General features: G+C 42.6%; 7 protein-coding genes across 12 annotated transcripts in view; 4 read left to right on the plus strand and 3 right to left on the minus strand.

Annotated features, from left to right (window-relative positions):
- The window catches only part of slc25a47a (solute carrier family 25 member 47a), a 16,582-nt gene extending 6,279 nt beyond the window's left edge, over positions 1–10,303 (plus strand). Inside the window, exon 7 of the mRNA XM_031866196.1 lies at positions 88–10,303. Within this exon, the coding sequence (XP_031722056.1) occupies positions 88–144 (57 nt within the window). The 3' untranslated portion in view covers positions 145–10,303. The remainder of the gene's footprint in view (positions 1–87) is intronic.
- Positions 10,304–22,330: 12,027 nt separating this feature from the next.
- Positions 22,331–33,397, plus strand: LOC116393677 (thyroxine 5-deiodinase-like). Its single transcript, XM_031866209.1, has one exon. The coding sequence runs from the start codon at positions 31,995–31,997 to the stop codon at positions 32,799–32,801; it is 807 nt and encodes a 268-aa protein (XP_031722069.1). The 5' UTR covers positions 22,331–31,994; the 3' UTR covers positions 32,802–33,397.
- A 15,425-nt stretch (positions 33,398–48,822) lies between these two features.
- Positions 48,823–68,263, minus strand: ppp2r5cb (protein phosphatase 2, regulatory subunit B', gamma b). 4 transcript variants are annotated; one of them, XM_031866291.1, is made up of 16 exons: positions 68,112–68,263; positions 67,529–67,588; positions 65,020–65,185; positions 55,828–56,027; positions 53,576–53,686; positions 53,379–53,471; positions 53,114–53,244; positions 52,952–53,011; positions 52,712–52,820; positions 52,564–52,617; positions 52,211–52,381; positions 51,968–52,095; positions 51,360–51,461; positions 51,159–51,231; positions 50,696–50,812; positions 50,427–50,561 (listed from the first exon to the last, which is right to left on the minus strand). In XM_031866291.1, exons 1-16 carry the CDS (start codon positions 68,136–68,138, stop codon positions 50,427–50,429), a joined length of 1,737 nt encoding a protein of 578 aa, XP_031722151.1. In that variant the 5' UTR covers positions 68,139–68,263. The 4 variants fall into 4 exon arrangements, with proteins under 4 accessions (XP_031722150.1, XP_031722151.1, XP_031722152.1 ...); XM_031866292.1 differs by having other exon boundaries at positions 65,020–65,182; positions 68,112–68,138; XM_031866290.1 differs by lacking the exons at positions 67,529–67,588; positions 68,112–68,263 and having other exon boundaries at positions 48,823–50,561; positions 65,020–65,417.
- A 1,279-nt stretch (positions 68,264–69,542) lies between these two features.
- hsp90aa1.2 (heat shock protein 90, alpha (cytosolic), class A member 1, tandem duplicate 2) lies at positions 69,543–80,361 on the minus strand. Of its 3 annotated transcripts, XM_031866287.1 has the most exons (12): positions 80,246–80,361; positions 79,229–79,375; positions 78,996–79,116; positions 72,834–73,079; positions 72,581–72,714; positions 72,181–72,504; positions 71,929–72,094; positions 71,592–71,782; positions 71,002–71,149; positions 70,612–70,880; positions 70,172–70,505; positions 69,543–70,004 (listed from the first exon to the last, which is right to left on the minus strand). In XM_031866287.1, exons 2-12 carry the CDS (start codon positions 79,373–79,375, stop codon positions 69,892–69,894), a joined length of 2,193 nt encoding a protein of 730 aa, XP_031722147.1. In that variant the 5' UTR covers positions 80,246–80,361; the 3' UTR covers positions 69,543–69,891. The 3 variants fall into 3 exon arrangements, with proteins under 3 accessions (XP_031722147.1, XP_031722146.1, XP_031722148.1); XM_031866286.1 differs by lacking the exons at positions 78,996–79,116; positions 79,229–79,375; positions 80,246–80,361 and adding exons at positions 73,522–73,671; positions 75,402–75,569 and having other exon boundaries at positions 72,834–73,200; XM_031866288.1 differs by lacking the exons at positions 69,543–70,004; positions 70,172–70,505; positions 70,612–70,880; ... (4 more) ...; positions 72,581–72,714; positions 72,834–73,079 and adding exons at positions 75,882–76,297; positions 76,391–76,724; positions 76,824–77,092; ... (3 more) ...; positions 78,125–78,430; positions 78,525–78,658 and having other exon boundaries at positions 78,750–79,116.
- A 1,974-nt stretch (positions 80,362–82,335) lies between these two features.
- wdr20b (WD repeat domain 20b) lies at positions 82,336–88,903 on the plus strand. Its single transcript, XM_031866289.1, has 4 exons — positions 82,336–82,603; positions 85,016–85,198; positions 85,339–86,820; positions 87,084–88,903. Exons 1-4 carry the CDS (start codon positions 82,355–82,357, stop codon positions 87,138–87,140), a joined length of 1,971 nt encoding a protein of 656 aa, XP_031722149.1. The 5' UTR covers positions 82,336–82,354; the 3' UTR covers positions 87,141–88,903.
- A 4,635-nt stretch (positions 88,904–93,538) lies between these two features.
- On the minus strand, positions 93,539–96,978 carry mgat2 (alpha-1,6-mannosyl-glycoprotein 2-beta-N-acetylglucosaminyltransferase). The gene is made up of 2 exons (XM_031866142.1): positions 96,764–96,978; positions 93,539–95,366 (listed from the first exon to the last, which is right to left on the minus strand). Exon 2 carries the CDS (start codon positions 95,105–95,107, stop codon positions 93,695–93,697), a length of 1,413 nt encoding a protein of 470 aa, XP_031722002.1. The 5' UTR covers positions 95,108–95,366; positions 96,764–96,978; the 3' UTR covers positions 93,539–93,694.
- Positions 96,979–97,889: 911 nt separating this feature from the next.
- Positions 97,890–98,986, plus strand: rps29 (ribosomal protein S29). The gene is made up of 3 exons (XM_031866197.1): positions 97,890–97,969; positions 98,478–98,577; positions 98,885–98,986. The coding sequence occupies exons 1-3, from the start codon at positions 97,908–97,910 to the stop codon at positions 98,891–98,893; spliced, it is 171 nt and encodes a 56-aa protein (XP_031722057.1). The 5' UTR covers positions 97,890–97,907; the 3' UTR covers positions 98,894–98,986.
- Positions 98,987–144,179: the final 45,193 nt, after the last annotated feature.

The following is a 144,179-nucleotide window of genomic DNA, read 5'->3' on the forward strand; positions in this document are numbered from 1 at the left end:
AGTTCACAGCCTTTGATCTGCAAGGGTAAAGGGTTTGGCTGTACATAATACGGTGCTGTTGCTGAATCTGAACTCTTTTTATTTCAGTCCGCCAGGCTTCAGGAACCAGGCGTTTTCACGATTGGATGCTTGCTGAAATTCTAGGAATTGCAGACTGCGCTGTGTAACAACAAAAGCCCTGAATGTTGCCTTTGTAAGCTGCTTTTAATTAAACACTGCATGTCTCTCCCCCCCCTTATGCAACACCAGCCTGCAATTATGCATGCATCTAAAGATCTCATTGAATAAATTTACAGGCCGGTTGGTCGAGTAATGACTGGAATTAAGTGACACCTTTTCACAGATTTTTTTCAGACAACTTTCAACATGTTTGCCATGCTTCGATCTTACTGTATTTGCTCACAAAACATGCTCCAAGAGATGAAGTAAAACCTACACAAGAGACGTGTCCCGTTAGTAATATTTGTCAGTGATGACTTTCATGTCTTTTAACTGTATCACAGTATACATTTCAATGGCCTATGTTGTATATTCTTGCATCACATAGAAGCCCTCATCAATAGGCCCTAATTATCAATCTAATTCATTCCAAATCTTACGAATTCCAACTGTCTTTCCAAAGAAGTGCACAAACGCATGATAAATCAACCAGGAGGGCGACTCATTAAATGGCGTTCACATAATGTTGGAAAGCTTAATTTTGTTAGAATCGGTCCTCGGCAACTACCACTTGGGGCCCCCATTCACCAATTGCTGTTTGGGCTATTTTGGGAGCTCTGCGCTCCCCTGTTAGTGACGTGTGCTGCTGGGTAAATTTGCAGCTCCGGGGGCCTGGGCCTGCAACCTCAGATGGCATCAATTGGCAGAACACGGCAGGGTGGGAGGGATGAGATGGAAGGGTAACAGCGAGGATGCTAGAAGGAGAAGAACAGAAACGAAGGAACTTGACAGAAAAAACTAAAAAGGCCCAATTATTGCAAGATGACACAAGGACATGAGTGGGGTTTGAATGAAAGTACACAATGTTCTAAATGATAAAAAAAAAATATATAGAAACTAACCAAATAACCAACTAATCCAATAGAAATAGGTATTTTTTAATTAATCTAAATAGGAAAATCAGTTTGCATCAGATAAGAGTGACGAAGGCAGCATAAATGAGGATAAATTAACTGATTCTTACTGATGACTAACAAGTGTAGGGAAGTGTGAGGTGATGACAGAGGTGGATGAGAGTGGGGGCGCTGTTGTACTTCATACTAACCAACTGTGGCAAATGGAAAGAGGTAAGGACATACTGAATAAATCTGTTTGATGCTCAGTGCAAATCTGCCTGATATGCAGATTGGTTATACATTTGTTTTGTTCCTTCCATGAAGGACTGCTTTAATGACGAGCAAAATAGATTTTAAATGGAAAATCACCAGTTCTTCAAAGTAATTCCTCTTTAAAAATAACAAATCACAGCTGTTGGAATGTATTTATTTGGGCAGAGACATACTAACTAATACAATCATTGATTGCTTATTAAATATTAACTGTTAAAATCAATAGCAACTCATTCAAGTATCCATAATAGGAACCAGTTCAGATCTCACCTTCACGCAATGAAGCCACATGAGGCCATTTGCAATTATGCCAGATAGAAAATTGAATTAAAAATGTATAAAACTGATGTTTTGATGTGATAGCAAACTATCAACACACTATACAACATAGAGGGCTACGTTGTGGTTTTGTGGTAAGTGGTTTGTTTTCCAGAATAAGATCTACTAAAAATGATTTAGCCAAATTCTTCAACTCATTGGTCTGCATGTTTTGGACATTAGCTGAGAGAGATTTAATTCAAACCGGGTCTTTCAGGTTGTCTGAGGTGCTGGAAAACCATAATAAGCAACTCAGAGGATCCATAACTTCACCATAAATTCCTGAGACCTCCACTAATTACAGAGGTGGGGCAGTAAACTCCCATAATAGGGATTCGCGTATTCCCTCCAGCACAAATATCCCAGATTACCCCCACTCAAAGTTCTCAGCACTGAAAAAAAGTTTGCGTAAATCAATACAACACCTACTTTCTCTTTCCTGTAACATCTAATCACCGCTCTGGTTATGTCTTTATTTGAGACACTGGCACTGAGCCAGGTCTCTGTGGAGACGTCCTGTGCAGTCGCACTTCATAACATAATGTAAGAATTCAAATATGGGATTTGGTTTCTTGTGTTTATCCTTAGAACTGTGAACTTGACATTCCGTGGAGAATATTTTTCACACCCCTGCACAAAACTTCACAGCTCTTCATTTTAAAAACAGATATATTTTACTTTTCTTTATACATTTATTGTCAACTTTATTTGTTTCTTGACTGTTGCAGTATTTGCTTTTCTTGTTGTCTTACTATGTTTACTGTTTAAAACACTAGAGCAAACACTAGAAGCTGAAGCTCATATCACTCGAGTCAGAATCTATTATTTACATTAGACATTTTAGAAGAGTTTTAGGTATGAGAGCCCAAACCTGTCTCATTTAGAGAGAAATATACTGCTCTCTGATTTGTGCATAACATAATGGTGATGTTGATGAACATTTCTGCAAATTCAGAAAATGGTCATACCGAATCTGCATTCATAGCAACATAGCAATTGAAGCATGATTAACTTTGTTTTATGTTTAGGCACTCTGAGTACATGGTTGAGGATGTTGACCAGTGAAAAAGTCAAACACAAGACAGGACATGCTTACCTGAAACCACAGTCTCCCCCTAACCAGTACGCAGTATTCAAAGAAGTGAGACCACTTCTCTCACAAGCTCTTTTTGAAATTCCTAAAACAATTACTTTTGTCACCATCTCATGAACAAGTGCAACGCCATGAATGCTTTCTAGAATAGACTGCCCGCAAGTATGTGCCCAATAGATTTGTTATGTATTGCTATGCATGATTTTATCAGGAACAGCTTTAAACATTTTTTGCTTTCAGATGTGGTCAGTCAACATGTTGTATCAAAGCATACTCCGACCACATCAACAGATTGCATGCAACATATCACTCGATTTTCTGGAGAAAAAGAAAAATTGGTTTGTGGCAAATCAAATTAGTTGTATAAATGACCCAAACAATAGGACAGCTGTACAATGCAGAAAACTGTAGGAATGCCAATGTGATTGGAACTAATTCACCCCAACTGTCTCTTGGGAGCAGCCTTAATGTTGCATGTTCATTTGGCTCCGGCTTTGTAAGGGTCAAGTCAATCTCTGCCATACAGTTGTCCAGAAAAAGGCACAACCAAGATATGTTAGTTTGATATTGATTTATGTCTCTGTAACAAGGGACAGGTGAGGGTCCAGCAATCACGCAGCACTTAAGAATGCAAGACGGTGGTGACGTGTAGTCCTCTTTTCGTTTTTGCTGACTGTTTCAGCCTAATGTCATTTGTTCTGGTATACAAGATAACAGATGGCACACAGGCTGGAGGCAGGCAGGGAAGCGGGCCATTGGCTCGTCGGAATAAGAATTCTCCCAAACGGAGCCCAGAATGATCAGGCTTTAGTTAACAGGGGGAAATGAAATAGGCTTACAATTGATAAGGATTGCACGCAAAAATGTGCAAAATGGAATCTGTATTAGGAGCCGAGGGACATGTTAGAAACTGGAACAAAAAAAAAAGATGTGGATCAATGATCAAAGAGCTTTCTGCCTGTCTGTTTAAACCCAAACTATGATCTTTTTCTAAATATCACCTAGTAGTTTTGTTGCCTAAACCTAAGGAGATTTCTGAAGACGGGTCAGTGAGTTAATCGGGTCAGTGCCTTGGATCATCACTACCCGGATGGAGAACAAATCACCTTCAACAACTCCAGATGTTGCAGTAGCTTGTGAACCAGGAAGCCAAGCCACCCATAACTGCATGCACAGAGCAAGGGAATCCACACTACGCCTGACCTCAAACACTGATCAGTAATACTGATTGCCACAGCAACCAGTCTTTGTTTAAAGGAGCAATAACAGGCCAAAGGAGGTGCTTGAGAAAGTGAACTGAATTGAACCGTGCAAGGGTCTGCAGAGTGCACGAAGAAACAGGGAGAAGATTAGTGAGAAGGAAGGCCGTTGTTTTGCGAGACAAGATAATGAGCATGCATGGAAGAAACAGAGGAGGCACGAACAGAAGAAACACAGCAGCAAGCGAAGGACAACGAGAGAGGGGAAGTAAAGAGGAAGAGAAGCAGAAGCAAAGACAGAAAGAGGAGATAGAATAAGAGAGGGGTGAGTGGACGGAGCCGTCACGCAGCGCTGGGAGCGAGTCTTGATGAGGGCATCTCTCATCGCCAAGTCACTCTGACAGCCTGGTGCGATGGTGGATGGCGCACACAAACAGGCAGGAGATTCTTGACTCGACGACACTTATGCAGAGGAGAGCCAGAAAAACAAACCCAAAATATTAAAACCATGTGTTGAGCCAGATAAGCTGTAGATAAATTCCACATTTCCCTCGTTAGTTAGGACAGTCTCTGCAGCGTAATGTTGTAAATATGCTCAGACTTTATAAGATGACGGAATTATTACATCTTCTCCGTAGTGAAAACTCAGCAACATCAGACTGTATATTTGTAAACCGACCTTGATAAAGTTGCAGAATAACAAAAAACATTGGAGCACATTGGATTTTACCGCGAGTGTTCAGCTCAGAGAGGAAACAACTGGGATATGGGTATGACAGGGGAACTACAATATCAGAGGCAACACAGTCAGAGTTAACATGTTACTCATTAAAAGTGTTGGAAGAAGACACCAAATCAGTGTACTTTCTCACTCCCAACTCATCAAACCAATGCTTATTCAGTGGGCCTAAGCTTCGAACCCGCGTGACTAGCGGGTGACAAGCGAGTCACCTGATTGGTCAAATATACCAAATAACCCGGTCAAAAAACCAAGTCAAATAGTCCTGACCTGGGGAACCCAGGACCATGAAGATCCCAGTTTTTCGTTGACGTGACTTACGACACTAACGGCTCACATGGCTAACATGTCAATGTTTACTTTTAGTTTCACACAGGACACGAAAGTCCTGTGTTTGTTTGACCCATCCCCACCGCTTTATACTACGTCAGATGGTCTGAGGGTCTAATATTCACACGGATGGGTTTATATTGGAGTTAGTTAGGTGCGTTAATATCACGAGAGAGAGCTGTTTGTTTCCAGATTCCTAAAAATCATAAGTACACATTGCACAGTGTTAAACTCACAGTGAAAAAAAGATGTGTGTGGGGAAAGGGTGGATGGTTCCAACAGAGCTCAGCAGGACAATGGGCTTGTGACCAAACCCACTTCAAAGTTATCTGCGGCAGATCAGAAAACAGTCATGTGAATCATTAAAATGAGCGTTTGTAAATGTTTTGTAAGGCGCCGACGATCAACGTTCTTTCTAATTGGACATTAGATCAGAACATCGCAGAACTTGTCGGTCTCTTCAGCCTCTATCCTCTGCAACAAATGTATTATTCATGTTGCAATCTTGTTGGAGTATTACATTACTCTACATATAGCAACATTTGCTTCATATATTGATATACAAAATGATTCTGACCTCCACTAGTGATTATGTAACCTCACGCATACGTGCACCTGCAAGATCATTAAAAGGAAAATTAACATGTGAGCAAATCAAGACTTGTGTTTTTCTGGGTTGAACCGTCACGTCTGTACTGGTTCCTGTACGGTAACGTCTGACTCAAGAGGCGAAGCCGTTCAAAGTGCACAGAAAATGTACACAGCGCACTTTGTTGGAGTTGTGAGAGTTAAGAAAAGCGTCCTTCGCAATAATTCTAAAATTGAAAGTTAAGTATGGACTAATCTACAAATTAACAAACAATCCCTTATAAGGACGGAGGCTAATCCCTCTTTGGGCTTGGATAAATGTTCAAGCTGATAAAATCGTAACAAGCATGCTGTTAATAAGGATCGGGTTGAACAAACAGATTGTGGGTTGGTTGTAAGGACAAGTATATATTGTCGTTACATATATGGACTGCTCTGACCAGTCTTTGTTCACAGTAAATCCTTACAGTTTAGGGCTTCAACTAACAGTTTGTCATCGTTGAATCTGTTGTATATTTTCTCCATAAATCGGAGAAAAAAAAGAGGACAAATGTCCACTGTGACATCTTCAAAGGACTTGTTTTATCTTAAAACTATTCGGTTGTCTCTCAAAGAACACTGAGAAGAACTGAAAGTACCATTTCATTTTGATTGACTAATCTATTGATGGACTGCTCATCTCAGTTCAAATACAGTTCAATTGTAGTACAAACATAGGCCTTACCACAGGATATATCATGAATGATGGTTCCGCTCCAGTAATTAGTCAGTCAGTGTGCCTACAAGCACAATGGCGCTGTCCAGGAAATATCCTGTCGTCAGCCAACTGTAATGTAGAGAAAAATATGTCAGAACACATTGTTCAGACTTATAATAAGGGGGGATGAGGTCTGGTGGGAGCCCTGGAGGTGTGATCGGGGTGGTTTGCTGCACTCTCATGAACTCCGTAGTTCTAGCAGAGCTCAGGAGAACATTGGGCTTCTTGACAAAGAAGCCTTGTATCCTTTTGGAAGACCGCATGAGGCCACAACCTTTTGTTTCCCTCGGCTCAGCTTCAATGCATTGTTGGCACGGGCAGCATTAGTTTAGTTTCTTGTGTGGTCATTATGTGGCTGTACATTCCCATGCCTTCTTTGTTGCTGAGCCACCTTATAATGGTGAATAGTCTTCTTGTTAGACTGAGCTGTGTTGTAATTTACCTCTATCCTGGAGTAAAAGGCTTTCGTAGTAGCTGGTTTTCACTCAAGACCGTACAAGTACTGATTTCCATTACTGAGAATATCAAGACACAAATATTGATATGAACTGTTTTATTGTGCAATATGATCATGTCTATCTGCTTGTCACCTTTTCACGTCGTCGTTTCTCATGTTTGGTGAGCTGAGATCACTTTAAGCCCTCAAACCATTTCTCACAAATCATTTCATAAATGATTGAGAAAAAGCAGCCAGTGCTTTTTTATTCTACTCAAAATACCCAATGTTCTCAAGTCATGGCTTATGAAGCACTGAATTGGACATATGAAGGATGTAAATTGGTACGGTTAATGGGTGACATTCCTCTGGTGATGGCTTTTATTATCAGATAATGGCGCCCTGATTATAAATCAGACCTCTGATCTTGTGGTCCAGTTGACCGACTCACAGAGTAAAGCAGAGGGAAGAAGAAGAGAGGCAGAGGAAGTAGAGCTGAACACGATGAGGATGTAGAGTGATATCAATGCTGTTTATCTCATTCGGACAATTGGATTCATTTTTATGACTTTTAAAAGTGTTAAATAGCGAGCTGGTTTGGTAGATAATACCATTTGCCAGTGATTTTCCTCTATATAGCCTGTACATTTGCACTTTGCATAACATATATATCAATATATTTTCAATGGGTGATTTCATTTTAAACTAATAAAAAATGTGTGCTTCCATCAAAAGGGTGGTGAAGATAATTCTCATGAAAAGATTCAAGAGAAGTGAAAAGATTTTTCTTTTCAGCATCTATAAATATGCAAATCATTTTCATTTCAAAAGACACTGGACGTCTTCTGCTTTACTCAAACGTTTCAAAGTTCAACATCACACTTGACGCAAATCCTGCTTGCACGTGCGAGACTTGAAATGAGCTTTAAGTGGAACACAGAGAAGCCTTCCTCCATCAGCAGATTAATTAGTAAACAGCCTTCTGGGGTCAAACCCTGCACATACATCAATCTGCTTAACACATGCAAGTGAAGGAACAACAAGCAAAAACCCGTGTTATATTACATCAATTTTCAAGTTGGTTGAATCTTGAACTCTGTACCGGGGGCAGTTGTGCTCATCATAACACCAGTTAAGGACATGTTAAACATGTGACAACAGTCATCCTGCATACACACGTAAAGAGGAGCTCAGTTTAAAGCTCACGATAACAATTTTTACCTCAATGAAATACAATTCCAACACCAAACAACTAAATGAGCACACAGCACAAACGGTGCATGCACACATAGCGGTGCAGGCGATTCTGCCATTTCATGATACCTGCACACATGACATGTTGTTACGGAGGCTGATACTCCACAGATTACAACGGTATAACTCATCACTCTACCACCTGCGGTCAAAGAAGAGAAAAAAATTAATTTCACTGTATACAACCATAACCATGAATTATATTTTATTTTTGCTGTTTTGTGTTCTAAAGTTGTGTGTGAGGGGATATTAACTCTGCTAATAGCAGCTGCTTTAGCTTACATTAAACCTCTGACACAAATATTTTGAAGGACTTTGGTTCCATGAAGCCTTCGTCAGTGGATCAGCAACATACAACATTAGAATTGGATGCTAACCCACCACTCCAACACACAGCCTGTACACACAGCCTGTACCCTACATTTTTCTGAAGAGTTTTTTTTTTTAACTACAGCTGTGATAGAAAGCATCTAGATTCAACAGTCCCATCCATCTCCCTGGAGAATGTAAAGATAAGTGACATTGTTGACAGTACTACACTGTGGTTCAGACTATACGGAAAATACCTTAAAGTTTCATTACCAGATGATAACGAGCTTGTTGCAATTGAGGTCATGCATCATAATGATGCAATGTAGGACTTGATGTGAGTAATAACAGGTACAAGATACTGCAGTGCGTCATTGTCTTTCTCAACCCACAACATCAGTCTTTTTCTTTTTTTTCTTATCTCTGTTATTTGAATGAAATCTCCCAGAACATAAAAGCATCATTTTCACAGTTACATAAAGCCTGGCAGAAAACTGACAATGCAGATGGAGCATAAATTGTTGGACACCTCCTTCAGTTGAGTGTCAGAAAGGAAAAAGGCAAAATAAATTGCATTTATTTGCATTGACTTAATGTATTTTGCCTTAACTGCATGTATGCTGAAATACTTTGACCTTGTTTTCCACATCCGGACACTATCCAGTCCTGTTACAGAAACAGATGGAGAAAGACTGTTTTTCTTCTGACTGTCAGAAACTGGCATCAGAACATCAGCGCTGACACACAGACTGAACTCTTTGTCCCTTCATCCCTGTTAAGTAATTTAACATACAATGAAATGATTTCAACACCGGGTCAGCTCTTTCTGTGATCATCGGGGGTGAGCTATGTACATTTATTTAGACTGTGTACACAAACATACCAGGTGCATTCCCTGTGTGCGCCTGTCTCATTACCTCTAATGTGTAGGGCTAAATTGACATGCACATCTTAGTAGTATTTGGCCTAACTTCCGTTTAACAGAACAGAACAAACTGTTGGAGATAAGTAACCTCAAGCTGATGTTCTCTGTTCTCACCCACATTCCTTTTCCTTTTTCTGACCGCACAAGGGGATCGGATTTAAAACAGACAACTCGTGTTAGGCATGGGTCACAAAATTGCAATTACTCTCCAAAACATCAACAAACTTACCAAAATAATAAAGACTTCACAAAATGCATTAGAAAATAGAATACAAAAGACAAGATAAAATGCATACCAGCATACACCACAAACCAGGAAGTGGTAGGACCCCAGACAACAAGAGCTGGCCATGACTATGACTTTGTTTATGTCCTGTTATGTGGGTGGAGAGTTACACCAATCATTGGTTACACCTGCCCCACTCACCAGTCCCTGGTGGCTACACATGCATAATTTCAAAGCACAAGGATGAGTGGCCATAGACTGTTTATAAGAAGTTGACGTAGTCGATGTGACGTCACCGATTGGTTTGTGAACTACGGTTTTGAAGCCTTGAGTATGGCGATTTGGCCAACGCTATCTTGTTTTTCTTTTTGCAATGAATGAACACAAGTGACCATATTTGGACTGTGGAGGAGTGATTTGATTTTAAAGTGACCTTTACATTAGAATCACAAAGACAAGTTTAGATTTCAATCGATAATGAACACCAAGAATAATGCACTCCATGTTCTTTCTGTTTCTACTTGACAAATGTAAAGTCACAGATGCCTGGGACCAGGCTAGCCTGTAATGAGGCCAATGGAGTTAACATACCGGAACGTAAAGAGGTCACACAAGCCTACATTTGACTTATACAAAGGCTCGACACAGCAGGCTCGCATCATATTAATGCTGGTGTTATTTGCATGTCAAATGCTCCAAAACCTTCTCTGCTCCACTTAACAATTCTTACGTCTGTGAAAGGACGTAAGAATGAATGTTAGGTTTAGGCAAAAAAAAACACTTAGGAAAAACATCAAGGTTGGGCTTAATATAGGTGTGTAAAGGTGGGTAACAAAACAAACGTTAAGTTTAGGCTTCTAAATCACTTAGGTTGAAGAAAAACGCCACGAATGCAACATTTTTGTGTATTTGTGACCCAACAAAACTTTGGGATATCAACAGCGGTCTTGAACACTGATCTTGTGGTTACAAGACCTGTGTTTGTGTGATCCATCCAACTCCCCTCCTGTTTGATAACACGTAACTAGCTCTGTCTGTGCATGGTCACATGGATGCCTTTAATCTGTGTGTCCACCCCATAAATCGAACCTAGTTACTAATTACGTAATGCGTTGTTAACAGGTCGCAACCGTTTCTAGCTTTCAGTTTTACCCGTTATAGGGGCGTGAGAACAAATGGAGGGGCCCTATTATTCCTAATTGTCACCATCATTCTGCTTTGGCACAGGAAAATACAAATAGCAACGTTGATTGACTTTGATTAAATTAATTTGTTTTGGGAGGTTAGTCCCTCTTGCATTAGACTCGCTCAATGAACCTTCATCTCGCTGACCTGATTCAACCTCTGCTGCATTGCTCAATTTGCCAGTTTGTCTCACTGCTGTATTTGAAGATACAGGGCCTTATTCTGCAAATAGCACTCTGCCAGCAACAGGCCTTCTAATTTGTTTTCTTTAGGAGACCACCAACCCAAGCCTCATTAGGGAAGAAACATTCAGAACCCATGCAGAGCATTGGAGTGTAGAAAAAAACTTAAATTAGGATACACAAAAAATTTGAGGATTATTAATTATTTAAATTTGACTAAGTAAGCATTTCCATATCAATAGAACTGTATTTCATTTTGTTTTGAACTTGGATTTACTGAACAGTGTTTAGTTTGTATTTGTGCAACAGAGCTCTGCTAAATTCTAAATATGGATTTACTCATTTTAAACCTATAGTTTTTTTTAACTGATTAAAACTAATCTCGGATTAAATTAATCCTTGCTGGTGCAACACGGCCTGAGAGGATTGAGGTGTCAGCAGTCACTGACAAAACATTTTGAATTCCCATAACCAAGAGAGGTCCTTGAGCATAAAGTCATAAATGAGCAGAATTCAAGATTAGCTTTGGACAGACAGATCTAATAAACTGAGAAATCTTTGTGTTTATGTTTGAAATTATAAAAACAAATGATAAGTTACAGGATCAGAATTAAGAGAATGATTCACTGCAGCAGGCGCCAACAAAAAAACAATTCTATGAATTGTCCTCTGGTTCTGGTTAAGGTCAATAAAGAGCACAGGAAACACAACAGACTTGTGGAATGAACAACCAAAGTGACAGAAGTCTGGTGACTAAATGTCTCAAAGCGTGCAGGAAATGAACAGCAGCGTTCACTTACGTTTAAAAATAGTATTCACTCAAAACATTCAAGGTTTAAACTACAAAATGACCCGACGACGCGGCTGCTCCACGGAGGAAATACCATCTGACTCGTGCATGCAGTGTCTGATGTTCAAGGAAGTGCAAGGTGGCGTCAACCAGCGTCCAGCCAGCACCCTCGACATGCGCAAGGGTGCGAGGGCCCGATCGATGCTGCTTGGAGATTTAATTTGGTATTGTGTCCATCTGAAGAATGTTCATCCGCATGATAGGACATCTTTCATATCATAAAACAGTCATTGATACAAAGTTTAAACCAGGATATGGGATGACATTAAGAGAGTTTGCAAAATGAAACCTCTCATTTTTGTTTTTCTGGTTCTGAACTCAATATTTGACATCAAAGAAAATGTCAGAAGAGAAAAGGGCTAGAGCTCATATAAGCATCAGAGGGAGGAAGCCGGCTGAAAGGCTTTTGAAGTGCTCATGACAACAGCAGGACACTTTGCAATATCTGAGAAGTGCCCTGAAATATTTGTGGAAAGCATTCGTACAACAACAAAAGTGTAAACTACCTGTTGAACTCTAACATATCTGCTTTCCTGGAAAAACTCTCTGCTTTGGAATTGTGGACTTTCTGATTTAAGCCACATGGATTTATAAAGATAAGAATGAACTAACGAGATTTTACCAGATTTCGATTTGTCACATCTGACCTTCAGGCTTTGAGTTTATCTGATAAAAAATGGTAATCTAAAAGAAATATGCAAAGGATTTACAGTATAATGTCAGATTACACCTGACATTATACTGTAAATCCTTTGTAAATTGATATTGGATGGATATATCAAACTCAAAGACTGCAGATCAGATGTGACGAAATCAAAATCGGGTCAAATCTTGTTAGTTTACTCTTCCAATTGAATGCAGCTGCAAACAGTTCAAATCGAACAATATTTCTTTCCCCCCACAACATGCTTTGAAAACCAGCCCGGTCTCACAGATATAAAAGAAACGGTTGCGACCTGTTAACAACGCATTACGTAATTAGTAACTAGGTTCGATTTATGGGGTGGACACACAGATTAAAGGCATCCATGTGACCATGCACAGACAGAGCTAGTTACGTGTTATCAAACAGGAGGGGAGTTGGATGGATCACACAAACACAGGTCTTGTAACCACAAGATCAGTGTTCAAGACCGCTGTTGATATCCCAAAGTTTTGTTGGGTCACAAATACACAAAAATGTTGCATTCGTGGCGTTTTTCTTCAACCTAAGTGATTTAGAAGCCTAAACTTAACGTTTGTTTTGTTACCCACCTTTACACACCTATATTAAGTGTTTTTTTTTTTGCCTAAACCTAACATTCATTTGAAAGTTGCGCTGAGTGACAGAAAAAAAGAGAGGAAAATGTGTGACCATGCACACGAATCAATAGATCAAATTCCGTGACTATTTCAGGAACTGCTGTGTTAACAAAAGTATGGAGGCATGTATTGCGATGGATGTGTTTCCTAACCTATCTATCTGAGCTTTTTAGTTTGCACATATCGTCTCAGCAGGTGTGACAAAAGCATCAAAATGTAACGAGGCAAAGTTCAGAAACTGAAGACAGGCACTTTTAAGGGGTGGTGATAGATCTATTTGTTATGAAGTGTATATTGAAATCTGTGTGTTTGGTTTAGCCTGCTAGGTTTACAAAAGAATAACGCTGTGTCAGTTTAAATTCTTTGAATATTACAATAATCTCAGACAAGACCAAAGGCCACCACTATGAACTGGTGGCGGCAGCTCATTGCTTTTTCTTTATCTTTTCTCGGTCATCTGTAAATTATTTGATATTTATTTGACGTACACAGTTTCATTCTTGTGTCACTCATGTGTAAATATGATATTGTATCAACAAAGTACTGTATTAGTCACGTTTTTTGTTATAAATTGTGAGATTTTATGGAAACGCATACGTGCAAGAATGTTTTTCCTAGCTACGTATAAATTCTTTACTGGCATTCGTAAGGCATGGCAGATTCTCGTGAAAGTTCATCTGGCAGAAAATGAGGCATTTATACAGATTCAAAAAACAACGCTTTTCTGGTGACAAAGGTAAAAAGGTCCAACCAACCAACTCCTGAACAGTTAATTTAACATGTATGGATGATTAGCTTTGAATATCACATAAAGTACTTGATGACATGTACAATACTTTCTGCTAATAATCCCACCATACAACGCATCACATTTTGCAGAAGCAGAAATTATAGTCATGCGTCATTGCATCTGTTAGAGATGACACAACATAGTGATGATTCATATCGTGTCTGAAATCTCAATTTACTGTTCAATACAGAGTTAACCACTGAGTGTATATTTACAGGGAGGAAGTAATAAATGATGGAATGATATTGCCGGATTAACCTGCTGAGGCCTCGGGGCAAGAATGAGCTCATTGGGCCCCATTAACCCCCCCTTCCTTCCTTCCACTCTCAGTGTAAATTAAAATATTACCTTACCTCATTTTTGCTGAGTGGTAATTTCATTCAACATATTAATGGCAGTAAGTTCTAGGGCCCAAGTTAGTAATCCAGTTCGATGAGGCAGTGATTTTGGAGAAAGCCAAGGTGTGACAACTTTGTGTGAAGCGCATATAGACATAATCAGTTACACTCTTCTTCAACTCCAGCAGAGCAGTAGTTCCTCATTACGATGTCTGAAACATCAATGAAATCTGGTTGGCAATTAAATCAAAACATGCCCTTTCAGTTTCATTGGAGTGTTACAATATGTAACTTCCACAGACAGTATATAAGAAGTGGACGCAGTCGTTGTGACGTCATCAATTGGTTGTTTTGAAGCCTCGAGTTTGGAAGTTTTTGACCATCGCCATCTTGTTTTTTTTTGCAACCATAAGTGAGAGAGAGTGGAGCTAAGTACAACTGAACGCTGAATATGACATTTTTAAGCGATTAAAACCATTCCAATTAACTTTCATGAACTTAACACACACTCTGAAAGGGTTAAAGTTGTAAGACACAAACAACTCCCAGACCTGACAACGGCACGGTAGTGACCGGTCAATCACAAGGTAGCCCCGCTCTAAAGCATTCCTAAACTGACTTGGTCATCGTGACTTCACCAATTGTTTTTTTGGACTGCAGTTTTCAAGCCTCGAGTTCAGCAATTTGGCCAATGCCATTTAGGATTTTGGTCCCTGCCATCTTGTTTTTTTGCAACTAGTGAATGTGACCATGTTTTCAATGTTTACTGAGGTGTTAAATTAAGTGAGAAGTAGGGTCATTTTCTCATAGACTTCTATACAATCAGACTTCTCTTTGCAACCAGAGGAGCCGCCCCCTGCTGGCCAGTAGAAAGAATGCGAGTTTAAAGCACATTGTCTTAAATTTTCACTTTTTTTGAGGTAGCCGCCTGGTAACTAAAAATTTTTTTGAAATATATTATGCTCACGCATCATTTTTACGGACGTATTTGCCCTAAAACTGCGTTACATCAGAGGTCGTCAGTGTTTTCCCATTGCAGTTTTTTGTGTGCTTTCCAGGGTCAGTTCAGGTGAATTGTTTGCCTGCTGTGATGTCACTGCTTGAAATCCACATCAATAAAGGAGATCATCATCAACAAAGGAGTAAACACGGAGGTCACGTCCTCACTGTTGGCTCAGAGAGTCCATTTTTGGGTCCAAAAACAGTGGCCAGTGAGTAGGGAAAGACCAGCAGAGAGGGAGCATGGGAGACAACAGATGATGGGATACCACTACAAGAGCAAACATGTTGTTGAGAGCATTGTCCTCAATTCATATAACAGACCATCACATATATTAATGACTCATGGGAATTGCTCTGTCAGTTTCTGGGAAATGTAAAACATTCCAGGAAAAATCCCAGAAAACAGGAAATAGGAAAAGTAAGCAAGAGAGGACGTGACTGCCGGACTGAACAAAAGGAGCAGGAGGAGGAGGGTTGAGAGGAGCACAGAGGACGGGAAAGAAGCATGTTCTCTCGGTAAATGACCATGGGGTCTTCGTAGAATTGCGGTTGTTGCAGCTGAGTAATTTTCCGCTGCAATTTCAGACCACCTGGCATAACAGTGCCCCTCCTCCTCCAAGGGCCATTGCATAACATCATAGAATGGCACATGCACCTAAACTGCGTTGTTAATTAGTTCGTTATCGTAACTGAACAACAATTAATTGAGAGTTCAGTTCACCGCAGTTGAACTCAATCAATAAACAACTATCTGTTTTTTTTTTCTCTTTTGGATTCTGCCTCATTCCAGCCAGTGTGAAGATTCATAGCACAGTGAGCACAGTTAGTGGGTTTGGAGGGGGAGGCCCGAGCTCAGGGGATCCATAAAGTTCAAACGAGGTGACAGATTTACTCCCAGCAAAAGTGAGCTGAGGTGACGATACTGAAAACAAGGACAGTCTGCTCTAATAAACATCACAACAGAGCGAGGGCAGCGGGTGCTGTAATGTGCGTCTACTGCTCGCCATGACTCATCCGCAGCCTTATTCTCATAACACCTTTTTGTGCACTGCTGGAAAAGTTTGATATCTGTTGAAAATAATCTATGCTGGCAGTATTTTCAGTCCAGTTCAACAGGTTATTATTGTGTAACATTCAGTTCAGTGAGCACTTTAGGATCTCTTTGCAGGCAGGGGAGCCTGAATTCCTCATCGCACAGATCCAGGAAAGACCATTAGATCGTGCATGTTACAAATTAACCTCAGTGACATGACCCACGGTGACACAGGTGTCACGCGTCCTTTAAATGTTCTGGAAAGTTCCTTATACAGCTTTATCCTTGATTTTAACTCATGAAGTCCCTAAGTGACACATACGGAACATCTTGGTGGGTCATGTGACAAGGTCATGTGATTTTAGTTGCCATCCTCTCATATTTCCTCACATGCGTGCATCTATATAGTATTTGCATATACAGCGAGTCAGCCAGACCTGCAAGACAAGTACAATACACATTTCAATCATCTCTTGACACTCACACAGCATTTTGGTAAATACACTTCTTCGCTCGCTTGCAGTCAAATGAGAAGAGCAATACACTCACATGTCTGTCCGTCCAATATGAAGCCGGGGCCAGCAGCCAGTTAGCTTAGCTTAGCATTAAAACTGGAAAAGGGGAATCAGCTAGCCTGTGACAAAATTTGTCAGACTATATATTAAACAGACACATGTGAGCGTGGTATCAACCTTTTCATCTAACTAGCAAATAAGAGTATTTCTCAAATTATCAAACCACCCCTTGAATGAATGGCTTACTTTAAAGCCCTTGCTAAACAACAGGAGCCAAACTATACATGTGTCTTGACCCCATGGGTCACAAAAAGGTGACATTTAAATTCACAGGGCTCGCTAATTTTTTTCAAGTAGCATGTGATCTTCACAAATGACCTGCCGACGTGGCAGACTTTACTGGACCTGTATATTTTTGTCTGTTTACGTCCAGACAAGGGCTTGCACAACAAGTGTAGAACTCACAGAGATAAGGGTGTCTGTCAATTATTGGATCCGACTCGTCCTTAATCTAACAGAGATTAAGGACAAGAGATTAAGAACATGTTACTTCATTGCCTTTCATCTCAACCTTGTGTTGAAATGAAAGGCAAGGGTGTAAAACACTTTGTGTACTCTATGCTGCCAACAGACAGGACATATATGACACTGAATCACCTCTCTGCTGGCAGAGGTGACGTACTTCAATGGAAACAAGGAGTGTCTTCCTCTCTGTTCCTGCTGAGCAAGTTGTTGCTAATTTGCTAATTTCAGTAGCAAGCGGCAATAGTAAATACTAGCATATGTTTATTGCCTCAGCAAATTCCGTCTCAGAGACGCAGGATTACTTAAGTGATTTATTAACATGTCAGCAGGTGGTAAAAGTCCAAATAGGCAGAAAGTGGAGCAGGCAGTTTACAGGCAACTAAGCACCACATAACATACGACGACACACTGACAAAGAACAAAGGAACCGGGCTGGTACATGTAGCAAATGACTGATAGGGGAAGTGAGAACAGGTGAGCAGGAGGTCTGGTGAGTGCAGGGCTAACGAGGGACAGGTGAAACTAATCGGGGGGGAACCACACAAACACAGGAAGTGAGGTGATCTGAAACGAGAGGTGAGTAACAACATTTTTTTTTTAAAGTAATACGAAACATGAATGATATGAAAGGCAAACATGGAGCAGGGGCAGAAATAACAAAAACATGAACAAATTAGAGACATTCGGAAGCCGTTAAAAGAAATGTAAAAAAGCTTTGAAATTTCATAACACACCAGCATGTTTCATCCTAAAAATATGTTACATCAGATTCCTCCGATTTTTTTGTCTGTTCCCATAACGTTACGCTAATGACTCAGATGTTTGCTGAGAGACTTGACAGAAGTTCTGCTCCTCACGTCAGACAGCATTTCCAATCAGCCTCTGGGATACTGAGTGCACTTCAGGCTCGGCTGACACGATATGTAGATAGTGAGGGGAGCTACTTCAGATGACTTTGAATTACTGGTTGATAAAGATTGCGTAAGACACATCAACGAACACAGAATGTCCTCGCTGAGGTTGTTGATAGGGGGGAAGTTCAGAAGAGGACAACATGGCACAGAAACAAATGCACACACACACACACACACACACACTCACACACACACTGACTGAACTCGAAAGTGAAATAATCAGGAGATTCGGTAAATCATATGGTCACTTACGCACAGGAATATCAAAACACTTGCAACAGCTGTTTGTGTTAGAAAAGTACACACAACCAGATACATTCCAGGTCATGTAGCATGTCATGCCACACACACGTTGGCAGCATTTCAAAAGGGAAATCCAGGGCACTAAAGGGCTGCCTTTACTATGCCCTTGATAAAAAAGGTTCACCTCAGATGAACCAGGTATTGCCTCATCCTCTGAAATGAATCCATCTGATATAGTCTGGCGTGCGTATGAATGTAGGAAGGAATTGTAATGTACAATGACTTGTGTCATCAGACAGTGCTAATAATTGTGTAATGTAGTGTTTTTCACAGGACTCCGTGACCCCGTGTATGAATGGCATCCCTGTCCATGACTCTTCACTTGCTCCCTGTTGCGGCTCGCATTCAAGTCACAAACACAAGCACACAAGTACAGAGTCATCCACCCGGACTCCTTTCAGGTTTATGAACATTTTTGTTGCCTAAGATCTGCAAAGGAATGACGAGGCAGGCGTATGATTGGCAAAGGTCCAAAAGGCAGGAACATACCACGCCCTGATCATAAACCCCCATCATATATTATGTTGCTTTTTGTTTGACTAGCTAGTGGAACTTGCAAGAAGTAATCCTTCTACCTCGATAGCAGGACTCAATGTTAAGCTTTTTTAGGGTTGGTGTCCTCCGCAATGGATCAATCATTTTATGCATTAATGCATTAATCCCATGAACATTTTTTCATTGTTTGTGCCTTCCAGCGTGAAATCTGAATCACACCGGTCTGATAGCACGCTTCAGGGACCAGCCAAGGGGAGATCACATTGGTTTGATTTTACGCATCAAAGGGTTAACTAGCTATCTTCCAAATGTCTTTGTTGACCAGACGGTTTCTTAAAGCCTTGAATCTGTCATGCCAGGGCACCCTGCTCTATCGTTGTCAAAAGCTGGCTGACAATCACACCGAATTGTCACTTTCTCAATATGACGCTTAGAGAGGCCATCTACGGCCACGTCTACGTTTTTCAGTCAGCTTTCTGTCCGGCAGACTATATATTGAATGGGAAGATAGCCGTACACATGAGAGAATGGAAAGTCCCAACCATTCTGAGAAGAGACTATCACTCCACCTCAAGGCCACTATGAGATTCTTTCCATCAAAATGGTGACCTGTGAGGACAAAGGAGCACATGTGTGCCCCAAAATATCCTTGTCTTAAAATATTTATCCAGTAGGTCAGTCCCCTTTAATTTAGCATATGTTACAAAGAGGAAATGTAGCCTCTTCATTCAGAGAGTGATGGTTACAAATGAGACCTTTTGATCACTGGCCTTCTGTATCTAAGGTGCTAATCCTGGCAGCATTACGTATTTATAGCGGGGAGCAGGCAGGAGGGCAGGATTGTCTATAGCTATTTCTGCTGCCTTGATCAGGATTATAGTTGCTGACTGTTTTGTATTAAACTTGACAGTGTGTTGACCTTACTTGCCCCAATTAGTTTAAGTTACCCAAAGAAGGCTTTAACACGATAAGAATACGGCGTGATGATCTCGTAGAGCAGTTGGTTCCCTACTGTGTAGTATAACTTTTACTTAACTACATGGAACAGCATCCTGCTCCGAGACTTAAAATCAGTGACAACCCCACTCCCAATATCTATTTATATTGGCCTAGTTTCACATTGTACTGTATGTATTTAGCTACACACTTGACTCAAGCAACAAAACCAATATTAGAGATAATATTCCTGGCTTTGCAGAGCTTTGTATGCTCGCCCGTATCTTTTTGTTTTCTTGTACGGATGGTCATGTCCCAGCTGCGTGGTCTTTTCTGGGTTACGGTTACATATTAACAGTTAACAGTGTGACAAGAGGGGACAAGTCTGTTGTTACTTACAACATCACATGGCTCACATGTTCCCTAGTGTAAAGATTATAATGTAATGACTGAACTACTTTCAGCCAAATTAATGACCCGAAAACATACACAAATGTAAGAGTCACTTAAAGTAATTGATGCTGAAAACCCAGAATAATTGACCATGAAGTGGTTTTTGACCTACTTTCCTCAGGCTATCCGACAGATTTTAAAGTTGAATGAAGTATTTAAACCTTGGTGCTAGCTATAGAGATTCTGTTTTTCCACGACCCCGACTCTTCACTAACCTCTCTGGATTTATCAGCCCACGCCTCTTTCATTTTCCTGGTGTCATTCAGTTAATGCCATCTTCAGTCATCCTCTCTCATCGATCTAAGCTAATTTGACACCGGTGTTATGCAATGTCATGCGCTAAGCCAGATACATTAATCTGTTCTCTGACAAGCGTAATAAATGCTCATAAATGACTACAAATCAAGGCTTGTTCTTGTGCTGCTTCATGCTGCTATGCATATGGAGTGTGTGTGTGTGTGCGTGCGTGCAGTCCTCACGTTCCCGTTCTCAACACACTCTACAAAAAGACAAAACATGTCACTGCAGCTGGCACCGTGGTTGGAACTTTTCCCTCAGATAAGATCTGAGGTTGAAAGCTACAACTCTTTGTCTGCTCCGGGGAAGGCTAATATCTATTCTGTGACTCATTTAGTCTCGTCTGCTCCCCTCCTTTAACGTCATGCCACCCATATCCCTATCCCGTCCACACGCCTGAAGTGTGTCTTGTTCGCTGCCGATGTTCCTCAGAGACACCCTGATTTCGTGTGACCCCGGTCCTCCTGCGCAATCAAACCCAGTGATGGTGAAAGGGAAACAAAGATGGAGAATAAGAAACTGAATGAAAGCTCTTTCTTTTTTTTTCTCGTCGGAATTTCACTGAAACAAACATGAATCAATCATTTATTCCCTGGAACACTTATGAGTAATCCTTCATCTCTTTCTCTTTATAACAGCTGCTCAGTAGCTTTTCAATGAGGCGTTGCCCTCAGCAGACATTCTTGAAAATGTGATAATGTGCGTCACGTTATCTGTGAAAACAATTCAGAGCACCAGCCTGCAGCAGTGAGATTGTAGTGGGTAGCCAACATGGGTTGATGAAAATACAGCAAATACGGATTTGGGTGAACCTCCAACATATTGTCAAACACGGAAAAAAGTAGAACACGTTGAGCATATCACTCATAGATTTTTTTTTTCAATGGATATATACCTGCATACGAGTGCCTTAAAGATACCCTGTGGAGTTTTTAACCATCAAATGACGTGGACTCTAATCTAACTCACTTGCCTCTGTAATTAACCGTAATACTATACTGAGAGATTCAGGCCGCTCTGCTGTTGAACCATTGATCTTATTTGCAAAGAGAGATGACGTCACATTGATTAAATCAGTGGAGGGTAGGCAGATGGTGTGATCACAGCCGCTCGGGGGTCTAAGATGGAGACCACATAACTGTGACGTCCCTGGTTAGAATCTTGCTCTGACGCCTTTGTTGCATGTCATCCTCCCTCTCTCGTGCTTCCATTTATTTCCCGTCTGCAGGGGCTTTTAAAGAAGAATATCAATATCCTGTCGGCTTCGAAGATGGCTCGGAAAGGTTTGCAGAATGCTCATTGGACACTGTCCATAGAAACCTTCTTGAACCCCTCCTGCTACATAATCCTTTCTTTCCTGTTGGTCATCCATTCAGTATGTTCCAAACGCAAAAACAAATGACACACATGCTGCTTGTGCTGCTTATTCATGGCACTTTGAATCTAAGAGGATGCGATTGCACAGCCAAGAACACCAGCGTGTTGCAGAGAAACCTAAATATATACACATACTGTATGGTGTTAATGTTCTTTTTTTTTTTTTTTTTTTTTTTTTAATAATTTTTTATTGAAAGACAAGAGACAATATTAGACAATACATTGACATAACAACGAGAGGATGACAAGAACAGTGGGATAAAAGCTAGCAAACATCATATAGTCAGTGTGTGTATATATGTGTGTGTGTGTGTGTGTGTGTGTGTGTGTGTGTGTGTGTGTGTGTGTGTGTGAGATGGAAGGAAAAAAATAATAATAATTAATGTTCTTGAAAGCAAGTAATTAGAATACAAAAACATGGCTACACTTTTGTTCTCCCTCTCTCTCCCTCTCTCTCTCCCTCTCTCTCTCCCTCTCTTTCTATGGGGTTGAGGCTCACTGTTCTTTCATCCTCAGAAAAATGAATTTTAAAACTTTGTTACATAACAGAGAGTGGAGAGGTATATCTCCATAGTAACTGCAGTATAAACACCCTCTGGCTCGATGTGGTAACTGAAGCTGTTCAGCATTCAGCCCTCCTCTTCATATTTCATGAAGGCACTGAACATCTAAAGGGGCAGCAGCCTGTCAGAGATGCCCCATGACGATCTGAAGCACAAGATAATCACACAAAACGCATGCAAATTTTCAGATTTTCTGATGAAAACAATTGAAATCAAGAAGAGACTGTTTTATGTAATTTGGCACCTTAAGCGAGCATGCTTTGCTTCAGCACAATATGAACAAAATAGTATATTGTGTTCCTTAAAGCGCAGCTGAGCAAACTGCTGATGTAATAAAGCAAATAGTATATGCACTGGAGAGACCAACTTCAAAAAGAAAAGAAAGCGCAGGAAGTGTCTTTGAAAATAGAAAACAGAGGTGAAATCCAATTTCTTGCTGAAAAGAAAATGAATTTAACAAAAGGAGGGATGAGTAATGGAAAAGAAGGGTCACACTAGAACAAATTATTACATAAATCATAACTTTGCAACAAACATAACATCAGTCCAAACATTTTAAGTGGTAATTATCAATAATTACCAATAAATTGTTCAGGAAAAGTGTGTTCAAATGGTAATTTTTAGCATTTTTAGCAGTGGAATCAACATATTGTTTTGTTACTGACTTCTTGAGCGTTGTCTTTTTCATCGTGCACGTGCATCATTAGAACAGCATTACTGTATTTTCCATCATGTCGGTGGTATAATATTATAGAATAACAAAGATGGAACAACAGCCATAAAATATTACCAATTCTTTACTTTAAACCATGCTTGTTTTGGCCTTACAGCTGTGACATAAGTACATACTGCAAAAATAGCCCACCACACACACTGGGCCAAAACTTTAATGACATACATATTTATATTTTTGTATTATTGGAATTTGATCCTTTAGGTCTCTACTTTTATTCTAATTGATATCATTTTATTGCACTCCCACTAATATATTTTTAGCGCGGCCTCAACAGTATGCCACCCTGTATTTTACCGCACATATTGTACGAGCGTGTGACAAGTAAAATTTTGACTCGTGAATGTGCTCTATGATAATACGTCCTCAACCGTGGCGGTAAAAAGAGGCCCTTCTATTAATTTACATAATATGTCAGATATTCTAGCTGGTGAAACACAAACACTGAAGAGAACAAAGTTGTGAAACAGTTTTCTTTCAGGTTAATAATTGTAGGTGTTGCTAAGACACAGACTGGCCTCAAACACTAAACATATGTTCAGACTAAACAAGCTCTTGTTCACAATTGGTGGGGAGGACAAATCAAGAATCCCTTGTACTGTACAAGCCAAATCAATCTAGAAGACAACTAAAAAAAACACATTGAAAAGCACATCAAATTGAAATGCAGCACGTTATCCCATGTGATTAGACACGCTTTCCTCTTAAGCATTATATTAATATACGTATATATATATATGTATAGAAATTAATTTATTTCGCCGTTAATTTTGCTTTTTTAGATACTGGAGTGACTGGGCTTTTAATCAATGACGCCTGCCGATTCTTTGTGGCTTTGCCTCAGCATTTTCTCTTGTGTATGTTGTTTTTTAATTAAGAAACAGGATTAGCCTACTGACTGCTCCACCCATGCCATAAAGGATATGGCTGTGGCATTTTATATCAACAAAGATGAGCATTAAACAGTCTCTCAATCTTTCCCACATTCCCCATTGTCTCTCTGAAGAGTTAAGCTTTAAAAACACATCACAAATATATAATATAACTTTTTTTTTAATGTGACTCAAACTGAAGGAAATGTAGCATTTTTAGCTGTGTATTTGGTGCCCCACATAGTAGTTGTAGCAGAATTAGATTTTGGTTTTGCTTTGATAGGCTATATTACTACCTAGTCCTCTCTGCATTGTTAACATTTAACAGTTTTGGACAGTCCATGACCCGTCAGTCGCGTAAACCGGCAGGTCATGTGTGTAAACAACAGGAAACAGAAAAGTGGTCTCTTGGCTCAGCTCTACTCCTTAAAGAAAGCCATATCAGCTTTTAAAGTGCAAAGGTTTTTGAACTTGCTTGTTGTTAATTGACAGGTTAGGGTTTTCAGATGTTCCATTACATGTTGTTGTAAGTTGCCTGACAGATAGTAGTAGACTGCTGTAGGTTGAGCTGATGCTGGGTGGGCTCGACACAGATAAGCAAGGACTAGCACGGACTTTTTGAAGAGTCATGGCTCAAATTGGAACAAATTTCGAACAAATTTAGAGGAATATGCAGCCTTGGTCGTACATGATCATATACATTCAGTTTCTGCATAAGGTTGAAGCGAACCAATCTTTTTATCTCAGATAAAAAGATTTCATATTTCAATCTAACGACGTTTAAACACACAGGCTCACCATTCACTTGGACTGCACAGAAATATAGTTCCTTTTTCTAAATAGCATGTGTTTTGATAAGTGAGGCTCCTGAAGCTGGCAAATCCCCAAAATATGTGGATGTGTTACAACGCCATATACGAATTATGATGTCCTCAACACTGTGTCCAGCGTAGTCCCAGAAGTAGTAAAATAATTAAGACGGACCTATAAATCAGCTCCCTTGACAGGAAAAGCCCATAGATGGAAAACTTTAAAGAGAGTACATATTTTTCAGTTTGTCCAATAAACATATTTGCATTTCGCTTATTCATATGTAAAAAAATAATCACATACAATAGCCATATGTTGTTTATACATTGGGAGTAGTTGGACATATGAGGACATACGTTTTCTTGCCAGGTTACGTGAGAACATTGATAGACTACCACTCTCAAGTCTGTACAGTCCTTCTGGTTTTCTGTCTGCAGATGTAACACAAGATATACGTAACTTGTTCATTAGTGACCTTTGGAGGTTCTGGTAGGGAGATTTTGTAACCTCTGGACAGAGCCTGTTCTACAGAGACTAGCTGTTTCCCTATTTCCAGTCTTTATGCTAAGCTAAGCTAAGCTAATCTGCTGCTAGCTGTAGCTTCATATTTACCGTACAGACACCAGAGTGGTACGGATCTTCTTATCTAACTCTCGAAAAATGTATTTCGCAAAATGTCTAACAATTCCTTCAAAATGTATGTGCTTTCAGGGTGTCAATAGACGTGTTTTCTATGGAGTTGTCTTTTGTGAAACGTCAACAAATTTATTTGGATTCGGCACGTTTCCATATACTTCTTTGGAGCGAGTAAACTCAGCTACAGTGCAGTTTCGTGAGAAGTTGTTATTGGCTTGCATGTGTGTACTCCGTCAGTAAACAGAGTAGAATAAGTAGAAGTTGTGGACGGGAAACTAAACAAGTCGGCCTGGCTGTCTAACCCATCTATGAGAGAAAAATGGAGAAAGAAAAGTTTCAATTGTTCTTTCACGTCAGCTACTATTGGCCATGTTTCACGCTGTCGGGAGACGAGGACAAGCATTTGCTCTTTATGGGAACATCTAAGAATACGCCAACAGAACAAACAAGCGATAAGTCATGTAGGTTAAATGTTCGCTACGACAGAATTTATTCGTTAAAGGCGTTTCCATACTTCATTTAGCAGAGCAATTCTTTTTCGACAAATGCAACAATGACCTCAAGCTAAAAAATCGTATCTATCATACAACTTTTCTAAGGTGATGAAATGTGTGAATGGGAACACGGCTTATGTGTCTAGTATGGCATAACATGTACAGTATGTGGGCTAAATTAATAGGGCAAGGCCACTCATGCTGGAACTAATACACAGCACATATCTATCTCGATATATCACATACCTAAGGTTGTTCCTTTACGTTTGCCTTTGCTGGACAATGTACCATGGAGACAAACAACAGCACATGGAGTGTATGAATATAAATGTCCCAGGAAGACCTGTCCATCATGCCCTAATGAGAAGCAATCTCAACACACTAAAGACTGTCTTGGGAAATTGGGAAATTCCTGTCCAAATCAAAATCACATTAGTTGCCTTACAGGAAATCTCTGTGCTGTGACATTTGAGAATAGTCTCTCACTTTCACAGCATTATCATATCAGACCTCATCTGACACACTTTGTCCCCGCTTTATCTACTTAGCTTTGATGGTGTTTCTAGCTGGAAAGTCAAAAGAGGCAGCGGGACTCATTTGTGAGCAGACTGAACAAGCGCAGCGAGGGACACGGTGTAAAACGTATACCTATCTTCCCGGCGCTGTCTCTTTATCAACACAACAGATTAGTTATTTTCTCAGGGCTAAATGACCAGGCTGTGTGATGCGATAAAGAAATAAAGCCAGCCTCTCTGAAGTCGTGCAGTTTGGTGTATCAGTGCTGCTCTTGTGGACAAAGGACACTGGTGAACCAAGGTGATGTATCAGTGTGCATCGAAGGCTCCATGCAGCCACAGCGGCCTGGATGGATTAGCCTGAGAGGGACATCATGGTTGCTTAGTAACTACAAACCTGCTCAAATGCTTGCTGAACATAAGGGACAGGGCTGTATTTTGACCCTGAATAGTCAAAAGTGCTTTTTATTGCAACCTTACCTAACCTTAAACGACATACGACATTATACAGTAGGTGACATACACAAATTGAGACTATGTCAATACAAACAGCCCTAAAACTGTGTGTGTGTGTGTGTGTGTGTGTGTGTGTGTGTGTGTGTGTGTGTGCGTGCGTGTGTGTCCCCAGGCCTAAGGAACCATATGTCTATGTGTGTTTACTTGTACTTGTATATTTGTGATGACCAAGATTTTTGAAACACAACGGGAAGAAGAAAGGATACGAAAATGCAAAATACTCGGCTGCGAATATTTTGCATCAAAACGATTCATATCGGCATCAATGCGTATTTGCGACAGTTGTAACACTTTCTCAACAAAAGATTCTATAGTGTACATCTCGACTATGTCCGTTCGGCACGACGTGACTGGTTGATGCCTTTATTCACATCCAAAAGCTCCAAAAAATCAACCTTGGTCCGAAACATTTTTTGACACTTTTTCGCCGTGTAATATTTGTGTTCTGTGTGAAAACATTCATGACAGCAGTCAGTCAGCAGACACTCAAACTGCAGTCTGAAATGGGCTATATATCGCCTCCGTTGTGAGAAGGACATTTCTGGGAAGTGGCAACATTTTTGACGGTCCTTACTTCTTCAAAGCCATTTTGTAGGGTGCCGACTTGGTTTTAAGCTTTGGGTTATAATTGGGTTCGGGCTAGGGTAAAGGTTAGGGGTCAGGCCTTTAGTTGTGATGGTTAAGGTTTAGGGGCAAGGGAATGCATTATGCCCATGAGTGTCCTCACAAAGATGTGTGTGTGTGTGTGTGTGTGTGTGTGTGTTCTACCTGAGATGTGTGTATTCAATGACTCCAGTGGCCAGGGTTTTAATAGTGGCTGGATCCCCACCACTCCTGGTGCTTTGCTGCAGGCTCTGTCCGGGCTGTTTTTCCTATTCTGGGATGTCCTTGTATGACCCGCGCTCCCATGCCAAGATCCAGGCTGTGTCTAATGAAAGTAAGATTCCAGCAGTTTGTTTTCGAAAAAAAATTCTTTGAGAGAAAAAAACTAAACAGAATCAAGGCTCAGGCTGCCAGTGTTTGCCATACTTGTCAAGCTGGCGGTTGAGAATGTGAAAGATAGCAGTAGCTGTGGGATTGTGGTGGCAGACTAGGAAGTTAAAAGAGAAAGAGGTATTTACACAATGAAAATGGCTTTCATGAGGTTTTCTAGGCAAAACAGACTTTCAATACTTTGCTTATTCTAGGAAATAATGTGGTAACAGTGATCAGAAAACCCCTAATGAGACGCAAACAATAATACATGTTTATCTTTGCTTTTGGTATTGCATTTTTTATGGTTTATTTGTTCTATTTGTTATGTTGAATTTATATTGGAAAAAAACTAAAACCGATTAAACTGACTGAGTGGTTCCCCAAATGTTAAGGTGACTGGTGTGAGAGTGGAGGATGAAGCACTTAAGGGTGCCAGCATAATCTAGGATAGGTAGGCCAGTGTCTTATTCATCCTATCGCATTTAAGTGTCAAAGTGTGTGTGTGTGTGTGTGTGTGTGTGTGTGTGTGTCTGTGAGTGTGTGTGAGGAAGAGGCCCATGATTCGAGGGACCTACAGTATGTCTTGAGTGTTTGTATGTTGAGACTCTTTGCTTGAGTTAATGAGCTTCAGAAGCTTAGGCGACGTATTTCTGTGGTGACCTCTTGGTGCGCGGGTCACACGAGGATGATCTATGAGAGGTCCTAATAATTCTGGGAAAATCTGATTCGACCCAAGTAACCGACACTGGCCAGGAGTTCTCCTCAAGCCAGCAGACAAGCTCTTTTCTTCCTTCAGCCTCGGTGTAAACAACCAAAAGACGCCAGTGGTCTAATCCAGATCACAGCGGCAGTTCAACAGACTTGGTTTGGAGAAAAACAAATTGACGGGAACCCCTGATTAAAGAGCGCTAAGTGGTTTTTGTATTACAGGCAAACATCAGCCGCTCTCTGTACTTGATGGGTGGCGTTTCTTACTTTTACGGTAAACACCTTTGGCAGCATTTCAATGACCTTAAAGGCAAGTTACATCAGCAGTATAATATTACATCAGAAAAGAAACTGTTCCTTGTAATCTGTAAACTTACTTTTTCTTTCAGTACTTTTGCAATTCCATGTGTACACATTGCATCATCTCTGAGAAAACACATTGTGTCCATTCAGTCTATGATAAATAGCAAAGACTGACAGCAGTTAGATCACCACCATCATTCATTTACACACAATGTGCTTCGTATTATAATGGCGGGTCATGTTAAGACCAAGATGAAATGTTTCCATGTTAGAGGAAGAATGACAGGGGAGACAAAACAGTGTGTCATCAGCTGTGTCTTTGGTGCCTGAGGGAGCCATCTTTCACACATTAGCATCTGAGTCACATCCATTTCAATAGAAACTGTTTTTGGTTGTCCATATTTTTTCCCCGACCTTTCATCAAATGCTGTTTTAGATTGCACAATGTGAAATGCACGTGAGACCTGCGAGAAAGCTTTTTCTTCGCAAGCTCGGTCACAAAGTTCTTGTTTTCAGACGTCAGAGTTGTTTTTGTTCCACCCTGTCACAGGACAACAGTTAGACCACTTGGGCTGTGACTAATTAATGACATAATGAAGAAAATCGAATGTATTTCATTCAGGAGAGTGCCCTTTTGATTACATTACCACTTTCTTATTTTTTTTTAACGTTTAGAGGCACATCCAATGGGCTGGTTTCTAAACAGACTCACACTCTGACACAAAGGAGAAACAAGTTTGTATAATGACAAGCCAAGACATTATAAAACAAAGACCCAAAGTAAAAGCATGGTACACAAAGTTTGCTTTCGAAATCCAAAGCAGGTGGTAAAAAAACAAACGACATCACAGCTTTTAAAGTGTGAAACACATGTAGCTAACATTCTGATTACACATCTCTTTTTAAGTGGGCCAGTAAATGGTCTTTCGGGGTGGATGGCGCAACTTCACACTCGCAGATGTGTGTGTAAAAGAAGCTGAGAGGTCACGTGTGTAGCTGTTGCACATCTGGGTTGTGACGGCCATTTTCTCACTAGGTTTTCTGCTGCTGTCTCTAGAGTTCTCCGTAAAAAAAAAAAAAAAAAAAAAAAAAAAAAAAGGCTTCCGTTTGTAATTTCACTTCATCAGAACTTGAATCGTATCTTCTTGGGTTCGGCTGTTGGTTCTGCGTCTGTTCCATTGCACTCACCCGGAGATCACCGTGACATCACTAAAAAGACGTCAAGCCGGGCGAGTCGGACGATCAGACAGGTTCTAAACAAACCCTCGGGGTGAGACAAATTTATGTGGAAGAGAAAGCAACGTTTGTTGCAAAATAGTTTACAGACCGACCTCCTGGTTCAACTGTGAGCTTTCCGCTGTTGAATATGAAGTAAAGGATTCAAACAGACTTTCAGGGTGCACTGATTTTCAGTTTCTCCTCCAAATGAAGTGGTAGAAAACATGATTAAACAACCTGCTTAATTGACATACCACTTGTGTTTTCTTGCCCTGTCTGACTTTGGTGGTCGCAAGTCTTAACACTTTTAGTTCAGTGTTTTTATATCCACATTGGAATTATCATCTAAAGCCTTGTTTCAACTCTCCTGAGTGAGTGATGGCTGTTCATGATGAATCTCACCACGTACACGAAAGGATAAGGCATTAGTTAGTTATCACATGATTGACACTCTCACGTCTAACTGACATTCACATCACTTTCTTTTTAATTCACCAGATGTGTCCCCCTCAAATTCAAGAAAATCTGTATCTGTATGAAATAAAACAATACATACAAAACACTAAATAAGGATAAAAATGAGCTTTGGACAGAGACATTTAATGCATTTACCACAGAGTCGACAATGATCTTAAATTAGGAGAGATCTCAGACTCTTTAATTCAATTTAGCAATTGAAACGTACCAGAAAATGGTCTTGGTTCTTCCAAAACCTTAATTTGGGTCACTTAGATTGGACACCTGCACAATCAAATTTAATCCAATGCAGCAGTCCTTCCATGTATGTAGAAATAATGCTCATTTTTGTTGAGATTTTGTCAGAGGGGTGCTGATAAGATATTGCTGTGCAGCAAATATAACAGTCTAAGATGACAATAACAATAAGCGGCATATTCAATGCCACATGGATAGTGAAATATAAACAGGGTGGTGGGAAGGACATGAAATGCACTACAGACAATGGGTTAATTGCTTTACAAAGATGGTGATAAGAGAACTTAAATATACTGAATATCTTTTGAAACCGGTGGTAGCAGGTTTATACTGCCTTCTATTCCCCCCAAGGTGTTCAGGGGCCCTGGCAGATCGGTGAATGAGTCATCGCTACACAGCCCTCGCAGTGCGCGTGAGTCCAGCGCCGTCTAGTGGCCACAGAGGCTCCTACACTCATTACAGAGAGACCTGAGTCCACAGGCGGAATGAAGCGAAGACTAAATGTTTTGTTTTTTTCCCTGACTTTTAACGACCGACCGACGGCCAATTAAAACTAATCCAAGTGTCTCACCATGGCATCAAAAAACACCCATCCGCTGTCATGTTTTATCTGTCGCGTGTATAGTGAAGACACCGCGTCTCAGGGTGTTCAGAGCACCCCTCTCTCTCCCTCTCTCTCCCCCTCTCTCTCTCTCTCCCTGGGCTTTGAAACCCAGAGTGGACGCGAGGTAATCCCCACCATGTGAGTGGGCGGTGCGGGTACCGGAGGCGTGTTTTTCTTTTTTCTTTATTTTTACCCCCCCATTATTCAAATTCTGCTGTACCTATAAAAAGAGTGCCTGCGTGCGTCAGATAGTTTTCTCCAATGGGTAAAGGGGACTAAGTACTTGTTGTCTCTCTCGCCGGCCCAGTCGCATCCTATCGGCAAGGGGAAGGAGATGATGCACGACTCTGGCGGTGTCAAAACGGCGAGGGCGCTGAAGCATACAGCCCTGTGCCTGATGCTGCTGCCCCGGTTCCTCCTGGCCGCCGTCATGATGTGGCTCCTGGATTTCTTGTGTATTAGGAAAAAGGTGCTGCTGAAAATGGGAGAGAGGCAGGACAGCCCAGATGACCCGCCGGTGTGCGTCTCTGACTCCAATAAGATGTTCACCTTGGAGTCCCTCAGGGCCGTGTGGTACGGGCAGAAATTGGACTTTCTCAAATCGGCGCACCTCGGGCGCGCAGCGCCCAACACCGAGGTGATGCTGGTCCAGGAGCGGCGGCAGGTCCAGATCCTGGACTGCATGAAAGGGAAGAGACCGCTCATCCTTAACTTTGGCAGCTGCTCCTGACCGCCATTCATGACGCGCCTGGCGGCGTTTCAGCGCGTCGTGAGCCAGTACGCGGACATTGCGGACTTTTTAGTTGTATATATCGAGGAGGCGCATCCGTCGGACGGCTGGGTGAGCTCGGACGCGCCGTATCAGATCCCCAAGCACCGCTGCTTGGAGGACAGACTCAGAGCCGCCCGGCTGATGCTCGCCGAGGTGCCCGGCAGCAACGTGGTGGTGGATAATATGGACAACTCGTCCAACGCCGCGTACGGAGCCTACTTTGAGAGACTTTACATCGTGAGGGACGAGAGAGTGGTGTACCAGGGGGGCAGAGGTCCGGAGGGGTACCGGATTTCCGAGCTTCGAAACTGGCTGGAGCAATACAGGAGCGAGCTGGCGCATTCCCGAACAGCGGTGCTCCATGTGTAGTGAAAGATGCTGAACTGTCCGCTGCTCTGCCCGTTCCGCTTAAGTGTCCAACTCACAGTGACAAAAATATTCCGATGCTGCTATCAGATGTTCACACAAGGCACATGATGTTGTTTTTCTTGCGTAAAGATATTCAGGACTCTTTGAAAAATAGCCTAAAGTTACGTTCAAGCCTATAACTGCAGGCTGTAGGCTGGTATGTTGCGCTTGTCTTGACCTTAATTGAGTGCTCGCGATTGTTTGTTTGTTTTTGTATGCAGAAGTCTTGAATCAGGTGAAGCTGGATTCAATTAATAATCACTCTATTTTTCTACAATACTGGCGTGTGTGAATGTGTTTGTGTGTGTGGGTGTGGGTGCGCGTGTGTGTGAGTGTGCGCGCGCGTGCGTGCGTTCGGGCTAATGTCTCGCTCTGGTGTTTCTGTGAAGTTCGGATTTTAAAAGGCGAAGCCAGAAAACCGACACTGATGTTTCTGACACCGGAAGCGGGTCCACGTTAGCGGGGACGCCTTCCTCCATGATCGATTGCCAAACGATGTAATATGTTGAAACGATGTAACTGAACAAATGTTTTTAATAAACATCAGATCTCACTTGGATGATTGTTGCTGTTGACTTGTGGAGCGAACATCATTGAAGATCTTCCTTTGACCATTTCGTTGAGTTGTTTTTTTATTTCTATTTTATTGTTGCTGTTGTTTTTTTATTTTAATAAGATACACTTTCAATTGCAAAACCTCTGTTTCACTGTCAAGTGATTTGCCCCAACACCTGATGACGTCACACCTGCTCCATGGTTTACAGGCAGTATTTATCCTCACGTGATTGTTGATTGATTTTTCTTTCAGACTTGCCTCCTCTGACTCCTTCACTTACATAATCAGGCCCATTCAGGCTAAAGTGATCTCTCATAGTAATCTACAGCAGAGTAATGTGTCCCTGCGACTGATTAATCAACCCACTTTCAGACAAGAAACATGCAAAAAAAAGTAACCCATAAACGCCAGAAAAAGGCCATAGATTTCACAGTGCACAAAAAAACGTGGATCATGTCCGGAGGATCTCTCACAAAGAGCCGAACAAAGCAAACATGCTCGTTAGGAAAAAGAAATCCTTTTTGATCAAATATTTCTTTTATGTTACCTATAAGGAGCTGTGACATTATAAATGCATCAGAATGAAAGCGTGAGGTGAGTCGGCGGTGAGAGGCACCTCTCATTATCTCTGCAATCTTTGTTCCTTCCCTTTATACATATATGTGCACACACACACACACACACACACACACAAGCAGGAATTCAGATGCTGCTACATGTGATTAGGAATAGAGAGCAATGTGATGATTGCTGTGGATCCCCTGTTGACATGGACGGGGGAAGCAACCTCCAGGTGCTGAGTGGGCGGCAGCACCCCCTACGGCCAGGTGTTGTAACACAAGCAGTTTATAGTGAAAGAGTTACAACTCTCTTTTTTTCAATTTTGTGTATTTTGGATGAAGTGTATGCCCAGGAGACTCAGTGTTTGTGGCAAATACAGCTTTTATCGGCACGTCATCTGTTCCCAGAAGTGTTTTCAGAATGTTAGAGAAAAATGATTGGGGATTTTTTTAAGAGTTTACCAGTTCATCCTCCCGCACACCCTTTCAACCAAAGCACTGGTGAGTGACAGATGATATTGATCCAAAGCGAGCTACAAGACGGCTGTATGTTCCCGCTAACGGCCCCAGCCCCGACAAGCGGGAGCTGACTCCAGACCAGGCGACAACCTCCAGGTTTGAAAAGAGAAACCAAAGTGGAAGTGCCTTAAAACATGCATTCTTTCTAATGGCCATCAGGGGGCGACTCCTCTGGTCGCAAAAAAAAGAAGTGAGGTTGTATAGAAGTCTATGAGAAAATGACTCTACTTTTCACTTGATTTATTACCTCAGTAAACATTGTGAACATGAGTTTATGGTCTCAGTCTCTAGTTTCAAGTCTTCTTCAGTACAGCATGATGTTCATTTAGTAAATTCTGGTCCATTTACAGTAAAATAACCCTGCCCTCCGCTCAGCTTCTGAGCGTCTTCACACCTCTGCACAACTGATGCACACTAAACCTGAAAAGTTCCAGTCCATGAAATTAGAGAATTTATGTGAAACCTGCATCCACATACAAAGGGCACTCGTCAGGGAAGAGGAGAAGCTGCTTTTGTGTCTATTTGTGTCTCCTGCATCCTCACAGGGAACTAAGCCAGCTGAAAACTTGATCCCTTAACACTCACTCTGAGGAGATGATCCCATAATTGCTGCATGTCCACAGCAACATTCCAATGGAATCACTAAAAGATGGCTCTATTTTACTGACTAGAGATTTGGATCATGACCTGGTTTGGTGTTTTGTCTGTGTTGCTTTTCCCCGACACTGTGGAAGTTTGACTGCTTTCCGATTGTCGTTCAGTTAACAGTGTTGTTGTTGTGTGTGATTTACTTTGGCTGTGGTTAATGTCTGGCCCTGTTCCATCGAATATTCTATGAAGGATGTGCATTATGAATAGTTGTTACATGATGTAAGTATCCTTGGCATCCAGGCTGACAAAAAAAATACTCTGCTGTCAAGACAGATGTTTTCTGCAGAGAATAAAAGGTTCATCCTGCTAGCTGAATTTTGGGGTTATCAGTCAATCTCAGGTCACCACTGTCATTTTCAATAAGCTCTCTGGTGACACATCACTGATTGACTGACCCTCTTATCGTCGTGTATGCGCCTGAAGGGCTGTCATCGATTTGAAAAGGGAAGTTTAAACAGGGACATGCTTTTTTTTCCTTCCCTTTCAGCATAGACACAGCGAGGGAGTCTTCACGATGGAGGAGGGGGGGAGGGGGTCATGCCAGTTCTGCTGCTCTCAGCTCACCCCATGCAGCACGCAAGATGAATGCATAAGGACACGCACAGCCATACATCACATGGTGATATAATGAGAATCAACTGAAGCATGAGGGAACCTGAATACATATACTGTAGAACAGTAGAGATATGAGCTTCGTGGAGAGATGCTGGAAGGTGATTGAAGTTGTGGGTGTTGAGACTGTGGCCCACATGGCATCAAGAGTTCATTGCATGCACAGAATAGCGTGACTTACACAAGTCAAACTTCCTCAGTGTTGGGTAAACACTGCTGACATAGACAAACACCAAACCAGGTCATACCTGGTTTATATCAATAACACAGTTATTATCTGCCAAACTTCTAAACACAACTCGCTAAAAAAATAGCCTGAGAAAGTTCTCCGTCAGGATGCAGGTAGACACAAGCTGAGTCAGCTTTTTCCTCTTCACTGAAGAGTCCCCTTGTTTGTGGATGCAGGTTTGTCACAAATCCTCTAATTTTGTAGACTGTTTTGAACTCTTCACATTTAGTTTCTGCTTCAGGAGCGTTGATGTTCTTTACCACCGTCTCCAAAAGAGGGATATATCCTTGAAATTAACACGCACCATCTGACAGGACACACGCTTCCAAAAGATGTTTTATATCGGCGCTTAGCTGATCTGCTAATGAGGTTTGCATTGCTCTGCACAAAGTGAAGCGTGTCAACCATCAAACACACGTCTCGGTCTACCTCCTGAAGCATGAGCGAGTGTTTGCACAAGTAATGTATAAATAATGAACCAGGGGTGAATCTTTTTACAGCCATGCTTGGACTGCAGAAAGAAAAAAAAGTCACTCTTAAGAATAGAAATACTTGTTTTAAAAGTGAGTATAATGTGTCTGGGAGAGATGAGGGTGTCCCATCAGGCTGCTGACCAATGTAAAAAAAAACTTGCACAATTAGCCTTTCGATAAAGGTTAAAAAACTAATGACATACTACAGGCAGTACGTCAAAGTTTGGAGTTTTATCAGATACCGCTTCTGTTTGCATCAGACCACACGGTCCTCCAGGATATCTGAATTCCATGAGACCATGTGTTGCTGTACCAGACTGGACTCAAACGTTTGGTTGAAGTGCTCTTTCTCAAAATACACTAGATTCTTTACTAGATTTGTTTTTATTTTCCACAAGATGCAAGTTTGAAAACTAAACTCTTCTTGAAAATGAGTACTTTTACTTTGGATAATTCCATTTAATGAGGGAAAACAACTGCATTACCGACATCTTACCTTGTTTGATTGCTTTAAATTAAAATTTCAACTCATTTTGTCAGTATGAAAATATAAATCAGCTTTCACAAATGAAGCATACTTTTAATCACTTTTTTGAAAACTTCCTATTGGGTTGACAGCTGCCGCATAAAAAATATAAATGAATCAATGTAAACTGTATTGGAAGTAGCTTAAAGGTCTAAAGGTGAAACTGTGTCAAAGACACCATTTTTGTTGATGAGACACCTGTTGTATCATAAAAATGTGATTTGGTTTTTGACCAAACCATTTCTTAAAAAAATATACAAAATAAAATATGTAATCTCAGTGAGACTTTTTCCCTAGTTAAATTAATTCATTAACTTTTGAATAACTCACAAAAACTGTCTTACCTGAGATACGATGTTCTGGCCACATAGCTTTTAATCTTGTATGATCTAATAGTTTAACTGTTTCAAAGTTTAAAATCTTGTGCCCCCGCTGGTTGTATTTATATTGTTTTTAAGTACACTCCATGTCTATTTAAAGCTGCACTCATCACTATTTTATAAGAACAATCCATCAAATGACTAATGAGAAAGTGTGTCACGATTAGGAGTGCAGGCAGCAGGGGGAAGGACCCAAAGGCAGGTAAATAGATGAGGAGGCAGAAGGAGGAATTCATTGATATATTGCTAATTGACTTAGAGGCTTGAGAGTCCAAAGGCAGGCAGGTAATGACAGTCAGGTAGAAGGTAACACGTAAATCCAAAAGACTGAAGACAGGAAATCAACCAGCAACACAAAGCACGAGGCGGGAAAAACGCTGGAGCGCTTGCCATCGTTGCGTGGTACAAAGACGACCAGAGAAGAAGAAAACACACACTATTAATACTCTGGAGAGAAGGGAAGGATAACGGGAGACGTGACACCGATCAGGGTGAAGCACACCACACGCACGATTCCCCTCTGCAATACTTTATGATTCATTTATCGAGACATTTCTCATGGTACACTTATACATACACACATATGCAGTACACATAGCAATGAAATAATTCGTTTTTTCATGGGAATATGGATCTTTCAGATATATTTGAGGAGTGCCTATGGTTTGCACATTTCCCACAGTTTATCATAAGCGTGTCATGCAGCGTGATCGGATCTTGGTCTCGCCTCGTTCCCACCCCGTCAAAGTCTCGGTCTTATCTCTGCCTTGATACACTCTGGTCTTCATCGTGATTCAGTTACGTTTCATGAAATGAAAATGATCATTATGCGGTTTGAGACAACGTCCAGTTTAACGGGACATAACAAATGTATTTCTAGTCATCGAGCCAATCCCATGACTCTCCGTTGAGCTGCGAACCCTTGAAGTCACATGATGTAGAAAGCAAGGTTTGTTTCCATGGGACAGCGTGTCCATTACAATTTTAGATACAGACAGGAGCCTGTTATTTGGTGTTAGACTGAAGACAGGCCTTTGGCTGTCTATCAGTGATAGGATCACCTTATATGTAATCAACAATAAATTGCATACAGGTAAAAAAAAAAAGGTATTAAGAAAACAAATGGCATGCAGCGGCTTCACCGCACCTGTACTGAACAGGACAGCATTTTAATAGAATATAGTCTGAGCCTTGTGAATATTAGTTCCTCAGGGTGAAGTCTCATATAGTGTATAGAAATGCACAAAATATAAATAGAATGAACTAGACAATAACTCTCAGTTTCATAAACTATGCACACAGCATAAGCAATAATATTGTTATTGAAAAAGCATAGGAACCGTGAGGAGTCATCGGCAGTGGGGAGTTGACCAGAGATGACAGTTTGCTCTTATTGGAGTTTAATATAAGTTCATATAAGTTTAAACTAATGTATGAAAGAGTGTTCAGTTCTTGACTGTTGATGCATTTACAAGACGAGTTCACATTTTCCACGTCTTTCCTGAAATGCTACTCAAATGTACGACTTTAGAAGTCCTGGATCATTCCTTCTCTCAATACTGTATATGTTTACAGTAAAGCTTCCATTCATAATTTGAGCAAATTGTAAATATTTTTCCAAAAAAATCAGCAAAAGAAAACAGAAATTAATGAGCTTTTTTATACAAATATTAGTAATTGGCTGCATCGAACATTGAATAATCCTAAAGAGACCATAATGAAAACACAGCATCTATTGTTCTTTCATTCATATTAGGAATGTTACAGTTTCTTTATCGCTCCACCAGGCTGCAACCTCCAGGTCCGAAAAGTCAAGCCAATGCAGAAGTGCCTTAAAACTTGCATTCTCTCTACTGGCCAGCAGGGGGCGACTCATCTGGTTGAGAAAAGAAGTCTGGTTGATGTCCATGAGAAAATGACTCTACTTCTCACTTGATTTATTCCCTCAGTAAACATTATAAACATAAGTTTATGGTCACAATTGCTAGTTTCAGTTTTCTTCAATAGAGCATGATGTTCATTTCGTAAATTATGTTGACTTTTAGAGTAAAATAGATGATAAAGCAGGGTATGCTTTAGGGCGGGGCTACCTTGTGATTGACAGATGGCTACCACAGTATTGTCAGGTCTTGGAGTTATCCGTGTCACGTCTTTAACTCTTTCATAGTTTTCAGCTCCACCCTCTCGTGTCGCTTCTGGTTGCAAAAAAAACAAGATGGTCCACAAACTAATGGATGAAGTCACGTTGACTACATCAAGTTCTGATATACAGTCTATGGAGTGTATTCAAATTTGTGCTTCATCGAACAATGTACCACTACACCGAAACTTTATGACTTCCCTTCATAAATCTACAGAATGAACAGGCACAGCAAAAACAGTCCAGCAGTCGACATACGCAACAGTTTCAACTTCCATCATGTGACGTGTTTCCCTACCTTAATTCAATTGTTTCTGACACACCAGCTACAACGCTCCCTCAACAAAGCAGCTTTCTCACAGCCTCTCCACCTACACAACCTTAAACCTACAGGCGGCACTTCAAATTTGCTTTTCCCCTATTTTGCCACAGACTCTATGATGCAGCCTAGCATGGCAAAAAGAAGCTCAGCTTCCATTCACAGCTAACAGCTGGCCAGTGTGAAGAGCCTTGTCAACAGTAATGGGATGCAGCTGGACCTGATGAGCTACTGCTCTCTCTTGTCACACACACAGTTCCACTACTATACTTGTGAGGAGATTGTATAGACTTACATTCCCTCCCCAGAGGCTAATGCTAACCGTACACAGTAAAATCGACAGTGTCAATGAAACACTTAAAGAGTCAATTTTAACACTAATTCAGTGAACATATGGTCCCTATCTACAGTGTTAAAGTTACACTGGACATAGTGTTACATTTTTAGAGTTTTAACTCTGGTTAGAGTTAATATTTTACACTACACTACACTGAGAAGTGTTACTCAAATTTGACACGATGATGTAAATAACACTTGTAGTGTTATTTCAATTTGACACTAGGTCTTTTTGAGTGTTAATCAAAATCAACTCCTTCATCATTTCCTCTTGTATTTACTCCCTGAGTGTAATTCTTACGCAACACGTTATTTTCAATTTACTCCTTTTTAACTCTTCAACAGAACACTTTTAAGAGTTTTGCATTTTCTACTTTACCATGTCAGCTAACACTTCAAACAATAAAACTAAAAATGTTTGCAGGGGGGAAAACAACAAACACCATTATATCCAAATCGTAATAACAATTTATTAAAAATAAAAACATTTAGTTTGCATACAATTTTTCATTATCAGTTTAGAGATGCAAGTGTAACTCCCATTTGTGCTACACTGTGCAACAATTAAACATCACTTTCAGTTTCAAAGATGGAAAAAAAATATTGTTCTTAAAATACATGGTATATTTAGACTAGTACAATCTTAACAATGTCTGTAAACACTGAAATATGTGTGTTTACAGTGCATTTAAAGGATACACACATCCGAGTACAATTCAAGCCATTTTCACCCTAGAACAAACTTCGCTATCATCTGCAATCTAACTAACCTTACCCTTGTCATAATTCTACAACCCAAACAAAGCCTTAACCCTAATTTAATAAACAGATTTCTGTTCCGATAGATTTCTGTTCCCACAAGCAATGATTCAGACAGATTTTAGCCACGTTGTGGTGAAAACAGAAGAGCAATGGACATAATTTCTCATGCTGCTCAGGGGCATTAACTACGGGAAAGCAAGGAGGTGGTATTCCCGCTGCTGTGCAGATCCACACGTCAGAGGTGCAGAAACATGCGTCATGCAGGGGTTACACGGTAGGCTCTGAAGAGGGGGAGGATGGGAGAGAAGCGGGAGGTTGGCGGGGAGGGACTGTATGTCAAGCTGCACTTGACAGGCCTCTTAACCGGCACCTCGAGGTATTCATCTGAGACGATGAACACCTCACAATGTGCATTTGGTTCAGTGTTTTTCACGGGATGATCAGAAGAATACAAGTATTTTCTTAGTCAGAATAAGAAATGAGTTGGGAGCCCTGACTGAAATTTGACCGAGGCTTTGTTATGGAGAGCGGCACCCGGTGACATCTGCAACAGCCAGATCTCCAGATAAATTGATCACATAGCAACCGGGTTGCCACGGCAACCGGGATACAGATGCCACGCTGAGGTGATATGCAGAGTGACTGGCTGCCAGATAGACAGACAGAAACATAACTGCATGATTCATATAGTTTCCATCCCTTAATTATTGTCTGCATCATACCGTTTCCTGCCTTGTTCTTCTCACGCTAATTACTTACCGTTCCTCCAAAGCAGCCTCGTCTCTCCATGATTGATGCTCTTCAGCACAGAGCAGTGATGTTTGTGAAAGTTGTTTTGTAAAATTCTTTATTCTAGTATTTTCTATGAATTCTGTATCGGCATTTATCATTAATTTCAATTTGCATAGTCTGCTTGATCTTTAAATGTTTTGTTATTATCAGGACCTTTTTTTGGATAGTTGTTTTCATAACTATACAACACGCCAAGGTTTACTTTCCTTTCCCAAATAAACCAATATTCTGCACAAATGATGTAGCTTTGTGTCAGGTCTGCATACAATTCAAATACCCATATCTAGGTTAAAAGCACTATTGGTGTGTTTGTAGACATCTAAAAAATGACTTTCTATTAATGAGTGGGTTCAAGGCTTCTGGTCCAGTGATTACAGTGGCCATCAATAGCAGAATCCATTTAAAATAGTTTATTCACAACTGTTGAATGATTCCTATTGTTAACCACACAACAGGACTGTGGTGCACTGCCTTTGAAAAACAACTGGACTATTCATTGAAACCTTTCTCATCTTCCAGCTGTGCCCACTGCAGGTGCCAGGGTCAGCCCGCCTGTCCAAGCAGAGATGCTCGACATGGTGAAATGGACGTTGCATCTACATTACAAACACCATAAAGCAACTCACTGTAGAAGCTGAGATTGTTCATGTCATGTTGACACTGGACTTAATCATCTCACGTAATGGGGAATTGATTTGGTTGAGCCAGTGCGTGGAGAGATTAATGTGGAACTGACAGTGTCAGAGGGTTTCATCGGATCAATGGACGCACTGTTGTGCTGTCGCATGTGAAGAAGAAACCAAATACTAATCTCATCTATTTCTCCTAAACTGGTGGTCCTTAATGTCTAGACTCAAGCCACATCAACAAAATCCTGATTCTTCTTCAAAGGAACTTAGATACACATGCATGCAGATTGACTCCATACTAGTGGTCCATTGTATCCACTATTCACCCAGTAAAAGTGCTATTTCTATTAGATGTCCTTGTACAATAATGTAGAGACAGTAAGGGAAATCTCAGTGCATGCGATGGCGTATCGTGTGCTTAAGAGCGCCTCCTTAGAAATAACCCGACTCCTCTCCAAGATGCACGACAGGATGTGAAGTAAGGTCGGTGTCATAACAGTTGTACCTAAGTTGAACCTGCTGTTCTGTTTCTGACCCACGTGCATCTGACACAATCAATAAAAATGACATATTAAGCTCAGATGCACAGTACAGTCCAGTGCACGCTTTGGATGTCCTCGAACTAGGACAGCTCTCACGTCCTGAGTGTTCAAGGACCAACAGCCTAATCATCCAGCTCCTTTCACAAGATTCCTAAAACCTGAGGCAACATGCTTTAAAAGAGTGAGGGGTGTTTTTTTCCCTTCAAAGCGTGCAGACAGGTGAATTATTTTGTGCAAGCAGCAGCTGGGACACAATCCATATCCTGGGTGAACATCCAGCAGATAATCCTCCCTCCACCACCTGCAACAAAATCAGTAACGCACTTTTTTGTGTGTTTGTATGAGTCACCCTAGAGTATGCACTAAATCAGCTTGATCCCAGTTGGCTTCCAGAGATCAGGCTAACTAGAGCCAGCAGAAGAGGCTCCTATTTGCTTTCTGTGCTGTTGAAAGATCGTTGTGCGGCCTGTCATGGACAGAAACATTTGTAAAGTGCAGAACCTACTCAGTAAGATAATGTTTGTCTTCTCTACTACAGTTTTCATGCTTTTTTCCTATTTATGATGTGTTTATATTCACTTGAATCTGTAAAAAACAGTATTAAACGGTAAGTGTGAAACACACAGAACTGCATCCATGCACACGCTGACAAAAAACAATCACCCGTGTTGTTAAGATGAAGCCTCTCATCTGAACATCCCCTTTTTGCGAAAGGTTGCCTCCATCACTTTCTGCACATCCACCTTATCGCTCAGCCGAGTGGAAAAAGAGCAAAAGAGTCCCCTCTGCCTTCCTTGTCCCTGGATTTTGTTCCCAAATACAAGCCAGTGCTCCGCTCACAGTGGTTTCTGCCCTCCGTGTGCTGACCTTGTGTGCTGTGAACAGCGATCGCTCCAGACAGTCAGGCGAGGCCGCCTTGTCTGCACAGTTGTGTTCATCTGCCCTACACATAATCAGACAGCTACCTGTGTCCCTTGTACAGATGAAGGCTTATGTGTCTGCATGGCTTCAGACAATGAGGTTGTCCCCAGCTACCCCAGGTACTGGAAGATAATAAAGGTTGTGTGTGTGTGTGTGTGTTCCAGACAGTCGCAGTGGAAGAGCGACTCGGACTGACAGGCAGGAGGATTACTGCTGAAGAGGTTACCACAGTTTTTTCTTTCAAATGCACATATGCATGTGGTGCACGTATATAAGCACACGTTTTTGTGAAAAGCAGACTAACAATGTCAACACTCCACAGCTTTTATATTTCTGATCAGGCAGACAGAAGTGGCATTTAGGGTCAGGTGATAACTGGACTGGTCTTAAAGTCATAAAGACTTATCCACACGTAAATTAATAGGCAATGATCATTGTCGTCTCCAGCTCCAGATGAGCGTTTAAAAACAAATAGTGAAAAATGCCGAGTACATAGCCCAAGGTTATGCTTTGTCCAACCAACGCTCCAAAGATTCACGAACCATAACTGAAAGCCCTACACTAAAATCAAGAACACACCGTACATGAAAGTTCAGCGGTTATGATTCAAGAGCACTTTCATCCTACAGTGTCACCAAGATACTCTGGAGGTTAACACCGTACATCTGCATCATTATCATGTTTAAACTCTGCTCTGAATATAAAAACGCTTTGACACACTGCCCCTTAAGTAAGGTTTCTCTTTGGACTTTGCAGGATGTTGACAGCCTCCAACTTAAATCCAATGGATTCTCTGGGTCATCGTCTGTCCTCGCTTTGGAAGAAATGGAGTGGGAACGTTTGTTCATGGTCGTGACACCGGAAAACATAAATTTATTTTCAACGTGTAGCAACTGCATAAGTCAGTTTATAACATGTACCAGCTTCTCTGTGGCCTTTGTGTCGTGATAGGAAAAGGATCCTGCAGCCTTCGAGGGTGTGAGCAGCTTCAGGAACAGCTTGTACTGGTGTGAGCAGAAGGAGCAGTGTACTGCATTCACTGTCGTCCATCACAACTCATACTGCCTTCTGGGTTTTGCCCTTCTCACCTTTTATTCCTTCAAGCTTTGTGTTGTCAGCCTCAAGCCGCCCGTAGAAAGCGAAGCAGGTGTCTGAAACTAAATCCTGCCTTCTGGTTCAAGATGTAATGACAGACGACAAATATGAACATGTGGGACCCCAAAGTGGGCTTTGTAAAGTTGTATTTACTTCATCTTGACATGTCTGCAGTCATTTTGCTCTAAAACTCAAAAACTCAAAAACAAGCAGCAGTCATGTTACACAAGCAAATACACTGCGTATAATACAGTGTTCAGCAGTGTGTGTACTGGTAGTTTAGTTCATTGTTAGCCACGGACAGAAGGATTTGGTAATGTTTGTACTTAAAGAGTTTTACCTAGAAATTTGTAGGATTTTCATTTCCATTTTCTCTCTTTATTAAATGTTTTTGTAATTTGGTACAACTTCTTCTATCTTTTAATCCCTCTGAGAAAGCTACTTTCACCAGGCTTTGGGATTATAAAAAAAAAAAATTGTCCTAAAGTGTAATTCCCCCAACATTGTCCCGCCATGTAAGGAAGCACCGAGCTACCCTCGTTAAAGCCGGATGTCTCTCTGTCTCGTGTGCGTGAGGCAGGATGCTGGGCCGCTGCTGGGCCTGATCCCAAGTCCCCCGGCTTTGATGCCGAGGACTTTTGAAGCCCGAGAGTCGAGCATCAAAGCAACTGGGACTTGGCTGAAGAGCAAGGCGTGACTCGCTTTGCTCGAGAGGACTTCAGGTGCTACGGAGCTTCAGCGTGAGGAAAGAAGAAGAGGAAGGATACAAGACTACGAAGCTAAGTCAGATCTCAAACCCCTGGGGTGGTGTGATGAGTCACTTCCTAGCTACCAATCCTCACAAACACCACCACCCCCTCCACACACACACACACACACACACACACCTACACTCTCACACAGACCCAGGCACAGAATCAGGTCCATACAGATGTACCCACACTGCAATTCAGAAGTAAAGTAATGTGCAGCGTTGAAAGCTTTTCCTTAAATCTGATTGGATGTAGTCACAATGGGGGTCGACGCTCCAAACTTTTGAGCTCTGTTTCCATGGCGATAGGTTCTGACATCCCCTGTCGTGACAAGACGTTTGTTGGTTGCAAACGACCAGGGGGGGGGGGGAAATCTGATCACAAGAAGAGAGAAGCAACGCAACGTTTTCCAAGTGAAGATCGACAACACAGCGGTCCGAAAAACAATGAACCCAAGTGACCTCATCTGAGACCAGGGAGAGAGAGGGAGAGAGAGAGAAACAGAGAGAGAGAGAGAGAGAGAGAGAGAGAGAGAGAGAGAGAGACACGCACACACACACTGAAAACACTGATGTAGTTTGATTTTCAATGATGTACCATCCAGCAGAATATTTCCTCTTAGATAATTGGGGTGCAACGTGTTGATAATGAGGCAAATTGTTTTTTATATTTTGGTGGGAGACAATCTGCATCCTCATTAGGGCAGTCATTTAGAGACAAAGGCTATGATGCCACAATAGTTTGCTCGTTTAGAGTTAGTCGTAAATTTATGTTTGGCCCTGAGAAATATAGGATCTGTGGAAAGCAGCGGGGGGGGGGATCCATCAGATCAGATATGCAGCACTTTACACAACAATGTTCAGAGAAGGATGCTCACAAGTCAGGGGTCGCAACGTCTCGTCCACTGTGTCGTCGTCACCGTCAGCTATTTGTGTTTTAATGGCGAAATCCATTTGTTTTTCTGAATCCCCCACAGGTTCTGGGTTCAGTGCAGGTCCCAGCAGGGGTGCTAGACACAAGAGGGCTGGCGGGGGGCCAAACCTCGCTGTTGTCTTCAAATGAATAGAGGAACCTCAGTGACCTTAGACAAGCCCGTCTGGAGAGCATCAGGGCAAGCGCCTAGCAACATCTGAAGAGTGAGCAGTGTGCTTCAAGTTATTCTGCTTAAACATGACTGCTTATGTACCCTAACACCAACTGGCATCATTCAAACATCTGTTTTTAACATCCTTATCTTGAGAAAACAAGCTCAAGATAACGAGATAATTCATTTTGTTATCACGAGAAAACAAAAGGTTGTTTCCTCCCGTCACTTAAAATGTTTCTGTCAAATCATTCGGCAGTAATTGTATTCAAATGGGCGAGATTGAGCTGACAGAGATGACTTGGTGAAGTTAGTGGAAGGATGCATGTGTGGACATTTAAAGGACATTTACCACGTATGTATATGGAAGTAAGATTAACTGGAATATATTCAGATTAAGTAGAAACATGTTATAAATTAGAAAGGAAGTACCACCAAATTGTGTCGGAAATGTGTTCAGTCTTAGATCTTTGGTTGCTGGAAACAAATGAATAATTCCTGCCAATGACTGATGCATTTGAGTTGAAGACATAAAGAAAAAACATATCTAAATGACCTCAGACATTACTCTATATCTTTACATAGCAAATACTTTGCTGCTACATTAATGTTCAACTCCTTTAACTGGTGAGTCGGAGAAGACGATATTCAAAATGGTGTTTGAATGATGCGCGTTTATGGCTTCCATACTTCTGAATGAAACCAGAATACCAATGCCAGTCAGACTTCGTCAGTAGGCCTAAGGCATGAACTCAATGAGCTGCTACGTGTTTGTTTAAACTGCCGTCATTTGAAGGTTCCATTGTGAGGTAGAATCATAGTCTATGTTGACTGTACAGAGATGCATAAACACTGGATGTACATCTTTTGAGTAGGATTCAGTGAACGCCGCAGCGATCGGACATATTTATGAGGATAAGCGTCATCAGGCTTTGAAGGGTGTTGAATGTTTAACACATCTGGCCAGCAGGTGGCGGCAAAGGATTACATTCCCATTTAAATGAATCAAAGAGATTACAAATCAAACAACCAGAGCCAGAGGTGAGCTGGTGTTCATCAGGAGAGGAAAAAACACAATGACGACTCGCAGAACTTTGTCTTTTTTTTTTTTTCTTAGGATGAAAATATAAAACTCACATGTTCTCTTTATTTGCTGTATATAGATAGATGTACACCACTGGAGATTTGGATAAAAGCACACACAAAAAGCTCATGTATGTGGAGTCTCAACACACGTCTGAAGGTGAAAAACAAACACAAATGCGGAAAAGATGTCGGTTTACAAATAGATAAAAAACTATCCAAATCCTAAACGGTTTCTAAATAGTCACGTGTTGAAGTCTGTGCCACATACCAACTGTTGCTAATAACCTCTGTATTCTGTACACGGGGGTGTTTGGTACAAAGTATGAAACCTACCATTTAATAATAGTTAGAACATAAAATAAAAGTACATTATATGTACAATATTAGATGAAGCCGTTTAGTAGGAGACGTGTACTAAAAGGACACTTCATTCTTTTCAAAGAAACAAAGAAGACGGCTCATGTAAAATGAAGAGAGCTCCAAAGAAGCCGACATTAAAGCCATTTCAAGGAGAACAACAGTCACCAGCGGGACACAAGCCGCACCGCCGACACTCAAGAGGGGGCACAGTAGGCCGGCTGAGGGGATGGAACCACCGCCGGACACGCCGCAGTGGGGACGACATTTGGTGAATGTTGTTCTTCAGGACAAACATGAACGGAACAGGGTTGGCTGCGCTATTATTTACAATTTGCACATTCGGTTGAAACACCGGCGAGAGGTTCTGCAGGCAAAGGAAGAATACAACAGAACTCGCACGCATCCAGAAGCAGATCAAACAGATGTCCGAGCAGGGTAGTAGGTTTTTACTGAAGGGGGGGTTACAGCCAGTGTGCAGGTCTGGGCAGAGGGGGTGTCAAACAATGGTACAAATCAATGAATGGGACAGTGGGGGAGCATAATGGAAAAGTCGCGATCAGCTCTGAACGGCCCAACAACAGACAGCATCACGGATTTCAATTCTTTACTCGTTTGTTTGTTTTTTTCCCCTTCAGTTGTGTTTCTATTTTCTTTCAAGTTTTATCAGGAAGTGCTTCATCGCTGAAGTGGCTTGGGGGCGACCACTCTGCTTCTCCTCTCCGTGTAGCTTCAACAAGGCATGTGTAGGGAGTCCGAGCGGCTGTAGGTGTGCCGAGCACGGACTTGAACGCATCGGGTCTTTTTTGGAAACTAATGGTACGATTATTTGTTTTTTTTTTTAATTCATCGGGCATTTTAGTTCATGCTCCTACTCGATTCTCGGCTGATCCCCTTAGACTATAAAAGGCACTGTGAAAAGAAAGGCTTATGTTCGACCTCCTCAAACCAAACACACCTCATCTACGGAGCAGTCTAGTCTCTACCGAGTGTTTTTATAAATAAAAGGGTCTTGCTTGAGAAGAGTAGAAAAAGTGGTCGCTATCAGGACGGTTTTCTGCTCCCGTTTGACTTCTCTCGGCACACAGCGGCGTTGCGTTGAACCCCACACGAGCGACTATATGTCTCTGTGACCTCTCGTGAGCCTCACATGAATGACAGCGACTTGTACTGAATGCTAATGACCAGAAATAAACCTCACAATCCCCCCTCATGTAACCCCCCCAGGCGCTGGACAACCAATCGAATGGATCCGAACACGTAATAAACTATCTGACCATTGTTTGAGCCACCGACACGCACCGCAAGCACGTGTTCACTTATTGCAGACACAATTTAAAAAAAGAGCGTTTTTTGTTTTTTTAAATGAATGAGAAGTAAGCTTCTACACAAGTGCAAAGAACTGTTGGATGAAGAACCTTAGAGCTCTGTCGGGCCCGCACTGTTTGCCGTTAATCCAGACCCACTGTAGTCCCGCATGACCCGGTCCTGGTTAACAGAACCACCAATGAATCTTCACAGCTAATGGGGGGGAAATAGAAAGCTCCAAACCGAGCAGGTCTACAGATAAGAAGTGTATTTTACTCTGGGAAGAGCTCCTAATATACTATGTAGGAAAAAATAAAATATAAACAGCCGTCTAGTTGAACTGTTATGAGAATAATAATTAATATTAAATATATATAGAAACAACTGACATTTTCTCATCAACTGATGCGTTTTTTTTTGTTTGTTTTTTAAACGAACAAGGCTCATATTATTTGTACAAGCACCTGGACATCCGTGAAGAAGAGGCAAGAAGAGAAGACCGCTCACACACAGAACACCTGAGAGAAATGACCAGACGGGGGCAGCACAGCACCCCGAAAACACAACGAGTGGAGAGGAGAAGAAGAAACGAGGGAGGAAAGAGAGAAAAAGGACACTACAGTCTCTCGGGTGAAGTTCATGTCATGGTCATGCGGGACCGTCCAGCACCACAGACGTATCTGCCGGCCGACAACCAGGCGGATAAAAGAGGGAGTTTGGGGGGGGGGGGGCACCGCTTGTCCCGAAAAGCCTAAACGAGGCTGAGACGAGCGGCGTTAGACATTTCCTGCGTCAGGTGGAGCTGAGACTGTTCAATTCTGTGTTGTGCTGGGCCAGAGGTCTGTTGTTGTGCTGGCCTCTGGGGGGGGGGGGGGGGGGGGGGGGGGGGGGGGGGGCGCGCATGTGGTTCCTCTGTGGATGCTGCTGCTGGTTTACGGTGGATCCGGGGGTGGTCTCTTAGTGGCCGTCGTGTGTCGTCAACATTTCGTCGGCCCTCCGGTGCAACTCCAAGGCGGTGACAGTGCAGATGTCCCTGGGGAGCTCCGATTTCCTCCTCATCAGCGGGCGCTCTCGACGCTGATCTTTTAGGATCTGGACACATGGAGACAGAATAGAAATACTAAAATATAAAGATACAAAATTGGGCCACAATGATTTTACTTTGGCAATAAGCAATGTTAGACCTAAGACCAGTGTACTATTCCCTGCTACACTACCCTCCTTACCTGTGTGGCTTCCTCCTCTACTGCTTTCTTCAGCATGTTGACGTCGTCCAGCAGCGGCCCGTCTGTCTCCATGTCCATCGGACAGCCTGAGCATATCGAGTCGACGTAGATCAGAAACTGTACAGGGAGAGGAGGACCAACGCAATGAAAGGAGTTAGAACTAAACTGGTCACTTTTTTCCTTTATTCATTCTGCAGCAGCGCACCGTCGATCCTGAACGTCACAGACTGTAGTCACAAAGTCATGAAAACTGCTTCCCCATGTTGTATTCATTAAAGAAAGGTCAACTCATTTAATCGATTAACCATTTATTCAAGTTGAGGATTTTGTTGACATTTGAAAATTCATTAAAAAAAAATCTCAATAGTTTTGAATGTACACAACAAAAAAAAAAAAAAAAAAGAAGACATGTGGCACAACCCTAATTACTCGATAACAACGGTTAACTAGCTCCTTTGCACACCTGTGGGTTTGACTTGGCAAGATTCTCAATCTTCAGCCACGCTTCTTCTCTCTCTTTCCATTTGGCTTTCTCTCTGAGACACAAAAAGAAGAATGTACTGAATGATACACTGAGGTCACAAATCTGTTGTGTCTAAAGTACGTCAGGAGAGCTTGTAGCGGCACTAGAACTTCAGATGTGATGTCTCGGCTTGTGACTTACTTGCTTTTCTCTGCCCTGAACTGCTGGGTGCAGTCATCAAACAGCTTCTGGTTCATCTCCATGAAGAGTTTCAGAGCGTTGTAGATCAACCCGTGGATCGTCCTGCAGAAACACAAGGATTACCACGGGTCACTGTGTTTACGTACTGAAGGCCTTTACACACCGGGGGGGTCCTTTTTCATGAGATTAAAAAATATATATATAACTTATAGTATAGTACTTTCACATGGAACGCAAATATTACGCAGCGAAAAAAACATAGTAGGTTTTTAGGGGAGCTAGAGCGACCTATCTGAGCTTTTGCATCGCGAATAAAGGAACCAACTAATCGATTTGTGCGTACGCGATAATGTACAACAACACGGAGGATGCTTGGTCCGAACCAAGACGGAAAACATCGATTGCTCCTTTCAACCTTGACAAAGGCAGTGCATACCAGCTCCATTCCCTCCTTTCAACTGGAACTCACTCAGAGCATTTGTTTTGTATTGGTATGGTATGTATTGGTCCCGCCCCCGGTGTGCAAGGGCCTTTGGTGTTACCACAAACGATAATCGGGCAGCGAGACTGAGAGATGGACTCGATGGAGAGCCGGTTCAGGGACTCACTTGTTCCAGTGGGTCTTGGAGTTGCGGTAGAGGGATGGGAACATGATGGGCAGGATCTTGGCGGCGTTGTCACTGATCAGGCTCATGATGTACTCGTTGTTCCAGTAGTACAGAGCTCGTTCTGCCACCTGAGACCACATGAGTTCAGAACAGGGTTACTGGAGTAGACAGACAGACAGATTACCTGTGCACGACAAACTGAAGTAAAATCACTTAATGTGTGTGCTGGGGTGAATGTCAGACCTGAAAGTGCGGGCTGGACACACACTTGGCCAACTGTCTGAAGAGGGGCTCCATGACTTTGACGAACTCTGAGGGCTCGATGACGTCCAGGATCTCCTCCAGTTCATTGAGGAACATCACCTCTTTAGGACTGTGGGTCTTGGGCCAGTACTTTAACAAAGCCATGACCGTCTGAAGACAGGGACAGCAGCATTAGTAAAGAAGAAGAAGAAGAACATATGGATACTCTGAATGACAAAGAGCTCCAGGAGATAGCGTTTAAAAAACATCAACAGAAACAGATTTAGAGGAATGAAAGCACAGATAGCTATGTATATCTTTGTGTATCATTGTATTTGTAAATGACATCTTACCGGTTCTGTGAGGGTGCTATCTTTCTCTAAGAACTGGACCACACAGTAAGCCAGCTAAGGGAGAAATAAAACATCATAATTATTATTATAAAGTCTTTATAGCAGACATAAGCATGAACACATTATTTAAGACTGACAAAGTGGTTACCTGTGGGTGATAAACACTAAGAGACTTGACTTTGTGCAAAGGCAGCAGAACTTTCAGCAGGAATATCTTGTGCTCTTCTTTCAAAGGTAATGCGAACCCGTTGATTATGCTGTGAAGAGAACGGGGAGCAGACGAAGAATAAGAGCTAGGGTTCAACTCAACACTCTGATGGCGTCTACACACTGAAGAGATCAGACAAAGGCAACAGTTCTATGGATGCACCTCTCAAAGGTTTCTTACCTGCCTAATATTTCCAGTAATTCTGCTATTCCATTATGATGTTCAGTCTCATAAATGAACCTGAAAAATAGCAGCATGGTGATAAATCACATTGAACAAAACACGCTCCATTACTTACAGCACAAAGTGTCACTAATGTGCCTAACCTAAAGACTCACTCACCTATAAAATATGTTATTAATGTGTTTCCTAATGTACGCTCGCAGGCCCAGGAACTTGCCATAGATGCGATGAAGAGTGGTCTTTAAAAAATCTCTTTCTCTGGGGTCTTCACTGTCAAACAGGTCTAAGAGCTGTGCACAAAAAAAAAAGGTTACTGAGACACTAAATACCAAGAACCACATACAGATCTTTGAAAGACAGAACACTCGTGCATCATGAAAATACACACACGATGCGATCACTCTATGTACCATTATGAGCTCACCTGCATTACAAACTTCTGGTCAATATACTTTTTGGCTATGTTTGGTTGAAAGTCAGGCGACTCCAAGAACCGCAGGAAGAATTCATAGACCAGCTGTGGAAAGAAGAGACGAGGTTACGGCACGTGAAATTAACAGCTGTATGGATTTATTCATCAGGTTAGAGTGTGTGAGTGTGTGTGTGTGTGTGTGTGTGTACCTGTAGATGTGGCCACGCTGCCTCTAGCGTGGGCTCATCTTCCTCTGGGTCAAACTCGGCCCCCGTGGGGTTGGATGATGGCGGCAACGTCCTGAACATATTCACAGAAAACTATGGAGAGAGAAGAAAATAGGGAAGTCCCTCAGTCAGGACATCATGTTGCAACAGAGATCAATTACTGATTCAGTTTATTTTACAATAAACTGGACAACAGAAAGGTAAATTAACATGCGGATCGTGACGTGTCTTTCAGTGAGATATGTCGGCTAGTTTATTGCACATATCACAGTGAAAACATGCTAAAGCAAACACTGGTACAATCATGTTATGCAACGTGAATGCATCGTTATAACCTGCCTTCAAAAATGTTTTCTTTATGACAAAGAATGAATGAAAATATACATCGATGGTGGAATATTCCCCCTCGTGCTCATCTAAGATAGCAGCCTGTTTCGCTTGTGTTACTATTCCCCACACTGGGAAGCATCAATCCATTTTCCTTCCAAGTCCTCTCACTTTCAAGACAGCACACTTAAGATGGCCCCTCCAGAGTGCAGTCGAGCAGAGGTCAAAGCGCACTCACTCACCATCGTGTTTATGTTCTCAGCAGAAACCCTTTCTTATCATCCCCCCCAGAGAACGGGACTAATGGAACAACCACAGCCATGTCATCCCAAAGGCCTGGCAAAATATTGTTCTAAAGCTCGGACACAGAGGCATCAAACACGCCCTGAGAACAAGGCTTCTGGAGGAAATAACGTGCACAGCCTTAACATACGAATACGATGTCAGTCGTGTCGATCTCCATACTTTGATGATGAAAGCCGTCGGTGGACTTCAAAGAGCCCGTGCCTTTAAGAGGGCCCGTCAGGAATAAGAGGATATTTTCATGCAGATTCGGAAGCTCTGTTGCATTTTCTGCAGCACTGATCAAATGAAGCCACGACGAGGAGGACGGGTGGAAATTAGCACCTTGATTATCTGCAGCTTACCATGTGGCATTGAGGCCGAGCTTTGATTCAAATCAAAGGCTTTAGAATTTAGCTTGGGACAGCAAACCTGTCACCACACGTCTAATAAATATACAGGAGGAGCTCAGTGACAGACACACGGACTACAGCTCAACTTTAACCGGTTCACACCTGCAGAGGATGGAGCCGCACATGATTTAGGGTTAGTGACCTCGTATGGTTTAACTCTCTTATGGCCATCTTTAGACAAACACCACTAAGTCACCACATAAATAAATAGGCCACTTAATGCCTTAACCAATGATTTCAAGGATAGAAGATAAATTGGGTTTATGTGTCAAAGATCTTTCGGTTCTTACCGAGGTCAGTGATGCTCCTGAGAGTTTCGCAGAACGCTGTGGGGAGCCAAAAAATAACGACTAAAGTGGTTCTGAAACGTGCGAGTATTGCTGGCAGAGCCGTAGAAACCACAGCACATCCATTGCACAGACATAAAGTCCACATCCAAACCAGGAAGAGATCGAGGTTAACACACAGCAGATCCTTCTACCGATGATAATGGAATATGAAAGCAATAGCTTCAGTGAACAGAGTCATGTGGCTCTTTCATGGTCGCATGCATTTTAGTATACAGCCGAGGCTTATTCACAAAAATGTATCACAGACAAGGACATACAATCCTTCCTACCTCAGTGAGACATGACAACGTGACCGTCATTATTAAACATAACCACAGCCAGACAGACAATGTTATCCAGCAATTGAAAATATGAGCGGCCTTCCTCAGTGATGATGTGATTAGTGTTCTTAATGAATAACAGGAAGGAGATGAAAGGAGAAAGAAGGCAACCTGTGGCTGAAAATACTCACCACGCTGTGATTATTCACAAAAATAACTGCCACTGCCTCTCTTTATTAAAGATATTTGAAAGATATTACATGTAAATGAAATGATTACTGAAGATAATAAAAAATATATTGCAATATTGAACGCCACTTCTGCCCTGAAGACTTCCTTTAAAATCAACTCTAAAACAATAGTCTCACTAATGTGAAACTCACAAGCCTGCAACAGCAGCTTAAAAACAACATCCACCCTGCATCAGCACAGAGGAGGCCACGCTGCGAGGGAAATGAAAATACCACATTCTGTGTCGGGCGTGCAACAAAACCAACTGCTTCGCCTCACGTACAGGAACCTTTAATCTGGAGGTGAATAATGTACATACTCGGATTGCTAACCCGAGTATGTACACTGCGTATGATGGTTAAAACGCTCACCATGTGCACCACCTCCGGGTAGATGGGCTCGGTGATGACGTTCCTGTTGTGGGTGACGTACTCCACCATCTCGCTTATCGCCGCCCGCTTCACCTCCTTCCATTTCAGGTCACTCAGCGGGTCCGAGATGAAGTCAAAGAGGACGCAGCACTGCCGCAGCTTCTGGATGAACAGCTTCTCCTGGTCGGCAGGGGGAACATCTACACGACAGAAACGGAAGGAAAGGGGACATTAACAGAAGATTTCGGCTTTAACAGGAAAGAAACAGGAACGACTCATTCCAGATGTTAACGCTGTATCTGAGAAATGGTGCCTCACTCTATCGGCACAGAACGACGTATAACTATCACAAAGTTTGACACTGCACAAGTCAGACGCTGGATTAAAGTAATCCAAAACTACACGAAAGGATACAGGTACAAGGTAAATAGACATAGAAGTCTCATATTTAGGAAAACATCCATAATGCCAACTTGTATGCCTCAAAGCTTTGTTTGTTGTCAGGATTAATTGTTCTGCTTCCCCTCTCTCGCAGTCTGTGATGACTTGTACAAAAGCTTTAAAAGGAATACATCAATATTCCTTCAAGAGTTATTCAGCTTCATTCTTCTACAGGAGTTCATGTGGCGACATGTTGAGACCTCATTTAAAGACTTCATAAATCAATAATTCAGCCTTTTAAAAGACACCGTCGTTCACTCCATCAACGATGCAGAGGCTCCGAATCTGCCTCCAGGATTATTATTGAGCCACACCCGTCCGTGTATAATCGTTAACGTGCTATTCAAAAATCACGACACGTTTTTTTTATAGCTGCTGCACAATCGGTGTCAATGAGCCAATCTGCATTCTGCCAGCGTGCATCATCATCATCACCGTACAACAGCTGCCACAAAGACTCATTAATCACCCTCAACATTATCTGCAATCAAATAAACATTATAAAATAATAGAACTAATATAATAATTACACAAATGTTATGTCCAAATGGTATGTTTTGAGCTTGTGTTAAAATATAAAGACTTTGAGCACCCCCCCACCCCCACCCCTCAAATACTGTGGGCTGCACCAGAAGCTCAGGAGCTAAATGCAGAACCACCAGGGATTTCTGTTCAAGTCTGCTCCCAGAGGACTCGAGGGCTTTCCCAACTCGTATGCCCAGAATGTTTCAGACACATAAGGAACCAGGCCACGTAGTGCTAATAAACAAGTAAAAATAACTCTAAATAAATGCTAAAAAAATATATATTCTCCCTCATTGTCATCAGAACTCAGGCAACACATTTCCTTGCAGCTTTTTGAGAAGACCAGACAGAAGACGCACACTATATTCAGTCTGTGTATTATACCGAGTAAGTGGTAATAACAAAAACTCTGTCATGATGCACGTACTGCGATGGGACATGCTGCTTTCAATAAGGGAATAACTATTTTGCTTTGCAGAGAAAATGTCTCCTGTATGAGACGGCTACTCCTGGAAGTCATTGGGCCTCAGTTGGTCAGATTCCCAAAGCTACAAAAATACCCCGAAACCAAAAAAGAAGTGCAAAGGTGCCCATTCATTTTCATCCATCATGGGGATTAGTGACTTAAAGCAAAATGTCACCTTACAAAACCAACCCACAGGGCAGCATTAGTTCTTTCATCACAGTGAGTCAGTCTCGTGTACTGTACGCCACCATGGGGACCACAGACAGAGGCGGGACTTTGGACTAATCAAAGACGCTGCTGCTGTTACAATGGATTCATACGCTGCCGATTGGTTGAGCCCATCAGCAGCGACCAGGCGACGAGTCAGCCGAGCAGACATGGTAAAACACGGATAATAGCCGGGAGTCAACAGTACACCCAACACCTAAAATAAAAAGGTCAACATGCTGCGGTGTTACTGTTAGGAAACTATTATGTGTCATTAAGCAAAAAAGATTTAAACATAGTGGGAATTTGGGTCGGTATGCAAAAGGGAGAGCTTAAAAGCTAAAATAAAAGCACATGTAACGAGAAATAAAGGATAAACTAAAGGTAATTAAGCAACTGCCCTTCATCAGGTTGGTTATATCTGAACAACATATACATATGACAGGTTAGGATAGTAATATTCAACTTATACAAGAACCTACACCGACACGGATTTGCTTGAGCATGATGTAAGTCAAACTGCTGTAACCTCACATACAGAGCCACGGCGGTTATGCCAATTGAGAGTGTGCACCACCCCCAACCCAAAGTAGCACCAGACACGTGTTCACCACAAACACAGGTAACCTAGAAGAAAAGTTGCATACTAATTCTATTAACGTAAAAAGGAACTATTTATTTTGTACGGGTACATAATTCATACCTGTGTGCTACACCTGTGAAAGCCATGTTGTATTTTCTGTACACGCAGACTGTATATTCTTTCTGTTTTTCGAGTGTATATCAGCCATTATGATTCGTTTGTGCAGCGCGGTACCTTGGAACAAGTAGTCCAGCCAACTGGTTACAAGACATGTCTACGTCTATATTCAGACACACTGTAGAATAGTGACAAGTCTGTAAGTAGCTTTGCAGTAACATCATACTTCATTCCCTCCGTCCAAACTACTGGCTACAGACGGGATCTAATCGACCGCATCAAAAAGGTCAAACAGCTGGCGATTTGCTTCACTCCTGAGCTTTGGCTACCGCATTCCTGGAAAACCTCAGATCTGCTTTATGTTACAACACGGTGTTTATGTAAGGCACAGCTAAGTATATTCTTTTGTTCTGTCTTCCGTTCTAACAAGCTGCAACTTTAAGCTGTGGAGCTGGTGCCACAGAGAAATATTACTTTCTGTGCGTTTCGGTACTATTTCCCTGCTCCCTCTCTAGCAGATACAATACCTGCAAAAACTTATACTACATTTTTTTTGACACTGAACAGGAAGAGACATGACGTCCATGTCAAAATGCAAACAAATCTCTTCATATTGATCTCAATACAAGAACACAGCGTCATCTGTAGATCAACTGTTGGTGATATTAAGGTTTCATTCATCAGTACCCGAGCGGTCCACCCATGAGCACCTCATCTCATCCACCCCCGAGTGCCAAGAGGTCTAGCAGCTCCTGTTACACAACAGCACTAGGGTTTCTGAATACGCCTAAAATATTAAGAGACATGCTGTGCCACTGCAAACATCACACACAGGCCTCTCTGCATGGATGGGCCGCTAACCTTTGCTCATCTAAAGGCTCCAGCGTGCTCACAGGAAACCAGGCGTGGACACAAATTGCTCCCAAGGACATATCTCAAAATCCCACAATGTCTACTGGTGAATATTTCATAAATAACCGATTAATAAAACTGCCACAAATGTGGCAAATACTTTGTACATATTCTGTGTACAGTCCGTGGCGCACTGGCTTAAAAGAGTTGTCTGGTAACGGTTCGATCCTCAACTGGGACGTGTCACGTGTCAAAGTGTCCCTGAGCAAGACACTGAACCCCCGGCTCCCCGGGCGCCTGTCATTGGCAGCCCACTGCTCCCTATATACAGGGATGGGTCAAATGCAGAGGTCAAATTTCGTGTATATGACAATAAAAAGGGTTTCTTTCTTTCTTTCAATGCAAAGGCATGTGGCTAGTATGGGGCTGCATTCACCTCGACTACCGTTAGTAGCACATGTGTGCATTAATAGGCTGCATGTTAAATGTACACCGACGCATCGGTTTGTGGATTAAGAAAAGAACATATGAACAAACATGTGCCTTGAGTTTGTGACACAAACTCTTATTCAGAGGTACTGTTAGCATTGATCTAGTCAGGTTCTGTTTTCCCTGCACAACACTGGTTGTGTGTTTAGACAGTAACTCAGAGCATTTCAACGTACACGTCTCAGCCGACACCAGATACCCGTACACAATACAGATGCACACACCGACAACACGCTTTTGACCTCACTTCCTATGACGTCAGCAGTCTCGATGGGGGATGGGTGACTCAAAAGTAGCACTCCTCACTCTCTCTCGCCTTGCCTCCGCAAAACCCTTGGCGAAACCCTTCCTCGTTGACATACAAACACAACCCCCCTCCCCCGCTTCCAAAAACACACATGCAGGGGATAAAAGCTCTCACTCTGTTGCAGCAACTTTAAGAAAAGTCATCCGACACAAACACTTTTTGTTCTACAAAATCCAACTGCAGTTGCTAAATGGCAAAGACATTTTTTGACCATCTCCTCTTGAAACACAAACACACAACAGCAAGGAGGAGGAAAATCTTCCTATTCTCACCTCTAAAATGCATGAGGGCCACAGGCTGGAAAGGCCCATTGGTGCTGGGTGCATCCAGAACCATCCCACTGGCAGTTCTAGTGCATGCCAACATCAGTGAGTCGAGGCAGGAGACGGGGGAGAAGAGGGCAGCCCGAGCTAAGGCGAGGAGCCAGCCTCCATTTTAGCACGAACACTCGGAGCAGAAAATGAAGCTCCCCTGCTGCTGGAGGGAACCAGCTAGTTAGTGATGTCATCCCCCACTGCAGCCACCCGGTTGGCTGGCTGCAATCACATGGGCCGAGTGTCGGCATAAATAAACAGGAGGGAAGGGATTGGCTGGTGGGCCGAAGGGGGAAGAGGTGGGGCTGTGACTGTGATTGGAGTGCGAGCAGCTACATCTGTCGAGACTTTTAAAGCACAAACTACTGATCTGCCATCAGTTCAGCCCTTTTTTTTAAAATTTAGTAACAAGAAGAAGACCAGGAAATACACATGCCTATCAAACATGTAGGCTGTTTGTACTCATTACTCAATCACAGCCTAACACCCGACAACAAACCCCAAATGACATAAATTACAACGCAAAACATTCAAAACATGGAAAATAACACACCACGAGCTGTTTCAAATAAAACTGCTACAAGATGTATCAACAAGAAGCTGAAGTTTGTTCAATACAATTGACTGTCCAACACAAAAAAGCCCTTTTTATGCATGTGCTTTCTTTGTGTGTGTTTGTTAGTTTTTGCATGACAGATGGCTCTTCAGGAGCACAGCCTGAGCCCAGGTGTACGCGACAGAGAAACAGGAAGTCTTGATGCAAGCGACACAGGATGTGCACGAGCAGAACTCTGCACTGTAAAGCTGATCGTTAAAATGCACTTAAACCAGACTCACATACGAAGTGGAATTCAAACACACGTTCATCTCGATACCCGAAAGCTCTCCAGAATCCTGGAACCAGGACTTGACATTTCTATTAGGTAGAAAGGTCAAGTCACAGTGTGCATCCAATCATCACGTACCATCACCAATCCCAGTTTATACTGCGTGTGTGTGTGTCACCATGCTGCAAGGGCCGCGAGCATACACACAGACGTATACACACACAGAGAAATGTGATTGACTTCATGAACACCCTGCAAAACCAAAAAATGAAGGTGTCCTTTGCATTTTTGAGTAAAAAAAAACATATTCATTAACACATAACAGTGTGTAACAGCTCCTCCCGGTGGGTCCCTACGGCTGAAACTTGCACAACTGGATGTTCCAGAGTCGAGTTCTCACTCGTATTCGAGCTGCGCTTTTAATCAAGATCAGATAGGCGCATAACATCAGATAACAGTTGGTCTGACATAATAATATGTATTGGGGGGGGGGGGGCTAGTGCTTGCGAGACACACGTCCAATGCTTGATAACTCGTAGCGAGCTTACTCTATAGGATTTTTCTTGCCATTAAAAAAAAAAACTGTTGGGCTACACTGATGGGAATGAGAACATGCCCTTTCCCCCAGCATAATGATCTAGTCTCCAACACAAATTAGCAGCGCAAAAGAACATCAAGTCTCGCTGGTGCTACTGTATACAACAGTGGTGTATTTCAGCAGCAGCAGGGTCTAGTCGGAGTGTATAAAGGGCTCTTTCTTGCCTTTCGGCTCCCTAGTCATGAGGCAACCTCCCATCAGAAGATTTGTTGTTCTGACCAAGACAACGCTAAACACTCCCACTTGTTACAGATCCTCTTCTTGCACATGCATCCATTCATGAGCGTGAGGTTTTTACGCTGCGTCCGTGCTTTTTCTGGCAGAGGCAGAGACGGTGAACTTGTGAGGCATCATGAGTCCGGTCCTGGATAGGATGGAGACTGTATTTGCTTGTGTTCCAAATTCAGCGGGACAGCCACAGTCGAGTGGTTTATTTACAGATCTCCTGATCTTCAATGTCGTGGTCACAGACAAAAGCAGCTTCCAGTGGTGGAAAGTCCCATCTACTCAAACGAGAGACGTCATGTTGGTTATAGCTGCTCTGTGGTACCTTCACGTTAAGACCGAAAGGGAGAACCTGCTCAGATTCTCAGCTGAAATATGTATCGGTGTTATTTTGGGACAATGAGACTATTTGATTACTTCAACGCTTTATTTACTTACTCAAGGCTGTTCCTAAAGATCTGAATCACGCCGAACCAATGAGAGCTTCAACAGCTGATCGAAGCTAGTGAACTAGGTTTTTTTTTTGGGGGGGGGATGTTTGAAAAAGGAAGTTGCTGTCATGAGGTGTGGGAGTTTTTTCCTTTAGCACCTGCAGGAGGGCTAGAGCCAGGAAACCCTTCCCTGAAACCTGCCTTGCCCTGCGGCATCCTGCTTCATGCCTTTGCCCACAATGTTGAAAGAAAATTCCACCCTGGCTGTTTAAAAAACAACCTGTAAAAATGAAAATGTACACAAAGAACTTTACATTTTAGATCAACATGAAGCATTCTTGCCCAATAGGTTTGACTCTGTAGGCGACACATAAGCAGACACTATAGTACACTCACGGGCTAAAGTTTCAAGAGTACGTGATGCAACTTCTGTTGTAACTGATGTTATGCAAGGATGGCTTCCTTTAGTATTCCCTCAAATGAAGACTGTAGAAACTATATTTTCATCTTTCTCTGGTTGAGGACAATATTACATCCTGACAACTGAAATGTTTGTTCCAGTTAATCAACATTAACTCAAATACTTGACTAACCAGCAGATGGCAACAAACCCTCAGAGACAGATGCTTCATGCAGGAAAGCTTTAAACGAGAACACATACAGAGGCAACAACTGGTGTTCTGCTCGTTTTTGGCAAGTCTGTTTGGACTTGACACGAGAGAAATAAAACTTTTTATCCAAAACACAAATTCCATGATCTTTGTACTTTGGTAGGGCCTAATAAAACAAGCTCACCATATCAGGTCTTTAAGAGGAAGCTGCTGAATGTAAATGCTGGGACCGTTAAAATGTACCCATGTCACAACAAGCACACTTGGGTTGGAGGCGAGTTCATGGGACCCGCTTCTGGTCAGGGTTTTTCAGTCTCGCCTCAACCTCGAAGCTCTGCGGGACAGGCTGCTCTCGGACACGCGTTTCCATCAGGAGGTGGTGAACACGCACGGAGCGAAAACAGGCCGAGCCCCTTTGGACAGGACTCGGTGATAACATCTACCGGGCCGCTGTGGGATAATGTTTTGCAGAATGTTGTCAAAGCTCCCGTTGGGTCGTGGGAAAAGAGCTCCTTCATCAGACATTAAGTCGTGTTTAGTCCTTTCTTGACACAGTACGAGGGTAATGGCTCACCAAGATTAAGGAACAGGTGTGTTTTGTAGTAGAATCAACTCCATTGTGTGTCTCCATTAATTATAAATCACACAAGACTGAATGGTGAACAAATGGCACACGATAAACACAACAGCTGCTGGTCACAGATAGGAACTCCACTTTGTAAGTGACTTCAAGTACGAGGAAGGAAAACAAAACAAAGGCACTCTTTTTCTGAAGAATACATAAACTCATATTAAGGCCTTCATTTAGTCAGCTCTCTCAGGTGAACTTGTCTCTCTTTAGAAGGGGAGAAGTTGTATCATAACTTCTGACATTCATGTAATCATTTCCAATCCACATATAGCAACACATACTTATTTATTGTACGAAACAATGAGATTGAAGTCAATACAATCCCCCTGGAGACATGTCATTGCCGTGTTAACTAAACAATTTAAATATCAAAACAATGTCGGCCTTTGAGAGATGTATAATTTAGTCCGTCTCCTCTCTGTGACTGCCAGGCAGGCAACACTTTAACAACTTTGTAAGATGTATAGTCATCGGGAATATTTCAGTTGCTACTAAAAGGCTTTTAACTTCTTTTCAATTATGCCACACTACCATGCTTTTGGGGGTTTTTTTCACCATATTTTATGAGGTTTGATAATTCCCAGACATTGAACTATTTATTGCATCCCACAGACTAGCCGACTCTCATGCGGTCAATCTTATTTCCACTCTCATCTGCAAATTCTGTTTATTAAAAAGATGGAAATCTCTTTATAAAATGTTGATTTTCCCACATACTTAATAATGCATGTACGGTGGTTTGTTTTCAGTACACTGCCAGGTTATATAAGGATGGCACTGGGAGAGGGCAGCAGACAACATTGTTGTGTGTATTCATGCATGCACACACAGACACATGCATAGACAGTATGCCCGCAGGCCTGACGGCAATGCCCACTCCTTACTTTTCCATCTGGTGCTCTGCTGGTACCGAGCTCAGTAATTAAAACAAACGTCAATACAAATCTGCAAAGATTCGTCAATATCTCTCCTGCAAAGGGAGGAATAGAGAAGGAATAGTAGTGTGGCTGGCAGATACCGCTGGACACTGGCAACATCCTAAAACACAAGGACCATGGAATTAAAGCTTTATCTCTGGATTACCACTAAATATAGACGCTTGGGTCAAATCCAGCACAAAGTCCATGCCATGTACGCCCTCTGTTTGTTTCCATGCGTTGCGTAATGTCATGCTCAGCCTGGTATCACAATGAGCGTGATGCAGCCGGGGATGTTCATCGATGTTTCAGTGTGGAAAGAAAATACTAACACTAAAAGTGTATGCTTGACTGTAGGTATGCATGTATGCAAGGCTTGCACTTATCAGTGTCAAGATGACGGGGATTTGAGTTTTGACATCAGGTTTCAAAACATCTTAAATTAATTTTTTTTTTTTACCTACAAAAAGGCTAATTGTCTAGAAATCCACAACTAAGTGCCAAACCTCCCAGCCTGGCAGAGCAGCTCTGATAGATGCACTTGTATGCGTGTGTATGCATGTGCAACAACTAAAAAGAAACCTAGAGCACTGGGTAGTTTGATTAATAAGTGATTAGATAACAGCCTTTAGTGGTTTTACCAGTAAATACCTTTGAAAGCAGGCAGTTTCTGCAGCTCCCGGTTGTTGCTCAGGCTGAAGCGGGAGGAGCTCTGCCTCTTGTCCTTTTTGACAGGTGTCTGGGAACCGGGCTGCTTCCCTTTAAGCAGCTGAGTGGTAGGAGGAACATTATTGCTGGCCTTCCTGTTAGAGCTCTGCTGAAACAAGAGAAAAAGCCACATCAGTGACACCAACATGACATGTGGTGGACACGGGGTGAAAGAGGGCGCAAGTACCTCGTCGGGAATCTGATAAAAAACACGTGACTGGCTGCCATACACTACATGGGACATTTTAATTATACACACGACAGTGTCTTTCATTATACAACTAAGGCCATAAACCTGTGACACTTTACCCAACATGTGTGGGTGTGTTTTCCTCAAACCACCCGGCTGTGTCTCAGTTGAATTTATAAAAAAAAAAAAAAGAAAAAGAAAAAGAGGGTTTTGTAGTTTGGAGGGCTGGATATAATCCTGATGTGGTTCTCACCTGCCTGCTGGGTATCCACATCCACACACCTGATGGCAAAGTGCTTACTTCACCAGACGTGGAGCTGTGTAAGTCTGAGTCACAGGGGAATTATTCAATTCAGTTAAGACCCAGCTATAGTTAGTCACAGTCTGCAGCGCTACAAGACGGGAGCTTAAGAGCTGGGCCACGAGCAGGCTGTCCAGTAAAGTAGGTAATACAGCTGCGCTGGCCTCTACTAGGAACTAGATTATGTATTCATGTAACATAAAGATAGGAATTAACTCTTCTACTTGTAAGTTCATTAAGCCAAAAGCAGAAACATCTGTCAACTAGGATTTTCTAATTAAATGCTGATATAATTGGTACCAAGACAGAAAAAGGAGATTTCTTTAAGCATTATAAAACATTCCTTTCAGTCTCGAACACTTCTGGTGACCAAGTGTGTGAGGCAAAAGGGAGGGGGGGGGGGGTAACGACGGCAGCTTGCAGCCCAGCAATTTTAAATTTGACACAAGGTCGGGGCAGTGGTAGATCTGCCGCATGGCTGCTGAAACACAACAGCCATGTTATTGGTTGCCATTACCCAGCAAGAGGCAGCCAAGAGGCTGAAAAAGAAGAATTCAGAAAGTCGACAGTAGGGGAACATGTTTCTATATTATTCATAACTTAATGGCAATAAGTCAGAGGATAGAAATATAGGTTTTGGGCAACAGATTAGAGTGATATTTAAATAAAATGTGTATTTTAAATGGGACACTAAGCAGCTAACTCCTTGTAGTGTGCATTTTTATATTACAACAAACTGGACTGTGTATTACATCAGCCACTCAAATACGAACAGGTGGTCAACAGCCCTCCCAATATAAATATTAAATGTCCAGGAACGAGGAGGACACCACTTTGCTTTGTACTTTCCTGCACAAACAGATGTCGGCCGTCACACCAGCCGTGAAAAGAGAGCATCGAGCTTTTTGAACTCCCGTGAAATAGAAAAGCATCAAGGAGAACTATTTCCATCATGGCTGAGTGATGTTGATATGGTGATTGCAGAGGTCATGGAAGAAGTCTGACGTAAATCCGTTTGTTTTTTTTGGTTCACAGATGCATTTTATCTTTGTGTTTGAACCCATACTGTGCACCTGGTACCATTGGACACCCTCATAGTATTTTACAAATACAGTTCAGGACCATGCGGTGCAGTAATGTGACGTGATGACTCACACCAGATGCCTCTGCTATGGCAGGACCAACACAATGTGTCTAATGTGGGCTGAAGAAACCCCCTTTCGCTCTTCCAGATGTGACCCAATCCAGACGCAAGTAAAAAAGTCAAAGGCCAGTCAGACCAGTACCACTGATTTATTACACATGACAGGATATGTAGATTGGTGCATTATCTTTTGATAAGAGTTTATGACAGTGGTGTCGATTCACGTCTGACCACAGTGGGAAGTAGAGCGTTTTCCTTTTCGGTGAAGTAAAGATTACCAGTCCTTTTTGCCAGTGCAATTTGATCACTTTTGTTGATTAGAATCTAGTCTCCTTGCCACATTAAACGCTGATATGACAATGACTTTACAGTCTCCTTGGAAGTAGTATATTGATTGCCTCATGCTATGCTGCCACGTTTCAAGGACAATAGTATCTCACTAGGTGACACATACCGCTAGCTCAAATCAATGATTTGCTCATCTAGCTAGCTTTACAATTCTGATCGGCAGTTTCTCTGTCTCCAGGATTATAGGTGCTAATGTACACAAAAGGCATGCATTTACAACATTTACAGTATATTGCAAAATATCAGAAATTGCACATGATAGCAATATTAGAAAATATTTGAAAAGTGTGTGAATAGTGAATTAAAGTGTCATTTTTAAAGCATACCGTGACATGTTAACAGTCTGCAAAGGACAGTAATGGACACCGATAATGTTCATTATGTCGCAGTCCATTTTCAAGCTCTAATATCAGTGACAATTTGAACTTGTGTTTTCCATAAAAACCATGCCTGTTAACCCTTCAGTTACCTCATGCTCTGAATTCTCTTGTCCTCCACTCTTGCCCACTTTACCAGACTTTTGGGACTCCTGCAAGAAAAACGTTGCTCGGTTAATACACAAGGCAAGGTGGACAACATTTGTAAAGCAGTCCATCAGTGAATGCCGCCATGCAAAAAAAAAAAAAAAAAAAAAAAAAAAAAAAATCCAAGCTAAATATAGCATGCATACCCACCCAGTCTCACAATCCTGTTTGGTTTGAATGCACTGGCATGTCTGCTGCTAGCAGGCTAACGTTACTTCAGAGTCAATAGCCGGCTTACAGCTAACGTTAATGATATTTAGTTCTGACTCAACACTTTAAAACACTCACAAATCACCATAAGCATATGCATGCAAAGTATATCATATTGCCTTATTTATAGCAAGGCAGCACAATGCTAACATGTCTGCAGAATAGCGGCTAGCCGGTTTGCTAACGTTAATGGGACGTGCACTCTGCACTGATAACTATATTAAATGTCTCGTTATAAATGCCGGTTTATCAATAAATACATACTGCACAACTGTATATTTCCAGCCGTCATATCCTCTTGGCTGTTCTCAAACTCACCTTTTCTTTTTTCGTTTTATTCGGCATTGTACTACCCGTTGCCGCCCTTGCTCCCCTCTCGGAGATATTCCACAACCCCAAAAAAAACCTTGATAACTCTCAGGGCAGCGAGCTGAAACGCTTCAGCCTGTCCTCGCCCTGTGATTGGCTGCTGTTAGTCAGCTGACTCCAGCGTCTCAGGAGCGACACGCCGAGCACTGCGGGTCAGTGGGAGCTCCCCCTGTCGGTGACAGGTAGCTATTACAACGAGCGAGACAGCACGCTTAATCATGTTCTTCTAAAAATGTCACTTTTGGCAATTTATGTGTGTTCTATTTTTAGTGTATAATGAATGTTGTGTGTTCTTTGTTGAATATCTCTCACATTCCTCTAACGCATGTTCAGCCGATCTCTTTCACTGGGGCTGGTAAACCTTCCTATTCCTACATTTTCTAAAATATGTAAAGAGCTTGGCAGAGCCTTCTTTTTGCTTGTCGCAGCCACAGACTGTATAGCAGCTCACATTCTTTGTTGTATTACTGCCATCTACTGGAATTGTACTGTCTCCTACAATGTCTATTTTGCCCTCTAAATGTATTCATCAATTACAGTTTCCCCCCTTCGTTTTTTTTGTCTCTGTCAATATGTTAATATGCCCTGCCCTTTGTAATAGGCCCTTTTCACTCAATATTGACGTGTCAGAGTAGGGAAAAGCACAAGCGTAAGTGATCAAATGAATTATGCCTGAATGAAGTGTGCATGATGGCTCACTGAAGAGAGCAGAGCCATCGTTAAGGGTATTAGCTACACCTGTGCTCTTCCTCCTATGACGAGCCTGCTGCTGTCCTATGAGAATGATTTGGTGAGGCAATGTCCTTTAAAGAACATATTCCTCCTCCTCTAGAGGTTATTTTGATTCGGTTCAAGTTGTTGGCAAGATCCATGTCCCAATGGCTACAATCTGAAGAAAACAGCATCAGTATTGTGACATGTTTCATGAGCTACTGTTCATGTCCTTGAACACTCCTTTGCAATCCTGTCCATTAGTCCTGTGTGGAGTCAACCCTGAGATCTCTGCTCAATTTAGAGTGCAAATGCTCCATTTCACAAGCCCACGTTGCATATCCTCTCATGTTACCTGAACGCCTTGAGGACATCCAATTATTTATGTTATTTTCATTCCTTCCAGCAATGCATTGATATGTTTGTTATGAACTCAGATAAATAAATTTGAGGTGAGGAAGACCGACACTCAATGGCGACACATATCAGCTGCTGTAGTAGACAGCTAATGGATACGTCATATGCGAGTTAGGTTCATAAAGACAATGCTGATTTCACTCAACTGATTTAACTGAATGTATACATATTTCCTGCCACTGGCTGTAATTTTTATACCCTTATGAATTGTTTTTACACTCTCCCTGTGCTCTAAACTTCTCAGAGAATCAGTGAGGTTCTTGTTAACATGGTTAACCTTTATTTTTGGGTCCCACCCATTTGAAATAACAGTATCAATTTTGCTTTATTTACAGTTACAGTAAGAACACAAAGGACATTGGAATGTCAATAAATACAAAACAAATGCATTGATAAAACCCAAGTTACAAAAAGTGACAACTTAAAAAATAAAGTTCTAAAGGAATGAATCTGAACTGCATCCGGTAAATGTAAGGGGAAATAACGTGAATTTGGTCAAAAAGAGGGTTGAGGGTAGAGTATTCCCAGGCAGATTTACAACATTCATCTTTAACTTTTATATAACACTACTTCTGAACACCAGCAGGCCGTAGAAACAGGCCTAGTCCACCTCCTCCATCCTGGATGTGTCGTCATCATCCCCTTCAAGAGGGGGCATGTCCTCAGTGGGAGCACAGATGACGTCCTCTGGTGTCAGATCATCTTCATCAATACCTTAAAAAATAGGAAGTAAGCCATTATATATTTTAAATCATTATTGCCAGATGTGTTGCACAGTAAAAATATCTCACTGCAATAATTTACAGCTCATAAATGTGCAAGAAGTATCGATAAAAATGTCATGGAGGCTTTAGATTGCGTCAACGGACACAGATACTCACCAAGACCCAGCTTGATCATTCTGTAGATGCGGTTGGAGTGGGTCTGCGGTTCATCCAGGGTGAACCCTGAAGAGAGCAGGGCCGTCTCAAAGAGCAGGATGACCAGGTCCTTCACAGACTTGTCGTTCTTGTCGGCCTCTGCCTTCTGCCTCAGGGTCTCCACGATGGGGTGGTCAGTGTTGATCTCAAGGTGCTTCTTCGCAGCCATGTAGCCCATGGTGGAGTTGTCCCTCAGAGCCTGAGCCTTCATGATCCTCTCCATGTTGGCCGTCCAGCCATAGGTGCTGGTGACGATGCAGCAGGGGGAAGAAACCAGGCGGTTGGAGACTGAGACCTGTGGAGGTAAACAATAATTGATCATTTTCTGCCTTAATTGCGCAACAGCGGATTATACAATATTAAGTTATACAACACCTCATGGGTTGTTTTAATCTTCTTACCTTCTCCACCTTCTTCTCCAAGATGTCCTTCATTATCTTGCACAAGTTCTCAAACTGAGCCTTCTTCTCCTCCTGCTTCTTCTTCTCGTCCTCGTCCTCAGGCAGCTCCAGGCCTTCCTTGGTCACCGAAACCAGGTTCTTGCCCTCAAACTCCTTCAGCTGCTGGACACAGTACTCGTCGATGGGCTCGATCATGTAAATGACCTCCAGGCCGGCTTTGCGAAGGCGCTCCACGAATGCGGAGTTAGCCACCTGGTCTTTGGTCTCACCTGAAATACAGGGCAACGTTGTCACGCAGGTCTCTAATATCACATTAATTAACTCAGTCTGCCTGATTCTCAAATGCTTTTTAATTAACGTGAACAGTTCATGAATGAAGGGCGTCCTCACCAGTGATGTAGTAAATGTGTTTCTGGTTGTCCTTCATGCGTGTAACATAGTCCTTCAACGACACCACCTCGTCCCCAGAAGCTGAGGTGTAGTATCTCAGCAGCTCAGACAGACGCTTTTTGTTTTGAGAATCCTCGTGGATGCCAAGCTGAAAGACGAATACAACTAAATGTGAGTAAAGATGCATTTGAAGGATAAGCTGCAGTATCAGTGTTAAAGATATACAAATGCTGACATTTGGCTAAACATGTAAAAGCACTGGTAATGGTCTCCAAGGTGTAGCCATTGATTACCAGAGTGCCTCCATTTAAACAGCAGAGGACAGTATGGAGCATCAAAACGAGACTCAAAGCAGCTTTTCATTAGGACAATATGGCCAAAGGATCAGACAGATGGCCGGTGCATACAAGGTCAGAGTAACAAACGGTAATCATGAACTGTTCATTTCTGCACTCTCAGCAAACATTACCTCTGTCCGGCTAAAACAAAGTATCAAAGCGAGGGTTTAACACAAGGTGTCTGCCAAAAGTTTGAATGGGACAAGATTAGGAACCCCGGCAGCTCCCACAGTGCAGGATGAGGACACGAACCTTGATGTTCTTGGAGAACTGCTCGTAGTACTTCTTGTAGTTGTCGTTGTCCTCGGACAGCTCGGTGAAGAGTTCCAGGCACTTCTTGACCAGGTTCTTGCGGATGACTTTCAGGATCTTGCTCTGCTGCAGCATCTCTCTGGAGATGTTCAGCGGCAGATCTTCAGAGTCCACCACACCCTTGATGAAATCTGAATAGGATGGATAAAAACAACCTGATCAGCAATATATTCAAATTTCTAAGATGATACATTTGTTATTTGAAAAATATAAGCCGTTTATTTGATTCTGAACAAATTGCACATGCCAGTAATTCAACATTTGGGTTGATACTCACTGAGGTACTCAGGGATGAGCTCGTCGCAGTTGTCCATGATGAAGACCCTGCGCACGTACAGCTTGATGTTGTTCTTCTTCTTCTTGTTCTCAAAGAGGTCAAAGGGAGCGCGGCGAGGCACAAAGAGCAGCGCGCGGAATTCCAGCTGACCCTCCACTGAAAAGTGCTGTGAGAAAGAGGGTTGATCAGGTCAATTACAGTTCTATTATGATATAAGTCCGATACGGACTAAGAAATGATTAAGAGACCCACCTTGACAGCCAGGTGGTCTTCCCAGTCATTGGTCAGGCTCTTGTAGAACTCTCCATACTCTTCATTAGTGATGTCGTCGGGGTTGCGGGTCCACAGGGGTTTGGTCTTGTTCAGCTCTTCCTGGTCGATGTACTTCTCCTTGATCTTCTTCTTCTTCTTCTTTTTGTCTGAACATTTGTCGTGGTCGTGCTCATCATCTGACCCGACGTCCTCAATCTCGGGCTTCTCCTCGTCCTTGTCCTCTTCTTCGTCCTTGTCCTTCCCCTTCTCCTCCTCCTCCTCTGCCTCGTCGTCACTCACCTCCTTGTCTCGTTCTTTCTCCACCTGAACAAAAATGGGACTCAGTCACTGGCCGTGGTTTTTGTATTACCTTATTTACCCAACATAAATGAGTACTTACAAAGAGTGTGATGGGATAGCCAATAAACTGCGAGTGCTTTTTCACAATCTCTTTGATTCTTCGCTCCTCAATATATTCTATCTGGTCTTCTTTCAAGTGCAGGATCACCCTGGTGCCACGCCCAATGGGCTCAGCTGTATGGGGAAAAGATGGGTCAGTTAGAGTTTGAGAAAACCTCCTCCGATAGGTAGCGCTTCATCAATAAAACTGAATTGTTTAATAGCAACCAAACAATGGCCTTTATATTCCTTACAGGTGTCCACTTTCACTGTGAAGGAGCCTCCAGCAGAGGATTCCCAGGCGTACTGCTCGTCGTCATTGTGCTTGGTTATCACCGTCACCCGCTCAGCCACGAGGTAGGCAGAGTAGAAACCCACACCAAACTGACCAATCATGGAGATGTCGGCTCCAGCCTGCAGAGCCTCCATGAAAGCTTTGGTGCCGGACTTGGCGATCGTTCCCAGATTGTTGATCAGGTCGGCCTTGGTCATGCCGATACCAGTGTCAGTCAGGGTGAGGGTGCGTTCCTCTTTGTTGGGAATTACTTCGATTTTAAGCTCTTTGCCATCATCCAGCTTGGTGGGGTCAGTGAGACTCTCGTAGCGGATTTTGTCCAGGGCCTGGGGGGGGGGGAGGCAGTTTTGACAAAAATTTAAACAACTCAACTTATTTGTACAACTTGTTTTTATGAAGATTGGATTTTTGTTTGGTTTAATATGTGATAGGAACCACAGGGGGTAACTCGCGCAGCAGTCCCAGCTGCAGTCAGAGCAGAGAGGAGACACACTCCCGGCGTATTCTCTGCAGATAGGTGTTGGCTTCATTTTTACACTAAACAAATAATGGCCGTAGCTGTTTTTCAGCTGCAGGACAGCAGTGAAGGCCCAGGTATAAAATGCACGGCCCGCCACTGCTTTAGGCTAATACTGTGACAAACTTACATCTGAGGAGTTGGAGATAAGCTCCCTAAGGAAGATCTCTTTGTTTGAGTAGAAGGTGTTGATGATCAGCGACATCAGCTGAGCAATCTCAGCCTGGAAGGCAAACGTCTCAGCCTCCTCCTCCATTGTTTGGTCGTGTGATTCCAGCATCTAAGCAGAGGGGACAAATGACTATTGTTAGATGATGCCTATATCATGGATTACACATGCACACACAAAATAAAATGTATTTCCTATAAACTGGCACTTGTTCTCATGTATCTGTTTTGCAGTTCTACAGGCATGTTGTGGACCTGTGTGTTCATTGGTCTGTGGATTGGCTGCAGCGCAGTGAGTCACTACGCTGTCACACCTACAACAACCACAGCACTGCCAATCACCCTCGGGCAATGTGCAAGTAATTCAAGTTAAACCGTCCTATCTAAGGTTTAACTAGAATCTACTGCTTTAGTAAACAGCTCCCAGTATCCCAGTATTACTTATTTATTATACTCGTTGTTTTTTTTTTACTGTCTCTTCTTCATTTGCACTGTCCACTCTGCTGCTGTAATTCTGCAAATGTCCCCGCTGTGGGACTAACAAAAAATGATCCTATCTTATCTTAATAGAATCGTTTCAACACCACCACCACAAAACTATCTTATATGGTTGAATCAATACCTCTGACACAATTTGAGTATGTATTACACGGCTGTTATGCTAATGAGTAACATTTCCATTAACATTGTAATCACCTGTCAGTGCCATTATCAAAACACTGACTAATCACTAACATCAGTGGAGGTGTGCATCAGTACGCTTGGTTAGTATAAGCATGCATCCATTGTGTGGGCAGGTGGTGTGACAGACTGTCCAGCTCTGATCAGCACTCCACCTGACTATAATCCATCTTTGGCAAATCAGACAAAATCCACCTGATGCATGATAAACATGTTATTTTCTGCAAATACAAAAAAAAGAAAACTATATGGGGAGAGAGTGTAGAAAGTTAATTGTACTTCGACTTTTCTTTTTTTTTTTAATCTAGATAGTCTCACACTATTAGGTAACACAACCCAGATCTCAATTCAGTCCACCAATGTAGTCAGATCATGACAGTGTATTGATATTGATTGGTTTCTGGTTGATCAGAGAGACGCACGTGACTTGGATTACACATCAGTATCAGTAGAAATGTCTCCACCTGCCGGCTTCCGGGGTATATTGCGAGTTTCTAGAAGGTACCAAGAGGCGAACTGAACTCTCTAGCAGGTTCCATAGGAATCCAAATCTCCTCCTCTTCTCCATCCGAGGAGGTTCAGTGAAGGATCGGCCTGTACTCCACTGAGCTTGCACTGTGAAAAATAATCTCTCAATTGAGTAAATCTGATTCGGGTTCATTCGATTCTGCGCCTGTTTAACATAATTCCTGCCTGACAAGCGCATCAATACGCTCCATGTGACTGGTATCGCTCCAGCTTTGAGCGACGCACAGGTAATGTGGGCGGGATTAACGTGAGCTGCCAAAATTAGGTTGGAAGTAAAGTTTTGACGCGTGCAAATAACGCTGACATGCCAAGAAAATTACTTTGTCACTACTGCTGCAAACCTTACTGTAAAATCCAATTATAGGCCTATGCTTTTTGTGTTGTTATAAGCTGATTGTAACAACATGTGCATGAACTTGATTTAATCACAGTCACCATTTACATGCAGGCATGTGAGAATATGTTTATATTATTGTCTTATTACAAAATAGCAGTGAAACTAACATTATATAAAGACAAAGCTAATATTAGGTAATATGAACCATGCATGTCAAAGTGTCTCATTTTTTTATTTTATCAGTTGGCATCCTGTAGTATTTTTTGTTATTATATAAAGATATATAATTTATTTACCTGGTCCTCAGTGTAACGCAAACCCCGGAGTGAGGCGTGTGGAGGTCGTAGCAGTAGACAGCCCGGCTACAGTGAGGTGTTTGCAGCGGACCGGCTATCTGTGCAGCTTTTCTACTTTCACCGAGCGTTCGAGAAATCCTGTCCTGAGCCTTCCAGAACCGTCTGGAATCTTCCTCGCTACAGCTCGGTGGGTGGTGTTTGCTGACAGGCCCAGTGGGCTGTCAATCATGATGTGGGCACCCGCTTCTGTCCATTCTTTGCTGGGGGAGGCGGGACTAAGGGAGTTTAGGGGGCGGATGAGACCGGGCAAGGAGGAGCAGGAGACCTCAAATGAACCATGTTCACTGAAAGTTCCAGAACGTCGAATCAAATAAAAGTTGACGTTTACTTAATCTGTATCCCCTTTTCAACCAGTATAGGAACCAAAACAAAGGAATGAAATTGAACATGTAATGGATTCAAGTAGGCAAGATTGCAGTCTTATTTCTAAATATTTTTTATTACAAATTTGAATGCGTTTCATAAAAAATGTAGTTATTACAAAAAGAGACATAAGTCAAATTCCAAGTGACTTTATATTACTCTCTTAATGGTTGTCAGCAGTTGTATATAAGCAGCTTGGTAGACAAAGCCACACTGTGGCCTACATTGATTACATTACTTAAGTTCTATTGACTAGTACCGTTTACGAAAGGAGAGTTGTGTTAGAGTGACATGTCTATTTGAAGAAGCAACATAATTATAAAAATAATATTTAAGAAAGCAGGAAAGAGTCTTCTCAGTATTTTAGTCAACTTCCTCCATTCTTGATGTGTCATCATCTCCTTCCAAGACTGGCATATCCTCTTCAGCAGGCTGAACGAGGTCCTCGACTGCAGAATCATCATCATCGATGCCTTTGAATGAGAATGCATTCATTACCAACCAAAGCCACTTATTAATGGAGGCATTTAATAAGCAGACTAATTCCTGAGAAAGAGAAAACTTACCAAGGCCCAGCTTGATCATTCTGTAGATGCGGTTGGAGTGGGTCTGGGGGTCATCCAGTGTGAATCCTGAGGAGAGCAGGGCAGTCTCGAACAGGAGGATGACCAGGTCTTTCACAGCCTTGTCGTTCTTGTCGGCCTCTGCCTTCACCCTCAAGGTCTCAATGATTGGATGCATAGGGTTGATCTCAAGGTGCTTCTTGGCTGTCATGTAGCCCATGGTGGAGTTATCTCTCAGGGCCTGAGACTTCATGATCCTCTCCATGTTGGCCGTCCAGCCGTAGGTGCTGGTGACGATGCAGCAGGGGGAAGAGACCAGGCGGTTGGAGACTGAGACCTGTCAATAATAAAATGTTGTATTATGGTCATGATGAAATATGATATATTAGCACAATTGTTCTGCAACATTAAGATAGATTAGATAAGTTTTCTTTACCTTTTCAATCTTCTTGTCGAGGATGTCCTTCATGATCTTGCAAATGTTTTCAAATTTATTTTTGAGATCATCATGCTTCTTCAGGTTTTCCTCGTCCTCAGGCAGCTCCAGGGCTTCCTTGGTCACTGAAACCAGGTTCTTGCCATCATACTCCTTCAGCTGCTGGACACAGTACTCGTCGATGGGCTCGATCATGTAAATGACCTCGAGGCCGGCTTTGCGAAGGCGCTCCACGAACGAGGAGTTAGCCACCTGGTCTTTGGTCTCACCTGCGGAAGTTAATATAAATTCATTGAATCAATACACTAGTTACTAAATCCCTTTTGAGGAAACTTCAAAGCAAAATTGTAAAAAGAAAAGGAGCGAGTTGAGTTGCTAACCTGTGATGTAGTAGATATGTTTCTGGCTGTCCTTCATGCGTGAAACATAGTCTTTCAGGGAAACCGTCTCATCTCCAGAGGTTGAGGTGTAGTAGCGCAGCAGCTCAGACAGCTTCTTCCTGTTCTGAGAGTCTTCATGGATGCCAAGCTGAAACAGGAAAAGATGTGTTACAAATATTCAACGTTAAACATGCGAAACCTCAGACTCTCTATCTGAAGGGTTAGAGTTAAATACCTAAATTCAGATGGATCAACCTACCTTGATGTTCTTAGAGAACTGCTCGTAGCACTTTTTGTAGTTGTCCTTGTCCTCGGACAGCTCGGTGAAGAGTTCCAGGCACTTCTTGACCAGGTTCTTGCGGATGACTTTCAGGATCTTGCTCTGCTGCAGCATCTCTCTGGAGATGTTCAGGGGCAGATCTTCAGAGTCCACCACACCCTTGATGAAATCTGAATAGAGACAATAACGAGTGCTTAGCCTTCCAAAGCCAGACAGACTTAAAATATTATAAACAAAATAATCTTACTAACAATTAGCATGCAGAATATCAAAGCCATACATATCTTTATATGTATCCAAGAAATTGTATGTGAATGATTAGCAATGTGTCACTTATGTTACTCACTGAGGTACTCAGGGATGAGCTCATCGCAGTTGTCCATGATGAAGACTCTGCGCACGTACAGCTTGATGTTGTTCTTCTTCTTCTTGTTCTCAAAGAGGTCGAAAGATGCCCTTCTGGGTACGAAGAGCAAGGCACGGAACTCCAGCTGACCCTCCACTGAGAAATGCTGCAAGAGACAAGAATGAAGTATGAATTTATCAGCTTGAAAAACCTCACATGAAGCCATGAACAGGTTTGCAAAGAGGTAGTTAGGTGGCACCTTTCGGCATGTTTATCGTCATTAGACTCGGCTCACCTTGACAGCGAGGTGGTCCTCCCAATCGTTGGTGAGACTCTTGTAGAACTCTCCATACTCGTCGTTGGTGATGTCATCAGGGTTACGGGTCCAGATTGGCTTGGTCTTGTTCAGCTCCTGGGCATCTATGTACTTCTCCTTGACCTTCTTCTTCCTCTTGTTCTTGCTCTCCTTTGTGTCCTCATCTTCGTCGGAGCCCACGTCCTCAATCTTAGGTTTGTCCTTGTTCTCAGCGGCATCTTTCTCAACTTCCTCTTCCTTTTCTCCCGCTTCAAGGTCCACTTCCTTCTCCCTTGTTTTCTCCACCTTGAATATGTGGAAAGAGTTGATGCTTTAGGAATTGGTTTGTCTAAGCATGTCAATATCATTGGTTATTATTAGGTTTGCTAATGGTACTTACATAAAGTGTAATAGGGTAGCCAATGAACTGTGAGTGCTTCTTCACAACTTCCTTGACGCGCTTCTCCTCACAGTATTCTGTCTGATCATCTTTGAGGTGAAGGATCACTTTGGTGCCTCTGCCGATGGACTCTCCTAAAGGTAGCAATAAAACCAATGGTGAGCGCAGAGCCAAATCATAGTCATAATGCAAAATATTGAATATTATATCAATGAGGGAACTCACCAGTGTCAACTTTGACTGTGAATGAGCCGCCAGCTGCAGACTGCCAAATGTACTGCTCATCGTCATTGTGCTTGGTTATCACCGTCACCCGCTCAGCCACGAGGTAGGAAGAGTAGAAACCCACACCAAACTGACCGATCATGGAGATGTCGGCTCCAGCCTGCAGAGCCTCCATGAAAGCCTTGGTGCCGGACTTGGCGATTGTTCCCAGATTGTTGATCAGGTCGGCCTTGGTCATGCCGATACCAGTGTCAGTCAGGGTCAGGGTGCGAGCGTGCAGGTCGGGCGTGATTTCGATCTTCAGGTCCTTGCAGGACTCAAGTTTGCTGGGGTCTGTCAAGCTCTCATATCTGATTTTGTCCAAGGCCTGTGAGATAGGGATAAGCTTGTTAAAATAGTGATGTTTGCACACATGTGAGAGCTGCTTACATGTGCAAAAGCAAAGGAACATATATAATGAAGTTATGGTTTTTATTTACATCTGAGGAGTTGGAGATAATCTCTCTAAGGAAGATCTCTTTGTTTGAGTAGAAGGTGTTGATGATCAGGGACATCAGCTGAGCGATCTCAGCCTGGAAGGCAAACGTCTCAGCCTCCTCCTCCATAACGTTTCCAGCGGCAGGCATCTGAAAGAAAGCACATGTTATATTTCATAATTATGCTTCTTGTGTGAAATAGAAGTTAGATATCTCAAAACTAATCTCCTCCTGTTACATTTGAAATCTCTTTCTCCGCCCTGTTAAAGGCAGCCTCGTGGCATGACGAGGTCAGCTATTGCAGATGGTAGACGAACACATGTTCCTTCTGTCAATCAAAGACTTGCAATTTGCTAAATGGGTGGAGTTGGGATGCTTTACCCAACCCCCAAAGCCTTCACCATGTGTCACTTAACACCTTTAAGTTAAAGGAAGGAACAGCAGCTACAAATTCAAAGATGGAAGACAATCTGGTTTTAACTGTAGAGCAGCTGTTATCTTTTTTCATGAGTGAGGCATTTGTTGTCAGGACAAAATAAATCTGCCTGGTAGGAACATTTCTTCAGGACAAAATAAATCTGCCTGGTAGGAACATTTCTTCAGTTCCTTTTGTATTCATGATTAAAATAGACCATACAAAGTTGTCATCTTTGTGATTTTATTGCATTCAAACATCGCCCCTATGTTTGCGATGTTTTTGATACTTTTCTGCACTAAGATGTGAAACTGCAGTATCTGCTCTTTGTGCCAGCCGGTTTTCCTGCTCATCCGCCATTACTTTCACACCCAGGGTCACCCTGCTTGCCATGTGTTCCTTGCATGTTACAGCCTCAACATGATACTAATGCTAAAGGGGCCATTCTGCCACACTACAAAGAACTGACTTTATATTTTATTATAACTTTATATTTGTGCAATTCTGTCAGTTAATTTGCAGCATGTATTTTTCCTCCTCTGCCCGTGCTCCTACCATTAAAGCAACCAAATTAATAAGATATAAACTTTCATCTTCAGTCTTACCTTGAATAGAATATGTTCTTTCAGTTGCCTCTTAATGATAGTCTTCAAATGTATCACTGAGCTCCAAGTGTGTGCTTCGTTGCTCCTCCCGTAGGCAGTAAGTCTCTTTTGGTGTGTTCAACTGAATCTAGGCAGACCCCACGACACGCTGGTGTCTTTTTATACTTCAGGGGGGGTTTCTCGAAGCTTCCATTCAGAAGCTTCCAGAAGATATGTTCACTACGTTAAGGGGGGTGTTGAGGAAAGGCTGGGAAGGGGGGGGGGGTTGGCGAGTGAGACACCAGAGCCCTAAAGTTTATGTGCCCTAATAGGGCTTCAGAGTCACAAGGAGTGCCTGTCACTCAAATCGAGCACTTTCCTGATAGCTTGTCTAGCTCTTAGGCCCCATACCCCCTGTAAGCGTCACAGCTGTGATTTTGCTATCAGCTGCTATCGAGGTGCCACACACTGACATACCACGGGGCTTCCTGTGGACAGCAGGCCCATTTATGTTTTTGGCATGCAAGATTGGGGTGAATCTCAAAGGTTTCACAGTAAAAAATAAATAAAATCTTAGCACAACACAATGCAATTTCCAGAACTTTCAGCCACAACGTGTGGCCATCGCCAGATGGACTTTGGAAACAGAATCAGCCACCTTAACATGATGCGTTTATTGCAAACTTTGATTTTTTTGGGATAAGCGGTCTGACAACCAAAAACAACATCTAGGGGATTTAGGATTCATAAGTTCAGCAATGTAGGCCCTGTCCTGGGCTTTGACATGCGTGCATGCATTGTGGTTAATTTTGAAATCTATTGTAAAATGAACTGAGAGCTGCTCTAATAAATTACATTCACTGTCATTCATTATACCGATTTGATTTGATGTTTTAGCAGTATTTCTCAGTTGAAGGAAACATGACTAGAATAGTTTTAGAACCTGATTGGTAAAATGAAACAGGAGTCAAAACTAACTTCTTGCACAGGTGGTACAGGGAATCCATGGGATGCTCCACAGGGAATAGTAATTACACATAATTATGGTTATCAAATTGACAAAACAGTGTGTTGACGAGAGCTATCAGAGCCACAAGAGAAGGGGAAAGGTGCAGTCTCACTATATTAGCCCCCACAACATTTTCAATATACCATAAACAACTCATACACCAGGTTTTTAAACGTGGGACTACACAGTAACAACATTGTATCAGATAGAAGACGAGAATTCTCCGGTCCAGTGTGGGTGTGAGTTTCTTCAGCTGACCAGTGGATGGCAGTATATTCCATCTGCTAGAGATCTGTTACGTAATCCAAATGTTTCCACACTACTAGAAGCAGCTCATGCAATTGAGAAACATGGAGAACTGATGCAAGCACATATCCAATATTTTCTAAAGGGGAGAGCCCGATTCCCCATAGTTTAAATAGTTTACCAGAATAAGATGGTGAGTCCATGCATGTGTGATTTGAGCATTGATACAGGAAGGGATGTTCCTGGAATTTAGAGCTGGATGGTGGAGGTGTATATCCTGTCCAAAGTCAATCTCAGTCTGGGTCTCGGCTATGAGAACTTTGTGTCTTCTGTCTACAGAAATGTCTTTATTTTAGCAACAGTATATCCTACTAAACTAGTTTTTTTTCTGTATATTGATCATCCAAAGGATGTTTTTCCCCCAGGTTTAATAAATAGTCTACACAATTTCAGTGAATCTAAACATATTCAACAGAAGTGTTGCTTGCCTTAAAATTAGAATAGCAACTTGTTTAAATTTTCAATATAACTGCAACTTTATATTGCCCTTTAATTTAATTGTTTCTGCGTTGTTACATCCAGCATTCAAATAATCAGACAGCTGCTTAGTTTTTGGCTGTGTTTAGTAAGAACCGTCATTAAATAGATACAATTTGTCAATAAGGTGTATTATTTATACATAATTAGTCTGTTTGTTGCGGGTTATTGTGTGTGAAGCCGGTTTCTACACTCATAATACGATCTGTTTATTTATCTAGGTTTACCTCACATGACTATATACTTCTCCGTACGCATGGCTGCAGGAGCCAACGGTTCAACGCATGCGCAGTCGGTAACATCCGGGGCTCGGACAAGGATGAACGCCAATTTCCAAGATGGCGGCGGAGGGAGGAGGGAAGGAGATGAACGAAATTAAAACTCAATTCACCACACGAGAAGGTGTCTACAAACTCCTCACTCACTCCGAATACAGCCGCCCGAACAGGGTGCCTTTCAACTCGCAAGGCTCCAACCCCGTCAAGGTCTCCTTCGTCAACGTAAACGACCAGTCCGGCAACGGCGACAGGATCTGTTTCAATGTGGGCCGGGAACTGTACTTTTATATCTACAAAGGCGTGAGAAAGGTAAACAATATTGAGTTGCGGCGACAACGCCCGCGCTGTCCATGAGCTGCCCGTTGATTCGGCGTCTTCAGACGTGTTGCACCCTGGCTGTCAACTCTCTGAGCTTCTGTCATTGAAGTGCGCAGGTTGTCAAGACAAGGCCATGTTGCAGACCTTAGCTAAGTTAGGGGCTAATTAGCATTCTTAAGCTAACATCGCCACAGTTGGTGTTTTTTGCCTCGGTGAGACTTGTGTGCGCTTCAAAGTTTGTTTTGAGCGGTAAGCCGTGACATTATATTTTCCAGTGAAGTGGATCACTTGGGGAAAGCCCCGTCTTGTCATGCCGTGAGAGGTGTTTGTTTATCCTCGTTCTTGTAAAGCCACATACGGGTGACAAGTTGTCAACAGCGCTCACCAGCAGGGTCAACTTTGGTGTTTTTTCTATCACGGAACTAAGTGTTCGAGCTGTGTTTGGAGAATGGTAGTGAGGGGGTGTTTGTTATCCGTGATGTAATGATGTGTGCACTCCATTGTCAGGGGTTTGGATGTGATGTAATAATACAATATCCTCTTGTTTGGTTGGCACAAAGTGAGTGATGTCATTGCAGCAAGAAGCCACGTTGGGTCTTGTTTAGCAGGGATGGTGACTTGTGACTGTGGTGATGATGAGGTTGTCCCTGAAGCAGCCACAGAAATACCCAAATCAGCAGCCTAGCCTCTCTCTGTGTGAACTCTGCTGCTATTTATCCAAATCCAGGTGCTCTCTCACAATCTCGCAGCACAGAGAGAACCATGACAGGAAGTTGTATTTCCATCCAAAGACAGAGTAAACAGAGTATTTTATTTTGAAATATGCCAAAAACAAATATGCATCAGTCAGGATCAGCTAGCCAACTTTAGCTATTAACAGCAGCACCAGTTATGACTTAGCTATTTCTATATTTGTTATCAATTGCATATAATACAACAGTTTAGAAACCAAATAAGAATCTGCTATATTTTATTTAGTACACTAAGACTTACTGTATATTGATAACATTCAGGTAGCAGCCAATATAGCTGGTAAAATATGAGATCATGGTCCAATAACACATTTAATTGAGCCCAGATAACTCGGTAGTCGATGAAGCCAAACCAAATTCCCTACAGTGATGGCTGGTACTGATGGCGGGAATGTGAGTGTGTCGGTGTGACTGCATCTTCTTTTACCCTTCCTCCCCTTGGAATATTTCAAATTGACAAAAATGTCATTGAATAATGGTATCTAACATTTAAGGCCTCGTTGCAGCTCTGATAGCACGCAGTAAACACAAGCTATTATCTGTTGCTGATGGAAGTCAGAGAAGTCTCATTATTGTGTTATTTTTGGTAGCCAATAGGGGAAGCTTATCGTCATCATTGAAGCACTTGAAATGTTAATGTCTGCTTATTTAATTTAGAGCAGCCTCACTTTGACAACACTGACAGCTTTTTAAAAATGCATCCTTTAAGCTTTCTCTCTGCTTCCTTTTTAATGCATTAAAATAAACCACAAGAGAGTTGCAGCAATAAAACATAAAGCCATTTCAAATATCACATTTTCACTGGTTCATTGCCAGATACATTCCTGCCAGTTTAGCAATTATGTTAATTGGGTCTATAGATCATTTTCCTTTTAGACCTACTACAGGTTTAGCTAATTGTTTTCAGTTGGTTCGGTTTTATAATGATTGATGTCATTCTGTTACAGATAACAGGATTTAAACTTGTGTCATGTGGTGTGGCTTATAGATCACATTTCATCACGTCATGTTTGATTTAAATTGAGTTGTCAACCGCCTGTCGGAAGACAAACCAAACAGTTAACCTATATACTCCGGCTGGGCGGATCGTCCTCTCTATTTTTGGATAATGACTCTCCGTGTGTCACAATACATCATGATCATGCACTAGGAACACTTGGCACTTTGTAGACACCAACAAAGAGTAGAGGGTAGCCCACAGTGCTCTTGGGATATTTGTCTCCAGCATTGAGAGATTTGAGTTTTTAAAAAGTGGTGTTTTTCTGTCTAATATAAGTTTAATCGACCCCATTTCTGGCATTCTGATCTGGGGTAAGTTGTCCCCCGGTGGTTTGAGAGAATCAAATGAAATTACCAGACATGGTGTTCTTTACTGCGACTGACGTTTAAATAGATTGTGTCAATCTTCAATTACAATAAGTCTTTTTGAGTACATCTCCAAGATAAACACAAGTGCTCAGTTGTTCAGTATTATTCACCATGAAGGAGAGGCCATATCTGACTAATAGTTATTATAAACAAAGTATAAATAAATTAGTCGCCAAGTGAGTGTCCTTCACAGTCACAGCTGTTTGTCTGTTCTAAGCAGTGTCGAAACGGATGACACTTCAAACAGTTTTGACTCACTTGTGTGCATTTGTGTTTGCTCTAGGCTGCTGATCTTAGTAAGCCCATAGACAAGAGGATATACAAAGGAACGCAGCCCACGTGTCATGACTTCAACCCGATCACAGCGACGGCAGAGAGCGTCTCCCTGCTGGTGGGCTTCTCAGCAGGCCAGGTGCAGCTCATCGACCCGATAAAGAAGGAAACGAGCAAACTCTTCAATGAAGAGGTGGGTTCCTTTCCACGTCTGATGTTCTGATGCTTGATCCCACTCAAAGATATTGAAGATAAATCATTCATTAGTAAATATTGGAATAACTAGCTGACCAGTGTCTTTGTTTTTTTTTCTCTGCTTCCTTCTCCCTCCAGAGACTTATAGACAAGTCCCGAGTAACATGTGTGCGATGGGTTCCTGGTTCAGAGAGCTTGTTTCTGGTGGCTCACTCCAGTGGCAGCATGTATTTGTACAACGTGGAGAACACCTGCGGCACCACGGCGCCTCACTACCAGCTCCTGAAGCAGGGCGAAAACTACGCCGTCCACACCTGCAAGAGCAAGTCGGCTCGCAACCCGTTGCTGCGCTGGACGGTGGGCGAAGGGGCGCTCAACGAGTTCGCCTTCTCCCCGGACGGCAAGTTCCTGGCTTGCGCGAGCCAGGACGGCTTCCTGCGGGTGTTCGGCTTCGACGCCGCCGAGCTCCACGGAACAATGAAGAGCTACTTCGGCGGTTTGCTGTGCGTGTGCTGGAGCCCGGACGGACGGTACATCGTGGCCGGAGGGGAGGACGACCTGGTGACGGTGTGGTCGTTTTCGGACTGCAGAGTGATCGCGCGGGGGCACGGTCACAAGTCGTGGGTGAGCGTGGTGGCGTTCGACCACTGCACCACCAGTGTGGAGGACGGCGACCTGCCCGCAGAGTTCAGCGGCAGTGACGAGGAATTCCACGAGCAGATTCACTTCGGTGTGGGTAGAGACAGAGCGAACAGCGCTCACTCTCGGCTCTCGAAGAGAAACTCTACGGACAGTAGGCCTGTTAGTGTCACCTACAGGTTTGGCTCAGTGGGCCAGGACACCCAGCTGTGTCTGTGGGACCTAACGGAGGACATTCTTTTCCCTCACCTCCCTTTGTCCCGCACCAGGACTCACACTAACGTTATGAGTGCTACAAGCCCTCCAGCCACTGGACAAACTACTACTACAACTACAACTACTACTACTACTACGACTACTGCGACTGCTACTGCGACTGTACCCGCCACCAATCCCAGTGGCACCAATGGTAAAGACAATACGAGCAATAGTAGCACCAGTGGCAACCCACCGAACTCCCTCCCCAGCACCCTGCCTCGGTCCAACAGCTTGCCACACTCCTCCAACCCAACAGGGGGCAGCACCCCCAACAGTCACACAGGCAGCAGTAGCAGCAGTACCACCGCCGCCGCCGCCTCCTCCACCACCACCACCACCACCACCTCCACCAAGGCCAACAGCATCATTGACAGCGCTTTCATTGCCACCGGCGTCAGCAAGTTCGCAACTCTGTCGTTGCACGACTCGCGCAAGGAGCGCCACGAGAAGGACCACAAGCGAAACCACAGCATGGGTCACATCAGCAGCAAGAGCAGTGACAAGCTCAACCAGCTGAGCTCGACACGGACGGCAAAAGCGGAGGCCGCTAAGACTCTGGGCACTCTGCTGTGCCCGCGCATGGAGGACGTGCCGCTGCTCGAGCCGCTGGTGTGCAAGAAGATCGCTCACGAGAGACTCACTGTGTTAATCTTCCTTGAGGACTGTCTGGTAACAGCCTGTCAGGAGGGTTTCGTTTGCACATGGGCTAGGCCCGGGAAAGTGGTGAGTGACGGGCCTCTCGAGGACACTGTCATGTGACGACCTCTTAACTTGCATTTTCCCCTCTGCATCCAGAAGCTGCTAGCGCCGCTCTGTGCAGCCAAAGGTTTTTGGTTATTTCATGCGAGATTTACACTAAGCCCTCAGCATTCTGATGGTTTAATAGCACATTTCCTCCGTCAGTTAACCTCATGGCCTCTCGCTATTCAATACATTCGAGTAACACTCTTGTTTGTTATCAATGTGTGTTATCTGTCTCTCCGCAGGGTTTGCTATCATCTCAAAACAACCCAGCCAACTCCCCCAGTGGAACAGTAGTATAGCCCCAGTGCTGGTGCTGCTAATGACAGCTCCATGCAACAGAGACGGGGATGACCAAGGCCAAGGTCCTGCAGCGCTCCTCCACATACTGTCACACACACCACATGATCTTCCAGTGTCACCTTCATTCTCATCACTACAGCCATCCAGATGCTCTCTTTGTGTTACTGCTCATGCTTTAGCGATAACCGATGTTTGCCAGGCCATCGGTTAGAAACTTGACGCCCTGTTGTCTGGGCGTAACATAAAAAAAGGGTGCTATTGGAAGTAAGGTGGCAAGCTTTAAATCGTCCAGGAGGTTTATGGGAGGGATCTGCTGGCTCATTGTACCGTCGATGGTCATATCAAGTCGTGTCTAGTCTGAAAATAACAAACTCTAGTACCCAACCCTTTGTGCCTGTAGATCTGTAACGACTAGACATGCTGAATGCATTGTGGCGATGCCTCAACCCAACCCTTTTGTGTGGGTTTAATTCGGAGATTTCTTTTCCTGTATTTTTGTTTCTTCAAATGTCTTCATGGAAAAAGGGAATTAGATGAGGGGTTGTTTAGGAGCAGCAGCCACATCTCTTTTCATTTTCCACTTCCTGGGCGATCTGTTGTGCAGCCCGAGTACCTGACACCTGTTCAAGAGAAACCGGAGCGTTTCACTTCCTCTACGACTATTTTAATCAGTAGTATCACACGTTAAAGTGTATTTGCACAGATTTTCTTTCATTTCTTGTTGCTTTAACCATTTTTTTTTTTTTTTTTTTTTTTTTTTTTTTGAGTTCATGGCTGTGGAACGCGAGCAAAATATTTTGGAAGACCGCTTTGGAAGCACTTGGGGAAACGGCTTCTTATTGCCCTCTGTCTCCGCTGGATGCTGCAATCATAGTTTTTTTTATATGGAAAAAAAATTGTTTGCACTTAGTAGTTTGTTAGAGGAGAATGGCTTTACATTTTTTTGGAGTGTGTAAGGACTCCTTGACAAGGTTGAAATATTAATAGAATTTAAAAAAAGAAACCTTTGTATCTATTGAACATTTATTTTAATATTGTTTCAGATTAAATGGGCTCTGTATTATATGTAAATATTGTACTTCAATGATTTATGGGTGAAATGATCATGATTACGTTAGTTCACAGATCCTTATTTCAGAAAATAGTGATATTTCTAATACAGAAGATCTATACCTAATATTAAATGAATCTTGAATATGCAGGTGAACATGTTTCCTTTCTGTTGTACATAAAGAGAATTCAGGTGTATTTTTATTAATGAAAACATTTGGTATAGGAGACATCTATGAAACCCTCTTAAATAAACAGGTAGTGCTGAATGCTAGCTAGCCTGTCGCTGCAGACTCCTTTCACAACAATAGGCAGGTGGGCGCAGATGCAGCGGTCTAATTCAGCCATCACTCCGAGCTCAGGTAAACCACAGGAAGAATAACGCTGGCATAGCCCCCCCCCCCCCCCTCCCCAGTCCCATCCATCAACATGTGTGTGAATTCACTTTAACTAACAAATCAGACCCATGTTCTGCAGACGGTGCTGAGATCTGGGAGTCTTTGGGTTTTTTGTGAGTAACTTACTGAACTGATGAACAAACGTTTGACACTGTGTTGAAATACCAACTTAACTAACGTTGGCACGTGATGGTGTTGGCGGTGGTGTGCGTGCTCGAGGTGTTTTTGCAAACGCCCACATAGAGAGACTGAGGATATTAACAGTGGGAGCCTTTTTCCTCCATGTGACGCCTATTAAAAACAGCTTTGACAGATTACATGTTCCATTTGTGTGACTTTTATTCAGTGTGTGTGTGCTCACCGCATGGATCAGTGTGTCTTCATTAGCTGGGAATAAACCTTCATGCTTCCCTCCGCGTGAGGCCAGACACTCTAATTTATTAGGTACCCTGCTGGCAGAATGGACGACAAAACAATGACTCGCATTGCTCCATTACAGCATTTAGCTCAGCCAGTCAATGCTATTAAACTAATCATAATACACGAGACAGAAATATTTCTGCACAAGACTTATTAATAATACTGGTATTAAATGACATCTGGCAGGGGACAGGAATTCATGTGAATGGAAGTGAATCGGTTCTTTTATTGGTTGTAATGGAGTTGTTTAAAGCCCTGCCACAGGTGTTCTCACTTATCAGCTAATTAGACCGAGCCATGCTGGAAGTTACACAAGCTCTTAAACCAAAGTCCATGACTGTGTTCCAAATCACACACTATTTATTTTTTACACCAAGTATATACTACTTACTACTTAGTCATAACATCGCACTTTGAATTTGGACCGTCTTGCTCATAAATCTGCTGTGCAGAGGATTGTGGGTCAGAATAGCCAGAAAAAACACGCTGGCTTGCATACTGCAGAAATACGGCCAGAGGCAGCAGGACATCCTGGTATTTTTGTCATACTGCCTTTGATATACTATGTATTTGGGACATACCAAGTGTGTGTTCCAATACCCTTAATATCATACTACTTAGTATGCAATTGCGAACACATTGCCAATCTTTTTCTGGCATGCTAAATAGTATGCTAATATGGGTGTTGGAGTGAACCGCATTTATCAAGGGCCCTGCACCCTCACACAGGTGTTTTCGCTTATTCTGGTTGATTAGACCTCTTTTTATATTGTATTTAGGTGGAGCTATACTGGGAATTACGTGAGGTCACAAAAATCTGTATGACGATAAAAATAAAAGGTATCATTTGTCCCCACCTGAACAGGTGTTTGCAAGACATGTGACAGAAGACTGAGGGAGATTTCAAACTTCACGGTCCTGAGAAGAGGTCTAACTAAGAGGACCAGAGGCGTGAAGGGCCTTTAATAGGATGGTCAAGGTGCTATACATACAACACACAGTAGAAAGACGAAGACGTTCCTGGCAGACAGTTAGACATTTCACAATAGGAGAATATAGCAGAGGTGGAAGGATGACTGAAATCCATTGAGCTGTGGATTTTCATCAATGGAGAACTGTCTGCAGGCCTACAGCCATATGCAATGTACACTACAAATGTATGTAGGGTTTTACGTGCTCGCCAAAAACATTATGTACGTGTAACTAACATGCTACTGAACTGGCCATTTAGTCTGGATTTTAACTTTGTTTCTTCTCTTCCACATAAATTGTCACCCGGACCTGTAATATAGCCCATAATTACCAGTTTGGGGCCAGTAGGTGGCAGTATCGCTCAGTCAAATGAGAGTTTAGGAATTCCTCACAGCCATTGAGTGAACTTGCACTAATAAGAAACATCTCTTGATCAAACGGGCAAATCATTGTCTATATACGTATATCCTGTTCTCTCTCTCTCTCTCTCCCTCCCTCTTTACAAATGTATTCCTAATACTTCACCCTACAACTTCATATATATTTTATATTCCAAGAGGGGAATAAAACTGCTCCTCCATTATTTATGAGTCACTTTTAGAAGAAACGAGCACTCACAGCCATTAAACCAGCAGCCTGTGGCATCAGGGTAGAGGAGGTGATCAGCGAGGCCGGAGGAGGCCTGATCATCCCGTCAGGGTGTCACTCAACGCATGACAGCCGCTGTCTGACTGTCTGCACCCTCCCTGAGCTGCACGCATCAATGCTGGGCAGGTATGAAGGTATCAATCAGGATTGGTTCTCAGCGAGATGGTTCACATAAAACAAGCATTCCACTGACTGTAATACATGCACTTTTATGTTGCTTTCTGTCTCTACAACTACGTGCGCTGTCGGCCACATTCATTCACGACATAGAAACCCAGTCACCCTTTAATCCAACATGGACATTTGAAGAGCAATCAAAAGTCTGGAGCATGCTGTAAGAGTGTGGAAAATAGCAATGTGTGCAATGGCTATGAATGATTAACGCTTTCTCTCAGAGCCAAAAGCATGAAGAATGAGCAGCAGGCGAGGTGTTGCAAAAAGCAGACGGTTTAAGATTTTGGTCAAAGAAAATGAACGCGTAAAAATGGAAGTGTTCAGAAACAACACTTTCTGGTTCCGTCATTGATTGATTTCTTTTGGACAAACAGTTCTATCTAGATTATGGAAATGAACCAATTAACCTATTTTTACACAGATTCCACAGGGATACTTATTTAGCCCATTGTCAAGACCTGTAGTGAGTTCAGAAAGGAAGGAATGAGTTATGTCAGGAAGTAGGATGATAGATGACAGGATGAACAGGATGATGAATTAATGGAATACTGGAATCCTAGCTCCTTCTTTAAATTGGCTGTACTGGCAGCTTCGGGAGCTTGGACTCCAGGGTATTGGTTAATTGGCTACAAAGCACCTCGTCCATTAAAATAATTTGATAACTGTCTGTGTATCTGGGAATTAGGGACAAGACACAAAAATACATACAGGGTATACTTTTCAAAGCAGCCATTTTGACACGTCATAGCAGCATAATGTTGTTTATTACACCTGTGATTATCCTACAATGACGTGTCAAAATGGCTGCTGTGAAAAGGGCCAATTAAGGTGAACAGAAGTTTGGATCTGGAATGCTTGAACCAACTATTCACATTTAAGTTGATTCTTAGCAAACACTTGCCAATGGTACACAGCTACATCAGCGTTTATTTGGAGTTGTCTTTCTGGCCAACTAGTAGTGTTTAAATCCAATATTCACTCTGTTCTTTGGTATCCGCTACCTCGTGAACAATATAATACTATCTACTCTCGTTACTAACTATGTCTGTCTGTCTGCTGTTTGGTGCAGAGCTGTTTTTCTGTGGCTAGCAGGTAGCTGGCGGTTAGCTTGTCAGCTAAAGACGCTACAATACTCCGTGCAGCTGATAATTATCTACGGGTTCATCTTTACAAAAACCCATATGGAAAAAGAGAGTAATAGTGAAGGTGTACTCCTTAACACGTCTTCAATTATGTAATTAAAATATGATTGATTGGTTTTAATCCACACCTGCATGTTCACATTCAGAGGAATGATTACAGCCCAGTGGCTCTGATGATGAGATTGATTACATTTAAATTATAACAGACAGGTGCTCATCATCTCAAACAGCCTTCTTAATAACCTTTTTTTTTTTACTATATTCATGTGTTATTTGTAATTTTATGCTTCAATTTAGCTTTTTTTCCTCTATTACAAAACATGCTGAGTAACTATGTTTACTAATGAATGGACAGTACAGATAACTGGGTCATCAAAGGATTTCATGCACAACTTAAGTGTGTTTTTTTTTTATTCTTCTTCTTGCCCTCAAATGTTCATCTAAGTAGAGCGCGTTCAGAGGCGTCGGTACGTTCCAGTTCCGGAGGCTCCGGCATCAGTTAACCATTAGTCGCCAAGAATCAAGCGCGCGGCGCCGCTTCCTCCTATTCTCCATTCTATTCTCGGCCGTTTCCCTCGAGGTGCGGGCCCAATTATTTGGCCTCCACTGTGGGAGCAGCTGCACGATGTGTCACATGACCTCAGCACAGCGGTCACATGTCTTCACGCGTAATGTAACGAGCAGAGGTTTGTGAGGTCTGTTCGTCACAGAGGAGGCTTTGTGAGGCGTCTCAAATGCATGCCGTACATTTAGAACGTCATATTCAGTTCATGCAATGTTTAGGTATTCTATGTTGAGAGCCTCTGTAAGGCCGAGCAGTCTGCCACAGGATATGTTCTAATATGAACTGTGTGGAGAGTCCAGTCAGCGATAACTTTGCAGTTATTTCAGATTTTGAAAAGTGTGCAGAGGTGATTGTTAAGCATTGCTGGAGTGTGTGTGTGTGTGTGTGGGGGGGGGGGGGGGTCAATGCAAGCAACCGAGCTCGGGGCCTCAGCGGAAACCATCGATACTGAGCTGAGGTCTGAGCACTTAAAATGTAAATACGCCTTCAAACAGCGACAACACGAGCGAGAGCGTTGTATCGGTGTCTTGGGATCGCTCCAGATGCAACGTGTGCATTCGTCTGTGAAATCAAGATCTCTGCACAAAGACGCAGGCGGCTGAATTGGCATATTCTATCCGAGCCGTTCGGCCGGACAGTGATGCGCTGCAACACAACAGAGCCACTGTCACGCGCTGACCGACGGCGTGTACCTTAAGTGAGTAACGAGACTCCTGTTGAGAGTCAGAGATGTGGGGGATTATTTAAATGAAACAAGGTGTCTCAAAGGATCTCCTTTGATCTCAGCACATTCATGCGATATAAATATCTTCCAATTAATTATGCATGCACGGTGGGATTGCTAAATCCACAGATTTACCAAATTCATGACTGCGCCGATGAGCTCTCGCCAATTTTATTTTGAGTATAATAACCAATCGGAAAGTTCTGGCAGAGAAATATATTGTTTAGTATATTCTTATTGTTAATTACAACTTAGAAAACAAAGCGGGAATTACTTCAAGAATTCGATGTGAAGACATATTTTTGTTAAAGAAGCCAGAAATCCAACATTCGTCTTTATTCAACAGTCCAATAAAACAGGCAATATGAAGAATAGTCCATAAAGATTTACTTTTAAAAGGCTTTTTTTTCTTTAAAGAGGATGCAAAAGAGAGAATAATATATAATCGTAGCAATTAAGGTCACTGTAATCGAACATAGCTCTTGCAGAGTTCGTGGTCCCTGATGTCTCCCCAGCCCCCGTTCTTCACGTGCGGGGCCACCCCCCCGGCCCCGTTGGCCGGCAGTCTCTTTGCTATCAGGAGGTTCTTTGGGAACAGCTGGTTCCCGCTGGACTGCAGCACGTTTTCTATCTTGGTTTTCTGGCTGATCGGCATGCAGGCGGCCTTCTTGTGGTGCATGCCGCAGTCTCCGGCGTGGAAGATCCGCGGAGCCTCGCTCACCATGACCTTCCAGTAGGAGGGCAGGCAGGATGCGCTCAGGTGCTGCAAGGACCAGTCCCAGTTGTAGTCGTCGTAGGTGCAGAACGTGTCGGTGCATCGGATGAGCTTCTGGTACGTCTCTCGACTCAGAGCCATCCCCATGTTGTGCTCGGTGGACTTCCAGGCCTTCACCTCCACCTTGTTCGCTTTGCCGGAGTAGCCGATGTGGCTGTAGCTCCCCAGCGAGAGGATGTCGCAGTCGGCGCACTGCTCCCTTTTGAGAGCCGACATCAGCTTCAACAGGTGGATGAAGTCCGGGGCCAAGTAGTGGTCCTCCTCGATCAGCAGCACCGAGCCCTTATGGTCCTTCAGAACTCGGACTCTGTCCCACACGAAGTGCAGCTTCCACCACCAGTGGTGCTTGGTCTGGGAGAACTTGGCCTCACGGTAGTGGCCGAATGAGTCGGGGTACTCTGCGTTGATGCATCCCAGCTTTAAGGCGTCCTCTTTGGGAATGTCTCTGGGGCAATCCTTTGGGTCGTGTCCGGGGAACTCTTGGGGGTACAGCTGGACGCTGAAGGGGAAGAAAATCTGAAGGACCTGGCAAAAGTCAACAGCGGCCACCACTTTGTTTATCTCGGGGGACCAGTAATCGTGGCTGAATATCAGCAGTATGCTCTCCACACGGCGGGACTTCCGCAAACTGTCCACTAATAGCTTCAGGTAGTCGGGTCGGTTGTGGACCTGAACCACCACAACCAGATCGTCCTTCTGACGCGCCGCCTTGAACTTTTCCTCATTCCTTATCGTCTGGTCGAAGTTCAGCTGGAAGACGATGCCGCGGTAGACTAACGTGGCGTTGTCTACCTCTGGTTTGGGTAGCTTCTCTTTGTCCTTTGCTTTCTCCTGGTGCGTGTCGTTCGCTTGTATCACGGGGAGCGGAGCAGGTGCCCTGCTGACTGCAGGTGTAGCTTGCACCTGGATATGATTGTTGACGCTACTGCTGCCGCTAACGCTGCTGCTGCTGCTGCTTCTCCTCGCCGCCTCGGCTTCCTTGGGGAGCGACACGCTGTCGTTCTTCTTCTGCCTCCCGCTGCTCCAGAAAGCTAGGCCACAGATGACAACCACCACAGTCAGTATCACCACCTTCCTCTTGTAGACCCGGAATCTCATGATAGGGGGTCAGCCTCTTGCGAAGGGAGAGAAGTTGATTGTAGTGGGGAAACAGCGAGCACGGCTTTGCAATTATGATTGTGTGCTTTGCAAAGGGAGCGAGCCTGATTCGAAAGGAGCTGATATGAGGCTATTTGTTGGCAGAATGAACTGTTGTTGTAAACATGGGTACCGCTGGAATGTCATTGATGGTGGATGAATATTCCATAAGGCATGACGGTTGCCGGGAGGCTGCAGGGTAGGAGTGTGCATGTACCACCTGAATGAAAAATGAATAAATGAATAGAGTCAGGTGCATCGGGCAATATGACTGTATCACAATCTTTATTACCATAATCTCTGCATCAGAATGTTGTATTTCACAAAGCTTATGCCATTTAAAATAATATAAAGCAGAGAAAAGGATCAAATCTTCATTTTTCAGGGGCTAGAACTTTCAACTGCTTGAGGTTTATTATTATTATACAATTAACTGATTATCAAAATTGGTATTGATTGATTTTCTGTGTACCAACTAATCAAATAATCAACTAATTGTCTCGGCTCCACAACTGAGCCAACTCCATTTGCTAATGATGACCTGGAAATGCGGCGGCGAGCTACGGAACAGACCAATAAGCTTGTGATGCCAGAAAACAATAATTCAATCGCTAATTTAGTGAGATTGAAACGTACACGTGTATCTGTACAACGTGATGCGATCATATCATTACAAGCTCTAATGGAAGCAGTGATTTCTTTTCAGTTCACGATGAAAAAGTACCACCAAAACCACAAATACATGGTTTAATACACGCTTCTTATTCCTCAGTTCCTCCTCTTTTAGTTATATCATCAATGTTCATTATTGCCCCATGCTTCTAGATTCCCCTCCGCATAAATCTCTGTCCTCTGCATTACCAATATTGATTATCCCTCTCTGCTCAGATCTGCTGAACAAATCCATCTTTTCTTTGTTATTAAATAGTGTTTTTCTTTTTACTACCTGACCCCCTTTTATGAGTTTCCTCCCTGCCTGACATTTCATATCTATGAGTCTGTGATAACATCAATTAACATATACCTGGTAACTACTATAAAACTACCAATAAACATGTACTTTAACATGGTAATATTGTGTGTATATATACACACACACACACACACTATTAGGACAGTAGTTTGTGGCCATGTTTGCACGTTCCCATACAGTTGAAGCCAAATCAAGTGAATCGTGTGTTCTGCAGCTGAAAGTACTGCAGTTTTTGCCCCCCGCAGTAGTTTTATTATACCCTGATCCGCTTTAATACCCACGTCGTCCGTTTCCTTTGCTCGTGCAAACATGCGATGCAGCCTATTAACGTTTTATATTGTTTGTTTCTGTGCATTGGCCGCTGTCGGGCTCACAGAGCCTGCGACAGCTTCGGTCGATTGTTTTTTTTTAACATGATGATAACGTTACCGTGTGTTTGACTAAGTGCTATGAAACGCTCTCGCTGCAACAACAAAAAAAACAACAGTTTTCGCCGCAGCTTCGCTTTATTATGACAGCGAAGCATCCTGCGAGATGCTAACAGTAAGTTAGCATTAGGCTAGCAACTTAACCGGACCGAACCCCGTCAAACAGCAGCGTCCATGTCGAACCACAACAACCGTATTTAACGTTACACCGCTTACCTAAAACCGGAGCACCCGTGGAGGTCCGTTCACCGAGAAGCGTCAGTACGGCGGCGTCCCATTCTCCTCCATTTTCCTTCATGCAGGCTGCATGGAGACGTAACTATCAGCTAGCGTTAGCTGTAAAAAAAAATAATATCCCAAATACGGCACCACTGCCTGCCGCTGTCCCACAATGCACTGGGCCAGAGAGGGGGCAGCCAAGACAACCTAAATATCATGTATCCGTGCTGCTGTCTCGTCATAGGGTGGGATAGGGTTACTGTATCTTTAAATATTTAACAAATACCAAGGATTAATTTATACATATAATACACATATATTAAATATCCTCTATATTGTGCTACTCCAGCAAGCTTCACCCTAAACTGGAAACCAGAGCATCATGATTGAGTAAAGTTTGTTGGTTTAAGTTGAAACGAAGAGTTACTAAAATAAATGTTTTCCCCCTAAATATAATTTGCTTCAGCAGCCTGGTGTCAAAGTGGTACAAAAACGGGTTTGAACTAAATGTATGTGCTCACAAACACATGGCACCGTCTCGCAACATTCTCTTTAAATGTTACTCCTCTCTTGTACGTTAATCAGTTTAAAATGTTGTTGAAACACCCTCAACATGATGAATGAACATGTCCTGTTGATTTGAATTATTTATATCACATTTAAATATAATTTGCTAAACAATTGCCAAAGTAGGGTCACCACTGTTCTGCTGTTTGTGTAGATAATAAGGAAAGAACAATTCATTATTTTGGGTTAAATTACCAACTATATTAGCTCATCAAGAAAATGCATATATTCTTATATTTAATAAATTTTTTGGGCGGTCAAATTCTACCTTTCTCCACATAAATTCTACCTTTTGTTTATACACTTAACCCACTTTCTATACGAACAGCTTCCTTTTAAGCCTAATGCCATACATTCCTGTCGATTTAAAAGCCTCTTTTCATCGCTCATTAACCTCTGTGTTTACGCCTGTAACGCCACCTTCCGGCTGTCCCGCTGCACACCTCAGTTTTCTCCACCACCAGAGGGCGCCACACAAAAACTCCACCACCGGAAACAACGGCGTCTGAGGGTTTCATCTGCGCATGCGCGGCCTTCTTTCTTCCTTTCCGAAAACTCGAGCGAAAGAGACAAGATGGGCCATCAGCAGCTCTACTGGAGTCACCCCCGAAAATTCGGACAGGGTTCTCGATCCTGGTCAGTCCTGTTCTAAAATTGTCAAATATCAATACGTGTACTAAAGCGGATGAGTTTTGAAGGTGTTTGTGAATCCCAATAATTCAGAATATATCACTAATCCTGCACCGCGTGCGAGCTGCTCCTTTAGCCAATATGGCGGTGGAGGATGCGCCGCGCTAGCTTACTAGCTTCAGTTAGCCACTCACAGTTTCTGGAACGGAACCACTTTTGTTGAATCGCCAGAAAGCTAATACATGTTCTAACAGGAGTTCTGGAGTTGATAAAATGCATTTTATTTTGTTCCAACTTTGCTAGCCTGGCGTTATTCGAGCTAATGGTGCTGTGTTTAGGGTTAGCCATGTTTGTACAGAGAACCGCATACCGAACGATAGCCAACATTTGCGGCGCTTGCGTGAACTTCCGCACCGGTAACGTTAGTTTGTATGGATGGATGGTAACTACTGACATTTTACTTTTTTAAAATGTAAAAGATAACCGGTTTAACCCACTCTCTCCTCTATTCCAGCCGGGTATGCTCGAACAGACACGGTCTGATCCGTAAATATGGACTCAACATGTGCCGCCAGTGCTTCAGGCAGTACGCTCATGACATCGGCTTCGTCAAGGCAAGTAGTACTGTCCATTTTTATCCAAGTAGTCGTCAGATTATGTGTTATTTTACGGTCAAACACGGCCTTATTGTAAACGCATTTGCTGCGTGTTGCAGGTGAAGCACGAGCTTCACCTGCAAATGTATTTCCTTTATTTTAAGCTGCTTTAATCCTAAGGGTTAGGTTGGAAACTTGTAGTTTTGTAGCACATCTTTGCATGAATTCAGCATCCTTAAGTCAGTAATTCACTCACAGTACAGTTGATGCTAACTGAACATCATGTCACCTTAACTAATGCCTTGATTACTCTTTTCCCCCACAGCTGGACTAAATGTCGCATCCTCGGATGGGTCCAGTGATCTCTGGATGGCTGGCCAAGATGGGATAATTTAGCACTGCAAATAAATGTGTTTTTTTTCTCCAAGCTAAATGTATTGTTTTTTTTTCTCCTGTATGTATGATGATTGCTAGTAATGTGCAGGGACAATGTGAATATTACAACCCAGACACAAAACAATGCACAACAAATGCATTTCAGTTACGGTTCGTCTACCAGAAAATCACTGACAGCTGGTTTAAAACATCACGATTCCTTAAATGTTTTATAAGGTTCAGAGATTAGGTCTTGTATATGGAGATCCCATTGTACATAATGTGATTTGTCTCTGAAAGACAACCAGAACATCAGGAAGGTATATGATGTTGCTTCAGCTCGTGTTTGGGGCGGCATGCTGTGACGTTGCTCTTTTAAACCTTTTCCTCGATGGTGTAGTATGTCTACTATTCAATTAATGCAAAAGTATTTGCCAGTCTAATAAAACCGCACTAAATGTCTCATAACGGCACAAATTACAGTGTCTACTAAAGTGCTACTGTACATAAGATATTAATTGCAGTCATAAGCATTACAATTGAAATGTGTTACTTTCACTATTTGGGTAATGATGTGTAGGTAGTTGGTGGATAACGATGTACTGCTTCAACAAGATCGATGGGGGGGGGGGAAACCATAAATAATATAATTGCTGCTCTAATTTGACCAGACTGCTTAGATGCTAAATATAGGCAACCATGTGGAAAACTGGATTTATTAATGACCCATAAAAGGCTGTTTGCAGAGCCCTGTCACAAGAAAGGAGGTAGAACAATTGATCCCTGCAGCTGTACATAATTAGAAATGGCTCCAGTAAAGAGCAAACTAATTCTCTTGGTCAGCATGTATTCACATGAAACGACATGCACCCCCTCACATCCAGGAAATGACACGTGCTGGGATATCGTTGTTGGAGATGAATGGAATCTGATAGGCCCCCTGGAGTGTGGCTAATTGCTTGGTGCCGAGTATCTTCAGCGATCAAACGTTAAATATTAATAAGCTCAGCTCAGAAATAGTTTTATTCTCTCTCAACTCTGTCTTTATCAATACACTTCCATAGACACCATGGCAGGTGGGATGCAGATCCATATAAACGTCAGCCAGGATTTACAAAAAAAAGATACATTTTTTTTGTTTAGTGGGCTAAGTGTGAAGCACTAGATGGCAGCAGCACTTCACATTCATGATTCAAGACCAGTGTCGATGAAAATAGCAACAGCACTTAGAAATGCCATTTGTACATCATGTACACCTTCTCATCAAGCAGTTATAGAATTTAATTTAAGGTATTTTCTGTCACTGTGTGGTTAATTTGAGCTTCCAGGAAGGTTGAAAGAACACTGACAATATATACTCTGGTAGATATGCTGTTACTTTGATTTAAATATATATATATATATATATCGTTCGTTATATATATTTAGCTCACATGGTTGCACTTTGATGATTTATCAGTTTGAGCTTGGTCCCGTCTAATCCGAGGCAACGAGTAAATAATGCTGGTCAAAGTTCTGTTTATCATAAATAACAGATCTCTTTGTGCCCAGCAGGATCACGGTGAAACTTAACGATCCCATTGTGGCAAAGAATAAATAAGATCACAGCAAAGTGAAGGTTCATACAAACGCACCCACGATATCAGCTCAAGAACAAACTGTTTAAACATGACAATGAAAAATGAAAGTAGTGTGCAAAAATTGGGGTTGTAGCACCTTTTTATTGCCAAGCACAGAAAATCCAGTGAATGTACAAAATGGAACGAATGTCAGTAGCGATGACACACATACACTCTGCTAAAGGAAAATAAATGAAACAAGACATCCAGTATGTGCACTTCAAACCAAACACATTCATAAATACATTACGCGAGGAATTGAACGTCATCTGCGTACATAAAAGGTGTATGTGCTGCGTGTGTTATGTAAGCGCTAACTCATATGCATAAATGAGAGTTTGACCGTGTGTGTGCAGGCTGGCAGAGCCTGGGGCTGTTTGGACAGAGGGGAGCTGAACACACTCGTGCTCCGTGTTGCATCAGTCCACCACGGAGGAGGCCGAAAGGTGTTGTCTTTGATGTTCAGCTCAGTTTCAATTATTTTCTTTCCACCGGTGTATTAATGCTCTTGTACAGCCAAGACAACCGACCGATGCCTGCAGCTGGAAGCGGGGCTGAAGCACATTTACTGCATTTCCATAAAAATGGGGGACTCAAATGTAACCGAGCATTTTCAATTCCTCTTCACCGCTTCTCTACCAGCAGTGGATGCTTGTGTGTTGCAGCAACAAATATGTACATTTGCAGGGAAAAAAGATAAATTGCTCTGAAAGAGTGCACCCATGTGTGCAAGTCAAGGTGCTACATGCTCCCTTATAAATATATTAGTGAGCACACTTTGTGGTTACAACCACAAGCTAACATCTAAAGGTAAACCAGAGTAAAACACTAGTCGGAGCAAATCAGAAGGGAGCGCTTGTGTAATGGCTTGGGACCTGAACGTGTCACTGCTGCTCTGACTGACTGACTGCCAGGCACATCACACAGGCCTTTCAACCCATCTCCCAGATTATAGGGAAAATAAGTGAATTGAAGCTGTTACGGCGCACTGTTGGTATGGAAACATCCCTCCGGGTTTATCTGCTTTCAATTGCTAGACCAAGAGGCACTTCCCGTCGCAAAGGTTCCTCAAAAAGAGCTGTGGGCTAACACGTGGCTCATTCACGGTCTACCTCAATTTCGACTGAGTGGGCCTCGCCGTTGGCTGAGTGATGGCAAAAAAAGAAAATTGAAAAAAAAGAGTGCGGCAGCCGGGGACGGAGAGAACAAATAGAAATATTAATTGAAAAAAGAGAGAGGCAACAGTAAAGGCGGGAGCAGTTTATTCTCACTGTGAAATTATGCAGTGACTAAGAGGCTGTGGTGTAAGCAGCTCCAAGTATTGATAATTACCGGATGTTTTGTTCTCGATACTCTCATTTTCTTTCGGCAACAGTTGGAGAGGTTAAGAAAATCCTCAATAATACATTTGTTTCTTTTTACTAGAATACAGCGATATCTGTAGCCACAAACACCACCTGACTACAGTGTTCTGGGATAGTTTCCCCTGTTTCTGTGTATTCCCTTGAGGAGCGAGCTGTGTACTACTCTGAGCTTTATTACAGTCCAGTATGGAGCACCGGCTGACTCAATTATTCCAGTCAAACAGGGCACGATTCTCAAACCATTGCAGAATAAGCATTCTCCTCCGGAGCTTCAAGTTAGGCTGAGATGACTTCAGCAGCCAATCATTTCTCTGTCGATTTCAGGACAGATTATGGAAACAGAGAAATTGCTTTAGCAATCACACTAAGGTAAAATGTGCATAATGTCTGTGGTCTTTGGGTCGGGGTCACATGAAAGGATAAAATGTCATCAGACTCACAGTCAGAGTAAAAGCGTGACGTGTCACAGCAGGAAACGGACAGGTGTCATTAATAACACTAACGATGGCTGCTTTCCACTCAGGTTCCCGCTGCGTCTTGGCTCAGTGGCGAAGGCTCACTGGGACGCCTGGATGGAACAGAGCCATCGTCAGTGTTATTAGTTACACCTGTAGTCAAAATGGCCGCTGTTAAAATGATGTCTTTAGTGTGGCTCTGCAGGTGCACAAGATCCACTTGACACCACATGAAGAACTACTGAACCTTTGAAACGTTTCAGTTTGACGTCTGGACTAAACGATTTCCTGATTGTGCTCCCCACTACACCTGGTTTCTTTCACTCCTTTAGTTGGTAGGTGATTATCTGATTGACTGGTGGAAATCATTTTTGACCTACAGAAAAGATATGGGTCAACAAAAGCATTAGAATTCTGCCCAAAACTTTAAGCTGTGTTACCAAAGCAAAAACTCCACATGTATCCTCAGGCTGTTGGTTGTCGTATGGCGGAGACACAGTTTACCAAAATACTGTTACACTCTGGCATCTAAAAGCAATGAGAGTGAGTGGAAAGTCAAGCCCAGATCCGACATATGTTTGTTTGTTTACCTTACAATTCTACATACTTATGTCTTCTCAAGGGGAATAATTAAATTCACTTAAGGTACAGACTTCCTATAGGTAGACACTGTGCATCACAGTTTTCCAGTTTGTACACTTTCCAGAGATTACCAACAAGAAAGTGGATAGTAGACCCATGAAGCACAATATGCACCTGAATATTAATTCTAATCAAAGGACGGGACTAAACCAACAGGTAAGGATGGAATTTTAAATGTCTCAACCCTTTGAAAAGCGAGGCAGATTATGAGCAATTCCACCTCTTAGTCGCTGTGTAATTTCACATTTGAAGTTATAAGTGCTGAGCCAGAAATGTGTTGCTTACCAAAAAAAAAAGTATGCCACTTAAAAGCCTTCTGGCATTCAGCGTGTACTGTATTGGTTGGCACAATGATTTGTTCTTTCAAAGCCATGAACATGTAGCATCACTGTCCTATACATGTTTTTACATGAGACATAAGCTCCACTTGACCCTCGTGAATTGCAACATAGGTCGTGTCAGACTGATTTACATGCATGCCACAGATCCTACTTCAAGTTTTCTACACTATGAATAAAAATAGGATTTAACATCTCCACTGATATACATCCGGGTCCTTTCATCCAGTTAGGAACCTTGCTGCCCTCCAGCATCTAGTGAAAAAATGACTCAGTATCCTAACGCACCTGGGGGGGCAGTGTTGCGCCACAGCTGAAACTGGGAGGGAGACATGGAGCATTGGGAGGTGAGGTGACAGGAGGTGTGGTGCTGCTCTCCGGGGAGGAGCTCTCCAGTCGCAGTGGGGAGAAGGAAAAGAGAAAGAAGAGAGATGCAAAATGGAAAAAAAAAAAGCAGCCTCGATCAGGCTGTCAGCTCGGGGCACATCTAATTGAATACGCCATGCCATTTGAAGTCGAGAGTACAGCTGGAGCAGAAAAGAGAAGCCGGCGTAGGGCAGGCACAGTGGGAGAGCAGCCTTCGGCAAACAAAAAGACAAATCAAAGAGTGAACACAGAAGATGTTCAAACAGATAGCCCAGATCTTTGCTCTGTGCTCAGCATCTCCCACCGTCTTTACGTATGTGCTGTCGACGGCGGCGTGGGAACGGAAGAGAGGCTGTGAGTCTGTCGTCAAGGGTGGTTTTTTTAAGGGAACAAGTGGAAGGAGAAAGGACGAACGAGGTCCCACTTGGCCACCATTTTCAGCCTTATTTGAGAACGCACAATGAGTGTGAGGCTGAAGGAAGGTATTAGTCGCAACTTTGAGCCGGTGAAAACAACCCCCCGAAAACTATACTCCGGAGATTCACAGGAAGCGTAGTACGATGATGGAGGTCAGCGGCTGCGTCGGCATTTGACTGGCCTGCACAGCACAGTGCTCGGGGGGCAGTCGGAAGGGAATATTACTCATAAATGGAAAAGATCAAATAGTGGCATTTAGCAAACCGCAGAGAAATGGTGTCACGCAGGACCCTCTTCTTTCAGCTCTCCTCGGGCTATGAGGATGGTGTCCTGTCAGCATTGCAATTTATTTCTCACACAGGTCACGGCTGGGCAATCACACCATATAGCCTACTTTACTTTGGTCTCTTGCCATAATCTCCCATTACGGTCATGCACATGAAGAGCATGCATTCACCGAGCAAAAGGTATGTAGGTATCAGCCTGTGGGCCTCCAAGAGACTAGACATAACCTTAACTTCTTTATATGCAATATGGAAATATCAGCCCCATAACCACGTCTGTCAATCTCTTTTGTACACTGGTTTGGATGTTAACCTTTTGATTTCACAACGCCTGGCCTGAATATGACCCGTGCTAACATTTCTCATTACCCACATTCATGAATCTCTGAGACAGCCTGAGAGGAAGCCAATATTTAGCAGGATTTGCATGAACATCATATTGTAGTGCATATTAAAGAAGCAGGATGTCTTCGGTATGCCGGGGGGGGGACAGAAGGAGAAGAAGCAGAAGTGATGGATCGATATGCCATTTCCATTTATTTTGCAACATGTAAACATTTGTTACGCTCCACTGCAGAATTGCTCCCTCTGAATTGTTTGATATAATGAACAGATGTTCAAGATGGTGAGAGAACAGCTGCCACCTTATCAGTGGCTGATAATTCTTGCCACTGTTGCCTCTCGTCGTGAAAATGTCCGGTTGTCGAGTTGTGCCTCTAGCCCTTCTAATCCAGGAGAGAAAATGAACTGTCACACGTGTGTTTGATTGTTAAAAGTGGCTGCTGATTTCCGTGACAACACCTCTACACCTCCGGTTGGGTTTGGAGCAATGGGCGGGACTTTTTCATACCAACCTACCCCTCCCCCCCCAACCATTTGGAATATTTGAAGGAGGTAATTCAGACGGAGGATGATTCACTGAGCGACAATGTGACAGATGCAGCTCCATTCTTCAGGATGAATGTGCGAATGATGCAGATCAGAGAGAGAGAGAGTGGTGTAAAACCCAGCTGCTCAGATGGAGGCACGGAGCGCAGGCTTTCCTGCTCACTCCAGTTCCAGCCCTTCTCACTTATTTTTTTATTAACCCCACTACTGCTGCAACCATTATGCCTCTGGATATTAGGCGCAACATCTCTGCGGACCCGCCGACATGTCAGAAAATGACATGTCATTAAATATGATACACCGTCCTTATGCCATCATCGAAGAGAGGGCCATTTTCCTCTTGAGGGAAATGGAGGATGGTGTGGACCGGATATTTTTTGACGAACAGGCCTAATGCAGCGTTGGAGTCGTCTCGTTTTCCAAGTCCCCCCCCCCCTCGTACAACAAACCGCCGTCCCTCAGCATCCAGCTGAGTTGAGCAGCTTTTTGACTGCCGCAGTTTGTCGCCCCTCAAAGCTGCATTTACAATGCAAATCAGTGGGTGTTCGCCGTGCGATGTTTACTGCCTTGTACTGTCTCTGCATGAAGTGCCACTTTGACCTTTCAGCACTCACTGCTGATGTTCCTATGAAGTGAACGCCTCCCTTTATGGATAGCCTACCTGGGCTAAGAGTGGTCTTTCCACGTCGGCTCAACAGCCTATCAAAGCTCTAACGTCAGTAGTAACGACATGTTCTCGTGAAGGACGGTGCTTTAGATAAGAGGTTACATACATTCGCTATGTGTCATTCCCCACTATTATATACTGCACAGTCTGTGCTGTTTTATTCCCTGAAAGCGCTTCATGTTCCTTTGACTGTAACGTAAGATTTTTCCCACGACTTCGGGGTTCTCGAGAGGTTAAATTACTTGGTTCCAGCAAGTACAGGATTAAGAAGTCAAGCAGCAAAGGATAGTACATTGTTGTTTGGTGCTGAGATACGTCCGTCCCTGTAGATTCACTGTCTGCTCGCCTGCGGCAGCATGGCCTGCCCACTCTCGGCTGTGTGCTGCCGCTGCTGCCGCTGCACTGGGATCCTCTCTGCGTCTATTGAGTCCTGCCTGTCCGCCCACCAGAGGATCCGATACCAGTTAACATGATGCAGAGTCCACATATTTAGAGGCCGGAGGGTATCAGCACACCGAACTCTGATTGGCATAATTGAGAGTGATAAGGATCAGTTTGAGCCAGGTTACGATTGATTAGGTGTGTGTGTGTGTAAACTGATAGAGAGATCAATGGAGACAGGTCAATAGAAATTATAAGCATTTTAACAAGCACCAGACTGCGACACCAAGAGATAGGATCTGATATGGATTGATGCCAAGGCCTTATTTTAGCTTATGGAAATGAATAAAACACAGTGAACAAGTAGAAAATAACTTCATATTTAGATTACATTATTTGCTTTTTAAGTTTAACGTGTAATGCATATAATGGTACCAAGAGACACATCAACACATCCAATAGTTGAGACATGGACACCCCGGCCTTTGTGGTCCAAGGCTGGAGCAAATCTTGATAGCATGTATGGCCAGAGGGTGTCTGAGCCTGCTCAAGCACAAAAAAAACACTGTTTATTTAACCACCTTTGCGATAGCGTCAGGCACTTGGATCCCAATATACCTGAGAGCAATTCTAGAAACTACACATTTGACTTTAATTTAGGATTTTTACATCTACTTCCTGAAAATGTCTTTCAGTCTCACGGCTTATTACTATTCCCACTGTGGCTGCATGCACAGTTATTATGACTAATACTGCTATCACTACATATTTTCATGAATGGTGCACTTTTACTTCTTCTACTACCTCTCCTTGCAAAGACACGTTTTACAATAACCAGCCGGTGTGTCTGACTTGATTTTCTTTTCCCAGCCTACACATCATTTTAAAACAGAGATATCTTTATTAGCCAATTTACATAGAACTGGTGTAACTTTGGCATCTCATCATTCTTTTTCTCCTTCTACGATAGCACCGCTCTCCATCATTAGACTTGGATTTGGAGTGGTGCTCAATCAAGCCTCAGGATGTTAATAAAATATGCTGGTTACCAAGATGAGATGAATAATCGCAGGAGTCAAGTGTAATTTCCAGCCCCACCGGGGTGAGCGCGTGCAGCCCACGTCACACCCATTGGAGGCGGATCGCTCCGTGGCGCCTGCCTATCAAGGTGGTCGCAGGGGCGGCTGCCATGGTGGCGATGCAAGTGAAGGAAGCCTGGCACGGTGCACCGCACGATAAGGTTTCTGCACCGCCGTGGACAGCACTGGGGGATTGTGGGGGAGCGCTTATCAGTCTGTGTCAGGGTCTATCAGCATCAGTCCTGTTTACTCCTCAGGTGTGCTGGCTGTTGGCTGACTGCTCTGCCAAGGATCCTTCATATCAGCCAGCTGAGAGCTAACCGGGAGCGCAAACAAAAACCCACCCACTGCTGCCGCAGAGCAAACCCTTCGTATTACTTCCTCTCTCTATATATAGACCTCTTTTTCACAAAGTTTATAGTTACATTCCCCGCTTCTCGCCGCCTCGCATCTTTTTCACTGAGTAACCTCTGCACCACTCTCTATTCACCTGTCTTGGAGTGGAAATGTAGTGAATCATCCCTTAGCAGGATACCAACACACCCGACTATAAAAGGCTTACATTCAGCCCAGCACATGTTGCCTTTTTTTCCAGTCAAGTCCATTAAGTGTATTTCCTCTAGTTGCAGTTCACAAAAATCTGGTTTCCGAAAGGGGCCTAGGTCCACGGAGGGAAAGTGAGAGAGCAAGACAGAGAAAGGGACGACGTGAATATATAAATTCTGCTGTTGTATCTAATCGTCACATACATGGATGTGTGTGTGTGCCGACACGAAGAGACAGACAGAGAGAGAGAGAGAGAGAGAGAGGTGAGAGAAATAAAGTTCAAGCAAGAGAGAACATGAGATTTGAGAGAGACTGCCAAAATGTCGCAGGTGGAAGTGTCAGCAGTGAGGTGAAGAGGAGTCAAACTGAGCGAGAGCAGGAGGTTGAAACCATAATTAGTGTCTGTGAGTCACTGCGAGCGAGCCCTGTGTGATGTCACGGGCTCCCTGTCCTCTGTATCCGCCGCTGAGGACAAGCGTGGGGGACCGGCTCGTGCTGACCTCCGACCTTTCTGGGGAACATGCTGTACTCACTTCTGTTTCACTGCTGCACAGCCTCCAGTCTCCAGCCTCCAGCTCCGGCTGTATCGGCTGAAGTGACCTCATCGCTTTTTGTGGGGTCACACTCTTGCCTGCTGTGACTGTCGATGTGTTTGTGTGCCCCCCCCCCCACACCCCCTCCCTTTCCAGCGTGCATCTCTTTTATCTCCAGCAGAGCAAGAGCAGCTGCTGCATGACTGACAGTAAAACCAGACTGCTGTAGCAAACACCGTCTGCCTGACCATCTTGCCAGGAAATCAATGTAACACTGGAGCAAATCAGAGCAAACATATGAGAAGTGGCCCTGTGCATTCCTTTTTTTTTCTGTGAGGCACATGACCGTGGTGCGTGTCATGCTGTTTTTCTCCTCACTGTGGTATCGCGGGGAGACAGGCAGCCAACCACTGTGAAGGAGTGTGCTTGGGAATGACAAACACCCACTTGATCTTATGAACCTGCATGACAAATGGTTCTCAGAGCCACGGACATGGCCAGCGCCATGAGAGATGGAAAGGTCGAAGAATTCAGACAGCTCACACAAACTAAACAGAGTGGAAGTCACAAAATTGACTGGAATAATCCAGGTCTGGTGTCATTCTGGGGTAACAAGTTTATTTGGATAGAAACTCTCAAACAAGGCAATTTCTTTAGCATTAAAAAAAGCAATATGTAGGAAAATATATATGGATTCATACAAAGTAGAGATAGAAAAATCAATAGATCAAAGGAATAAAGGTTCGACCGTGGTATGTTCTGGAAGTTTATCCCGGTGGAAGAGGAGACTGCTAACTAGCTAACAGAACCAACTGACTGAAGTAACGTTAGCTTGCTAACACAGGAGGTGCTTAGTGGGATATCATCGACAAAAATAGTGATGTAAACTGGAAGGATGGTAAATTACATTTCAAAGAAAAACACAGTGCCTCAATTACAAAGTGTCATGGCGCTAACGTGAGCCTTAATGACCAAAAATGCTGGTTAGCTTAGCATAATTGGATATTTTCCTCTCATTTTGCATGAATACTGAAATAAAATAAAAACAAATAAAAAAATGAATACAATTAATCAAATTCATATCTACATTTACAGAATATTTGCAGGTAGGTTGAATATATTGCTTCTGTTTTTGAAGGTAAGTAGCTCGTAATGCTGCAGTGACCTTATTTTGACACTGATTGCTTATGATTGGATGGTGCTGCAGATTTCTTCCCTACAAACGATTTTCACATTACTAGTCTTAAGCAGAGACATCTTTAATTGTGCAATACCATTTTGTAAATCACCACTGAAACCCGCCAGTTGTTACTATGATGTTAGGGAGATCTTTAAATATAAATGTATTGTTGGATTCAAGTGGTGAAACTCAATCCAGTACAGACAGTAAACAGACCTAAGAGGTCTTGTGGGGGTGTAACACAGAAGCAGATTAGAGAGGAGCAGTAAAACATCCAAATTAATCATTTGACACGAGAGTGAAATTAAAGAAAATGTGGTGTAAATACACAGGTTTCCGTGGCAGTTGTTCCACAAGTATCTGGCACACACCGTGCCAGGATCTGCTGATTGTGTTAGTAATGCGCCATGTTTAACAGACGGGACAAAATGGAGGGAATAGCGCGGTGCTTCTGCGTCTGACCCAGTGATGTATTTCAACAGGAAAAGCCGTCAGGGAGACTGGGCAGAAATACCATCCAACTGGTGCTGAAAATAAGCAGGCTCGTCTGTCTGCCTGGTGTAATTCTCACAGTGTTCAGCCTCTCATGAAATGATTAATCCTGTCTCGCTCCCATTCTTTCTCCTGATCAGTCGAGCAAAACATGAAGTATGTAAATGGTCTCCCAGCTCATCTGTCATTTAAAGAAGAGGCTGTCTGATTCCACCTGGCTGGGAAATGCACACTTTTCTGCATTCATCATCGTCTCTGCCCTGCCCTGTACAAACCCACCCCCGTGCACCCCACCGACAGAAACAACTGGACAAAGCTTACTTTGTGCTTTGAATGAACGTTGCACTGGGGCATGGCTGTCATAGCAAATCACAGTTACACCCAGCATGCTTCTATCCCCCTGCTCAAAGAACAGCAAGACCTCCCTCCATTTATCCATACAGTCTATCTCAAACTCCACAGTGCGGGAAATCAAATCGGGCATTTTTACTGAATACACAGTGTGTTCTTCATTATGTATCTGGTGCACGCATTTAGTGGCCTCATTTAGAGTAGCTGATGTTATATTACCATCTGTGCAATGTATGGCAATGAGAAAGAGCAAACCGACTTAACATGCGTTCACCCTGTGTGTATTCAAAATGAACGTGTGCTGCAGTTGCAGGGCATCTTAATGGGAGAATACAGTCAGTGTACACAAGTACTATCTGGGCTACAAATAGATATGCTGACATTCTGCTGTCTTTTTATTAATTCATAAATGTCAGAGAGGATCACCGTTGGGCAATGACAAAAGGTTCAGGGGGATCTCAAAGTCTTATTATGATTTAAAGGGAAGCATCCCAGGTAGGGCCCATTTCCCCTCTCAACTCAACATCTCTTTGATCATCCGGGTTAGTCCTCACCTCTTCCTCTACTTCAGCCTTTTCATATCAATCACTGCTTCATGTGCACTTCATTTAAGCTGCTTCGGGGCAAAATAGCAACACAAAACCCTCCCCAGAGGTGCATATGCTGATAGACCCTGACACAGTGGTGCATTTGGTTCATGCATTTGGTTTCGCGCCCTGGAGGTTGCTGCCTGAGCAGAACAGAACTACATTATACAGAAGAATACAATTTATAAGGACTGAAATGATGACCAGTCCTAGCTGTATTTCAGCTCCTCATCTGCATCACTGAAACTCGAGCTTCATAGCAATAGCTTTAGGGATGATGAAGTATCCACTATAAGTGTCACATTAACAATACAACCACAATTTATTGTGTGTAAAAAACAATCCGGATTGTATGCTTAGCACCATGTTGTGTTTTCTGTTGCCTGAGAACAGAAATACTTCTGGTAGCTTCTGCTCATGACCCCAAGAGTGGTTTGCTAAATGTTTCATTTGGGTAATTGTGCACATTATACACGCAAGGAAACAGGATACCTCTAAATACCTCTATTAGTAAAACATGAATAATTCAGCAGCTCTGGAACTTGGGGCTGTTATTTATAATGAAGATTAGGGCGACAACATGGAGTTTATGATTTATGAGTACTGGGGTCAGGGGTACACTGTCATTGCATCGCTCCTCACCTCAGTTGTTACCACTTAATTATGCTTATGACACGTGCGCCTCACATGAGCTGGGCCCGACTGGCCAGCTCATGTGAGGGGACGTCGCAACTTCATTACGCTGTCCGAGATCAGTGTGGGAGCCTGCTCAAACAAGCTAAGACCAATTATTTTGATTAATTCGATACACCCTTCCCAACCTGATTCTGCACGGAGCATCTGTTTAGGCTCAAGGAAATGATGATGTACGAGGCCCAATTTAGAGAGAGAGAGAGCAAAATCACCGCGGCTGATAGTGGCCAAATGGAATTCAGATGAACTGAGCTTATTAAGAGATAAAGGGGGATGAGAATGTACAGGTAAGAGGTTTATCAGTGTTAATAAATGCTGCGGCCTCCCCCTCTGCAAACTCTATCAGAGAGGGGCCAGGGGGGCCTTCAATCGTACAAATTGACTTCCTCACATGCAGGCAGAGAAATCCTCTGTGCCGTCGAATGATGGAGATATTACATCTACTCCTTTCCGCGAATGAGTGCTGCTTTTATGAGCGTATTTCTCAGCAGTTGATGGGGAACATAATGGATGGGTGTCCTCTTACAGTGCTGGTGTTATGCAGAATTAACAGTGATGCTTCAGAATAGGTTCTGATGAGGCATTCTTGTCGACTTTGCCTGGTAAAACACTGTAGAAATCAGAAAAAGAGGCACAAAACTGCAGTGACAATGGGTCCAAATGCCATTATTACTTGTGAATTACACCAGAGCTCATTTTAGCAGCAACGCAATCTTAAATGGGGTTATGAGAACATCATCACCACTGTGTATCACTGAGCTTTATAAAGTAATGGATTTAAATGGAAAATCACTGCCAGCTTTAATGAAGCATGAAAAGCATTCCCAGTTTACACAGAGTGAGAGGGAGTGAGAGGGAGGGGTGAAATGATAAAACAGGAAGGTGCCTGTTGTTGTACGTTTGTGAAATGGAGGGCCATTGAGGTTAGATGTCTGTTTTTTCCTCATTTTATTTGAATGAGCAGGATCATTAAGGTCTGGGTTGGCTTTAAGAGGGACTGAGAGTGTCGGGATGTTGAGTTTGAAGGCTTTACATGAATGGAAGATGAAACCAAAATGACGTCTTGTCACGTTGTTTGGAATTAGTTGTACTTTTTCATTATTCGTCATAATTACGTCCGTTAACTTCACACTCGTGGACTCAGGGGGCTGGGCAAGGGGGGTGATCGCCCCCCTTGGTGCCCCCATGTTCGAAAGAAATCCATCTTTCAAACATCCTCTTGGATGCCCTTGTGGTAGATAAAACATACTGAAGTTTCCTCTGGGGTACCCTTTTACAAGAGAAAACATGATAAAGTGCCCTCGAGGGGGCCCTTCCAGTGGAGAAAACATAATAACGTATCCTATCGGATGCTCTTCCAGTGGAGAAAACATGAAGAAGTTCCCTCTTGGAAGCTCCTAAGGTAGATAAAACGTGGTAAAGTGTCTTCTAGGGTCCTTCCAGTGGAGAAAACAAGATGCATTGCACTAATGGGTGCCCTCAAATGGAGAAAACATGATGCAGTGCCATATAGGCTGCCCTACATGCTAGAAAACCTTCTGCGCGCCGGTGCCCTTTTATTTTTCCGACAGCCTGAGTTGGCCACTGAACAAATGGATACATTCATCGTAAAGCTTTTCATGCCTTTCATATCCCAGAGGTTTGTTTCATCACTGGTATATGCAGACAAAATCCTGAACATTCATCACAGAGTTATGTGTAATCTCAAGTAATCCACAGATCTTGTGTTGCTATCCACATGAGGGTTTGTCTGACGGAACAAATGGGGAAAACCAAAGTTGGATTGAAAAAATAGTTTTGAGAAAATCTTTCCAATCCTAAAAACTAGATGAGATAAATATATCTCGAGTTAAGTTAGATTGAGGTAGGTAGCCTTTATTTAAAAAAATCCTGTTTGTGCCTATGTTTCTGTTTGACTGTCTGTGTACGTTGGAGTGCACTCCGAGCTATAGATTCACGCTTTTGTGGGCGCCCGGATGCATCCATTTGTTGTGCTTGCTAATGAAGCCGAGGGACGAGAAGAAAGAAACCTTGTTTACTCAATGGAGATAACAACAGCTCAATCACTTACCTGATCTGAATTCTTAATTGGTATCATTATTAAACTGGGGACAACCATAAGAAGATAGGTTTCCTATTTGCTTAACAGAACAGAGATGATAACTGACGCTGCATGTCCCCTGACGACAAGGTGCTTCAATCCCTGTTGGCTAGATTTATAGTTAGCTTACTTTCTGAGCAGAAAGCATTTCATCTGATTTGTTTTCTGTGTAGAGTAGACAAACGCATGCGTACACATATCTCATATTTAATGTGACTAGGCGTCTTCACCATATGGGAATCAAACCCATAACTGTCGTTGCAAACACTGCAAAATCCAGAAGCGCCATCTGGAACACTTTCCTGTGGATCCATATACACCATCAACCCTCTGTGAATCTGCTGTAGTGGACACCGGCTAATCTGAACTAATCCATTTATCAGAACAGAGTTGAATCTGTGATATTGCCTTCTGTTGAGTGCTGTGACAGGTGGCATCTGATGTGCGTGCATACATTAGCCGGCCACACGGCACAGGCTTAAGTGAAATGTCACTTTTTACAGTGTGCGTGATTGCATATGCCTCTCCGAATGACACCGACCCAGACAGAACTCACTGGAGGCTTCTCTGGTAAGATATTAATTTCACTCAGATGTGCTCAGTGGGACTGAGTGCATGAGCGGACGAGTGCACACAGTCACACTGCTGCAACCGCTGCAACCTCAGTTCGAGCCCCTGCTTGAGATTTCATTATCGCTATGACTTTATTGCCATTACTGCTCCGTTGGCAGCCCATTCGGGAATGAAATGTCACTTTCCCTTGTTATTTGCATGCTGATTATAACATTTGTGTGCATGGTTCTGTGCCTATACATCATGTACACACTCTCCCCAAAACACACTCACACATGCACACACAGGTTACGGACATGACTGCTCTTGACGGGTAAAGTCAGACGGTAGTTATAAATGTGTGAAATGTGACAGGCAGCCAATTTTACACCCCGCTCTGTGATCAAACAAATCAATTTTATGGTCACTATGTCTCTATGTAGAACTGACACTTTTCTGGCTGAAACAGTAAATGTGATTCATGAGCCAACCTGTTATCAACGTTGCGTCCGACCCTAATGGAGACTACTCGGGTAAAGGTCACTCCAAAAGAAACAAATCTCTTTTTTTAATCGCATTATATTCAATGGTACACATGACATAAGAAAGAATAAAACATAACTTGTTCTTGTTTGTGAAAGGAAGAGGTTGACATTTTGGGAAATACACTTGTTTGCGTTACGCTGACTGTTAGATGAGAACATTTCATGATTACTATGAAACTACAGCCAGCAGATGGTTAGCTTAGCATTAAGACTATGGCCAGAAATCATACTCGCAAGCGGCTCAAAAGCTCACCAATAGAGCTGCAGGGATGACACATTTTTGTAGTTAGCATTGCACTGGTTACCTCAGCAAAAAGCTCATGGGATTCTTTCCATTGGATTTGGGATCATTGCAGAAAATAAAAAAAACACAAGCAATTATACTGCCACATTCAATTTTACCCGACAACTGAACACCGATTTTAATGAATGCAATCGGCAGATGTAAAAAGCTAACGTTAGGCTGCAAACAAACTACACCACTGTCGCATGCGAGCGAGTATACACACCAACGCTGTAGAGGCAGACTTGTTGGAGTGATGACGTTTTGCAGTCTCATTTCACCACTTGTCAGCAACCGCCTATTTTAAGACACGTGAAAGCTTAGAAAATCACGAGAGGGGTACTTACTGACGTATTTCATATTGTAGAACAAAACTGTAAAATCTCTTAAGCTTGTGTCACCACAGACCTTATTTGAGGCATCTAACCAAAAACCTGTTCAAAAAGCCCACTGAATTTAAGATGAGGCAACCGGAAGTGCAACGATGCATACTCCTTTCCAGGTTTTAGGACTCATTGTTACAGCACTCTATTCATCAGATACACTGTGCTAATTAGTGAGCTTTAAAGGTGCTAGTCCTCACTGGCTGTTTCTTCATGTTTCCAGACTTCATGGTAAGCTAAGCTTACCATCTTTGCGATTGTAGCTTCATATTCACCAAACAGACGTATGAGTACTTTTTGATCTTTTCATCGAACTCTCTGCAAGAAAGCATTTCCCAAAATGCCAAACGATTTCTTTAAGGATCTCACACTCTTAACATCTCGTTTTGCAACTAAGACGTCTTCAGTTTCCGGTGTAGTTACCAATCTCTACAAAAGATGCAATGAGATCCCTCTTTATATTCAAACCCTATGGGAACTGCACGTATATTTTTATTTCTTCATTCATATGCAGGCATTCAAAGCACCCCCTCAGCAGTATTAGTTTGAACCAGAGGAAGCCATATTATATCCATAAATTGGCCCAGATGGGAGTGTCTTTGAAGACTTCGATTCATCAGGAGAGTAGGACAGGAGGGCTGAGGGGGCAGATCTTAGGTTTCTTATTGATATGCTCATTACTGTCAGTTCTACCAACCATAGACGGTTCTAGCCGAAGAAGCTCACTCCAGCAACTCCAAATTGGCATGTATGAAACAAGAAAATAGATTTTATCTATTACCTTGCCTCTGCGGTGTGTATTTTGCATGTCATTACCCAGCCCCCATGCATCAGGCATCGGAAGCCATTACAACAGAGAGTGGGAGGATAACTATACCCTCAAACTCTATCTTTTCTATGAAGTAATTTGTAGCAATGGTGTTTCAGTCAGGCCTCTGACAGTGGCCCGGAATATTGAAGAGTTTGTCATTCTTCAGTGTCAAGTGTCATGTATGTGTGTGTACCTGTGTGTACTTGTACCACCTGAATACAAATGGTCTATTATGGATATAGAGAGCACTGAATGACAGCACTTGCTTTTCCCGCAGCTCAACGGCCAAGAAAGGAACATTTACTGCTACACTTACTGAACCAATATCGCTAGATGTGAACAAAAGGCCGTTTCCATGTATTTGTTAAAGTACGCACTGTACTGTGAGTTCAGCAGGCTGGATCTCAGAGCCGAGCAAGGACAAGAATTGATTCATCCAGAGCTCCTCGGCTTAAAGTCCTCGCATCATGAGTAATTGGTTGGCAAACGATTTGAATGCAAACATTGGCAGTTGCTATTGAGTCTGTTCACCAGGGTGGGTAATTATTCAACAGCATTAACTTAAATACACTGTTGTCGTCTGCTTCAAAAAGGGAGCGCTTCAATCAGGCCACAACCGCTCTTATTAGTGTTGAGTCTCATTTTGCTGGTGTAGGCTAGCATTCCAGCATGGAAATACAGTTTGCTTTCTGGGGCCCAATGGGGACCACATCTCATTTTTTGTCCCTGGGCAATCCAGCCCTGCTACTGTCACGGTGGCATTTTGCTTAAAACTTGCTGTCAAGCCTGCTGTCATAGAGATACTGTGATACTCTTTTAAATAAGAGGAGAACAGCGGCTAAATATGTTGTTCCACAACTGTATTATTGCGCCTGCACATAACATTGATATTCCGTTGAGTGTAACCACCAGTTTATCTCTTCATTTTCATCATATAGCTGTACAAAATATACAGCCCTTTGTCACAAGCATGTCTCAAAGGAATTTAAAGGCGCTCAATATGTAACTCAAAGCATATCTATTGTCTCCATACGCCTCTCAACATATCGACGGCCGACCGTGGTTATGAAAGCAAAGCTCAAAGAACCTCGGATTGCAACGCACATGAGAGAGCGACATCATTCTCTGCTCAGGTAGCCACTTCACTTTATCTTTTAAATAGTTTGCTGCTATATTAATGCTCTGAATCCCATATCCTTTAGAGAGAAAGAGCCTATCTTGATTTACTGATAGATACGGAACAAAAGGAAGCAATTAGAATGCAGCAACATAAAACAACAATACAGTAAGCACAGCAAATTACAGAATCCTAAAAAAGCTACCATAACCGAGTTTGTATCTTAACCTGGTTTCTATATAGATGCTGTCTAAACAAAGTGTCAAACTGGACGGCACTGGGGTCTGTCATATGAGTACAGTGATAATTAATGTGTTTAATTTGGGAGGTTTTGGAGGTTTCCACTAGAATTTAATTGCAACAGGATTTGGTGCCAGAGATGAGCAACTGGGGAGGAAAATGCTCTGCTGCTTGCAGATTTTTTTTCTTGATTCAGCAAGCTAACAGCATCCTGCAACTGGAGCACATGACAGAGTAGATGAAGGATGAAGAGGCTGAATGATAGGGAAAAAGAGCCCATGTAATGATTAACTGCACAGCATATGTCAACAGGAACACTTTAGGGAGATTGGATTTTAATCTCCCTGAATTGGAGAGTGACTATGAAAGGATGTCAGAACAGATGTAATTCGGTCAAAACATCAAATAAATGTCTAATTTGTACTTGACGTTTAGGCATAAGCGTTGAAAAAAGTTAATTACAGTAGTCTAACAGAGAGGTTGCGAAAACATGGGAGACCTTTTCCTGAGGTCAAAGGATGGAGCCACTTTTTGCAATATTTTTGAGCTGAAAGAATCATCACTGGACCAGTTTCTATCCCCCCCAAAAAATAAAAAATACAATTCTTGCACACTGATATTACACAGTAAGATAAAGAACCCAAGGACTTCTGAACTGTTTTGGCGATGAGCGATGGAGAGGTGATAAATACCTCAGTTTTGTCATTTAACTTGAGAAAGTTTTGGTCTATCCATGGTTTAGGACTGTCCTGCCTGTTGGTGAGCAGCAGTACAATAAGTGTCGGGTTGAACTGTAAAGATAAACAGGTAGAGTACTAATTCTAGTGCAGGCTTGTCTATTTTTGCAGTAAAAAGCACAAAAATCACTCAAATATCCTGAAAATGTTACATTTTGAAGGTATGACATTTCCCCCCCTAATATGTTACTGTAGCAATGTTAAGGAGAGTCACAGTCCAGGAATGCTTGTTCTCCGTCTGTTCTTAATGTCATGAAAACAATCATGGAGAATCGATCGTCTGTTGAGAACATCAGGATGAAACTTTGTTTCATCTTCATAAAAATGGAAGGAGATATTGGGATGGCTGATAATGTGAACGAAGGGGACATGTGATTTGATTTGATATGATTGGCCCGAGGATGGACCTTTGAGGTACGCCACAAGACACTGAGTGGACAGAAAAGCCCCCCAGCTCATACCAAAAAATGTAAAGTGATGCCCGCAGCAAGTGATGCAACAACTGACATCTCAGGCTCAATGCCCATGTCAACATGTGTATTGTTAGCATAACAACGGAGACTGATGTATGTTAGTTTGAGAGAATGTCACTTACAATATTTTCATGGGAGTTTGTTATAGTTTCAAGAGTTGGTGAGTCTGTCTCCCACTTGCTCAGGAGTCATCAATCCACAAGAGCTGTATCTTGGACCCTTGGTTAATCTCTCCACTATCCTGCTCTGTCAGGATAAGTAACAATACTAAGTCTTCATTTGCCTCCTCTTGCTGCTCGACTCCCTCATAAATAAACTAATTAACTTGAGCAGCACTTGGTGTGTGAAGGAGACATAAGCTGCCCCACACACACACATATAAATATTCACAGGGAAGCACACACCTGGATGTGCACATGTACTCGGAGATATTCATCCCAAACACACATACGCTCACATATTCTTACTCCTCCTTTCCTTCCATATTGTCAGGTTGTGTGCAGGTCCAGATGAATACAAATCAGCCCTCTCCTGTCTGCCTTGGTTTAGGGGATTGCTGCTCGGTAAATAACCAGAAACAATGTGCCAACAAATGGAAGTAGAGATATCACAAAGGACCAACAGATACGGGGATGGACAGTTTGGGCAGCTCTCCCATGACAGCATTAGTCATCAGTGGGTGGAAGATGTGCTGGAAATCCACCTTCAACCAAAGGGACAGGGGCTTTATTTCAGAGATGATCATTCTTATCAAACATTTGTGGTTCTTACTGTATGAACTCACATGAATACCCAAACTGCTAATCAGCCAGTGCCCTGATAGTCCAGTGTTATTAGATAATTAAGAAAACATGATTTAAATGGAAGAGAGAAATACATGAGTAAGGGTCAAACAAGTGCAGTTGTTTTGCGACGCTGGTGTTGTTGCTGAAGGGATGGCGATGCCAGTCTTTCAGTCCACCCCTTTGGTCCAGACTGAGATTGTCCTGGAATTCAGTCGAGTCATTCTTGATCCCCAGAGACCAGGACTTTGGTGATCCCTGCCCTTTTCACTTGGCAATATATATCAACTATATTGAATTTTCTGAACACACTAGACCGTTCTAGCTGTTCTGATATTTGACATCATCATGCACATTTGCTGATGATTTTTTACCACACATCAACCAGCCTTGCAGTGACACTTTCTATATGGATCGGTGCAACATTTTGTACCGACATTCGTTATTCACCGCTCCCCTGCGAGGAAACCTCGGCGTGAGGTTTGTGACTTTGGTGATTCCCTAACATTTCAACTAATGCCATTATCAGGTAAAAAATAAATAATTACCTGCCTCAGCTAAGCTTTGTGTTCAGTGCAAATTAGCAAAGGTTAGTATGCTAATTTGGTGGGGAATGCTCTCATAGTGCAAGTGAATACAGCATCATGTGTAGTGTTGGTTAATGCATGAGCCTGGCTCTTCCTCAAACCAATTACCTAATTAGGGCCAGATTATATGGTCTTGGTGGCTCATGATCACTATTTTGGCCCCTGTCTCTATGGTGGCTGGTATTATTTGGTTTTTCAGGTATGTAGTTTAAGTGATCACTGAAAACGTCAGGCTTTTTAAACTGCATACTTAGTTGACTGCCTTCTTCTAGATTTGATTGGCTGACTAATATTGTGTTGGCCATTTCTGTCCTGCCTACCTTTCGAGTGTCAATGCCCCAATACCAGATGGGGTTTGATGAATGAAGACAGCACCATATTTATGATGTTGCACCTGAGGTGAGTAAGCCTTAGCACCCCTGAGTATTCTTCCATGTAGTCTGCCTCTCCAGTTTGGCTTAGTTTATGTTGCACTGGCAATTTTAGATGATGAAGGGTTATCTTGTGGTTTTAGATTTTGCATTAAATTGTAATAATAACTATATATTTATCCCTTTTATTGGTTTCAGTAATCTTCATTTGGTTATTAATATTTTTTCCTCCCAGCAGCTCCAGTTGATTTTTAAAAATAATTTCAATAAAACCTTTGATTCGTTCTGAAAACACGTCAGTCAGCAACAAGTCTGTGTACCTTTATCAAATAAAAAAATAAAAAAGGTTCTTGAGAGAGTATTCCCCGCTGTGTATATTCCCCAGGTGCTGTTGTTTTGGTGTTGCTTAATTCAGATGTTGCACATGGTACACATTATACCCTCCAAAAATCAGCATGTTGCCATTGTGATTATGTTAGCATGCCGACATTAGCAATCAGCTCAAATCATAATGGTGTATAGGCCAGCAATAAGAACCACTTGATTTTTGTTTTTAGCTCTTGAATTCATCTGGGAGATCATGCTAATGTGCTCTGACCTCCTGGAAAAGAGCTGCAGGGAATCTGACCAACATCCTTTTGTTTATAGAATTTATTGATGCAAAAAATATTTTCCACAAGGTCAGAGGTCAGCTTGCAAGGAGAGACAAGGAAAGTGTCCCTCTGGGAGAAGATACAGCAGCCAAAGGGTTTTTTTTGCAACATGTTCTTAAAAGCTGATAAAGTATTGGAAAATGATCTATCAAAGATCCTCTCCACTCAAGTGCTTTTCTAATGTTTAGGTCACCTAAAATGTCTGGCCTTGCCTATGCTGACATGTATCTGTGCAAAGATTGTCACCAGAGGTGTTTTCACATCCCTCTACTGAAGGCGGAGTTGTCTGTGCAGCTCGACTTGGTACGTCACAAGTTCGGAAGCCAGTCACACTCCAAAATACAAATGCCAACACGTATTGACAGGGAAACAGTCTTCAACACAACACCGGCAAAGGAACCTGAAACCTCCAGTGCAGAGAGAGCAAGAGTTTGCAGCTTTCTTTCACTTTCTACCAAAAGATCCCGCTAGATATTGTGTGCTTCACACCCACTATAGCTGTGTCAGCCAATGACAGTTACAACTTTTCCCGAGCCAGTCGCAGAGCTCCAAGCCGCTATCTTGATATCACTCCTATATCATAAAAGGAGCAGCGGTGTTGGGCTGGAGCGAGGCCAGAATCAAGAAATTCTCAATGAGGGAGAAAGAGTAAATGTGCTTCCAGCCCCTTTTCAGAGTTTGGTTTTAATTTATATATTGGTAAACCACGTTAAACAAAATTTTAATCATCGCAGAGATTTTGCTTTAAAGCTTCTCTGGAGGGGAACTTTAACGATTTACTGCAGCATAAGTTCCAAGTTATTAATCCTTTATAATACCAGTCATTGTGTGAGCTTGAGGCAACACTTCTTAAAGTTTGAAGCTTGTCAGCTTCACAGTTCTACCTGGTAGACTTTATTATCTCATATCAGCATGATGCAGCGGTAAAAGCTAACTAATTGAGCCTCCTATATGGGTAGCGGATAATGACTGCAATACTGTGTATTCCCTCATGATACTGTTTTTACCTCCTCAGCAAAGCACTTCCTCCACATCTACCAAATGCTTCAAAATATAACCTCTCCTCCTCCTCCTCCTCCTCTGGGAAACAGATATAAAAAAAAGCCAATCTATTGCAAAAAGCCCTGACAGAATTCTTATACATTATTTTTGGGGAGTGCAGAGAAAGAGTGTGAGTGGTGGGAAAGGTAATCCATTTTAATAGAGCTGTCTCTTATTGGCAACTTTCCCTTCGTGCACCTCCTCTGAGCTTCATGTGACACTACATGCAGTAAGAGTGTGTGTGTCAGCACAATTTTGTATATAATAAAAGAGCCACAGTAGCGATAGGAAACTGTAGGTCTTGAAATAGCTTTGAGGGGAGAGAATATTTATTCACTTTAATGATCAAGCCCTTTATTGACTTTTTGGAAAATCCAATATTCAGCCCTGCAAGCCAGTGAGAATCTTTCTCATCGCTCTGCAATTTCACGATGGTCTCCCGGACTATAAGCATTTATAACCTTCAAACAGACATCACACACAGCCACACGTACATCTCCACAGACCTAAATGTAGACAATGACGTACTGTATGTGTACATACGTGGCACATGATTCATGAATAGCCCTTAAAGTGAATAACTGCATCATTATGGGGGAACAGCGTATTCATGCAGACAAGCACAAGTGCCGATACACACACATACACACGGCTGTGTACAAACGTACATGTGGAAACGTCAACCTCCTGTCACCTTTGTCTCTGGTCACACCTGGCTTTCTGTCTCTTGGTCCCAATGTCACATGCTGATGGCCCTCATCACACTGCAGTAGCCAAGGATGAGACAAAACATGATATTGTCTGGCAGCCAGTTCCTGGCACTGCATTGACACATGGTAATCCAGCTGTCAGCGGGGAGCTGGAGAGGGAAGAGCTGCAATGGAGAAGAGGCGAAGAACACAAAGAGAGAAACAAAGACAGCAGAATGGAGAAAGTAAAAAAAAAAAATAAGTGGAAAACTAAAATAACAGGCAACACAAACACAATACACTGTAAATGGTTTTCAGTTTTGTAAAATTGCAGCAGACACGTGGAGCGCAGTTTTGACTTCACGAACTTGTAAGTTTAAGTGATTGATTGATTGATTCTATAATAAGGGTAGATCAGTTCAATTAGATTGGCCATCATCAATATTTTCATATTAATGAGGGACGGCTTGTCAGTATGTGGAAGGCATTGCTCGTAGTGATCATCCCACGGACATTACTCAGCTGAGTTTCTTCAACTGTTTGCTGCCTGTTTGTTGTCTCCCTTCACTGACGTGCAGAAATAGAAAGAGCCCACTTCCATGCTGGTAATTGTCTTGCTCATAGACACCACAGGACATGATCACTGAACCCAAGACTTGATTATCAGCTGAGCAGGCAAGACAAATTCATCAGCGCACCCTGACCATCAGGAGCACTGAACGAGTGCCAGTAAGGCATCTGTGCGCAGATAAATTTGAGACATTTCATTAATGTCAGTTGGAATATGTTCAGCCCCTGTGTTCACCAACCCCGGTTATAATACCAATCACACAGCGGTGCATAAAAACATTAACTTATCCTGCTATCATGGTGTAAGAAGCTACCAGGAGACAGGCTGTCTGTACTGACGTCTCAGTGTTGATGATGTATTGATTTTGCAGTTAGACGTTGAGGTTGATTTGATGGCAAATGTCCAGTGAAAAGCTTTTCAATTAGGACTCTTGAGCAAATGATATTTCCTTTGAATCACATAATCCTAAACTCCACAAAAGGCTATCAAGCCTTAAAAATAAAAAGTGTAGAAGTGGTCAAAGCACACGCTTAATTGTGCGTAATATGGTTAACAGGCCTGTATAATACACCTCATGTAAATTGATGATCCCTAGAGGAGCTATCTCATCAGGCCGTGCACTCAAATTGGACATTGCTTTATGTGTTTCTCTGCCCTGTTGCAACCAATTCTTATATTGGCATTTGGGCCATAAATTCAGGCCTATATTTCATTGTTCAAGCCTGTACGCTGTGCTCCTTTAATCACTACTTCTTCCTTCAATTCTCAAGTTATGACTTGAGAATGACATAGCTGTACAGATTTTAAAGTTTTCTGTTTACTCAGTTTTTCTTGCTGTAGTTGTGGAGCACAATTGGCATGCACAAGCACACTTAACAGTATCTAACTCCCCATGGATACATATTGAACAGCACCCAAAACAAGTGGTGGTTGTGTAAATCCTGAGGCAGTACCAAACAAACAAGAGCAGCAAGATTTGCAGCATCCTAAACAGGCTGCCAGTCTGTATACTCGGCTTACATCAGTACGGTTCAGGTCAAAGCAATGACGACGACTAACATTGTGAGCGCTCTGCACTAAAGACAACATAGCTCCATGTCCAGAACTAGTCTGCCAGCATCCAGCATTAGCAGCAGTGTTGTGGAGCCCTGAGGAGGGCACTGTGGAGACGTGGACAGAAACAAGTCTGGATTTAGAGGAGGCAGTTCAGCAGCACAGTTCATCAGACAAAAGCTCTGTCCTAATAGGGGCCATGGGATTGACTTATTATGCTTCTTGGTCACTTCCTCTTGCTCAAGGGAAAGCAAAATGAACATTGTACATGGGTAATAAATACACACAAAGGACTGATATTATTTTTTAAGATTTGTCAAAATTACTCGGATTACCCCTCTACGAATTTCTGCCATGTATACTTGAATTAGAAGGTGTGATGTGTAAGGGAATGGACACTTTAATTCAAGCTGCGTAAAGAAATTCTCATTCATGGCAGTTCCGATGATTGTCTACCGATAAAGAAGGCAAGATATGTGTGTATTAGATAACAACGTGTTCACCATGGCGAACACCCTGTTTGTGTGAGTGTGTGTTTGTGTGTGTGATCGATTGTGAACAAGACATCGAAGCGGATTGAATCAATTTATGGAGTGCAGAGCAGATGAGGAGCAGACTCATTTCTGAAGGCTTCACATATAATGCTAATATACAATATTGAATTGTCACATACAGCGCCATCATGGAATCTGTGCAAAAGAAAAAGGCTTGTTAAGATACATTATAAAATAATTTCTGTAGCTCCCTACCTGTTCAATAATGTAACCCTGACTCGTATGATGTGGTTTTTTCCCCTGCGCTTCCATTTCCCTCACTAGAGCAATACGCTTAATTGGTTCACCTGGGCAGCATTGTTCTGACTGCCCTGCTGACTATGGGTTTTGTAGTCTGATGAAACAAGGCATACAAATCGTCAAACTACACTCGACTACCAAAGTCTTCGCCGAACATCCAAATCTTCTATGCACATCTACATTCTGCAACTGACAGTGCCATGGATAGAAGAAACGAAGAGAGATTTCCTGGAGGCCTACTACCCCAAACTTCCATCAACTGCAAAATGATCTTGATACTGCAAACGGCCACATCTACCATCTGAATTGTCAGTTACACACTCTGCAAAATACAATTTTCTGGAGGAGAAATGAACAAATGTTTTTGTCAAGAAACAACAGGGCTGAGCCATGAAAAAAGAGCTGATGGAGACAAACATCGCACGCATTCTGGACGAGAAGAAGGAACTGGACGTAAAGTTCGAAGAGCTACTGTCTGAGAACCAACGGCTTTTGGAAAAGCTGCACAATGAGTTCCAGAAGGTGAGCCAGATGGAGGAAGAGATCCCCCGGATGGACGCTAAGATCCAGGATTTGTGCAAGGAGAAGGAGGTTCTTTCTCAAAAGTATACGGCGACCATGACCCAGCTGAGCAAGAACTGTACTGAACTCTTCCAGAGTGAGAACGCCTGGAAGGCAAAATACAAATCTCTGGAGAAGAAATTAACAAAAGACTTGGAAACAACAGGACTGGGTCAAGACAGAAAAGCTGCTGATGGAGACAAACATCGCACACATACATGGACGAGAAGACGGAACTGGAGGTAGAGCTACTGTCTGAGCACCAACAGTACTTGAAACGCTGCAGAATGAGACCTGGAAGGTGAACCAGAAGGAAGAACAGATCCACCAGAAGGAGAAAGCCTGACTAAATACAAAGCTCTGGAGGACGAGAACAAAGAACTGGAGGACCTCCGTCTTGAAATAAACAAAAAGAGGAGATTCTTCTTGTTTCGCAGGACGAGAAGGGAAAGAGAGACAGAGCTTCAGAAAATGAAAACCAAAATGCACGAGAAGGCGATGAAAAATAAATCAAAGCAGGAGACGGCGGAAAATGAAAAGGAGGTGGTGGAGGAGGCTGCTGGTTGTTCTGTTCAGGTCCTCCCACCTCCCCCCTCCCTCCTCCATCTACCCCACCCCTTCTCTCTATCCCCCCCCCCCCCCCCCCATCCCCTCACATTCAGGGCACTACAGTGGCTCAGTGAGTAGCACTGCAGTGTCTGTGGGTTTTCTCCTAGTCCTTAGGTTCCCCCACAATCCAAAGATATGCACAAAAAAACAACCCAAAATAACAAAAATTGATACCCCCCCACAAAAAATAAAATGTAACTCTTTGAAAATCAATATGCATTGAAATATAAATGAATTGTGTCTGCCTCAAAATAAATATATACATTATGAATACAACTCTATGACATCATGGTGGCTATAACTTAAGCAATGGTATTTTGTCAAGTTATAATGTAAGCAACTCTGATCAATATAACGATTAATGTTGCAAAGAACCATGTGACCTTCATCGCTGACGACTCAAACATCTCTTCTTTGTGAATGTGAATCATTGGTGTATGTGTTGAAGATCTAATCTAAACAATATAAATGTGCCAGATGTAGCTAGAGAGCTAATCTTCGTCTGTCGTCCCTATGCTACCTGCCCAGCACTAAGGGGAGACTGACAGTCAGCGACAAGCTGGTGAACAGCACAGTGGAGCATTTAGAAGCTAAAGAGCTAGATATTGTGCTAAGGAGTTGGTTGAGACTAAAACCGAGCTCTAAGGAGAGTGACGACTTAACAAACGAAGTCGATGTTACTTTGTATGCTAGGTGTGTCAAAAGGCAACTTTTTTTCGAACAGGTTTGCCAAATAGTGCCATGTCAGTGAAGTAAAATATCAGTGTTGTGGTACAGCTTGTTTCTAATACCTCCAAGTGGACAAAAAAAACCATATTTAACTGAACTCAAATGTATGAGGTATCATTTGACACCACGTTTAAAGCTGTGCTGAATGAAATATCTGTGATATTTCATTCAGCTGCTCCTGAAAGAAACTAATCGTTAAATGATAAATTGCTAAACACTGATGCCTTGAGTTGTTGATTGTTTTACATCAATATTTTTGGAGCTCATTATGTATCTCAGATAATCATACAAGCAGAGTTATGAGTTGAAATGAGTATCTGTCACAAGTTAATAAAATTAGACACATCTTTATTTCTTTCTTGCTGTTTGTTGTTTGGTTGTTCTTTTAGCTTACAGCCACCCACTATCTAGGATGTCATTCTGCATATACTGCAGACAGTACTTTAGTGCATTGTATGCTGCCAGCAGAGAATTGCTGAAGCCTGGATCTAATACAGTCAGACAGAAACCAACAGATCATAGCACAGTCACAGTTATAAAGCCAAAAAGCACAATATATTCCTTGGGATTGTAATGTAATATAAATGTGGAGTTAGGTTTGGCTGTGCAAGACTTCAGAGTATGTAACGGGATCTTATGAACATTTGATAAATGATGCAGGGCATGAGAAATATTGATCACCAGCAAGGGCAACATAACATGGAAAACATATGTGATTGGAGTGTATATACGGGGATGTCAGAATAATGAGACCCTAACATGAAATAAATAGCAACCAATTACAGCCGTCCAGCCTTGATTCTTGTGCCATTTAGCGTAGTGAATGATGCCTCTTTAAGTATAGAGAAGAAAAGGTGAATTCTTTATAGATTGGACCTCAGTAGACAGAAAATCATTGTGCACAACACTGGGCAACTTTATCAGCAGATATGCTTTTGAAGGACTGCGTTTTATAGGTTTCATGCTGAAATTAGAGTTTAAGTTGACCGCGAGGGCATTAAAGTAGTCAGTGTCAGTGTATACCTCCCCTGTTATCTATAAAGGCAATCTCCCTTTTTGAAAGTCTTGACTGAACCTGAGGACATGAAAGCATCTCATTAAAGAAACAGATTTTTCACTGGATTTATGGTATATCAGGAGTCTCTTTCAGGCTGAGCATCTAATTAGATTCCTTTCTAGGAAAGTGGCGTACTGCAGGAAGGACTGCAGCAGAGACAGCAATACTTGAGATAAAGCAAGACCTGGAAATGGAGAATTTTGATCAAGAAACAGGGACAGTCTGTGGTTGTTGCTCGAACAGATTCTGTCCTGGCTGGCCTCAGTGTTCTGGCCTAATATTAGAGAAAAAAATGATAATTTGATCTGCAGAATCCTCAAAGGGAATCTTTTTTCATCCAGATATAAATCTTGCATGATAACCAGAATATTTCCCAGCACCACAGCTTACAACAACGTGGTGTTCACAGTGGCATACAAAAAATAACACATTAAAAAACAGAGAGTAGACAGAGATGTCGGAAGTAGACGGATCCGTGCTCGGACGCACCAGCTGTTTTAAGGCAACGTCTTTGTTTTCTTTTTAGAAGTGAACACGTCAAAGCTGGCAAAATCGCCAGCTTTGACGCTGGCGATTTCAGATTTCAAGCGATTTCAGAGCAGAGTCCATGATTCTGATGTTTGTCCACTCTCTGTGTCAGCATGTGTCCTTCTACGCAGTCTGAATTTATTGCATGATGTACCACATGTTTACGTGCACATGTGCAAGAATACATATAGCTGGTTCAGTTTCACAGACACGATGGGGTTACACATCAGAACTTCTTCTGCCAGCCTTGCTTTGTGCCTCTCTTACTGGTTCTGTTCAGTCTGCTGACTCATGCCTCCTACATGCTGGATACTCTGTCTGACCACCTTGGCACTAATACATTTACACCTTTTCTTTTTTTTTATGTGAACCTCACAGTAAAGTAGGTCAAGAAAATGAAAAAAGGGGCCAAAGGGACAAAACCCATTCCTGATTCAAGATGTTGTTCTTTAAACACTCATGTGAAAGGTTTCATAACCAACCTGCACACGTGGGCGTGACATTTTGATTTACATCCCCTAGCCAGCTGCGTGGGGAGTTTGTATCCGGAGTGATGCAGTCAGATTCAATGCTTTAGTAGTTCTGTTGTGTGCTTGCATTAAAAAAAGCCTTATATCACCTTTTCTCAACTTGCCCCCTCCGAACTGCTTTTTTTAAAATACTCACCAGAAGAAGTACACTGTAAATGGATGCCCACGCACTGTTGAGGCAATTTAAGAAAGTGAATGACAACATTGTTTGCGAAAGTAAAGCATAAAAAAAAGAAAAAAAAAAAAATTGTTCCAGCAGAAGTTGAACATTTCAGGAAAGGCAGAAAATGATAAAACAGCACAGTGTCTGGGTTGCAGTTGGGTACATTTTCATTACAGCAGGGAAAAATTGCCACTGCCAACGGCCCTTTCATTTAAAGATAGAAACCATCAGGGATCTAACAGATGTCAAAGTTTTGACAGGAAACTCAGAGCTTCCGCCGAACATCCCATAATCAGCAACACAAGAAGAAGGAAAAAAAGCACAGATTTGGCACAGTCCCGCGGAGCATTTGCAGTTTTGCATTCAGCCGGCCACGTCCCATGTCAGACATTGTGATCATCAAGTCCGACGATTAACTTCTTCCTATTGTGAGATCACAGACGTAGCTTTCTCTGTAGAGAAGTCCCTTCCCATGCATATTTATATACACGTCATGTTCAGATGGAGGATCAATTTACATATGCCTTGCACATTGTCACTCCTTGTCTTCCTGCAAATCTTCATGATCACACATTTATTTGCATCCAACCATACTGCAAGAGAAGTGAATACTTCTCTTTAAGTGCATACACATATTTAGCTGCATGCCCCCCCCCCATGTAAACCTATTATTGGGTGAACACATTTCTGCACAATTTGTTCCTGCTGCACTTTAATCACATACATCATGTTTCCATTCAGACGGTACAGAAAGAGGAAGCTTCCAGCCAAACGCCGTCCGTGCCAAACTGTGCTGTCATTTCCCATTCTCAGCTGATGATGTCGGAGCCCACCCCGTACAGTGCTGTTTATGTTCTGCTCGTGCGATGGTAGCCTGCCCACGGCTGAGTTGTAATGACATCCCGGTCAACCGACTGGCTCAAGGCATGTGGGGCCATGCAGGGGACAGGAAGCGGGAGACGGTGACATTTAAAAGACTACTCACTTTGTCGAGCATTCAGCAGTGTTGTGGGTTGTCAGTGACACCAGAGCTGCTGTTGTTTGGCACTGAGTTATACCGCTGCGTTTTTGTTTCATTCATCCCACAGATAGCAGCCTCAGCTCCCCTCAGTTGAGCTTTTTCACAGCTGCAGTGAAAGTCCATTACTCCCTTGCAATGTTAATCTCAACAGTTCCTGCTGCTGTTAAACAGTAAAAGCCCTCCAGCTGTGCAGTATAGAGTTTAGCTCTGCACAGGTATCCAGCCCAAGGGAAATATATAGTCTTTGTCTTCTTGGCTATTATTTCTTTCACTCTTATGTTTCAGTGCTGCCTGATAATATCTTCCATAGCTAGTGCACATCTTTAATCACACAGTTTTTCCTTAATATATCAAGATTGTTGATTGAGTATGTTTTACGACCCTCATTTAATATATTATTAATATCCAGTTTGCTTTGATGCACGCTACTTCTTGCTGCTGCAATGTATGAGGGATTCATGTTGTTTCATTGCATCAGATCGCATCAGATATAATCAAAGCGTGAACAGTGAAAGATATAGAGCATGGGTAGTTTTTTTTTCTCTGAAAATGAAAAGAACATTATAAAAGGAATGAACCCTAAGAAGTCCGTCACTAAGATTAAAGGTATAGAGGAATAGAACATGATCTTTAATTGTTCACACGGTTGCTATTTTCTTCCCCAATCCTTAGACAATTAAAAAGTGGTGAAACAGCGCCCCCCTCCCCAGGTTGTAGTGTGTTGTGGTGAAAGAGGAGCATTGCACAGGAGGACACCGAGGAGACGCCAGGTGAAAGTGATATCCCGTGATTAGAAAATGTTTGGCACCAGCAAACTGTCAGACGCGGCTAATTTAAAGACACTGCGCCTCTGGAGGATAAACTGTGAAGTTAAGTTTGAAAGATGTTGGACTGGCTTTTCACAACTTTCACTTACTATATTCTGTAGAAAGTTAGCTCATCTACTGATGACTGAAATGTTTCAACCGGCAGAGTTCAGAGGTTACATGACATGGACACCTCCATGGATGGAAGGAGAGAGGATTTATAAGCTTCGAAGGTACAGTAAGTCAACCACTGTTTCTGTCTGTTTGTGTATGTCTCTGAAAGCTGGAGGTCGAACTGTTATAAATCCTGCTTTGCTTGTTTTTTGCTGACATATTGGTCAAAAAAATGGTTTTGGATAAAGAAACAGTTGTGGAGGTGGTGTTGCAAGGAGCAAAGTAACATTTTGGAATTTACTCAATTGTGTACTTTACTGCTAAAACTGTGTAATTTGTGAATGCTTGCCTGAGCAGAAGGCCTGGTATTTACTTGTTAGTAGTGTTTTATTGTAACAGTTCTGGTTGTGCTGCATAATGAGTAATTTGCTTCAATAGCCTACTGTTGGTCTTGTGGAGTATTTTTGTTGTTGTATGCTCTGTATATTAATAAAAGGAGTGTAAGTTATGTATTTGATACATTCATTGGTATTTCTGCATGTGAACATAAACCTTTAAAATCTGTAAATTGAATAACTGTTGGTGACTTTTCAGCAGTCACTACTAGGGGCTGTCCTCAACCAAAATATCATTTCTTCTAGTCTCGTAACACTCAACTTTGTTGACTAATCATTAACTCCAATCGATGGAGCTGCAGGACTGAGGATCTCCACAAGGCATCACACAAAAGCACCACTTTAAATATTTTGTTTACCAGAGGTGGGCTAATAAGTTTCTGCAAAATAAGTCACTCGGCATGGAAAAGCATAAATACAAAAAATCTTAGTCAACTAAGCGAGAGCAGCCCTATTCAATACCGATCTGTACATGCAGCAGGGTGTATAAGCGTTGTAGGTCTGTGTGTATAAGTCATGCGTCTTTTCTTTTTAATTGAATCTGTCAGTCTAAATGTTATCCAGCGGTTAACTAATTGAATGTTTTGTAATTTGTTGTAGTACGCCACAATAGAGTAGTGCTACTAGTAGTAAACTGTCTTTGTCAACTATGTTGGTAGACTGACAGTGTGTCCTACTTTACAGTAGCGTTTGTGTTTTTGTAGAGGACTCATCTGACTTGACGGTCTCAGTCTTTTCCTGAGCTACATCAGAGTGCTCACAGTTAACTGGCGCCCCTTAAACAAACAGCCGTTCCCCCTCTGACCCGTGTATTTAAAATGGGCTTGGATTGCCACGGTCTTTAGGATACAAAACTCTGATTTGAAATGACAATTTCCGCAACCTTTCTTGTGGAAATGATCTTGTTTTAATGACATCATCAGCTCGTGTCAACACGGGCATGTGTTGCTCCGTGTAACACAGATTACTGTTGATCACGTAATGTAGCTGTTCATGTTCCCTTGACTAAATGTCTGGAGTTAACGAGTCATGAAGATTTGCAGTGTGAAGTCATCCAGTGTGTTGTTGTTGTTGTTGTTGTTGTTGTTTTTCTGTTGTTAACATCTGATAGTTTGAAAAACAACAACCAAAAAAAACGTACCTTTTTGTAACACCTGACATTCATTGACCTTTTTAATGTTCTGTTAAATTAATGGCGCTGACCTTAGTGACATCATACATATATTTATGAACAAAACATAATTTATTACACCATCAAAGTTTTAGCCTTTTAATCTTCTTGAGTGGAAGTGTTTTACTTTCTATAGAAAACACAAAAGTCTTTTGATTACGGTAAGTGATGTATTGATGGGTGCTCTTTATGCCGTTTTTTCCTGCCGGCTCTGCAGAGTTGGTTTCTTCCAAACAGTCAGAGGTGTCAGAACACGTACTATCTATGGCTGTTTAATTCCTTCTGAAGCAACTTCCTTGAATTGTCTACTTCCAGTGTAACGCGAGCTAATCCTTACACGCTTGTCAAGTCCCCACATTGTAATGCTGTGTCTTTTGCTTGGAAAGCTGCCGCATTAATTCAGTCTCACCTTACCCCTGTGAATGGGAAGGCATTCAAAGTCTCCCAAGTCCCTCATCCTTTTGTTCCACTCTAGGATAGCAATATCCAAAGTATGAATATAACTGTTATTTCAGTGATTTGCCAAGAATCACATTTAAAAAGAGGCTCCATAAAACACCCTGCTCTTGAAAAAAGAACAAAATGATTACATATTCTCAAGTGTGCACTGGCTGTTCTTCTCAGCGGATGAGATAGTTTAGACAACAGCAGACTCATTTTATGAGGCACAAAAGCGTCATTTATGTTTTGTTGTTTGATCCAAGGGTCATAAATGTCACTTGGGCATGGTTAAGTTTTTACTGATTGGTTGTTTTCTGTGGGTCCAACAATGAAGTTTCCTAATGGACGTAAACCTTTTAGTTTGGATTTAATTCGAGACGTAGACATTTTGAAGATTAGCTGACGGCTAACATTGTTTCACGTTGTTGCCTCGCTTACAAAATGTTTATGGAAAGCTGAGTCTTGACTATAGCCAGGCCCAAATTTTAGCTGAAGGGCATTTTTTGACTCCAAGGGGGAAGATGCTGTGCGTAAATGGGCTCTAATTGCTGAACTCTTTCTGTGGCGCCCCCTCAATCCTGCATAAATATTGTTATTCATTTCCAGTGAATTCTCTCCTTATTGAATTGATGTGCAGGCAGGGAGGAAAGGAGTTTTTGTCAACACGGCAACCGTATGATTAAGGAGTGATCATGTCAGGCACAGTCCCAATCTGGTCAGGTGTACTCGAGGCTGAGCACTAAAGAGGAGGCAGGCTATGATTTTGGTCCGCCTAATGGGCTTTTTCTCACCTCTGCACAGCATAACTCTGCCATCTGCTGCAGGGAGTCTCTGTCAGCGCCTCGGCCCTCTCTCTGGAGCTGGGAATGGACAAATGGCAACCTGAGAGCCGCACTCAGCAGCTGAGTACATGACTGGATGCACATGGACCCTTTGCTATTCTCCCTTGCCTCATCCTGCGCCTCATCTCCTACCACCCTTTGTCAGTTTGAGTTGTGTAGCCCAATGTCCCAAATCACAAATTTGCCTCAAGGGGCTTTACAATCTGCACAACATGTGACACCCTAGCGAGTCCTTAGATCCATGCTCCGGATAAGGAAAAAGTTCTCCAAAAAAAGCCTTTAAAGGGCAAAAACATGAAAGAAACCTCAGCAAGAGCAACAGAGGGGGATGTCTCTTCTAGGACATGCGACAGATGCCTTTTCTCAAGTTGACAGGAATGTATCGTCTCAGGAAGGATGAACCCCTTGAGATGTATCATCTTGTTTTCAAGGGGGTCCCAAATGAGTTGTCCTTGAAAAGCATTGACACACAGTTTCATGCATGCACAAGCATACCGATGCCTTTTGCCAACTTACAAGCTTGAGTTTGTAAGAAATTAAAGATCTTGAAACTACATGTAGTTTTCAAGATCTTTAATGATATAGTCTACACTACAGCCTTTTCTGACAAAAGCAGCACCCGTGTAGAGTCATATGAAGAACAGTTTGCAGTCATTTTTTCATTTGACAGGGTGTCATTGACTCTTCGTTACGAAACTGGGCAAACGGAACTTCACGACATGCTCCTCACTTCTCCATCCAGTGATTTTTCTCCAGCTTCTAGACGTCTGAACTCCAGCCCCGTGCTAAAATAAGCCGAGGCAGATCAGGCGTCTGTTTTGTGCCTCGGCCCACTCTGTTAAGTCTTCTGCCGTGAGCACAGATAAGCAAACCTGGGAGAGATGCTATCGGACCGCTGGGTTAGAGAAACTGACAACTCCATCACCCCTAGTCAGATCAGAAGGGAACTGGACAGCAATGTATATAGAGCGGTTTGAGATGAATCCTCATGATTCTCTGTATGGCCATTATGCTCCTCGGTGTGACGCTTTACAAGAGACATAACTGCAGAGGAGGGCATTGACTGTATGCAGGCTTTGAATATACGAGGGGGAGGGGAGGCATTCACAGCCAACTGTCCTAATGTGCTACAATTCGTCTTGGTGTTCCATAGATGTTAGTAACACATTTACTACAGTACTGTACTGCCAAATGTGTATGATTACAGATCATCTGAAGAAATGGAGGTTAAGAAGAAATTAAAGATCTTCATGCATTTCTCAAGGCAACATTTGCCATTCCTGCCCAGATGAGTGTATTAGGAAACAGCTCTGACCGAAGGACAGTGGCAAGGTCAAATGTAGAAGGTTGCGCAGGCTGGTGCAGGAGAATAAAATTACAACAATTTAGCAGAGTGACAAGCCAGGCCCGGAGGCACGGAGCCTTATCACTCATGTTCCCTCATGTAGGAGAGCCGGGGCACACTGCTCACTCCGCCGCCTCCGGAATACAATAATGACTGCATGTTCATCTATGTTATCCTAGGGATGCATACTGTATGCACACAGACTGCGTTTATATATGTGTAAAGGGGCAACGGCACGGCAGAACAAGGGGTCGTGTGTCCTCTGATGAGCAACACAGTTGGACGATTAGGCATTGTTTTTGTAAGATGGTGGCGTTCTGCCTCCAGCCTGCGAGCTGAGGCGGAACACAGAGGTATCTGTATCCATATCCTCTGAGTAGGCTGAACATGTACTTGGTATTCCTGATGGGACGGAGCTGGCTAACCGAGCTTTCCTGGCAATCTGGCAGCTCTGTGGTGGTACAAAATAGAATAGCGGTACAAAAATCAACAGCAGCTATGCATAGGCTCTGAGTCAACTGAATGCGCTGTGTGTTCATGACAGCAGGAGAATAATTGGTCCAATTTATGCCGTGTGGATTTATGGCAAGCTGTCGCACATTTGGTACATGTTTTCTTTTTTCTTCCTCGATTTGTCATTGGTGTGTCAGAGTTGAAATAAACGGGAGCGCATTAACATGTGTGATGCTTTGAATGTTGGTAATGTTGCCTGAAGAAAAATAGAAAGATCTGCGTTTGTGTGCAAACAAACTAATTAAAGTAATACCATAAATATTTTTTTTTTTTATCCTGCCAATAAACCCAGTTAAACAGCCCAATTGGAGAAATGGAAATGGGTTTCTGGCGGCTGCAACAGAAATCAGGAAATGTCATCACCATCATGGTGCATGCGCTCCCACTCACATCATTTCAATGCCAGGTTCAACGTAACTGTACTGTGATCTTGTCTCTTGGATATTTGTTGTTTCTTAGGTCTTTCTGTCCTGCAAGGTTCTATGACTGTTACCCTGAGAGATCAATGAAATATACTCTAGTGGAAGCAAGAGTGAAACAGCAATCCATGTAGCCATTACTGTCAGACATGAAGCATAATGTATTGTTCCTGCAGACTTATGTTGATTGGTATCAGTGCACCAGTGCATCGGTTCAGTTCCAGGCTGCTGATTTGAAGTACTGAAGTGAAGAATATTTATGTTGTTGTACATTAGTCATGGAAATGCAGGAATACTGCAAGCACTATAAGCTCTAGATCCCAACCAGGTGCATCCATAGTTGGGTTTATGTTTACATTTAGGGTTGATTTTTGCACTTCATAATGGATGTCCCATTCTAATCCAAATGACCACAATTGGGGCCAATCCAGAGATGCTTTGGTGGATCATATATGTTTCCTCCACACATGTCACTTTTCAAAAATGCCCCATCACGCTCTGTTATTGCACACTGGAGCCATACAGCTCTCTGAAGGTGTGTGTCGCACATAAGTGTTGCTGTTGGTTGAAAACTTTACTTGATGAGAGAAGCAAACCTTTCTACCACAACTGATCCATATTGTTCAGTGATAAATCACCATGTGTTGGTGATTATTTATTTTGATAAAATATTGCTCATGAAATTAAAAATGCCCCAAACTTTGCACGATTGCAAAAGGTGAAAAATCATTTGTTTTTGCTGCCAAACCTTCATAAAAGAAAAGCATTAAAGGTGTAATGTGAGTACCTGACCACCTGCTCCAAAGAAATAGGGGGCAGCATTTCTCTTCAATCTAAATTTACAGCTGTTTCATTGTTGTTTTAAAGAAACCGCAAAATTCAACCAAACTGCTGAAACTCTGGGAGCCGGTCAAAACAATCTTATAATCTTTAAGGGTGTCCTCAGCCTATAGTTTACGTTTGCCATCTGTATTTTTACTGTGACGCTGACCCGGGGCTGTACGGTCAGTGCACTTTTTAATGGTTTGTTTATTGGATTAAATCCAAAGTGGCAGAAATGAGGAGCCAGGAGACCACCAATGCCAAAAGGAGAGCGGTCTGCACTCAGCAGCTCCGAAAGACGGACGCCCAGTAGCAAATGGATTCCAACCAGCAGAAACCCCCGGCGCCAAAGTCGAGGACATCTGCCGGAGTAGCCGCACGCTCTACTCCCGGCGAAGCAGAGGCGAGAGTGCGAGTCATTTTCTTGTTTCTGCCATTTTGGATTTAGTCGAATAAACTCACAAGGACCGTGGATAAGCCTTCTGTGCAGCTCTACTTCTTTATTCTAAAAGTAGCCGGGTGTTAAAGTCACTCTCTATCGCCTCTTTAGTAACGAGTGGTATTACGAGACAGGACGGTCCGGACCTTGCTGGTGGGCAGTAGATATCTCCGCAGCACAATACATCAAAACTGTTACTTTGCACTGTTTTGATTATCATAGTTCATTTATTTTTTTTTTTTTTTAATGACTTTAAACTAAAGTTCTTGCACGTTGCACCTCCGAATTAACTCTTCTAGACATGCTCGATCTTCTAAATTAACTTTTTATTGTGCACCTATGGCTACATTGCTAGACCCCAATTGCTGTATTGCTGCTTGCAGCTGTAATTTTATTGCTTCTCATGTGGGCTCCAGTTCTGCTGCAGTGTCCTTAAGCAAGGCACTTGAAAATCAGCTCCAGAGACACTTATAATTTCCCAAATGGATTATTTCATTACAATTATTTCTCTGCTGCAAAATACATTAACTTAAATTTTTATAAAGCTAATAAAGCAATATCCTTTTTATTTCAAATACCATTAAGACTAAACTCTCCAAATACTGAATATATTTCACGCTATGCAAATGAAAGGGTTTAAAGAAATTACAGTGGCTTACATTTCGTGTTGTCTGCATGTGTGCTCATTGACCTGGACACGCTTCAGTGTCACCTGACAAACACCCCACCTTCCTGTGACAGCTGCAAGAACATAAAGCGGTGTGAGGCAGCCTTGTGAGCTATTGATCGCTGCTCGAGTGGAAATGTGGAACTTTCCCTCTGTTCTCTACAGCCTGAATAGGATAAATTGTAGGATTCATACCGAGACTCTCACCTTCGCCCACATCACCGGGGCCTGCTGCTGCTTCCTCTACAGAAGCTCCTCGCACCGATTGCTCTGATATCCCTGTGCACCCGGCGCTCAGTTGAAACAGATTTTATTTTTTTTTTCCCATGGAAGATTAATAAGAGGCACAGCGGTGAGTTGCTGGAAACGGCAGATGAAAAGATACGCGGTTCAGAAAGAAGGTCGTCTGTAGAACCTGCACACCTTTTTAACATGATCGCTGTATCACATGGCCAAACGGCAATCTCTGTGTGGGGAGATACCAATACATTTGGTCTCCCTCTTCAAAGACGCACAAACTTGATGGTTGCTGTTTTTCCATGAGTTTCTTTCTGCTCTCAGAAGGAAGCGTGTCCACTCATTATCCACTGTAACGCACACTGCACTCTGACTTCCTTCCCTCGACCCAACACACCGCTCATTTCTCATGTCTGTCGGTGGCCTTTCCTTCTCTGGGTGCACAATGGTTACTTCAGTAATAACTAGGCATCATCCAAAGCTACACTCTCCACAAACAACACTGACAACAGGCAAGACTGCTTTCAAGTTGTTGGGTGTAGATTCAGGAATCTTTTGTTGTCAAGCATGCAGTTTTTTTTTTTTTGTTTTTTTTTTTGGCTGAAGTTCAAGAATGTTGAGATTTAAAGGCTGTGAGGTTGTTGGTGGGGAGTAGCAGATGGATAAGGACGGTCTATCGAGTGTCTCCAGGAAATTAAACTGTCTTTATTACCTCTCATCCTCTCCCCCCCCCCCCCCTCCCACACACAAACGCACAACATTTTCACTATTGCCACTACAATACAGCCAAGCGTGGAAGCTCCCAAAGCCCAGACAAAGAGAGGGAGAGAGAGAGAGAGAGGAAATGTCAGAATTATATAAAAGCGTGAGCCGTAATGAGATAATGGCTTCTCCCATGCTGACGAGTTGACAGAAGGATGAACAGGCTTCTGGGATGTTGCTGTCGATAACCTGCTGAAGCTGATAAAATGACATTACAGTCAATTAGCTCTTGAGTTTGCATGGATGCATCCTGTAGCACCACATTCGGTAACACAACACTTGAACCCCCACATATCATGATGGCACTTGCTGCTTTGCCAAACGCATTTTACATTCTGTAAATATATGTATGGTGGTGTATATACATTAGTATTTTTTCTACATTTGAGCAAAAACTAGTTTAGAAATGATGTTTTGATGATGGGTAAAAGGGAAACTTAATTGCTGCTGTCTTTGCAGTTGTCCTAGATAAAGAGCATATTATTTATTTATTTATTTATTTTATTTTTATTTTTTTTTTACTTGCATGTCATTCAAAAACCTAATGAGCAGCGGACTGAAAATATCATCACATTGACAGTGTAGGTGACATATTTGATTATAACACCTCAGTGAATGTGTAATATCTCGCTGTTTACTTGTCCTGGAAAGCAGAAGCTCGTAGAGTCATTTTAGTTTTCTTTAATGAAAATCACCAATGCCTCCTGTCTCACTTTTACTCAGCTTTCAGACTTTACAATGCACAAACTGTTCTGGTTCCGACAGCTATTAATGCATACAGACACCTTGAAGAAGAAAAAAAGAAAAACGCTGGCTTAAAAAAAAATAAGTCTCATATTTTTTTTTTTGACCCCAAGTGTAGAGTCTGTTTCATCTTCGTAAACTCACCTCCACTCCTCTCTACTCCCCTTTCCCTTTCAGTGTGCCTCTCGCTCCCTCCATGCGCTCAAATCACCATCTGGGAAAGCCTGATAAGCTCAGAGGCAGACACCAGCATTTGTGCGTTGAGTTGAAGAGCCGCCTTGAGAAAGCCAGTAGGTTAACCCGACCAATGCATCGCCTTCCAAGTTTGCAGGTTACACAGTGGCACACAGTTCATTCTCTGTTTGTTTCTGTCCGTCTTGTTTACGTGTCCCTTTGTCTATATATATTTGTCCCCGTCTTTAATCCACCTTTATTCAGACTCTGGGAAACTGTGTGGCCTGCACCCTATTTAAAGGGAAGTGAAGAGATTTAGGTTGGACATATTTGTTAAAGGGATTTAGAGTAGGTGTCATCCTGCAGGTGTGGGATTATCCCCCTTCTGACAGTTTATGTCCTCACGATCTAAGGAATTTTACTGAAGGCCATAATTAAACAAAGCTCATGTTTATTCATTTGATCCCTAAACCGAGAAATAATTAACACCGGTGTTCAGTTGTCACAAGCTGGAGTACATGTGTCCAAACTATTAGTCACAACCCTCTTCGTTGAAATCCTGCATGGAATGGATTTCGGTGTAGTTCCCTGTAGGTCTCTGGAAAGCTGCGTTTCTGACGTGCATAAATACAAACTAGAAAGGTGCACTCATTAGAGTGCAGATCTCCCCCAGGTGTGTCTGCAACTTTCCTTGCTGTAATGTTTTGTTGAATGAATAGAAACCATGATTCCCCCCCCCCCCCCCGTCTGCAGAGGTGTTTTTCACGTCTGATATAGACGGGGGGGGGAAATCACGTGTTTTGCACGTCTCACGCAACAGATGCGCTCATTTGAATCCATGCAGCTGCCTGCACCTGCTCAGCCAAACACACTCTGCTGGCTATCGGATGCTAACAGCTAACTAGCTCTCCGCCCGTGGACATGAGACGTCGAGCTCTGTTGTAGTCAGTGCTCAGTTGAGTTTGTCATTTGATTGGCGATATTCATACATGCATCCAATTGTTTTTACCTTGGCCTGCAAATCAAGAGAGGAACAATTCCTGGTCTGTAGTGGAAACAGGAGTTCAAACTGGAGCAGTTGTTGATCTGTAGGGAGGAGTACACACAACCACAAGAGGTCCTTGAACGTTCAGATAAAATGAGCACAAAACAAAATAGATTAAAGTTTCTCTGTGGTGCTGTCCATGGTCCTGATGGCAATTACTACCATTAAACCCCATTAACTCAATATGCTCTTTCCATTATACTCCACTGCTTTTGTTCTTTGGATCTCTGACTCTCACATACACGTATGTGTACACACACACAAAGAACACATTCCAACAAATTAAAGAGATTTTAGTTGTCTGAATACAATCTTAAAGCTGCCATCTGAATGTGGCAGCTGGGGGAACGGTCAGGGAGGACCCCAGGGGCCAAGTGTGTCCATGGGTCACCTTAAAGGACTCTCTGTGTGTTTTTCTGCTCCTCTAACTCCGTGCTGCTCCTTGGCCTCATACTGGACTACTTGCACTATGATTTCATGATAAATAGTATTATTGTTTTAACCTCCCTCATAACTTTGCTGCATAGAACAAAAACATTAAATTGATCATTGAATTAATAAATGGGTGCCAGAAATTGAATTTAAATAAAGCTACTATGACTATGTAACTTCTAGAAGAAAAATAGATTAAAAATTCAAAGCTGAATGCATAAGAATAAAACACACCCTTGCCTAGTTCAGTACATTAAAGGGTTTCACCGCTGCAAGAGTTGGTCTGGTATGAGCAGCAGCTTATGCTGGCTAATGTTAACAAACTTTGTATAGCTAGTGCTGTATGATGGGTATTACTGAGTCAGTTCAACAACTTAATTTTTTCCCTTGTTCCACTCTATTTTGAAGTTTTTGCACCTCGTACTATCCCATAATTGTAGTTTCTGGAGCTCTGTTCAATACATTTGGTCATACTTTAAAGTTATGATTAATCAGACGGAATCATGCATGTTCACCAGATATTCCTTCAGCTCACATCGAGCGAGGCTTCCTGCAGCAACCAGGCCGCCGCGGACGGACCCAAGTCTGGCTGCGCTGCTACCTTTTTAAAACTACTGTCGGAGCTCCTGTCGGAGCTCCGGCGGGAGGTGAAGAGCTCCGCTCTTGGCAGCAGCGGCTTCTCCTGCGGCCAAGAGCGTCTCCTCACTGCCCGGCCGGTTCCTGCACAGGTTGCTTATGCAGGCTACTTTTTTATTTTTTATTTGCCAGAACTTGTCATAATGACAAAATGCCGGATCAGCCGGTATGTATAAAATTAAAGCGGTTTAAGCTTCTACACCGACCCCAACTACTATTGTACAATTGTGTTTCCAGACTGGTCAGGTGGGTTGCCGACATTGCCACAGACACTGAGGACAGTCCGCCCTGTCTAAAAGTTAACCGAAATCATGCAGGTTCACCAGAGAGTCCTTCAGCTCAGACTCCAGCGGGGCCTCCGGCAGTGACCAGCCCGCCGCGGACAGATCCGGCTTCGCTCCACTGCACACTGTGCCTACATGAGGACACATGTTTCCCAGTACTTGTCCTGTCAGCATGTTCCTTTCACTGCCCTCGGTCAACGTGCTAACAGCTGCTCAGTAATGGCAGCTCTTAATGCATCCAGGCTTTTTACATGATTGCTGCTACATTATGGGTTTGTCAATACATTTACGTGCTGCAGTACTGCCTCCCATTCAAAGTATTGGCTAAAAATTCACATCTAGTGATCCATAACATCACCAATTCAGGCTGTGACCTTAATTTCGAAGAATAGGAATGTTTTGAGGGATCTTAATGGCTGCTCTCCACAGAAGTGTCTTTGTTGTCGGGCCTTTCATGGATCTCTTTGAAACGCCTACCTTTGTGGTGCTAGCAGCATCAAAACCTGTCGAGGAATTCCCCCTGAGGACTTGTTTTAAATTTGTTTTCCTTAATTTTTCTGTTTATTGACACACTGAACCCTCATCCACTCAGCCATTGCAGCCTGGCGTCCCTTGGCAGCAATAAACACATCAGAAGCCATTTTATTCTGAACATTTTAAATCACTGTCCTTTGCTTCAACCCACAAATTCAAGCCCCTGCTCCTTTAACTCCATTCCTGTGTTTCAGTGTCTCGGCATGTTTCTTGAACCATAGAAAAACTGATTAAATATGTAGTCGAATCTGCATGAAGTTTTTCATACGAATCCATTGCAATGAGAATCCTGCCTTTGCTAGCATCCCTAAATGGACTGTGCCACAAGGCAAGAACAGGCATCCCAGAGGAAATCTAAAGAGATCTAGACAACCCTTCTTGGACACTTACTTATTCATGTGGGATTGTGGGAGGAAGGAGGTAAGGAAGGATACATGCGGCGCCAGTAAGCCTAAGGCTATATGGTCTAATGCAATGCTGGATGAGTGTACTGAAAGACTTGCCGGACAGATATCAGATAAGGTCAGGGGAAAAAGAGATTTGTCATCCATTCCTGGGGA

The sequence above is a fragment of the Anarrhichthys ocellatus genome, unplaced genomic scaffold (assembly GCF_004355925.1).
Source record: "Anarrhichthys ocellatus isolate YVR2014 unplaced genomic scaffold, GSC_Weel_1.0 scaffold34, whole genome shotgun sequence".
NCBI lineage: Eukaryota > Metazoa > Chordata > Actinopteri > Perciformes > Anarhichadidae > Anarrhichthys > Anarrhichthys ocellatus.

Bases quoted from the DNA above. Each gene is read 5' to 3' on its own strand.
- ppp2r5cb (XM_031866290.1), bottom strand. From the start codon at position 65,392: ATGTTGGGTAAAGTGTCACAGGTTTATGGCCTTAGTTGTATAATGAAA. The intron at 53,012-53,113 runs GTGAGTGAGTCT...GCTATTTTTCAG, and splicing joins ATTAATAACATATTTTATAG to GTTCATTTATGAGACTGAAC. The intron at 50,813-51,158 runs GTGTGCAAAGGA...CTCCCTGTACAG, and splicing joins TTGCCAAGTCAAACCCACAG to TTTCTGATCTACGTCGACTC.
- mgat2 (XM_031866142.1), bottom strand. From the start codon at position 95,107: ATGAGATTCCGGGTCTACAAGAGGAAGGTGGTGATACTGACTGTGGTG.
- rps29 (XM_031866197.1), top strand. From the start codon at position 97,908: ATGGGCCATCAGCAGCTCTACTGGAGTCACCCCCGAAAATTCGGACAG. The intron at 97,970-98,477 runs GTCAGTCCTGTT...CCTCTATTCCAG, and splicing joins GGACAGGGTTCTCGATCCTG to CCGGGTATGCTCGAACAGAC.
- wdr20b (XM_031866289.1), top strand. From the start codon at position 82,355: ATGGCGGCGGAGGGAGGAGGGAAGGAGATGAACGAAATTAAAACTCAA. The intron at 85,199-85,338 runs GTGGGTTCCTTT...TTCTCCCTCCAG, and splicing joins GCAAACTCTTCAATGAAGAG to AGACTTATAGACAAGTCCCG. The intron at 86,821-87,083 runs GTGAGTGACGGG...GTCTCTCCGCAG, and splicing joins GGGCTAGGCCCGGGAAAGTG to GGTTTGCTATCATCTCAAAA.
- hsp90aa1.2 (XM_031866286.1), bottom strand. From the start codon at position 73,671: ATGCTGGAATCACACGACCAAACAATGGAGGAGGAGGCTGAGACGTTT. The intron at 72,505-72,580 runs GTAAGTACTCAT...ATTTTTGTTCAG, and splicing joins GCTATCCCATCACACTCTTT to GTGGAGAAAGAACGAGACAA. The intron at 70,005-70,171 runs GTGAGTATCTGT...CTATTTTTTAAG, and splicing joins AATGATCAAGCTGGGTCTTG to GTATTGATGAAGATGATCTG.